Source organism: Agelaius tricolor, unplaced genomic scaffold (genome assembly GCF_023055355.1).
Source record: "Agelaius tricolor isolate 1412-34295 unplaced genomic scaffold, bAgeTri1.0.p SCAF_18, whole genome shotgun sequence".
Lineage (NCBI taxonomy): Eukaryota > Metazoa > Chordata > Aves > Passeriformes > Icteridae > Agelaius > Agelaius tricolor.
The window spans coordinates 16620356-16762106 of NW_027269278.1; the positions used below are offsets into that span (position 1 = coordinate 16620356).

At 46.7% G+C, this 141751-nt stretch overlaps 5 protein-coding genes and 1 long non-coding RNA gene across 7 annotated transcripts; 1 reads left to right on the top strand and 5 right to left on the bottom strand.

The window, feature by feature from the left end:
• Nucleotides 1-9732: 9732 nt before the first annotated feature.
• On the bottom strand, nt 9733-15382 carry BNIP1 (BCL2 interacting protein 1). The gene is made up of 7 exons (XM_071443590.1): nt 15230-15382; nt 14504-14708; nt 14331-14423; nt 13972-14063; nt 12881-12982; nt 12083-12201; nt 9733-10354 (listed from the first exon to the last, which is right to left on the bottom strand). Exons 2-7 carry the CDS (start codon nt 14693-14695, stop codon nt 10158-10160), a joined length of 795 nt encoding a protein of 264 aa, XP_071299691.1. The 5' UTR covers nt 14696-14708; nt 15230-15382; the 3' UTR covers nt 9733-10157.
• Nucleotides 15383-15489: 107 nt separating this feature from the next.
• CREBRF (CREB3 regulatory factor) lies at nt 15490-42127 on the bottom strand. 2 transcript variants are annotated; one of them, XM_071443585.1, is made up of 9 exons: nt 41978-42112; nt 32685-32862; nt 31670-31795; nt 29707-30790; nt 25431-25625; nt 23542-23731; nt 22995-23068; nt 22506-22628; nt 15490-21443 (listed from the first exon to the last, which is right to left on the bottom strand). In XM_071443585.1, the coding sequence occupies exons 2-9, from the start codon at nt 32691-32693 to the stop codon at nt 21328-21330; spliced, it is 1917 nt and encodes a 638-aa protein (XP_071299686.1). In that variant the 5' UTR covers nt 32694-32862; nt 41978-42112; the 3' UTR covers nt 15490-21327. The 2 variants fall into 2 exon arrangements, with proteins under 2 accessions (XP_071299686.1, XP_071299688.1); XM_071443587.1 differs by lacking the exons at nt 15490-21443; nt 22995-23068 and having other exon boundaries at nt 41978-42127.
• LOC139597843 (uncharacterized) lies at nt 42107-51068 on the top strand. Its single transcript, XR_011681704.1, has 2 exons — nt 42107-43302; nt 47558-51068. It is a non-coding gene; the product is annotated as an uncharacterized lncRNA (long non-coding RNA).
• ATP6V0E1 (ATPase H+ transporting V0 subunit e1) lies at nt 44626-54650 on the bottom strand. The gene is made up of 4 exons (XM_071443591.1): nt 54493-54650; nt 52778-52825; nt 47684-47810; nt 44626-45128 (listed from the first exon to the last, which is right to left on the bottom strand). Exons 1-3 carry the CDS (start codon nt 54594-54596, stop codon nt 47717-47719), a joined length of 246 nt encoding a protein of 81 aa, XP_071299692.1. The 5' UTR covers nt 54597-54650; the 3' UTR covers nt 44626-45128; nt 47684-47716.
• A 1096-nt stretch (nt 54651-55746) lies between these two features.
• RPL26L1 (ribosomal protein L26 like 1) lies at nt 55747-60718 on the bottom strand. The gene is made up of 4 exons (XM_071443589.1): nt 60597-60718; nt 59621-59793; nt 58058-58198; nt 55747-55918 (listed from the first exon to the last, which is right to left on the bottom strand). The coding sequence occupies exons 2-4, from the start codon at nt 59786-59788 to the stop codon at nt 55790-55792; spliced, it is 438 nt and encodes a 145-aa protein (XP_071299690.1). The 5' UTR covers nt 59789-59793; nt 60597-60718; the 3' UTR covers nt 55747-55789.
• Nucleotides 60719-61998: 1280 nt separating this feature from the next.
• Nucleotides 61999-117600, bottom strand: ERGIC1 (endoplasmic reticulum-golgi intermediate compartment 1). Its single transcript, XM_071443588.1, has 10 exons — nt 117405-117600; nt 95933-95994; nt 89438-89510; nt 80109-80203; nt 79327-79451; nt 76958-77062; nt 73843-73903; nt 72690-72790; nt 70007-70129; nt 61999-65571 (listed from the first exon to the last, which is right to left on the bottom strand). Exons 1-10 carry the CDS (start codon nt 117554-117556, stop codon nt 65464-65466), a joined length of 1005 nt encoding a protein of 334 aa, XP_071299689.1. The 5' UTR covers nt 117557-117600; the 3' UTR covers nt 61999-65463.
• Nucleotides 117601-141751: the final 24151 nt, after the last annotated feature.

Consider the following 141751-nt stretch of genomic DNA (forward strand, 5'->3'; position numbering starts at 1 on the left):
GGGAGCTGAAAGAGTCTCATTCCACCCCCGCCATGGCAGAAACACCTTCCACTGTCCCAGGCTGCTCCCAGCCCTGTCCAGCCTGGCCTTGGGCACTGCCAGGGATGCAGGGGCAGCCACAGCTGCTCTGGGCACCTGTGCCAGGGCCTGTCACCCTCCCAGGGAAGGATTTCTTCCATGTACCTGAGCTACATTTCCCCTCTTTCAGTTTGAAGCCATTCCTCCTTTCCTGGCACTCCTGTTCCTGATGCAGGGTCCCTCTGGTCCCTCTCCCCCTCAGACCCTGCCAGGTGCTCTGGGGTCTCCACGCCCTTCTCTGCTCCAGGCTGAGCATTCCCAGCTCTCCCAGCCTGTCCCCAAAGGGAAGGTGCTCCAGTCCCCTTATCAGCCTCGTGGCCTCCTCTGGACTCGCTCCAACCATTCCATGTCCTTCCAGAATAATTTTAGAATGGGATAACTCAGTTGGAAGTGATCTACAAAGACCATCTCCTCCAATTCCTTGGTTCTGCAGATAGAAAACCCCTTACATCAGCTACAGCCACAGCAGACACATAGAAGGAATCCCCTCCTCTGAATTTCCAGCTCCTCAGGCAGCACTGAAGGTCCCCAAAGGCTTTGACAGTGACCAAGACACCCCTGTGACCCCTGGGGCCAGGGACCAGGCAGAGCCAGCCCAGGGTTCCTGTAGCTGGAGGATTTAAGCCCAGCAGCCCTGGCAGGGCGTGATGCTCAATCCCTTTATCGTGTCTCCTCTCCCTGCAGCAGCCAAAGCCAGGGCTAATTTTAAAAAGCAGCGATATGGGGCTGCTGCAGGAACACACGTTGCACTTGGCTGCTGGGAATTGGAACAGAAATGGGCATAAACTGCTCTGCTCTGCAGCCTGGGTGTTGTACCCTGACCCTGTGGGGGTAAAATGCAGAAGGATAACTTGCTAGCTTGGTGAAGCCCCAAAGTTACAAAATAAACCTGACAAGTTACCTTATTTGAGTAATTTTGGAGGAATAATAAGTCAAAGACTGAAGTAGGTTCAATGAAAATCAATTAATGATCAAAACCAAAATTTTACCCAGCTCTGTTCCTTTGGAAAAATAACATTTCAACATATTAAATCAAGATAAGATCAGAGCCTTGCATTTCCTCTCTGGTGAGCAGTGACAGGACCCAAGGCAATGCCTGGAGCTGTGCCAGAGGAGGGTTAGGCTGGATTTTAGGAAAAGGTTCTTCCCCAGAGGGTGGTCAGGCACTACGAGTAAAGAACCTTATCCTAAAATCCTGCCTAAACCTCCCCTGACAGCTTCATTTCTCCCACACCTGACTGTGAACCCAAGACTGGAGAAAGTTCTAAAGCCTCCCTTGCTGCCTCTATTCCATTTTGAGCCCAGCCACGCTGGAAGTGGCAGGTCTTTGTTCAGGGAAGCAGAATGTGGTGCAGAACTTTATTTCACAGTGCTACCTAGTGGTTTCTGCAATAAATGGTCAGCTCCTCAAAATGCTCCTCCAGACAGAACCTCGGCGTGGAGTAAATACAGATGACAATAAAATCTAAACTTTCATCACTGCCTGAAATGAGTTAAATTGCAGGGGAGAGAAAGAAAACAAAAAAGGGGAAAAAAAGGAAAACACACTTGCAAACTAATCCCAAAGGTTCCTGAGTGGATATTTCATGTACATCAACAATCCCATAGCAACCTCCCACAGCTCTATCAGATGCCAGGAAAGGAATTATTACATTTATTATATTTACACCAGGATTTTTCCTCCCTCACACTGCCAGGGATTGGCACAGGAACACAGAGCAAGGGGCACCCACAGCTCTGCAGAGCCTGTCCCAGCACCAGTGGGAGTCCAGCCCTGTGCTCAGAATTCCTGCCAGCACAGGGACACTCAGAGTGACAAATCCTCCTCCAAAAACCCTTCCACGCCCCTCCCAGCCTTTCCTTTGCCCCACAGCAGGGGCTGCTGCACCAATTTCTGCTCAGGATCACCCTCCTGCTGCCTGTTTGGATTGATTTTCACACTGACCCACACATTTTCCAGCACCACAGAGGAGCAGCTCGGCTGCCCTGTGTTTGCCCACAGCAGACAAGGTGCAGCAGCACAAATTCATAAAATCCTGTTACAATCTGACAGGATCCAGTGGCAGATGTTAAATCCAAGCCTGAGGCACATAATAGTTTCCCTCTATTTAGAAGGAGGAGAGCAGCCTTTGCTTCCCTGGAATCACCAGATGAAAGGAATCATGTAAGTACTAAGTAGTATTAATAGTCCCAGGCACAAAATATATATATGAGAATAATAAGGCCAAACAATACTTAACAGTTATTTCCAATAGCAGCATTTGTATAATGCCATCGACACTCAACTGCTGATAAGCTGGACACACTTAAGGAATTTTAATAAGCCTTTGAAAAGCTCTAACTGATGTGAATTAAGCCCTGAGATAATTCCGACGCAGGGCTATCATTCTTCAGTTAAAAATAATTGATCTTGGGATGTAAACGTCACATCTTGTGCCCCGCAGTACAAAGGCACAGAAAATGTCATTTGTCACCAGCAGTGCCCGGGGCTGATGGACGCGTTCAGAGGGACCCCGGGCTGTGCTGGCCCCAGGAACTTCTCCTGTGGGGTCAGGGATGAGGAAATCCCAGGAAGGAGGCTGAGAAACCCGAATTAACTGTAACCATTGCTACAATTCACCAAGATACAGGAATTAACTACAACCATTGCTACAATTCACTGAGAGACCCGAATTAACTACAACCATTGCTACAATTCACTGAGAGACCCGAATTAACAGCACAGGGGTGGTTATTGGTTCAATTCACTGAGATATGTGAATTAACAACACAGTTGTGCTCATTGCTACAATTAATTGGGATACCCGAATTAACTACAATCATTGCTACAATTCACTGAAACCCAAATTAACACAGGGTGCTCATTGCTACAATTCACTGGGATACCCAAATTAACAATACAGGGTGCTCATTGCTACAATTAATTGAGATACCCGAATTAACTACAATCATTGCTACAATTCACCGATATCCGAATCAACAACAGAGGGTGCTCATTGCTACAATTAATTGGGATACCCGAATCAACAACCACACCGGGTGCTCATGGCTCCAATTTACTGAGATACCCGAATTAACTGCAATCACTGCTACAATTAATTGAGATACCCGAATTAACAACACACGGGTGCTCATTGCTAAAATTACTCGGGATACCCGAATTAACAGCTACAATTGCTACAATTCACCGAGTGCAGTGCCCCGGCAGGGCACAAAGAGCTGCTGCTATCTTTTGGCTTTAATCCACCAAAATAGCTCTGCTGCCATTCCCCTCTCGCAGGGGCAGAAGCAAAGTTTTCATCTGCAGCTAAGTACCGAACATAAAAGGTTTTTCTCCGTCTAGATTTACTGTTTGTTGTTGCTGGGGTGAGGCTTTCTCCACTGGCATTTCCTCACTATCTTTTCTGGAATCCTATGACAGACACTTTTTTTTTTTTTGACAAGGTGATAAGACCAGGAAGCTCTTGTTGAGATCTGCAAAACCTAAATATAAACCCTCATCTTCACAAAAATTAATTAACTTTCAGTAATGAGAAGGTAATTTCCCACTTGCTGTCTCTCAGCATGAACATTACCTTATTGATTGCTTACAAAGTTATTTATCATGAAGTCTGTGAAAGATCAGGAACAAAGTTTGGGTCAAAGGCTGCAATTACCAAAGACAAAACTATTTTAAACAATTCTACAGATAAAGAGAATGGTTGTTTGGGTTTCCTTTTTCGTCAATTTTTTAAAAAACTATTTATATTTGTTTGTTTCAAATAAGCAGGTTACTGGGACAAGCCAGTCAGTGAAAGCCAGGAACCACTGACATTAAACTATTTTCATTTTTTCTGTAGCTACTTTCAAACATCATCTCTGTCATTTAAACAAACGGGAGTAATACGATGAAGAAATTGCAAATGCTGCTAAGAATATCCGAATGAGAAGCAGCAACAGCAACAATCTTTTAAGAACACAGCTGAGAAAGAAATCCCTCATTATTTAATCCAAACTCTGCACTAGTGTATATATTTATAGATAGAGATATATTTATAGATATATTTGTAGATGTTATATGTATAGCAACATACAGAACAGGGGAAGGCTTGCTTAGATCTGAAACAGTGAGTATTTTATATATATATATATGTACACACACTATTTCTGTGAATATACTGAGCAAGGGGAGCCTTGTTTCTCTTGGAAACATCAAGTTATCATCAGACACAGGACAGGAGGCCGACCGGATCAATAGACTTACTCAATATAGAAAAATCTTATCTCGCTTTCAGGCTGGCTGGCCATAATGTCAGCACCCAGATGCCTCTGACAGAGTTATCTCCCATCAGCAGCGGCAAAACTCGCTCAGAGCTTGGGTGACACCTAGGAAAAGCCAATAACCCGAGCAGGAAAGCTGAGTCCCGCTGTCCATTTGGGAGATAAAGGCCGGCGAGCCGCGCTGGGCGCTCTTTGGGGCGTTATCAGAGGGCAGAGCATCGCTCCGGGCTCGGAGCTCCATCCCCGCGGGGACAGCGAGCCCGGAGCCCGGCGGGGTCAGCTCCCAAAGCGTCCCTGGATGTGACACTCAGCCCTGCCGCTGTTGAAAAGAAGAAAGCGAGACGCTTTCATGTGGTTCTATATATACTGGCTCTATCTCCAGGCGCTGGTGTGCGCTGATGCCCGCGGAGCCGCTCTCCCCGCCTGCCCTTTGGGCGCTTATCGCGGCCCCCGGGGACACACGCGGCGTTATCGGCGGGCCGGGCTCGGAGCAGCCGAGTGGCATTTTCCTTTCATGCCATCCCCGACACCCCGAGCGGGGCAGAGCCCGCCCGGCACAGCCCCGGCCCCGCACGATAAGCGGGATGCAGGACCGGCTCTGATGCGGCAGCGATAGCGTCTGATCAGCCTCGCCGTGCGGGTGAAAAATAAAAGGAAGCGCAAGTGGAAGCGGTCTGAGGCTCGGCAAGGTGCCACAGCAGGCTGGGCACTCATGGGAGCAGGGTCACTGCCAGCCCCTGGCACCAGAGCAGGAGCAGCCAGGGCAGAGCCCAGGCAGGGCTGGATCGGGCTGGGGACGTTCACCGGATTCGCTTCTCAACTCAGAGTCACAGAATATTCAGGGTTGGAAGGGACCCACACAGATCATCAAGTCAAATTATTGAGTAAACAGCCCAGGCACCAGCAGCAGCTGACCCCCAACCCTGACCAGCTGAGCCCCCCAACCCTGACCACCAACCCTGACCAGCTGAGCCCCCCAACCTCTGACCACCAACCCTGACCAGCCGAGCCCCCAACCCTCTGACCACCAACCCTGACCAGCTGAGCCCCCCAACCCTCTGACCACCAACCCTGACCAGCTGAGCCCCCCAACCCTGACCAGCTGAGCCCCCCAACCCTGACCAGCTGAGCCCCCCAACCCTCTGACCACCAACCCTGACCAGCTGAGCCCCCCAACTCCAGCCCAATTCTTTTTAGTGGCTTTGCAAGGCTGCAGGAGCCTCGTGACCCACTCAGCATTTCAGTGCCCAAGGCAACACTTGGAGGTGCTAAACTGAGTAGAGATCGCTGTGAACACAAGAAGGGCCTGGGTCTAAACCCAATTAAGTTAATAAAGATCCCAATCCCCTCCTCAAACTGCAGCTTTCTTTATGTGGGAGAGGATTAAAACTTCAAGGCACAGGCACAGGGAGCCACCACCTCTCCCAATCCATCACCAAAGAAACTGGCACAGAGGCTCCATCACAGGTTCCTGTGAGAAATCCAAACCTCAGCTCAGTGGAGCTGTCATTCCCTTTGTGGCACAGAGTTTGTACCATTTTATATAAGCTAGCAGATAATAAAGTTGTGTTTATTCAACAGCCTCAGGCTGAACAAGTCCACAATCAGCTTTCAATAGCAGCAGGATGATTTGAGAGCCTGGCTGTGGCATCTGGCTGTGGTACAAAGCACCTGCAGCCTGTTTGGAGAACAATTCCCACCTTTGTGGGAAGGAAACTCAACAAGCACTCACTCAGTGACAGAAAGGGCTTTGCAGCAATGGACAACCACCAAGACACCACATCTGGGGAAAAGATTTGCTTCAGATTCCCTTCTGTGAGCTGATTACAAACAGGGTGGCAGAGCACTGTTAAAGCTGATTTCCATCCTCCCCTTTTTCTGAGGGAGAGCCCCACATATTTGCAGACAAGCATGCACATGTCCCCTGGATATTCTCAGCCCCCAAAGATTCCAGCCTGGCTTGCTCTGGACCACTTGGCATGTGATAGCAGCCATGCACATTTGGCAGAGACATTTTTAGAAACCTCCAAGCTATGAATTCACCTTTCCATTTTGGTAAAGTCAGTTATGTGGAAAACATTTCAAAAGCACAACTTCAAATACAAACTTCATTTCCCCTTGTTCTTGGAGGAGAGGAAGGAATAAATAGTATTATCCTCTTTATTTGTTTTCCCAGAGTTATCCTGCAATATTTCTGTATTTGAGAACATCACAATCAATAATAAAATAATTATGAGTCAAATCAGGTCAGTCTCTCTCAGCACATTTACAGTGTATGTTAAATTTCCAATGCTCTTCAGGCCCATGTTTATTGCAACCATTAATAAAAGGCAACTTTCCAAGGAAATACAAACCTAACTGAATGCTCTGGAAGCGACCTTCATGCAGATTTCAGGGATGCAATAGCACCTGCTCCTGCCTACAGCCTTCCCACCACAGCCACATGGGAATGGAGACCAGGATTGGCTCTACACCCACAGCCAAATATCCAACAGCACTGCCTGGCTCCTGACACCCCAAGGGACAACTTCCAGGCATTTCCCCCTTTTTCCACAGGTGCTCACACAAAGCAAATCGCTCTCAGTGGGTTGGACTCCCCAGCAGGACCTTAAATCCACCACAAACCTCCAAGTTCCAAACCTCTAAAAGTGCTGAGGCATCAGAGCTGCCTGGTCCTCATCCCTAAGTGGCTCCAGCTGCTCAGCCAAACACCCCCAGTCCCTTCAGGGGCTGCAGGACACAGTTAATGAGCCTCCACCCAGCCAAGGAGCAGGAGTTCATTAACCCACAGCCACTTGATTGCTGCCAGCTGGGTCTCAGCCCCCCAACTCCACAGCAAGATTTCAGCCCTTTTAAAGCTCCTAGTGGTTCTTTAGTCCTTGTTTTAGAGAAGTGTTGTTCTTCAAAGGAAAAATATTTTTACTGCAACTGTTTTGTGACAGTAAATCCCACTCTCCCCTTGCAGGGAGGGTACCTGGTACCTTTTGGAGGGGAATGGCCCAGGAGTAACAGGAGCACTCCTGTTTGCTTTCACTTGTGTCTGAGCCCTCCAGCACAGCCCTGGACACTTCTCCAGAGGCCTGTTTCTTCCTTCCTTCCCAAACTCTTTCTACTCCTGCAGTCCTGGAGTCCCTGGTCTCAGAAGGGCTCCAGCCCTTGGCCTCCAAGCCATGCCCAAGAGCAAAAATTCAGAGGCCATTCCCTTCTCTCACCATCCCTGATGGCTCTGCTGCCCTTGGTAATGTAGGCATCCAGGAAAATGCTACTCCTTTTCAGAAAACCAACACAAATCCATTTTTACCCTTCACAACACAACCTCAGGTATGCAGCAGCAAGACCCTGAGGCACAACATCCTGAGTGCAAATATAAAACCTCTGCAGACACAGAAAAACTACCCAGGCACAGCTTTCCACATTCCCTGGATCAGACAATAAAAAGCCAGGAACAACCACTTCATCATTCCAAAAATTTGCTCACTTTACCAAAAAAATGAGAAATCAAGTCCTACCTTTGCTGCAGGAGCCAAGACTGTGACCAAGAGCAAGGCAAACACCAGAGTGGGTCTGCAGGGAGGGTATTTGAGCACCACTCCCCAGCCCCAGCTGGGCATTGTTAGGGCTGATTGGGGCACCCCACCGTGCCAGGAGGGACCTGGGCAATCACCAGGAGCTGTGCCAGGAGGGAGCCAGGCAATCACCAGGAGCTGTGCCAGGAGGCACCTGGGCAATCACCATGAACTGTGCCAGGAATGAGCCAGGCAATCACCAGGAGCTGTGCCAGGAGGGAGCCAGGCAATCACCAGGAGCTGTGCCAGGAGGGAGCCAGGCAATCACCAGGAGCTGTGCCAGGAGGGACCTGGGCAATCACCAGGAGCTGTGCCAGGTGGGAGCCAGGCAATCACCAGGAGCTGTGCCAGGAATGAGCCAGGCAATCACCAGGAGCTGTGCCAGGAATGAGCCAGGCAATCACCACGGGCTGTGCCGGGAATGAGCCAGGCAATCACCAGGAGCTGTGCCAGGAGGGACCTGGGCAATCACCATGAACTGTGCCAGGAATGAGCCAGGCAATCACCAGGGGCTGTGCCAGGAGGGAGCCAGGCAATCACCATGAGCTGTGCCAGGAATGAGCCAGGCAATCACCAGGAGCTGTGCCAGAGGGACCTGGGCAATCACCATGAGCTGTGCCAGGAATGAGCCAGGCAATCACCAGGAGCTGTGCCAGAGGGACCTGGGCAATCACCAGGAGCTGTGCCAGGAGGGAGCCAGGCAATCATGAGGGGCTGTGCCAGGAATGAGCCAGGCAATCACCAGGAGCTGTGCCAGGAATGAGCCAGGCAATCACCAGGAGCTGTGCCAGGAGGGACCTGGGCAATCACCATGAACTGTGCCAGGAATGAGCCAGGCAATCACCATGAACTGTGCCAGGAATGAGCCAGGCAATCACCATGAACTGTGCCAGGAATGAGCCAGGCAATCACCAGGGGCTGTGCCAGGAATGAGCCAGGCAATCACCAGGAGCTGTGCCAGGAGGGACCTGGGCAATCACCAGGAGCTGTGCTCTGCTCCAGGGTGGCTGCTGAGGCACCTCCTGAGCTGCAGCACCAAATCACCCTTCTCACCCCAAAGACAAATAACATTTATCTGTCTCCACTGATTATTTCCTGCCAGGTCTGTGGCCCATCAGGAGCCTGGGTGATTCCTGGCTGCCTGTGGAAAGAAATTATTCAAGAACCTGTTGCATCCTGGAATTTCTCCCCTCCCCTCTCACAAAAAATCCAGTAGTCCTTGCTATTTTTTCCCTAATTCCTTTGTTTCTAATTGTCTCTCTGCAAATTGACAGTTTAGGTAGGTAAACTTATTTACAAAGATTGGATTTTTTTGAAGCTGAGCAATTTCTCTCATTCAAACCCTCAATGTGCACATCAACAATTTAATTTGTTCTTGGTGCAATTCTGTATCTCAGGAAAGTCTGGGAGGAAGAACTGCCCTGAAATACAAGGAATGAAGAATATGGAAAACACATCCACTCTGTCCAGTCTGCCTGTTCCAGGGCCACAAAATAGGAGTAAAACCCTCCAACTTCCAAATGCACACCTTGGCAGTAATACTGCAAAGATAAAGGATGAAGAGAAGTTATATAAAGAAAAGGAGGAAAAGGGTTTTGATTTTAGTAGACTGCCAATCTAATTCTCTTAACTATTGTGTGAATTCATAGTAACAAATGGGGTTCCCATTTTTGGTTTGCTCAGAGCCCTCCCAAAACCAGAGGGACAGAGCCAGGCTGTGTTAGGCTCCCAGAAAAACAATCCATAAGCAACCACTGCTGCTAAAGAAAAAGCAGAATGTTTGCACTTTCAAGCCATCAGACTTTGCTTTTAAACAAAACTCTTGACATGAATACAATAAATATTTTATTAATGGAATGTGTAAGCTTTTCTCTTCCATCCTTCCTCTTACTCTCAGCACCTTACAACACAGATGGCAGAGCAGCTTCCAGTCCAAGCCAAGGACAAAACTTCATTTCAAGGCAGAAATCAGTGACAGGCTGAAAGTTCAGACTGGCACCTATGAGTGCCCAGTCCCTCAAGTGCTGGATTCCCCAAACCCACAGGCAAATTGGCATTTCTTCTTTCCAAGCATGATTTATCAATCTCTTCTCAGGCAGCTCCCAAGCTCCACGGGGACAGCACAAATTCCTGCCTACTCTAATGCTCCTCCAGCCATTGCAATATCCCTTTATCATTTCATTCAAAAGCCCCACTGTTATCAACCACCTCTTTCTGATTATTTTTTTTAATAGTTCAGTGATTGTGGGAGTTTTACAAAAAGGGGAAGAGTCTCTTTTTGAGGATGTAGAGCACTGTGGCCAGGAAGAGGGCGAGGGCCAGGAAGATGAGCAGTTTGTCCGTCAGCTCCCGGCGGTTGTACTTGGTGATCAGCTTCCTCCCCAGCTGGATGGTGCCAGACATGGACTTGAATTCCTCATTTGCTTCCAGGATGGTTCGGGAAGAATTGGCTGAAATTAAAGGGGAACAGAAAAAAAAAATTAAAATCAGCAGGTTGTGCTTTCAAAATACCCAGCAAAGTGTGTAAGGATGAGGTATTTGGTAACACAAACAGTGCCTGAGGGATCCTTCTGGGTCAGGCTGACTTGTGGGTGAGACTGACAAAGAGTTCTCACAGCTCAGGGGTGCAAAGTGAAATAAGAGCACTGAAAAGATTAAAGGTACTACTGAAGCTCCTGAATTTTGAATTTTTGGGTTAGCAGGTCAAATCTAGTTCAGGTTTTTCAGTCAGCACTGCTGGAAGCAGAGTGAAATAGGAACAGTGTTAGAAAGAGAAATCACCAGCAGCAGCAAGACAGGGAAATAACTGAATATATTAATTGCACCACTGAAAGTGTTCCCTCAAGCCCCAGCAGTAAATCAGTGTGGGCTTGCAGAATTATTCAGCTCAAACAGTTTTTAACAGTCATTTCTGACACACAGAGCAATTTTTTGTTGTTAACACAACAAAAACGAGAAGGGTCAACTAGAAGTGTGTGAGAAAACAAACACATGCCCCAAACTCCTCAGCCTTGCTCCTTTCAAATTGCTAAACAAAAGCAAAAGCCATGGAATGCCCTTTTTTTCTGCTTTACAGAAAGCACAGAATGCCTGCAGGACAGTGCATTACCCTACACTGCCCTGGCTGCTCACACAAAGGTCAAATCCAGCATTGTCTGGTTCACAAAAACAGAGCAGAAACAGGTCAGCAATATTTTGCAAAACACTTTGTCCCATCCCATTTCAAGAGGCATTTTGATCCAAGGGAAAACAGAAAACTTCTTTACCAGAGTTAATGACAAAGGAGAGCTTCCCTGCTCCACAGCCTCAAACACTCCCTGCATCCTAGGGAATGCTCAGGAAGGAGGAATTCCCACTGCTAACTCAGAATTTGCAGCTGGGTTTTGTAAACGACCTTTGGTAGTTTTTCCCTTGATGAATTCCAAGTGCTGTTCATTCAGAAATGGTGAAAAAGTGCCTGCCAAACTGTCCTTTTAATGGGAGAAGGAACAAACTGTGCCCAGCTGCCACCCTCACATGGGGCAGAAAGCAGAGAGGGCAAACTTGTGTTATTTATCCTTGTCTTTAAAGTTCCCTCCTGCCCAAAAGCACAGCTAGGAAGAGGCCCAGGCAGCAATTTCTGAATGCTCCATGAATCACCAGTTGTGACAGGTCACTTGATTTATGGTTTTAGGAGTTGAAGCCAAGGAACTGGGTGAAATCTTGGTTTCACAGTCCCTGATGCACTGCTGACAGAGCAAGTGACCTCGGGTTCAAGGCACTTGATCTCGGTGTCTCAGCCATCCCAGCTGGAGCCTGGCTGGAACAGCCCCTGTCCAGACACTCCTTGCTCTGTGCAGGGACCTGAACCCTTTTGTTTCCTCTGCTATCCCCAAATCTGTGCCAGGACAGTGGCACAGAGTAACACCAAGCTCACTCTGGGCACTGTGTGAGCTCACATTGCTTTTGCAAGAAACCCAACCTCATCCTGACCCCTTTTCCTTCTCAGGATCATGAAACAGAAACTCCACACAAAGTACACTGATATTTCCTGTTTATGTCCAGCTGTTAGAGGAGCTCTGCTGGCCAGTCTTTAATCATCACTGCAGCACATTCTCCCACTCTGCTCCTCTCCCCAGGCTGACAGAGCTGAGCAAAGCTGCTTCCACCACCCCTGCATGTCCCAATTCCAGCTGTACCTAAGGTCTGCACAGTCTCCTCACTCTGCTGCACCTGCTGGGACATCATCCTGCTGATGCCCATCAGACTCTCTGTGATGTTGCTTGCACTCTCTGCCAGACTTTCCTTTGTGGTCTTCCTGAAAAGAGAAAAAAAGCAAAGCAGGAGGAGGTAAATTGTTTTTTTGGATACTCTGGGAAAATGCTGCTGACAGGGAGATGAGACCAATACTTGGCAACATCTCTGCAGTGTGCAAAAGACACAACTGGTTTTCAATGCATGAGAAATTCAGATTATTTTCACTAAACAATAAAGAATAATCACAAAGTACAAAAGTCCTGAATCCAAACAACAGCCCAGAATCTCACAGGGCTCTGTACTTCACCACTTGTTCACCCAGGACTGTGTAAGTCCATGAGCTGCTATGGGAGCACCAACACAAACCCATTTTCTCATCCTGAGCATCCCAGCTGTTGCTTTCAATACACAGCCTGCACACACTCACAGTTCTGAATGTGAAAACAGCTTGGATAATGACCCAGGTCTTGTTTAGAACCTATCTGGAATTAATGTAAAAGACAATATGTAAAGTTATGAAGGTTAATTTATCCCCTTTTCTGCTTAGACATGTCAAGAAAACCTGAATTCATCACAATCCTTAACAGCCCAAATCTCCACAAAAGGGAAATGCACTCATAAAAGAAAAGCTACACTTGATATAATTAAATAAATTAAAAATAATATGTCACTTCCATTTAAAATGAGTGAATATATGAGACACTGCTTAAAGCCCACAGTACAGTGGGACAGTCCGATACCTTTGTCTCAAGATGTCTCTTCCCTGCAGCAGCTGATCTTTCTCAGAGTTGTCAATAGCAATTTTGCAGGCCAGATTTGCCTTTCTCCAGGCTGCCTGGTTGCTGAAATCACAAGAGCAGATTGTTGTAATGTGATGGGAACACCTTGCAAGCACAGACAATTTTCACAAAGCAACCACCACTGCAACTGGGCACCCCTGATACATGCAAGGAGCTTCAGAATGCAAGAAATAGCTGGGCTGGAAAATACTTCTAAGATTATCAAGTCCAAGTTGTGCCCCATCCCCATCTTGTCCCCAGCTCAGAGCCCCCAGTGCCACCTCCAGCCCTCCTGGGACACTCCAGGGATGGGGATCCAACCCTCCCTGGGCAGTTCCAGTGCCTGAGCCCCCTTTCCACGGGGAAATTCCTGCTGTGCCCACCCTGAGCCCCCTTTCCATGGGGAAATTCCTGCTGGTGTCCACCCTGAGCCTGCCCTGAGCCCCCTTTCCATGGGGAAATTCCTGCTGATGTCCACCCTGAGCCTGCCCTGAGCCCCCTTTCCATGGGGAAATTCCTGCTGTGCCCACCCTGAGCCCCCTTTCCATGGGGAAATTCCTGCTGTGCCCACCCTGAGCCTGCCCTGGCCCAGCCTGAGGCCGTTCCCTCTCATCCTGGATGCCCACCTGGCTGTCCCCTCCTGTCAGGAGTTGTGCAGAGCCAGAAGGGCCCTCCTGAGCCTCCTTTTCTCCAGGCTGAGCCCCTTCCCCAGCTCTCTCAGCCCCTCATTTTCTCTATATTTCTACACACAACAAAAACATTCCATCCTGACATTCCCGCTCCTCAGTGTAGCATTTAAGAACCAAGGGAAGAAGAAAACTGTGCCAGGCTCCTAAGCCACCTTCTTTGAGCTCAAAGGGACAGACCAGAAGCCAGGAAGCCAGGACAGGAGAAGGGAGCTGAACCCTTTCTGTCCCTGACCTCTTGGTCTGGCACAAAACACGTGGCAGGGGCTGTGCTTCCAAACCAGACTCTGAGAGACGCTGCACCAATCTCTGCAGCCAATCTCTGCTTACAGCGGGCTCGGGAACAGCCCCAGCCGCCAGACCCACCTGAGCATTTGCTTCTTGTGGTTCTCCACCTCCCGCAGCAAGGCTTGTTTCTCCGACTCCTTGTCCTGCTCCTTGGCCATCTGCTCCAGCTCCTTCGGCGGAGAGCACAAACACCAGCACCTCAGCAGCCACCCGCAGCTCGCACAGCCCAGCCCCGGCCGGGGAGTGGATTCGGAGCACATTTATCTGATAATCCTGGGCTGCGACTCTCCAAATCTCAGCCGGGACCCCCAAAACACTCGCAGAACACCCCCAAACACCGGCCGGAACCCACAGCCGGGATTCTCCAGCCCTAAACCACAGCCGGTGGGCCCGGAGCACAGCTCGGTGCCCTCAGCAGCCCCGGCCGGGCCTCTCACCTGGATGCGGCCGCGGAGGTGTCGGAACTTCTCCTTCACGGCGGCATTGAGCTCCGTGAGGGCGCTGAGCGGCCCCGGGCAGTCCCGGATGTCCTGGAACACAACGGCGCCGTCAGCGCGGGCCCGGCTCTCCCCGAGGCCGTGCCGGGGTGTCCCGGGGCTGGCGGCGGTACCTGCACGGCCGCTTTGATCTCCAGGTCGAACTTGACGATCTCCTGGTGGCAGACCCGCAGCGGCACCGCCGCGGCCGCCGCCGCCATCTTGGCCGGGCAGGGCCGGGGCGGGCGGGGCGCGCGCGGGCGCCCCCTGCGGGCGGCGGGCGAGGACGCGCGGGGCTGAGGGGACGTGGCGGGGCCGGGGCCCATGGCGGGGAATGCGCTGCTCCAAAGGGAGAAACCACAGAATTCCAGGATCTCCGAGGTTATAAAACACCTCCGAAACCCATCGAGCCCAAGCTGTGTCCCATCCCCACCTTGTCGCAGCCCAGAGCCCCGAATGCCACCTCCAGCCCTTCCTTGGACACTCCAGGGATGGGCACTCCAACCCTCCCTGGGCAGTTCCAGTGCCTGAGCCCCCTTTCCATGGGGAAATTCCTGCTGTGCCCACCCTGAGCACCCTTTCCATGGGGAAATTCCTGCTGATATCCACCCTGAGCCTGCCCTGGCCCAGCCTGAGCCGTTCCCTCTCCTGTCCCTGTTCCCCCCGGCTGTCCCCTCCTGTCAGGAGTTGTGCAGAGCCAGAAGTTCCCCTGGAAGAGTTCCAGGTTTACATCCAAGAGCCTTCCTGGGCTCCTGGCCAAGGCTGACACCGCTCAGGAGCAGGGTGGGGGAACACGGGGTCACTGCTGCACCTCCAAAATGAGAAGCAGGCAATGCTCTTTGCTGTTCCCACAAACTCACCCTTGGTGCTGCTCCTTCCCCGCTGCCCTCAGGCCGTTTCCACAGGAGCTGCAGGGAGCACTTTCTCGAGGCACTAACCCAGCTTCTCCAGATGCTCCCACACCAACACAGCAGTGCTGAGGAAGGAAAATCCAGATATTTCCTTACCTAGCTGTCATCCCTTCCAAAGGAAATTTCCTGGAAATATCAAGATGTCAGGGACTTAGTTCAAGGCAGCAGAAGCCATTCACTATCATTCCACACAATGACTCGAGACAGTATTTCCTCCACAATTTTTATTTTAAATTACAAAGGATGTTGCATACATTGATGAATTTGTATCTGAATAGAAGTGCTAGGGATCAAGGGTGACAGAGTAAACAAAGTCAATAGTTTAATTGTGCCTCTTTTCAAAAAAATAAAACTGCACAACTATTAACCAACATTTAACATTGCAACTCAACAGATCATGCTTTGAACAAGGTAAATTTATTTTCTAACAGAGACAAGACTTTCAGTAAGTTTTTCTGAGCTCCAGTTGGAAGTTGATTATAGAATATCAAGGACAGCATTACAATCAATGACCCCAAGCATAGGCAGAACAGGATGCCATGTTTTATGTTTTGTTTAAAATGCCTTTTTTTTTTTTTTGCATCTGCATGTGCCATCAGCCTTAAGAGTTCACTCAACCACAAATACTGAGCAAGAAGTTTTCCTTGGATAAATAATACTCTGGGAAGACAGATAATTCCAATCAGAATGTATGAATATCCATCATTATAAGAGAGATTAAAATTAAGTTTTCTTACTAGGTTCTGTTTCCTAATCAGAAGATTTTTATAGGGTGGGATGTGCTTTTTCCAACACCAGAAAAGCCAATCCAATAATTTTCCTTACAGGAGCTAGTTAAGTCATGCAAATTTGACTTTAAATATACCCAACTAAAAATTACTTTAAACTCCAGAAAACCTCTGAACAATGATGTTATCTAAAAAGTTTGGAATTTTGGTTGTTTTGTTGTTTTGGTTTTTTTGGTTTTTTTTTTTTTTTTTAATGGGGGAAATTAAAAAATGCAAGTGTGGCTTAAAAGAGCTCTAGTTCCACTTTTAGCTCCACAGCTTGTTAGAAAGACAATAAATTCCGAGTCAGTATTTGCTCCCATGGAAGTTCATGGATGTCTAAGAGGCTGAGGATTATATTCAGAGTGCAAAGACACCTTCTCGAAGCACTGGAGGGAAAACATGGCATATTGTGAAATGCAAGTTGTAGAAAGACAGAGATTTTTGTTTGCTGCAAAGAAGATACAGCCTGAAAGTGCCATCTTTGATTAATGACATTGAAGAACCCCAACTTACATTGGGAGATATTCAAGAGTGGTGTTTTCTCAACAGACTAATGCCCTTAATACAGTTACAAGAAGGATCAGTCACTGAGGCAGCAACTGTTTGAAATGTACTTCACACGATCCCTGGGGTAAACAAAATAAACCTCAGCTGTGTGCAAGGCTGTGTCAACAAGCCAAGACCACATCTAGCAGCACACTCCACACTAGGTGATTCCAACTGAAGCCTCCAACTTCAAAAGAAAATCAAATCATGCTTAGATGCACTCTTGAAACTCAGGTCTCAAGGCCAAATACAGATCCTGACATTCACGGTCCAGAACTGGGTTGTGCCTCAGCAGAATTTCAGGAAGACGAGCAAGCACGTTTGAGGAGCAGAACTGCATTTGCTATTTCTGCTGGAGGCAGCTTGGATACAACCCTTGGAAATTCTCCTGATAAAACCTTTTAGAGCTTCTTTTTAAAAAAAAAAAAAAAAAAGCTATGTTTAAATGATTTATGGAAAAGCACATCCAGTCATTATAGCTGTGAATAAGCTGTTTCATTAATGAAGGCAAATATTAGATAAATATTGGGGGGTGTCTTTTAAAAATAAATTTTAAACTGACACCTCTACATTTCCAAAGTGTCTGTTTGCTTTTAGGTTAGTTAAAAGACCTTTCATCCGTTTTAGGTTGGTTTTTTGTTTGTTTGCTTTTTTTAAAAACCCCAACTTTTCCCTGGCCCTCTTAGTATGGAAAAAAGTCAATCTATAAATTAGGAACTGAACACAGCTGAGCCTGACTCTCACATCAGCTTTACAGCAATATAACTTTATTAAATCACAATGATTTTAACTGGTGTGATAAGAAAATCCAGCCCATCCACACGTAAACATAGCTTTAGTACTAAGTCTCTCTCATCCCAAAAAACAAAAAGTACTCACCAAACGTCAGTAAATGTGTTCAATAAACCATAAAAGGAAGCGTTAGCAAAAGGGGCTTTGGGTTTAAAAACACCCTTCAGGAGCACCCCCACGTTTTGCAAGGCCATTCAAAAACTGGTCTTCCATAGAAATACAAAAGGACTACTGAGAGAAACTGAAATCAGCCCTGTCCGCACTCGCTCCAGCACGCCTACATCAGCTCTGATTCCACCTCAGAAGCTTTGACGAGTTCAGAGGGAATGAAAAACACTTAGTTCTAGATGTACAAGTAAGGCACAATATAAAGCCACATCATCATCTGTCATGAAGGGAGGGGAAGGACGAGGGTCATACATGGTACAGCAGAACAAGCAGCCCATCGATTCCAAGTGTGGCACCTACGTTCAGACTGACGAGATCTCGACAAGAGCAGTTATGACAGCATGCTTTTAATATGGAAACAAATCCTAGAGAATCCAGTGTATCAGAAAAAGGAAGAGCTTTCTGGTTGTATTAAATCAAAAAATAGATCATTGTTTTTGGATATAGGATTAAAAGTGAATATTCACAATGCCTACACTCAAAAACAAACAAAAAAAAAACCAAAAACCCAGGACTTCGTTAAGATCCACATACTATGTATGAACACTGAAAATCTTTAGAAAATGGTCTTCTCTAAAGATCACCCCAAAACGCATGCCACAATTGCCAAAAAACAGAACATGTACATTTGTTGGTTTTTATACCCTATAAGATTTTTGTTTGTGATAAGTATACACTAAATGTATATATTTTAATGACACTAGAGGAAGCAGATTGTTACTGGCATTAAAGTACAACCATTTCTAGACGGTTTAAATGCCACAGAGTCCCCTGGTTAAAATGTAAAGCTGCACAGCTTGCCTATGTCACCTTTATGATAAAGTTAAACCAGCAAAAGGTCTTATCTTTACTCTACATTTTACTGCCAGGTTTTATTTATCTCAAGTATCGCTGCAGCATTCTGACCAGCCCAGAGTTAGCAGCAAGTGGCAGGAATCATATAAAACGCAGTTTCTTTTTTTTTTTCTTTTTCCTCTTTTTTTTTTTTAAACAAAGTGCTTTTCTAAGATATACATACATATAAATAGTTACAAAATAAAGTGTCAACATTAAAAAGCTCAACTATTTCAAAGCTTTAACTTAAAATAATACATAGGAAACACTGAAATGCGAGGGTATGGAACTCACTAAAGATTCAAAGTCTACTTTGAAATGCGAGACCAAAATCATAGTCTGGTTTTCAGACAAAAATAAAAAGCTATAAAGTTGTGTGTTGCCCAGGATTCCCAGGCAGTAAGAAAAGGGGGGGGGGGCTTTTAAATACCTTGTCAGTTGAATTTGTCCCAGAAGTTTTTACCTGATTTCAAACTGCTCTCTCTCCATGTTCAGATGCTGCCTGGCCTGCAGGGTTTGGCTGGAGCACAGGGACAAGCTCCGTGTCCAGCCCTGCTCAGGCACAGCCTGCACCTCACAGGACACATTCTCTGTCGGGGTTTTGGGGGCCCTGGGCAGCTCCACAAGAACAAGAGGAAGAAACCAGACCCACCGTGGAAAGCAGCAGCCAACTCTCACCTCACCTGAACAACAACAACACCACCACCACAAACGCCTCAAAGGAAAACACCCACATTCCACTCAGATTTTGCAAGCCTTAAGTGGATTTACAAAGTTTTGCCTAAGTTGCCCTGGGTATTTGTTCAGTCTCTTGGAGGAAAGACTTTCTGTACAGCTCAGTAGTGGTATTTTGGCCTCCTCCTCCCTTTTGAGTCTTCCAAAACATTTAGGTACAAAGGAAGCTGTGAGTGTGGCAGGGCCACCACTTTCACCGGCCACTCCTCCTGCACTGTTACCGATTCAGGCTTTTTTCTCTTATAGTACAAGCTTGGATATAAAAATAATCTACTTATAAACAAAAAGGAATCACAGTACAAACAAACTCAGACAAACTAGAAACGAAGTGGAGAAGTTCCCCAAAGGGAGTGGGGAAAAAGCCTTCATGGACTTTTGCATTTTTTTTTCAGCAGCTACATTTGAAAATATTTGGTATTTCTATTTTCAGTAAACAGTGTTTTGTCATCTTTAAATAGGGAGAGAAAGAACAGGGAGGAAAAGGAGGGGGGGGTCCATGAAACCAGAGAATGATCTTGCCTTGAGATAAAGGACTTTCTCATCAAAGGCTAAAGCTTTTATCTGTACGTTAACACTGACTACAAAGCCAACTCTTATTAGCAGAAGAGCAAATAAGAACTTTGTGTTAATATTCTTCAATCATAGAAACTACTGAATTAACAAGAATAAGTCACATATAAGTCTGAAGAAGCTAGTTTCGAAATACCTGTACAAAAATATAAAAGTCTATAAATTTTTGTTTTGTTTTGTTTGAAGCCTGTGTTGATCCTTGGAAACATCACATGCATAATAATACATCAACTGGAAAAGTGGCAACTAAGGAATTAGATATTTGTAGCTCTTTTTTTTTCCTCTTTACATATATACACGTTACAATAAAAATAATTTTATTTTGGTTGTTTGGTGGAAGTATACTACAACAAGCTAAATACTTTTTTTTTAAATTCTCAAAGTCGAAAACTATTTTACCAATAGCTTACTAAAATCCAAATATATTAAAATCTCCTACAGTAAGTGCAGAGAAAAAAGATTTAAAGACTCCAAGACGGCCACCAACTTATCTACCATGGAAGCGAACTACAAGAACAGCAAAATAATATTGTTATGTATGAATGCTCCTTCTGTAGATAATTGGACCCAAACAAAAAAATTCACAGTTCAGTAAGATCCCTAACCCTGACCTTTAATTTTTTTTCTTTTTTTCTTTTGTTTTTACATTCAGTACAGTATCATATAAGCTGTGCAAAACTTTACTTGGACTGGCAGTTCGCCATATCAGTTGCATTTGTCTTTGGTACAAAAATAAACAATCGCATTAATGTGCAAGTATTTGTTTTCTTCCGGCCAAAGTACCGAAATTGAGTTTTCTAGAGCCATCTTTTATACAATACATAGACTCTGTGGCATATATCTACATTTTCAACATATTCCTATATACATTCAAAAATTTTTAAGAGCTGGAACAAATACATTAAAACCTAAAATCTCACCATCTATACAGCTCGGTTTTGCCCCTCAGGGTTTTCTTCATACAAAACTTTACCAGCTTATACTGATAGCTCTCCCCACAAAATACAAGGCACAAAGAATATACTTTTTTTTTCTCTTGCTTGCACGGACATTTAAATACGCTATTAAGCTCAGAAAATTAAAGTCTTATATGGCACACTAGCTCTAATGCTGCGTGTGCTATGTACAAGTTAATGGTTGCAAAGAAAGCTTACTGGTTTTTTTTAAGAACAAGGAAAGAAAATCCAATTTTTTAAAAATAAAATAAAAAAAAGAACAAAAAACTCCCTACATTGACAGCTTCACCAAAAAAATGCTTCCTCTTACTTCACTTGGACCATAAACCTGTCACAATGTCTGGCAAATGCTAAAAAACATTTTCTCTAGCAAATCCATGTTTTTGCTTCTAAAACAAAAGTGATATATTCTGGTCCTAGATCATTTGAAAGAGAACTCTCATTTCTGCCCTCGAGCTTGAAGCAGCTTTGAAACTACCTGGTTTATGGTCCAAAAATGCTCTGCAGCATTTTCTACCACGCCGTGATTTGTTTTCCTACACTGTTACTTGAAACCAATGGAACCTACAGGTGAGTGTTTACAGAATGCTAAGCTGACATGCAGACCAGAATGCCATTTACAGCGAGGAACTCGGCAGCACAGGCAGAACCTGCCCAGGAGCAGCTCAGTCCTGCCCTACACCTTGGCCATGGGTATCCTCAGCCCCACCAGGCCGCCCGTGGGGTCTCCCTCTGCCGTCTTCTCCAGCACCTGGTTCACAAACTCTGACGTCTGTCCAGCTACAGGGAGTCCTGAAAGGGAGGCAAGAGAAGCTGCTCTCAGGTCACTGCTCATGGCACATTCCTGCTGATGCCTCAGGGTTTGGCTTTTCAATTTCTCAGATTCTGTGCTGCTTTAGTGTGTGGGTCTGGGTTCACATCAGGGGATGCTGAGCTCTGTGCACAGAGCAGGGAGACAAAACAATTCCTGCTCCAGCTGGGCACCAAGGACAAATGATCCAAATCTCAGCCCCAGAGCACAAACCCCATGGGCTGGAGAGAGAAAAACAAGGATGGGACTGCAGGGGCTAAAGCTGGAATGGGACAATGAACTGCAAGATGCAAATGGAGCAGAACTGATCCCAGGGACAGAGCCCGTGCCCAGCCGGGCATTTTGGGGCCATTTTGGTTCATCTTGGGTGCAGCCCTGGCTGGGCTCTTGTGCTGCCCAAGGTGCATCCATTGAGGCTTTTTAATAAATCCCTGCTTTATTTTTTAACTCTGTCCAGCCTATGCTGTAGCTCAGCCTTCACAAGGCACCTCTACAGGTGACCAAAGCCAGGGTACTTTGGTTGGGACAAATGCAATCAGGAAATGGTTCATTCATTCATTCCTCTAGATCAGAAATTCTCTGCAATCAAATACAGCAGAGGAGGCACCAGGATGATCAGAGCTGGGAAGAAAGCCTGGGAGAATTGGGGTTGTTCAGCCTGGAGAGGAGAAGCTTTGGAGTGACCTCATTGTGGCCTCACAGTGCCTGACTAGGACAACGAGATAGAAAGAGACTTTTTACAAGGGATGGAGGGACAGGACACATGGCATGGCTTCACATTGCCAGAGAGCTGGGTTAGATGGGATATTGGGAAGGAACTGCTCCCTGTGAGGGTGGCAGGCCCTGGCACAGGGTGCCCAGAGAAGCTGTGGCTGCTCCTGGATCCCTGGAAGTGTCCAAGGCCAGGTTGGACACTGGGGCTTGGAGCCACCTGGGACAGTGGAAAGTGTTTCTGGTGGAATGGGATGAGCTCTGGGGCTCCTCAGGGCATTTATGATTCTATATCTTCATATCCAGGTAAATACACAAAGTTCACTGCTTACCAAGAGTGTCTTTAATAAGTATGTTCAACTTTTGTTCCATGTTGATTCCTCTGTCATCTTTAGGTACCTGCACCCGATTAACTATTTCTTGTTTGATGGAGTTGATGACAAAGAGTAAATTATCTGCAAAGACAAAAAAAAAAAGATTAGCTTTACATCACACTTCCCTGGAAGGGATTGTAACTTTGTTCACAGTTACCCACACACAGCTATCTGTGTCAAAGGTATCACATCACACTTAGTGTAAAATTAAATAGTTTACATCAAATATTACCAATACTTTCAAAAATATTTACAGAACATGCATGCATTTACATAATTTACACCTGCAAAGTAGCTCAACATTGCAGGTAACCCAAGTTACATTCACTCCATTCAATGAGCTGGGTTTGTACCAACTCTTTTCTCTACGAGCCAGTTCACATCATGGTGCAAAACACAGACTTGCCCAAACAAAAGGAAAATGAAGATGTGAAGAGTTGTATTTACCATATTCCGTGTTGAGACCCCAGAGTTTAACTTTATTGGCTTCATACTGGGCTTTCTTTTTTAGTCTACAAGCCCTATGGCAAGAAAAGGGGAAGAATTAGAGCACTACCAGAAATTCCAGAGTAGTAAGAGCCACATGAACTCATCAACCAACCCTCCCAGAGCTGTGATGCACAAACTCATCCATCCTTACTTAGCTGCTCTGAAAACACTCTGCTACCTGCATCTGCTCACATCTGTCACTTGTGGAATTTGCCACTGTCCCAGTTGTTTGCCCCACAGCTAAGGAAGCCAATTCCAGTGGAAACACATCCTTATCTAGGGGACAGACAAACCACAGCTCCCAAGGTGCCAGCTGCTCTGCTTTTAGATGAACTGGAAATTCCCATTTGATAAACTGGTAACTCCCATTTGATAAACTGGAAATTCCCATTGCAGGAGCTGCCACATGAAGCAGAATTTCTTTAGGCAAAAATTATTTAGATCTTTAGCACTCACTTGTAGCAATCCAAATTTTCTCATCCCTGCAGCTTTACCCAATGCATACCTGGAAGCCAACTTGTTCTTTTCTTTCCTTGACCTGGGTCTGGCAGTTAAGGGAAGTTCACTGACGGGTGTCAGGTCACTGATCACCTTATTCAGCTTCCTCAGCTCATTACCAATCTGGAGGAGTTTTCTGGGGTTGGGAGTCAGGTCTTCTACATCAGTCCTCCGTGACTTCTTTGCTGCATATTTTCCTGTTTAAACATGAAGAAAAATGGGTAGGGAAGTGACATAATACATACACAAACCTATGAGAAAACACTCTAAAATAGGCATTTTTTGGGTGCAGTTTAAGTTCCTTTGTTCACTGCAGAAGAATGGGCCGGAATCAGGTGATCCCCGTGGCCTCTCACAATAGAAAAAGCATTTCCACACAAAGAGCTTTGTACAATTCATATTCTATCCAGATCAGATAAGAGCAAATACTGCTGGCAAGGCCACTGGATGTGACAGAGAGCATACACACAACTCTGCTGAAAAATGTATGTCACAAGTTCAAACCCTGCTGGTTTGCTGCAGCTGTAAACTTGTTAACTCATATGCAGCCAAAATATCCTCCTGCACACTCCAGTGGATTAAACTCCTAAATAATCTTATTGCCAAAGTCCTGTACTAAAATCTTATTGCCAAAGTCCTGTACTAAGAAAGAGTGCTGAGGCCTGGTGCTGAAAAAATCTTCAGTGATGCCAAGATGAAATGATCCAATAAATGCCAGTTAACCCTTTTTATTTTATGTATTTGAAGCTATTTAAGGCCTGGTTTTGCACTTGACTTAAAGGTCAAGTGGCCAAGTGTCTGGTGGGTTTGAGTCCTTAGAGCATGTTTGGTTATTTGGTGTTGGACAACAAATATAAAATAATGGAATCACAGAATGGTTTGGATTGGAAGGGACCTTAAACTCATCTTTTTCTCCCCAATGCCACAGGCACCTGTGGACACCTTCCACTAGACCAGGTTGCTCAGAGCTCCATCATGAGAAAGAGCAGTGATAGGGACTTTAGGTACTGCTATTTCACTACAGGATAAAGAAGCTTTTAAAAATTAAGGACATTCAAAGAAAAAAAATGTTTTCTTCCCTGCATAAATCTACAGGTAACAGCAACAACAACAAAAAAATTGTATGATTTAAGAGAAGGCCAATTGCCATGTTAAAGGCAGTAATTTTCAACTCAAGGGAACATTAACCTTACAACCAGGGAAGTTGGTTTAAATTGCTCCTTCAAAGCCAAAATCAAATGGAGCAGCCTAAAAGAGGTCCTGTGACAAGAAAACAAAAATACCCCTAAGAGTGGTTTGTTTTGGGTGATGTTAATCATGTTTGTGGTGCAGTAATTGCTCACTGGGAAGAAATCAGTTATTAGAGCAACTGGTTTAAGTTTCTAAGAGGGCATCTTAAGGAAATAGTTTATTCCCAGAGGAGCAACTGCTTCACTGAGCTGCTTTCACAGGGGGAAAACAAGGAGAGAGACAGTTGTGCCTTAGTGCTTGTCCTCAGCTCATACCAGTCCCCTGAACTTGGCAGCCCAGAGCCCTCCCAGCCTCCTGCTAACACAGGCAGCACTGACAGGAACAGCCACGAGCAGCAAACATCAGTCAAGGCCCCATCCAATATTTACAGTATCACACTGAGAAAGCTTTGAACTCTCGGGGTTTCCACTGAGAGCCCTTGGAAGTCACAATTCTCAATTCATCCACACTCCTCTGGAAGAAACCACACTGAAAGTCCCTACTGTGTGCTCACTGTGCCTTCCCTGGGCACTGCAGAGTACCAGATTTACAGTGCTTGAGCTTTCATGGCCAAAACTTCCCCGCGCTCACAGGGAGGGGAACTTGGCTGCTGACGGTGTCACAAGGGGAAGACAGTCATTTGTGACCAGAATGAGGATTTCTTACCATGGTGGAGCCCATTTTTCTGGTACATGTTGCTGGGCAGGGTGTCCCTGTCCCACTCAGAGGGCCTCAGCATCCTCTCCTGCTGGGATGGCGTCAGCTGCTCGCTGTACTCCCAGAAGTATCTTCGCTTGCCTCTTTTCCGAGAGGAGATCGCAGTCATTTCTTTCAAATCCTCCACAGAATCATTTTCATACCCTAAAAGGATGCAGGGGGTTGTTTACATACTGCTGACAGAATTGTTTGTAGCCCTTTAGCAGCAGACTGAGGATTCAAATTGAGAGCAAAACCACAGCCAGCTCTGTTTTGCATCATTGAACAATTGGTTTCCAACATTGACTGCTCTTGGGTACTTGCCTTAAATCCAGGATAGACACTGAGCCACTGATGGGGCTTCATTAGTTGAAAAAATCAAAATTATTTATGTATTTCAAGTCCCTTTATGTTCTCTGACCCCCTAAGCTGTAGTTCCCCACAATCCCAGCAGTGCCAAGTACAGACAGCAGATGTTGGACCATGTTCACCCATCCTGACAATTTTCTCCATGAATTGGCAGGAACACAATCCTAACTCACCTCCACATTTGACAAAAAGCATGGAAAGAGAAGCAGATTAAATAAAGATGGATTAGCAAAAGACAATAAAGAAAAAATTATTCAATTATAGAACACTCTGAGTTGGAAGAGGCCCAGAGGATTGAGTCCAACTCCTGCTGCTCCTGAGTCCAAAGACCTGCAGGGAATAAATCCAAGCACTGATCCCTCCTAGGCTGGAGAAAGGGGCTCTGTTGTCAGGACAGTGACCAAAGGACCATCTAAGCTGAAGGGATCTGGACTCACTGTTCAACCTCTTCCTCCTCTTTAGTGGGATGAGGAGAAATGACCCTCAGTAAAGCTGTACAATATTTTAGAGGTGAATTATGATGCAGTTGATATCATGAATTGCTCATGGAGGATGTGGAAATTGTAATGCCACTGCTCACATCACAGAAATATTTTACCATAATTATGTAAACCCAAACCACAGGTTTTCAACCCCCAGATATGTTTAGAAAATAAAGATAATCTATACTAAGGTTAAAAAAAAAATCTCAAACCACTGAATGACCTTTTGTGCTAAAATGCTAAATATTAATTTACATTTACTCAAAAAGGAGCATTTCTAAACATCACATACTGTGATGGAGCTAAAGGAAAAGCCACCCATGCATGGACTGCAGGCTTAGCAAGCCTTGACCCCATATGCTGCAGCTCTGCTTCATCTTCCAACAGCACAAAGAACACTTTCTTCCCTTTAAAACAGTCCATTCAATTGGTCTGTTTGCACTTGAAAAACCAGTTGAAAGAGGAAAAACAAACTTTCTTGCTTTGGTCTGTCCCTCACATCATAACCCAAAGCACGAGCAGAAGTCAGGTATGCAGAAGGATGAAAACCATCCTGAAGTTCTGTTTCTTATAATTTCATCAACTCATTTACTTGGGTTCTCTGGTTTGTTGGAAAGGCAGGATTTTAAAGGCAAATCAAACAATGAAACATGCTTTATAAAACATTTGTGCTGTACAGCCAAAGTTATTGAAAATTTACATGAAATACAGTTTCAAATACCATAAATATTTGTAACTGTAGTTCCATTTTACTCAAATGCTGTTTGACTAAGTATCAAAATACACTCAAAAAGCCCACTGACTTTCCATCTAAAAAAAAGCTATGTAACTCACTATACAGAAATATATAAATGGAGCCCATCTTCATGATAACACAGAATTAATCCAAGCAATGAAAACAAATCTCTGTAAGAGCTGAAGCGTACAAATGTACAACAAGGTTAAAATCAGGACTTCCTGTTTGCTTATTCAAACTGTAATTAAGTTAGAAACTTCAATTACATTGACTTAATACATCCTGCCTTGCAAACCCAACACTGACCTGCTGCCATTATAAAGTGACATAAAGGAACCCAGAGCAGTGTCCTAACCCAACACACAAACTTGTTCAGCTGCTCTGCACTGTATTTATTCCTCCTCTTAGCAAAGATCACACAGCAGGGCAGGCTTCTAAGAAATCTCAAAGGGTTCTTGTATTGAACTCTGAAGCCCTTCACCCCTTCCTAAAAGTCTTTCCTCACATCCCTCCCTGTGCTTTTGGGTTTAAATTCACCAGGGTTAAATGAAGCAGAACAGAGAGCAGGGTGCACGTGACTCTCAGCAGGTGAAAGCCAAGAACAGCCCCAGTGAACAAACCCAGAGAGCTGCAGCTCTCCAGCCCTGCAGCACAGACACTCCTGCAAATCGCTCCCAGGGCTTCCCCAGCCCAGGGCCAGGTGCTCCCACCCACCCAATGCAGCTGCTGGACACAACCCCTGGGTCTCCATGAGCACTTTGCACTCATTTCTTCTCCAGTGCTACTGACAGCTGAATAAATTGCTGCATTTCCCATTTCTGCAATCTCCTGACTAACAGTAATTTAAAAATCTTTCTACTAAATGGGATAGGAAAGATATACTCAGTAATAGCAAAACCACCACGTTTAAATACTAGAAAAGGTCTGGGCTGGTAATTCCCATAATAAACTACCTTTACAGGAGACCAAATTTGCTAAATCTGTGTCATGGTGATAATAAAAATACTGTTGTCCAAACTTGCCTGAGAGCCAGTCACATTTTTAGCTATTTTTCCTTCACTATATCTAAATATTTCCTCAGATAACAGTTGAAGAAAGCATTTCATTCACTCTAGAAGCATACATGAAGAATAACCAAAAGTAAATTATGTATAAAAAAACATTAGAGGGCCAGCAATAACTAGCAGATTTTTGTCCTTTCAGTAAATTACATCCTCACTCAAAATACCAATTGATTTTGCTTTCAGACCTGTGGAAGGTTTAATTTTCTTGTGCTGTGCCTATTTTTAGATACTTTACCCATAGTATTTACCTTTAGAGGTAAAAAAGCAACACAAAATACAAAAGTGACGTGCTTAGAATACCTGGAGATGTTATTTTCTAAAATAGACAAAACAGATGATAAAATTTTTAATATCACCACATTTGAGGTGAATGGTTTTAGGCTTCATTCATGGAAGGGTTTGGCAAGCTTGGATAAGCCCAGATCCTCAGCTACTGCTGCAGAATGTGGATTGCTGGTCAGTAAAATCATTAATTAATTAATTCCACCCCCAGCATTTAACACAACCTCTCTTTTTCAGGGATCCCAGGCTCCCAGTGCAACACATCCCCCATGGGCTGCAGAGCTGGAACAGCTGCTCAGGGCCCCAGAAAGCAGAGGGAGTTCACTCCAGAAGGGAGGAAGAGGCTTCAAAATGTTAATAAAAATGTGTTGTGTGCATGTGAAAATAGCATAAAGGGCAGAATGCTTAACGAGTTTAATGCCAATGCAGGAAATCTAATTAGAAAATAATTTCATCTGAGAGTTCATTATGACAAACACTGACAAGCTCTAGGGAAGCTGCTTCTCTCAACAAGGAAAAATTTCAGCTGCTTTATCCCCCTGAAGTTACATATTGCCAAATGTCTGAATACTTTAATTCTTATTCTCTACTACAGGGCATTTATAAGATGTGAATATTGTAATACTTTATGAAATCAAATTAATACTTGGTTACAATCTGTGCAGATTTCATTTTTATACAATGTTATTGTTCTGTTACATTCCAGGTGAAGGTTAGTTCTTATTCCTGCTCTTAGAACTCCATTTTTAAAGGCAGGAGAGAGGAATTCAGTATCCTCTGAAGCCCCACTAAGTGTTACTGCTGAAACCACCTAGAAATGATTCTATTAATTTCAGTCATTCTTTGGAGTCTGAGGAAAAACTGTACCTGAAAGTAGGACTTAAATAATTATAAAATCATTTCACTCAGGATGTGATTTCATCCTGACAGATCCAACTCCAGATAAATTCACAGCTACGAGAAGTGCTAGAAAGCTCTGCACATGCTACCAGAGAGCTACAATAAAAAAAGAAGGCCACACTTGCAGGCAGCTGCTCTAACCTCAGGCTACAGCTGGGCTTCCTGTACTCACTATCATTATTTTTGTTGCACAACCACAGTTTGTGCAGTTTTTCATGAAATAGGGCAACAGAGACTTTGCATACTTTGAATAAATTGCATTTTGCAAAGCACTTAGAAAATGTGGGAGGAGAGTTCACAACTTAAGATCAGCGCTGCTCATGTGTAACTACCAGGAGTTCAAAAGCTTTCCTTCCCCCTCAGAGGACAAACCCAGCAACTCCCATGTCACCAAAGCCCAGCCCTGCTGGTACCTGGTTCTGAGAAGGTGTCGCTGATGTCATCGTCCTTATCGTCCTCGTAATCCTCCTCCTCATCGTCGTTCTCAGACAGCTCGTGCTCACTGCCAAACCCTTCATCGTGGTCCTCATCTTCAATATCATCCTCATCCTCCTCCTCCTCCTCGGGCTCTGCTTTGGCTGACTGTTCACCCAAAGTGTCTGTTACAAAAAGAGAATAATTGTGCTCTTCTTTCTTCTGCGAGGAGTCGGACACGGAGGCGCTGGCGGAAAGGCTGCTCTCCCCCACAGCCAGCCCTGGGCTCTCCTGGGGAGGGCTGAGGAGCAGCTCTTGAGTCTCTTTAAAAGGCAAACCAGGAGTTGTGCTGTGAGCATGGGGGGACTCGAGTCCTTTTCTCTCCTGTCTCTTTGCCACAGCCCCACAGTAGCAGGTGTTTTCCTTGGCCGCGTCAGCGTGCGCCTGGCTCAGCACCGGCCTGCTCTGCGGCAAGGGGTTGATCTTTACTTTTGCTTTTTTAACATAGTCTTTACATTCAACGTGAATGTTCACCTTTTCACTGCTGTACACGTTGGTCTTGGCCATGATCTGTGTGCTGGAAGCAGGCTGGCTGCCAGCCTTGCTGGCCTTCTGGGCACAGTCCGACAGCGCGGCCTCGGCCTGAACGTTCTTGGAGGAGCAGACCGGCGCCGCTGCTCTGCTCGCCATCTTTTTGCCAGGTAACAAAGGATTTAAAGGGTTTTGTTTTACACTAAAGAGCAAATCAGGGTAATAGAGTGAATCTGAGACAGGCTGGGAGTCCTCGCTGTTCAGCTGAGCCAGTGTGGGTGTTTTGCTTATCACCTCTTCATCCTGGTATGGGCTTGAGAAGTCATCGAGGCCCAGGTAATCCACCTCTTTTGTTCCCCAGATGTCACAGCTGGTTAATTTAGTGTACTTAGTTAGGTCTTCACAGTAGGTATCCCACTGCTCCCACTTGGAGGTGAAAGCAGCTTCTTTGTCCAGGATGTCCGTAAAAGACTCCAAGTTCTCAAGGTCTTTGCAGTCCTCCATGAAAAGCAAGTTGTCCCTGGAGCTTTGCTGATAGTCCATTTCTCTGTCCTGTGCAGAATAAGGTAAGTTAAAATTACTACCAAATAAAAGTATCCATCATCTCTTTAATTACTACCAAATAAAAGTATCCATCATCTCTTTCCTCTCCTTAACCTGGTAAGGAGAGCTCAATTCCAGTGAAGAATGAGAGAGCGGTGACACAGGAAGAAACCTCAACTTTCAACTAAAAGCTTCTTCTAAAGGTCAGAATGAACTTCAGCTCCTGTGCTTCAGCAACAGGTCTTTCTAAAGACACTGCTCTTCCTGTAACACTCTATTTTCCTGCTTTTGCAAATCCATCTGCTCATCAGGAACTAAACCAGTACCAATATCCATTTAAAATATGAAAGACATCACAGGCACCTCTATAATCTAGGTCAATCTATGCTGTGTGCTTAACAGAATACACTTGAGTTTGCCAGTTCCTGGAAAACCTCATTCTAACACGATCAATTAATGACCATGAGTAACCTTTCTCCTTTGATGCAAGGAGAAAATGAAAAAGGAAATGCTCAGCCAAGTAGCTCATGAGTCAACTTCTATTTTCCTTCCCCCTGCACTCACAGCTTGGGTGAAGCAGAACACAGCAGGGGGAAATTCTTCCCTGTGAGGGTGGTGATGCCCAGAGAAGCTGTGGCTGCCCCTGGATCCCTGGAAGTGTCCAAAGCCAGGCTGGGCAGGGTTGGAGCACAAGTGAAGGTGGATTTGAGCCTGTTTGAAGAAATGCCTGCTGAGGAAGCATCACGCTTGCTGGACAAGCAGTCCAGCTCCTCCCTAATCAGCAGCCAGCAATAATGAATAAATTTCCAGCATTCTTGAACCAACACTCCTTTATTCCTACAGGAACTGGTGAGGAGATGAGATGGTGGGCACACAGAGCTGACCTACCAGTTCATACATGAAGTCTGGATCCGAGCTGCTCGCCAGGAGATCCGTGCTCATCAGAGTCTGCTCTGAAAACAGGTGGCTCCGAAAGGCATCCCCAAAAGGAGGGTCCATTCCACTCACACTGGGCTGCAACACAATGGACAGACATTTCAACCATGCTATGAAAAAGCACATTTTCATCTTCAACAAACAGAAAGAGGATCACCATTTCCTCCTGGTCTCAGAAGGTTTTCACCACCGCAGATAAGCACAGAGAATGCTTCAGGAGCACTGCCAACGTGCAGGAGCAATCAAAGGACACGTTTCTATCCACCAGAGCTGCAAGAGCATTCACTGCTCCTTCATTCTTCCCTGCTGCTTTCAAAGTCTTATGTTAGCCAAGTTTTGGGATATGCTGGCATTTGTAGAAGATGAAGACCAGTCCTGGCAAGATCTGGGAGTCCCTCTAATACAAATAATTTTGTACTAAAGCAGTGTTGACTGTGTTTAGAGCCATTAGAACTCCTAAAACCTCCATATAAAATTGTAAGGAAAACAACATCTATGACAACTAAATCTAGATTGTTACCTCTCTCTCAAGAACGAAGTGAAATTTGGCAAAGAAAGCATTATGCAGGATGACTGGGCATGCAGGGAATGGGCAGCAAGGCAAGGCCTTCTGCTACATTTAATTCCAGCCCTCCATTTCTCTTCTAGACGCTCTCCCCCTAAGGGCTGGGAAGGCAGAGACACTGTGCTGCTGAAAGTCATTCAGTGTGCTCAGAGTGAATCACTGCAGTAATAAAAGGCTGTTCTGCTCTCCAGGCATCCTCCCTCACCCACAGACAACGTGGCTGAAGCTTGAACAAACAGCACCAAGAGCAGCACCACAGCTTCTACCACGGACACTACAGGGACCCCACAAAATATACATCCTTTAATCTCCTGCACATCTGCCCTCCTAGTGCTGGTCAGATTGGTTCTTAAACAAAGGCAAAATTATTTACAGAAGTGAATAAAATCCTAGCAGACTTACCTGAGGCATTTCCAAGCCCAGATTCCCCAAATCCAATTCCAAACTTCTTGTTTTATTCACTTGTAGATTCTTTTCCAGCTTTACTTCAGTATCAGGGAGTTTACACCATCCATGCAATGAAATTTTTCCTTAGGATAACTTCAGTTCACCCTGATGGAGCTTTTCTATTTGTCGACTTCTGTGCAGAATAAACACAGCAAACCCCCAAGGAGGTGAGTAATCCTTCACCAACAAGGTGAAAGCTTAAAAACAGTCAAAGGCAAGAATTTCCCCTGAAAATTGACTTTTTCTCATGCTGGAATGTATAGAAATTTTCTACCCCTGTCATCTTTCATTGAATGAAAAGCCACAGATGCTACAGAACAGAGTTGCTGCAAAACCATTTTTGGCCAAGTTACATTTTGTTGCCTTTTTTTCCTCTCTGCTGAGACCAGCAGCTCTACAGACACACCTGAAGAGAAAACCTGGCCAAATTGGGAACAATAATCAGCACACTGCTGGGTATCCAGGAGAGAGACAACCTCTATGACTAATGTAACAGAGCCAATAAACTCTAAAAATGTCTCAGGCAAAAGTCTCAAAATACAAATTTCAAAACAGGCAGAAATGCTGTTTCAGTGGTATCTCCTCCTTTTCTTCAGGGATGAATCCATCCAGCATCAGATAAGATTACATCAATCACTCACACAGCAACATCTAGTGGTAGAGGATCACAGGAATCATCCAGCAGCAGAGCAGAAGAGACAGATTTCCCCAAGAGAACAAATTAGAAACTGCCAAATTCACAGCTGTCTAATAAAATATCTTCTCTATTAATTCATTCAGGCATATATTGAAATTGGACCAATTTATTTACTGGTAGTTTCACCAGTTGAGGAGTTTCTACAGGCCTGCTCTACTTCAGATGTTTGTCTAATGACTCTTCTGAGCTTAACCCAGCATTTTGAAGAGTGTGAGGAAAACCCTACTCAGCATTGCTCCTAAGTCAGACTTTGGTGCAATCTGCTTAGGCTGTGTTTATTCTCCTCTTTTAAAAACAAATAGTAAACTCTAAGTGTCCTCCCACAGCTCAGAACCCTCCCCCAGCAGCACATGACAGCATCCCCGTGATTATTCCCACTTTCAGATGGTATCTCAGCTACTTTGTCCTCTTTAGCATATGGACTATCAGACTGTGGTAAAAACAGACACTATGCAAAGAAGTCTTTACTTATCAAACAGCCTGCTTTGCAAAGAGCAGCTGGAATAGAAAGAACAACAGTTCCAGGTCCAGTTCCACAGGAGTTCTCAGCTGAACCCTCGCTGCCCTGCCAGAGCGGCCGCTCCTCACAGGGCCCTACGGTGAACGAGCCAGTTCCTTGGGAGAAAAGCTCCTTTCTGCTCCAAAACCTCCAGGGAACCCTTTACTTATTTAAAAGTGACATTTAAAGTGAAGTTTGTGCCTCAGCAAGCCCCATCTCCCTTCACCCAGCAAAGGCCACAGCACAGCAGGATGGTCCTTCCCAGGTGGGGACGTGGCAGGAATGACTGAGTCACTTCACCTGGCCGAGGAGAAGGGTCTGCTCTTTAAAACAAGCCCGGGGATGTTCTCAGACAGAGAAAGAGAGGCAATGTTCTGATTCTAAATACCTGAACACTGTCTTTCCATGCAGATTGGTGCCTTTTTCATCAGCACATCAGATGAATGCTTTGACATCACCACCAAACCACCTGCTGCACTCACAAGGACACTGCCAGAGCTCTCCATCATACAAAGGGCAAAGAAAGGAAACATTTGCTGCTTCTTCACTGGCTTTTCTTTGCTGTGTTTTTTGTCAGAACACGGGCATCATGCTGTTCCACACACAGCCAGCAAAGGGGGTTAAACTTCATCTCTACTGACACTGATTTCAGTACCACCCAACCAACACTTCCAGGTGCCAGCTTTTGGATCACTTCCAAATCCTCAAAGCAAACATTCAAGGCTCAGAATACTTTTACCATCTCCAAGACTGGAGTGATAAACTTTTCTTGCACTATTTAAGAATGCCAGTCCTCTCAGGTCAAAGCAGTGTATCAGCTAACCCAATTAATCCTGTAATTCTCTTTATATTTCATTCTTGATATTTTATAATATTATTAATATTTAAATGTGACTTGAATCCCAGTAGGATCTAGTCAACTATTCCACAATGTAGGATTTTTCTCAGCAGCTCTGTGGAGGGGGAAAACACAGTGAGGCCATGAAAAGAAAGACATTGCCTCAGGGAGCTGCACAATCCAGATATCCTTCATGCTCCCAAAAAGCTGCCCTGCTTCCAACTGCTTTCCAAATTTCCCAGAAAGATCAAGGTCACCATTAAAAGCCTCCTGCTGTTTACACCTACCTAACAGTGCTTCTTCACAAACTGGTAAATAAAGATGTATAGCACAAGTCAATGACACATATGGGAGCACAGGTGTCAAATCAGAACTTGCTGTGAAGGAAAGTAATTTGTAGACTGCAGTTAAAGTCCCATTCTTACAGAATTTATCATTACTGGCACTTCCAGCCCAAGACTGAGTTAGAAAAGAATAGTCCAGCTGTTGTGTTATCTATAATGAATGCAGCTCTGAATGAACTAAAAGAGCTGTGGCAGAGCTCAAGTACAGCAGCACGAAGAATTACTGAAGATAAATATAGCAGGAATTTCTACTTGAGGACAATTTCCATTAATGCCTTCCATCAGCCCTTCCCAAAGGCAGAGACAGGTGGAACACAGAGCCTGAACAGTGGGCAGGGTGCCTGCTCCTCTGGCAACAAACAGCCTGCAGGGAAATCTGATTAAGGTGATTAAAGAGCCAGGCCCAGAGCTGGTTCTGTGCCTGCAGCTCTGGAGTCACAGCAGTGCCCAGCTCTGCTCCTGGGGGAGGCTCCTGCCTTCACTGGGGCTGAGGAAGGGCAGGACACCCGAGGGGAGCCTGTGACACACAGGCAGAGGGACTCTACAAGGAAAGGGGTGACAGGACAAGGGGAATGGCTTCAAACTGACAGAGCAGGGTCAGATGGGATATTGGGAAGAAATTCCTCCCTGTGAAGGTGGGGGGCCCTGGCACATGTGGCTGCCCCATCCATGAAAGTGTTCCAGGCTGGGCTGGATGGGGCTTGGAGCAAGCTGGGACAGTAGAAGGTGTCCCTGCCCATGTCAGGGGGTTAAAATGAAATAATCTTTAAGGTCCCATCCAGCCCAAACCATTCCATGATTCTGTAATCTCAGGAACAGTGGTGTCCCTCTAACATTGAAGAACCTGGGCTGCTGATGGAGGCATGCACATGTACATGGTTAAAATCCCATCAGTCATCAACAAGGATCCAAAGCCTCTTCTATGGAGTTAGCATCTAATTAATCTAATGACAAATCCAAATTAAAAGTGATCCCCTGTATTCAATATCTACTTTCTGAAGAGGAACAGTGGTTCCAGGATGACTGAATTTCCCACAGGGAGGCAACAGGTGCATTACCTGGGATTAGTGGTCTAACCCAGGCTGCAGCAGGAGCTAAACTCCAAACATCCAGCATTTAGGGGACACAGTGCAGCTCCTGTGCATGGGCTGCCTCTTGGGCCACTAAAACACCCTCCTGCCACAGCAGCACCTCCAAAGAAGCCCCTCTAAGAGAAAACCCCAAAATTCAGCTTTTAGCTTAGCACCTCTGAAAGTCTTCCTCAGTCACCTGCATGAATCATTTGTACCATGGCTGTAAGGAAAGTTGCTATTTCTGGCCCAGTTCAGCTGTGTATTCTGAACACTGGAAAGGCACATGGAGCATGGCTGGGCTGTTTTGTTGGCTGCACAGTGCTCATTATCCCAGCAGCTAAATGCCTGCTGTAAGTGCATTACAGGAACAATTACACTTTCACGATGGTGACTGCATCACACAGCACAGCTTGTCAAAGGCACAGTTTTGATGCAGGTATAAAAAATAGCTCATGAGAGCCTGCCAGTACTAAACCTAAAAACTCAGGCTGAAACATTCATGGCCAACTCTGAATTTCAGAGAAAGCACAAAAACTACACCACGTGCTTGGAGAGAACCATTATGTACCTTGCACAGTTTGTGGTATCTGGATATTTTATGAAATACTGGACTTGGAGATGCAAGAAGTTCTCCTGCACGTCTCTTAAAAACATTTTTCTCCTTCCACAGTTTGTACCAACTTGTTTTCTGTTACAGAACACCTTCTGCTCAGGGCAGTCTTCAAGCTGAGAACATGCAGACTGCCTGGGGTCCATCCCTGGAGCGTCCAGGGAACATCTGGAAATGGAACTCCAGGCTCTGGTGTGGGTGAAAAGGTGGGAAGCACTCCCAGGTTGGACTCAATGGCTTTGGAGGACTTCTCCAACCTCAATCAATGATTATGTTCCTTACTTTTGTTTCTGAATAATGTTCCTTTTTTTTTCTTTCTACACGATTCTTCAATTATTATCTAGACTTTAAAAAATCCTTTTATGTTTCTCCCCCAGCACAAAGACACAAAGTTTATTAGTACTATTATTATTATTTCATAGCAGTGAGCAAAGACACTCTTTTAAAATGTCTTCCTGTATTTCCACCCACCTCAGCCTCATTCCTGGACTCACAAAAGCAGCCAAGTCCCCCTTGTTGGTGAAGGATTTCCACTAAAATGCCAGCACAAGCATCTAAGGCATTATGCTCTTTGCTTTTTTGTCCTGGAGAGAAAACAACACCTGTTAAAAACCCCAGACCCTGATCTGACAGACCTTAAAAGAACTAAAGATACTCAGACTGTTTCACTTCTTCTAAGCCTCTTCCCTTCAGGAGAGGGAAACTGTTACTTCACTGTCTCTGTTCCTGTTCCTCCACTGACCATCCCTTCCCCCTCCAGTGGTATTTTTCCAATCCTACTCGCCCACAGCAGACAGACTTCAAGACCTGGAAGTGACAGCTCTAAAGAGAAGCTCTGGCCTGCAATCACACACACACAACATCCCAGAGCAGCACAGAGCTCATGGACCCCCCATGCCAACAGCAGTTCCCAGCTCTGGGGGAGCCCCAGCTGTGTCAGCAAACAGCAGATCCCAGAAAATGATGGAATCACAGATCACAGAATGGTTTGGGCTGGAAGGGAGCTTAAACATCATCTGGTTCCACTCCCCTGTCATGGCAGGGACACCTCCCACTGTCCCAGGTGGCTCCAAGCTCCATCCAACCTGGCCTGGGCCACTCTCAAGGATCCAGGGGCAGCCACAGCTTCTCTGGGCACCTGTGCCCACCCTGACAGGGAAGGATTTCTTCCCAATATCCCATCTAAGCTTGCTCTGTCAGTGTGAAGCCATTCCCTGTGTCCTGTCACTTGGAAATTGTCTCTCTCCATCTGTCCTGTAGGTTCCCTTCAGACACTGCAAGGCCACAATTGTGTCACCCCAAAGCTTCTCCTGTCCATGTGAACAACCCCAGCTCTCCCAGCTCCATCCCTCTGATCCCCTGGTGCCTCCTCTGGGTCTCTCCAGCAGCTCCAGGTCCTGCCTGGGCTGGGGTCTCACCTGAGGGGGCCCAATCCCAGCCCCTTCCTGCTGCCCATGGGGACCAGCCCAGGGCATGGGGGGCTCCTGGGGGCCAGGCCAGGTCCAGCTCTTGGCCACCAGCACCCCCAGATCCTTCTCCAGGGCTGCTCCATCTGAGAATCCCCAGCCTGTGTTTATATCCCAGCCTGCACTGACATTGACCATCGTGCAAGAGGCAGAAGCAAAACCAAGTGATTACTTTTTATACTGACAAACATTCTGCATTCACAGATTTTGTAACAACTATGCCCAGATTAATATATTCCTACTAGAAGCACTTTTCCGTATGTTCTGGAACAAAGACTGAGATTTTATTCTTATTTTAGTGCTAAGAGTGGGATGTGCAGCATGTTACACTTATTAAAACTATATTAACAGACTTAATTTTAAAAAATTATTTAATTTAAAATATTCATATTATAAACCTTATTAAAATAACACTGCAGTGCAAGGAGAGTTGTTTGCACATGAGAATTAGTAGTAAAACTAACATTTAAAATTTTTTAGCTGTAGTTTTCCCCTGAATCAGAGTGGGGTGAAAGCAAAGGCAAAAAACAAAAGCAAAACTAAACAACGATTCAGCTTCCAATCTCCAGCAATATTCTACATCCTGACAGGATGGCTGCTCCTATATTTTTTTCTGACAGAGTCTCTCAGACTAAGAGAAAAAATAATTCTGTAGTTTCCAGGAAAAAACAAAAAGCAACACAAGTCTTATGATGAAGGGAACAGTACAGTCTGGTCTACTCTTCGTACTGTGAAATTATGATTGCTATACTCTTGTTAGAAATGGGGCATCTGTACCAGATACTTCAAAGCCAGCAGAAAACTCGAAAAATGCATCAGTCAAAATTGTCCAAAAAGTAAAAAACCCCATGGCTTAAGAGTTTAAAAGCAGAAGGAAAAAAAAAAAAAAACCAGGGAGATTTTTATAGCAAGGTCTAAACTTTAAATTTACAGTTTTAACAAAACTTTTGGTTTAACTTTCATGCCAATGCCAACTCTCGAGCACTTCTTATGCAAGGCTTGATGTTAAAACATTCAGTTGAACTTCCCAAATCACAGAGCACACAGGCCACGGGAATGTAAACCTGTGGGTTCTCTTATTTATCCCATCAGTCTATTAGTGGGACAAAAGCTTCTGTTTCTCCCCAATTAATTCCTGCTAATGCTGACTTCAGTCTCTGTTCTTCACAGGCTCTTTGCCTCTCTCATTATTTAAAAACCACCTGGGGAGGATGCTCAGGGGGCCTGATGCCTCTGCTGCAGGTTGCTCTTATCAGGGAATACTCCCATCAATTCAGAGTAATTCCTGGACATGTCTGAGGTCTCTGAGCTACTGTTATTTATGCATTTTAAAAGGAATCTCGCCGAGATTATTTTAGCAGGAAAGGTTTCTTGCAGAAGGATCACACCCCGAGCAGCTGTGGCTGCCCCTGGATCTCCAAGGTCAGGGGAGCACCCTGGGACAGTGGAAGGTGTCCCTGCCCATGGCAGGGGCTTGAAATTAAAAATCTTTAGAGTCTCTTCCAACAAAAAGCATTCGGGGATTCTATGATTTATTTTCCATAGAAATTCTGACTTCACATTTAAGCTGCCAACAACAGAAATCGACCACGTTTCTAAAGCACCTGCATCTGCCTCTCTGTAATTTTTATTATGAAAACACATTTAACAATGATCATAATTAACCTTCCGCACAAGGATGCTCGGAAGCGACCTTAGAGGCCTTTTAAACACAATCTTTAAAGCATTTAGAAGCGTTTAAAGACAATACGAGTATCTGATTCTGTTCTGCCTGTTACGTGGAGCATGATTTCAACAAGTTACCCCTGGAGTGGCAGCGACAGAAAGATCACGATCACTTTAAGTGAGAATCGCACATTTCGGCAGGCAGCGCTGGCTGCTCCAAGCTGCAGCCTGTTGCACGGGGAAGCCTGAACAAACCCCGAGTGTTTTACAGCGAGTGTGGCAGCGGAATTATCCCGGACACCGGCAGAGAAATGCCGTGGGCAGCGGGGCTGCCGGGGCGAGGGAGGGCACGGCAGCGATGCCGCGGGTGGGGAACGACGCCCAGGGTGGGGACCCTGGGGACAAAGGTAAATAATAAAGGTAAATAATTAAGATTTGAGTCCTCGCTGGCACAAGGGGCTTTAATCAAGGTGTTCCTGGCTAGGAACCGGCGTGAGCTTAGAGCACACACGGAGAGGTGTCCGACACCCGTGTGGGGACACACTGAGAGCCGAGGGCGGCTCCTGAGGCGGTGCGGGGAATTCGCGGATGCTTCATAACCCAGATGTGCGGGGACGGGCCGGGAGCGGGAGACGGGAACGCGCCCCGACGTCCCCTGAGCGCGGGGAACGGGACCCCCTGTGCGCGGGCACCGCCCCGGGCCGGTCCCGACGCCCAGGTGGGACAGCCCCCCTGAGGCAAAGCGCTGCGGAGGGACGGGCGCGGCGGGCGGCCCCGCGGCCACGGCCCCGCGCGGTGCCCGCGTCCCCGCCGCGTCCCCCGGCCCGGCCCTGACCCACTAACACACCTCCGGCCAACATGGCCGCCCCGCCGCCCAGCGCAGCCTACCCCGGCCGCCGCCGCCCCGCCCTCCGCGCCCGCTCATTGGCTGGCTGCCCCGCCGCGCCTCATCCCATTGGCCGACGAGCCCATCGCTCACCCGCCCAGCGGCCCTTTCAAGCTAGGGTGAGGCGACATGTAAACAAACCCCCTCCCGCCGCCCCGGCCGCTGCCCCGCGACCCCCGAGCCGCGCCCGCCGCTCCGGGCACCCGCCCGGCCGGCCCCGGCCCCCCCGCGCCGGACACACCGCCCAGGGAGCCGCGTCCCGCGGGGGGCGGCCCCCGCCCGGCGACCCCCGCCAGGGCTGCGGGCAGCCGGAGCGCACCCGCGCTGCCCGGGAGAAGCCCCGTCCCGAGGCCGCGGCTCGCAGCGATCAGCTGTCCTGCCGCTCTGGCATTACATAAACACCGCGCCGGAGCGAGGACGGTGCCGTCCTGCCCTGCCCCGCACTCGCAGAGCGGTGAGCCCTCTCCGCCAGCTCTGCTCCGCAGCCTTATCAGCGGAGCCGTGCGTCGGGCACCAACACACCCGAGCACAGAGACCCCGCACGGCCACGGGTCACCCCCGGCCGTCCCGGGCATTCAAACAGGTCGCAAACGGAGGAGGCGACTACAAGCCCAAAAGGCAGGAGTGCAGGAGCTGCCGAACCCTTCTCTCCCCTCCCAGGCAGTCCCTCCGCCCGAACGCCCAGAGCGGCCGAGCTCCCCCGGCAGGACGGCGCTTTCCTCTCCCCGGCGCTCGCTACAAGACTCGCTTTCCTTGTAAAGGCACGGGCCGCTCCTGCCGGGCGGAGGCTGGAGGGGACAACGCCGACAACTCCCCGCGGAGCCCACGCCCCGTCCCCGCAGCCCCTTCTCACCGTCCCCAGCCCAGCTCCGGGCCCCAGAGCCCCGCTCCGGGACCGGACACCCCCCGCGCACCGCCGCTCTCCCGCGGCCCCAGCAGCCACACCCCCCCGGCGGGCGAGCGGAGCAGAGGGGCCGCTGGCACCATCCCCATCCCGCTGTCCCTGGCAGCCGGGCAGACACCTCCGTCCCGCTCTCCCTCCCTCCCTGCAGCTCCCTGCCCAGCGGCACCGCCTCCTCCCGCCGGACCACCCGGGCCCCCCGACCCCCGGCGCCCTCAGTGCCGCGCAGCCCCCCGGAGCCCCGCGGTCGCCCCGAGCCCCTGACTCACGGTGCTCAGCGGGGGCCGCAGCCCCGCGCGGCCCGGCCCGGCCCCTCCATGCGGCCCCGGGTTTGTTTGTTTATGTCCCTTCCTGACGGGTTCCCGGAAATCGCGTGACTCGACCCTCACGTGGCCCGAGGGGGCGGGCGCGCGCGAGGGGCGGGGGGAAGGGGGCTGCGCCGTCCAATAGCAGGGGGCTGTGACTGTCACGTGGCGGCGGAGCGGCGCGCGGGGGCTATTTAAGGCGGGGAGGCGGGTGCCCGCGGGCAGAGCGCGGCGGAGCCGAGGCGCGGCCGCGGCTGCTGAGGCTGTGCGGGACTCCCGTCCCACAGCCCGGTCCTGCTGCTCTGGGCCCGCTCTCGCACTTACTCCTCCTTCATCCGTCCGTGTCCTACCCGCAGCTCTGTAATTTGTCCTACTGTCTTCTGCTACATGCACAACCACCTTTCACAGTGTCAGGTGGCTGGCATGGACTGCTTCAGACACAACTGGAGAAATTATTAGTAATAAGTATAATAAAAATAGAGTAACTCGTTTTTATCTTGCTATTTGTAAAGAATGTCTTCTATTCTTTAAAGAAGTTTTTGTTATTTCACCCCATTTATTCTATTTTTGCCCCACGGAGTCCATGACATTTAATTCTGGAAACAAGGAAGCAGCCACCCACCTCTGATAACTCAGCCCTTCACAGGAGTAAAATGCTTCCATGACTTCCACTAGAGGAAAAGTAAACTTCTGTACAGTCTGCAGAACGATTTCTTGTGAGGGGCAGAGATGCAGATATTTGCATTTCCTAAACCATATGAACAAAAGCAGTTACAAGCATTTGAAATGACCCTGACCTGAATTCGCACTCTATACATTGCCAGAGTTTATGACTTAGAAGTCTTCACAACTTGACTGTGGAGTCAGCTTCCTTCACCTTCCTCATTTTTTACCCAAGTATCCTTCAACACAGGCAAAGGTTTTCCATTTCAAGCACAAACTTCTTTCTTTTACACTTGAACAATCTGTGTTCTCTTCTGCTGTCAGACAACAGAGGGATGAGTGATAAATGCTCTGGTACCTGCATTGTTTGTTCAGCAGCAGTGGCTGAACCTCTTTGTTCTCATTTCCTGCAGTCATGCAAAAAAAAGGAAATTATCCCAAGCAGTGTTAATTCCTGGCACACAAGGAGAAGAAGATTCCCCAACCACCATGCAACAACATCCAGCAGAACACACACAAAACATTATTCTTTCACTTCTTCAGTCATCTACCACCTGGCACCTGCTTCAGAGGAAATGTTAACCACTCTGGAAAATCTGGGGAATGCCTTTCTGGGAAGCATCTAGGTGAGAATTGCTCTATGGCTTCTTTGTCCTGGCTTAGAATAGCTCTTTCCATTCAATTCAGCACCAGTGAGACACCCATAGGAACTCTTTTACTTCTCTCTTCTAGAGCAAGTGATAGCTTAGAACCTAAAATAGAAAGCTTGTTAAAGACAGTGGTAACACAATAAACAGCACTGTTTGTCACTGAGTGTTTTCTCTTGGGGTATTTCACTTCAGGCTAAATATGACAAGCAGATCAACATATTTCAAAATCTCAAATGTGTCAACGATATCTTGGAGTATTTCTGTCCCTCCTCTCGAACAATGACAACATATTTTATTCTCCACTCACTTCAAAAATCAAACAACAACTTTAAGTTTTTATATGATCACTTGGTTTCAATTTTCCTAGGAATTATTTGGTACAGACTGTGTAACATGACAGTGTACAACATATTGCATGATAAAATACAGCTCTTAGAAGGTGACATGACAAAAAAAATCCACTATTCCAGTCCCAAGAGCTGCTATGTTTATTTGTAATAACGGGCACGTTCTTCCTTCTTTTGCAATTCACACTGTCCAGTTTTGGATCACTGCAAGTTACATGTCAGGATCTTGGAATTTCCTGTGTAGTAATGAGTGCTGTCCCACTGAACAGTTAATGGTGCTATCCAAGAGGGAAAAGCAAATAAAATATTAACCATTCCCTTATGTCCTTGTGCATAACAATAAAGGGAATAATTGTAATTTCTCTGGGCATGAGGTAAGGAAGCATTCAGGGAGCAGAATTTATACCCTTGGAAGCTGCTCCTCAGCAAACAAGTGAGCAGATCCATCCCAGTGCCACGGACTCAGCTGACACTGAGGAGCCTCAGGAACCTCTTGCTTACATTGCCATGTGCTTTGCCAGGTCTGCAATCCACATGAAGGGTCAGGTCAGTACAAAGCAACTGCAATGTTTCCTGTTCAATTCAATCCATTTGCTCCTATAATATCCTCCAAAGGTGCTAGGGATTGAATCAGCCTCCTGTCAAAATCACAGGGAAGGTTTCATCCAAATTAACCATGCTACCTTTGCTACTCAGACAATGGGAAGTTCCTGGAAAAGAGGCTCTCAAGCCAAGCATTTGCTTATTCCTGCACCTTTCAGCAATTTTAAATTGCAAGTTTAATCCTATTATAGATCTACCCCAGAGGTCTCAATACAGGCAACAATCCCCCATCTATTCCTACTATTTAACTTCATTACAATTTATCCACATCATCTACATATCCTCAGCTCAACTCCAAGTATCCAATTAAACCCATAGACAAATAACAGTTAAACATGGCACGAGAACGTTTTGTATCAAGCAGAGGATTAGTTTTATTTCCAGGCATGAGAAATTTAAGGCCAGATTTCTCAAGAATACAATTAATTTGGAAAAAAAAAAAAATTGCCATCAGCACATGGTACCACTCTCTCTCCTCTCCTCATACAGTTTATTGCACACATTTTTGTCCAGTGCAAACAGAACAGGGCTGAACAGGACAATGACAGACAAGCTAAGACCTGCAAATATAAAGAGTTATTACAGATAAAGGGAATAGGAAATGTGATTCCATGACCCGTAAAAAATAGAAATTTTCATCACATTTGGAGTTAACAGTCAAAATTGACAGTACCAAAGAGGAGTATGAATTGCATTAGGCACTCTGTTAAATGGAATAGTAGAAAAACCACAAGACTTTGAAGAAGCCACTTGAAGAACATGAGAAAGGTTAAGGCATTACTGCAGGCTTCGTATCCAACCAGCTACAGAAAGGGCACCTTTGGGTCACTGGAGTTTTCATCTCTTCTGCACCTGCAAAGCAAGAGGCACCTTCATTATTCCTTCCATGGAGACAGTTTGCTAATTGTAGGCCTGGCTGTTAAGCACAGCCAATTCCATTCCACAAATGCACTGAGCAATGGTCAAGAACTGGAGATAATTCATCTGTGGGGATGTTTTCTTGGCACTTTGATTTCTGAAGTTTCTGCAAGCAGTTTTAGTTACATTATAAGCTGGTAGAACAACTATTTCCCTCCAATGTTTTCATTGCTGTAACAGCACCCAGTGAGCTGGATGAGAGCCCTTCTCCACTTGCACAAAGACAGCTCCTGCTCTGAGAACACAGGCTGTGAATTCACCAAGCTAAGGAGAAAAGGCACTGTTGGGTGACAGTTTGGAAGAGTGCACAGCCTGGATTTACCATGGCTACAGAGCTGTGTGTGCTCTTGCACGCTGCCATCCAAGCCATTAACCTGGGGATGTATCAAGGGAATTGCTAGAAAATCATCCCTTGGATGGGAGGGAGACTGCCTGAAAACACAGAGCAAACTTGTGGAATTTGGCACAGATCAATCAAGGCAGCATTTGCAGAGTTCCTCAGTAGAACATGAGGAGCTCACTGGAGCATTTTCAGGCTGCTCAGTTAAGTAGAATGGGTTTGCTTTAATCATCTTTATTTTTAAGGATCTTTCCACTTTGGGAGTTAGCACTTCATTTTCTTTGCATTTTCCATACTAATCCACCCAAACCTCAACTGAAAGGAACAGGAGGCAGAAACAAGTATAGTTCATCTCCCCTGAATGCTGGAAAAGCACAGCTCAAAACCCATAAATAACTGGTTGCTGCACTGATGGGAATCCATGCAGTGTCAGAGAGATATCCCAGCTCTTATCAGATGGAATCTCACTCACAGCTCCTATCCAGGCATAAACTCCACAGGAGCAAGGACAGGACATGGAGCACCTCAGCCCTGCAACAGCACTCAAACAACTCTGCAGTGCTGTGACCTGGGACAGCACATTTCAAGCAACAAAGAACAGATATTTGAGGATTATTAAATGCTTTACTTTTCTAAACCTTTCCTTTTCAGAGACAACAACCTTAATTTTATTCCAAAACCAAGCCAATAAAATCAGATGGAAGGTTAAAACAAACTCCTTCATGTAACAAAACAGCATGTGCTATGCAGGGCTGAAATGCTCCATTAATAAGTTTAAAAATGACAGCTCCTCAGAAACTCTGCACTCAGCTTCAAACACACAAGGTCCCTCTCCTCCTTGGTACAAATTTAATTCCAGTTCTCTGGAAAATCCTTCACTGGAATGGAGGGGAAGGGCCTGGTTCTGTTAGCAGAAGTCCAGAGGTTGTGTTTCACCTCCTGCCTTTCCTTGCTGGTTTCAACACACAGACCATGAAACCCAATTTTTATGTCCAGATAACTCCAATTTCAGATCCCAGGCAACTGAATCATCCTATGGGATTCAGGGATCTTTGTGCCCATTACCAAAACACACTGTTCTCTGTTTTAGCTAACTAATTATATGTTAGCACCCAAGCAGTGAAAATGCTCCTAGGAAATTCTGCTTGACTGACTTAGCTAATTATAGGCCTGGCGTTGAAGCAGGGCCAAGTCTACCTTCAGCTTCTGCTTGGTGCTTAAAAGGAGCTGCAGACACACACACAGGCCCAGTCTGCCAACATCCCAGTTCACAGGAAGCAAAACTGGGATGAAACTGGGGAGCAAATGTGCAGGACACTTCACAGAAAGCATGTAACAGAGCTATAACATCAGCTGTCACTGCCTGCTGCACTGAGCTGAGACCGTGTTGTACAAGGACAAACAAAAAATGTGTTTAATTATTCAGTTACCAGCTTAAAAACTATAATCATGGCTGCTTGTTTCCACATTTCCTTCATTTGAACCTTCAATTCCAAATGCTGCCCTCCTGAACAAGCCCAACAGCATTAAGGTACTTCTGGTACAAGACTTTATTTGTGCTGGCCCTGTCAAAGAGCCCAGGAACTGCAAGAACCACATTCCAGCAGCACTGCCCTGATAGCAACCACCAGGCTCAGCTGGGATTAAAGCTGCACACAGGCTGTCATTAAAAACAAAATAAACCATCAAGCTGTGAGCTCAGGAGATAAAGAACATTCTAATGGCAGCTCCCATTCCAACTTCCCAGATGAATGAGAGCAATGCTGTGTTGCCTTGGAAATCAGGACAGGTCTTAGATGAAATGGTAGCAGGCTTGAGGAGAGGTTTAACAATTGGTAAAGATTAGGAAATCCACTTATGTTACCCTAGTCCAATTGTATCTTTTTTTGGAAGTTTTGTTCTCCTTACAAACCCCTGAACACAGCACTGTATGACAGGATAGAAAGAAAAATGACTGTCAATAATTCAGTTCAAGCTTTTCACATACCCAATCAAGACTAACATCCAAAATGTTTTGTTGCAGCCTACAGAAAGACAGATTCCTCCTACCAAAGAGCTACCCTGGTCTGAGCACACTGCTCACATTGCTATTCAATCTCTCCTGAAGCTTTAACACACCAAATACATCAATAAATCTGCTCATACTCACCTGTCAATGAGCTGCAGCACTGCACAGACATCCTCAAGGCCAGTGGTATCTGAGGTACCAGATTGTTTCATTGCTTAACTGTGGCCCAAAGAGAGGGTTGAGCTGAGCCAGAATTGCAATCAGCCAACTGCAAGAGAACCCCCCAACCAAGAGACACAAATCAGCCAAAGGACAGCTTGTGACAATGGAAGGTTGTCCAAACACCAGGACTATCAGAGAAGAAAAGGTTATTTTAGGAAGGTCTAGGTTCAAATAAAGATTCTACTCAAGGTCAAACACAAGGACCAGCCACCAGCAATGAAGTTATGGCACCAAATCATTCTGCAACTGAAACAGATTGTCCTGTTCAACTGAAAGCAACACAAAATCACCTGCTAGCATTGCCCTCACACCTCTCTTTGACAGAAAAGTGTTTTGAGACACATGAAACTCAGGAATTTGGGGGCTCAGAAGATGAAAACATAAAAGAGACAAGAGCTTTTTTCAGTGCCTTTGAAGCATCCTTTAAACAACAACCTCTGAGAAACATCCTCTCTCTCATTTGCTTCTCAGTGCACAACAACCTGCCCTTGCAGATGTGGTATATTTTTCAGAGACTTAACAAAAGTGAATTTAAACCTGGCACAGAGGTCAAGAAACAGGGACCTGAAGCAAAAGGGTACAAAAGAACACAAAGACCAACAAAGTACCCCACAAAAACAACCCCAATATGACACAAACCCCAGATATCAGCACAGCAGCCTTGTCACTGGAGCAGAGCACAAACTAACACTGCAGAAGCCATGGCCAGAACTGAGAGCAAGAGGAATGTAGTTTGTGGAAAATATCCAGGAAAGCTAAACAGAAATAAATATTCCACTCTTAAAAGATATATTTGCTTTGTAAATGTTACAAGAATCAGAAAAAGCAATGGATGCTTCCACGGATTTAAATCTATGTTAAATACTAACTATATAAACACATTTAGTGAACACACTGGCTCATCTGTCTGCTATTTCTAGAATGCTTTGTAAGGAGGAGAAAAAGCAGAGCAGCTTTGTAATGGGAGCTGCCACAAATGTATCAGAGTGCTTAGGCAGTCATGGAAAATTCCACACAAACCTTGATGCTCTGACCAGCAAACCAAGTGCAGGTCGGCTGCCTGCAACAGCCACAAAGGCAAAGATGTGGGTCAGACTCAAGGAAACACATCAATCCTCTTCCAATTTACCAATATTTCTTTGCAATGCCCCTTTCAGTTTTGCAGGGGGTAGAACTCCAGCTAAAACAAGGAGCTGAGCCTGCAGCACTCCATCAGCCACACAAGCCTTGGAACACGTAGCAGGCTCTACAAAGGAATTAAAACATCAGCAAGGCACCACTGAGAGCAGCCAAAAACCTTTAGGCTGACACGTTTCTACTTTGCTGTCCAAAGCAGTGACAACAATGTATTTTGAGACCATGATGTTAAATCTACTTAAGGGCAAATTAGCCCTTCAAATGATCAGGGGATTTCTTTAGTGAGGGTTAATTTTTCAGATCCAACAGACAGATCCAAAGAGCATTGTGCCATCTGCCTCCAGCATCCTGCAGTAACACAAGTGGGAGGAGGGTAGAACACTAAAAGCCTGTTAAAGCACATTATTCCTTTTGTCACCGCAGAGCAGGAAGGAACTCCCGGCACGAATCTCTCACCTCCCGAGCTCAGGCCCAGCAGGACTGTGAATTAAACGAGCTGGGAGCACATTCAGAAGCTCAGCCTGTGGGAGCAGGCTTAGGGAAAAGCAGCGTGGAAGTTTCAAAAGGCATTTATTTGCTGGGGCCGTGCTGGGTACCCGAGCTGGGAGCCGGGGCGCCATTAGGGCAGCAGTGCACTCCTCCCCCTGCCCTGCGAGGGATGAGGAATTTAAAACATTTGTTAGGAACGGCCTGGCATTCAAGGTAAGGCATGAAAAAGCTTTTCCCATGGTTTGGGTAAGTGATGCTGCTTTATGCAAGGATCCAGCGTGCCAGCACACAACAAAGTGCAGCATTCAGAGTAAAACAAACCTCTGTATCCAAGGTGCAATGTTCCAGAGCTGCTAAAAGCAGGTATGGCATTCGAGCCACCCACAGGTCCTTAAATTCTACCAGATCCCACTTAGAACAGTTACTGTTAATTATCCAGCTCAGACAAGGAAGTTAAAGTCCCTTCTGTTGTACCAGAGAGATTTTTTAAAAGGTCTTCCCACCACAAGTGCCATCTGTCTGTGCTCGTGTTACAAATGAAGGTCCTGCTATCTCTGTTTAAATGTCAATTTGGGCATCCATATTTTAATCCTGTTAGAATCAGTAGCAAATAATACAATTTTCCAAGCACCCTGTCCTCTGTTAGGACATGATGACACTGTTCAGGAACTGCTTTGTGCACAGCAAAATAGATTTAGTACCTCACAATATGGTGGAACCTCTAATTTCTGCAGCAGTAACTCCTTGGACTTTGCCTTAGATTTTATGAGGTCCCTGAGAATGGTTTATTCCTCAAAAGGCTGCTGGGTACAGGATCTGTACACAAATTAGATGCAAATATCTTCCACAGAACAACCAAATGGATCCCATGTAATTAAGATGGTTATTCAAAATTATCACTGCTAAATCGAAATACAGAAGAAACAGCTTTAAGTTGAAATGTACTGACTTCAAATTAATTTCAGTGAAAATCAATTTATCAATCAAGTGGTGGTTAATGAAGACAGGAAATTGTTTTTTCCCTACTTTCAACTGGAAAGGTAACTCAAAGAGTGTAAAAGCAGATCTAGCAGAGACTAAACAGCTGTACAGAGGAGCACAGAACAGCACCAGCCACTGCTAAGGACACAAAAATAGCTGGGACAGCAGAAATTGTTTTAATCCTAACAGATCTAATGAAGAAATCTCAGGAACAATTCTTTGGGCTTCTTTCAAGGCTGGTATGAAAAATTAATCTCTTTCTTTAGCCATCTAAAATGAAGGTCTTAAATGTTTTCAGTGCCTCCTCCCCCAAAAGGAAAAGAATGCAAGAACAATAAAGTTCCATATGTTTGAATAAAACAGAGGGAAAAGGTTGGACCAGATCTTTTGAGGTCCTTTCCAAACAGAGCTGTTCTACAATTTTATACAGAATAAATGAGCAAATAAAAAATGAAAGACTCTGTGATGAGGCAAGTTCTGTCTTGGAACAGGATGAGAAAAATCTGCTTTTTGTTGCATTCTGGCAAGCAGACACTACAAATACAATTTATGTGGTTGGGTACAACTATAGAGGGTTGAAAATATCCCAAGATTTTGCTGCTTTTTTTTCCCCCAAAGTATAACTGGAGAAAGCCAAAGGAAATTTGGCTTTCAGAAAACAAGTTAGAGCCCACAAAATTACCAAAGAACCCCTGGACACAGAAGAGCAGTTTATAAAACACGGTAATAACAGTAGGCTTTATAATGGGTCTGTTTAGATAAAATAACCAACTAAACCTACAAGTCACAGACCACTGCACATTTGAAGAGTTCACAGAATTGAGCCCAAAGTTAAGAAATTCTACAACAAACACATTTCCCATCACAATCCAGAGGATGCAGCAGATGCCACATAGCCTCCACTTCAAGGAAAACTCTCCTTCAAACAACAGAGACACCAAACCTCAAGGGTTCTACAAGAGTGGGACAAAATTTCTGTAGAAAAAAGCCAAGTGAGAACTTGAAATAAAATCAAAACAAAGCTCAACCCTTCTCCTAATTAAAAACCACCCAAGTAACTGTAACATAAATGCAGCAACCCAGTAAAAATCATCAAAAAATTGTTCTTTCTTAGCCAAACATTTGGGACCTGTTATGAGACTGAGCCGCTACAAACTTCATGTGCAGGGCAAGGAGACCTTCAGAGCACTGAGATTCCCAAATTTCAACCCCAAATTCAGGCTGCTTGCACAAATTCTCAAATTTCTATATCCACTCAGCAAAACTTAAATTTAAAAACTTCTGTGCATACAAAGCAGAGCCAAGTTTGCTGGACTTTTACAGTTGAGCAAGAGTGAATTCTTAGGAGTTCACATATCAAATACTCTGAATAGAAATAAATTTTCTAGAGTATAAACTGATACTAACCCTGAGTATCACACTATTAACCTAAACCAACCTGTGTAAGCTGTGCCACTGTCTAACCCAACAGGCCTCTCCTGGAACATGGAAGATTGAGATGCATTTCTCTAAATATTCATATGAAATTCCTTTGAATAGCATAAATCATGCCTAAATAGTTCAAGAAAGTACAAATACCACTCAGGTTCAAATGGAACTCCAAATAATAATTTTTATAACAAGTTAACCCTTAAGATAAACCAGACTTTTACCACTTTGCTCTCCATAACAAATACTTTCAAAGTTATTTCTGCACAGCAGTTTTTTACAAGATCAGTCTCCACAGTCTTTAAAAGAGGGAGAGAAAAACACAAGCAAGCTTTGTCTTGCAGTCTCCAGCTACAGCTGGCTTAAATCCTGATAAAAAACATTATATGAAGAGCTCTCAACAAGTCACTCTGTAATTGCTACTAAATCTCCTACAGAAAGGAGGCAGCCTCAAAATACACTGTGCATTTAAAGAGAAATTGTCTTATTATATCAAAGTCTCACTAAAAAACCCACCATGCAGCAGCTTTTCCACCCACCACTCTACCAGATTTTGAGAATATATTCAAGGAATTTAAAAGCAAAACTGTTCAGTGGGTTTGAGTTAGTATTACCTCAGAAATAAATATAAAGTGGAAAGGGAAAAGGCAAAAAAAGCCTAAGAATCAGGAAAATCTTAAAATTATTATACTTGTGAACAAATGAGGCAGGGAACTGGAGAGGAGGAACAGCATGTCCATGCAAGGACAGCTCACAGTCATGTGTCAGAGGAGGAATTTAGGTTCCTTTTAAATCAGCATTTTCAATGGGAAAATTTCTTCAGCACACTGAAGGTCTTTGGAACTCAGAATTCCAAGAGCTGTCAAAAAACAGGTCCAAATCTCTGTGACACATTCAAAAAGCTTCTAAGTGCTCTGAGGCTGTAAAAAAGGAACTTGTGATTACAAGAGGAGTGGGCAGGACGTTGTTTGTACTTACAACAGGTAGCAGCAAACAGCACAGGTCACCAGCATGGTGTTGATAACTCTGCCAAGAGGAAGGAGAAATGGGATCAGGTGTGGTGTTGTGACTGACCACAGGATCCACAGGGAAAAACCCACAGCAAACAAGGACAAGTTCAACTTTGATCATATGAAAGATGACTCAACATGAATGTTCTGGCTTCTTCCAGCTGAGTGAACTGCAGAGCTCAGATCTGCAGGACTGACACAGCTCTGCCAAACACTCTACAGCTGGACTGCACAAAATCACTGCAAACAGCAGCAAAACCTGATGCAGTGTCCTTCACATGAGTGAAACACTGAGGCTGCATGCACACGAGAAATGCTTTCTCCATTTGCAGAATTCTACTTAAAGAAAGTTTTAGTGTCAAATTGTCGCTTTTAATTTTCTATGATGACTGAGGGTTCTACAAAAGGAACACAAAACAAAACCTCAATGCTGTAATGTAAATTTTTCTTTTCTTGGTGAAATACAGCTGTGTCAGAAACCACTGGAAAGCTGAAAAGAAGGAAGAACCAAGCTCTTGAAATTGAAAAGGATAAAACTGCAGCTATACACACACAGATGGATTTGAAATGGGAGGAGAGGAAATGAGATATTCTGCAGCTCATAGAACTTGGTGGCAAAGTGGTTTATTTTATTTCAAAATTATAAAAAGGCATTTCCATCTATGTATTTCCTCCCCCAACTGAGTAACAACACCTCATGGGAGGTCAGTAACTTTTGTTGGTGAGGCACAGAATTCCCACACTTCCATGCCTGGAAGCCATTTCTCCAAGGTATTTCTGAGGACAGGAATGTTTCCAGGCATGAACCACACATCAGCTTTGAAAGTGAGGCAGGAAATATCAGAGCTTGAGGAATATTGAGGGTTTAGATAAAGAACTGAGAGAAAAGACAGTTGGTACCTGTGGAGTAGAGGGAGTGTCAGAGAGAGGAAGAGAGATTAAGAAGCCATTATCTCCTAGAGAAAAGAGAAAGACAAAAACTTGTCTGCTTTTTAATCTGAGCAGCCACAACCACTGCAGGAAAAACCTCAGCTTACAAGCCCAGCTGCTGTCCTCAGCTACAAGGGCACCAGCACACATTTAACCCAGAAATCCACCTCTGCAGCCTTTCCAGTCCCACCCAGTGTGGAACCAGAGGACGGTGGAGTAAGTTAGGAAAGGTCAAGTAAGGAAAGAAAGAGGAAGTTGTTGCTCAAATACCGCCTGACAATGAACCACCTTGACACAGGACGTTCTGCCTGCAGAGATTTCACAGAATGGTTTGGGTTGGAAAAGACCTTAAAGCTCATCTCGTTCCACCCCCTGCCATGGGCAGGGACACCTTTCATTATCCCAGGTGGCTCCAAGCCCCAGTGTCCAACCTGGGATTTCAGGGATCCAGGGGCAGCCACAGCTGCTCTGGGCACCCTGTGCCAGGGCCTCAGGGGAAACCCAAACCCGCCAGGGGCCCCGGGGGCAGCGCCCGGCTCTGGCAGCCCCAGGGGCGGCTGTTCCGCTGCCCCTCGGCCAAGCCGGGCCCGTCCGTGCTGCGCCAGCGCTGCGCCCGCGGGGCTGCGGCGGTTCCGGGCCCGGCAACCTCGGGGCGCTTCAGGGCTCCGGGGCCGCCTCCGCCGGGGCCTCCCCCAACAGCCGCGGGGGACGGAAGGGAAGGTGCCCGGTGCCCGCCGCCCCCCGGTCACTCACCCGCGGTTCGGCCCCTTGGGTACGAGCCAGGGCAGGACGCCGCCGACCACCCCCCAGAACACGCTCATGACGATGATGGGCACCGCCAGGCCGCCGTACGCCATGGCCGCGCTCTGAGGAGAGCGGGGCCTCCCGCCACGCCCCGAGCGGCGCCCGCCAATCAGAGCACGCCACGTCAGCGCGGCCGGCGGGAGCGCGCGGTGAAGGAGCCATGGGGCCGCGGGAGCGCGCGGGGCACGTGCAACGGGATCGGGAATGCCGTGGGATCGGGACCGCGATGGGATCGGGAATGCGGTGGGATCGGGACCGCGATGGGATCGGGGCTGTCACGGGACAAGGGTCGGGATGGGATCGGAGCTGCGGTGGGATCGGGAATGCCGTGGGATCCCCATCCCAAACAGGCTGCCCGGTAAGCGGACACGAAGCTCCTGCCGGCTCTGAGCTTCTCAGGGAATTGGGACACGATCCCACTGAGCAGCTCTGTACCTGGAAAGGTCCCAGTTATGAGCAAACCTTACAGAATTCCTCCAACACCCACTCAAGGGGAGGAATTTTGTGTTAAGCGGCACGAGCTAGAGGGACAAAACCCCTGAGCATTCATGAGAGAAACCCACCCCCAGTCCACCCAACACAGCCTCAGTGTCAGGCTGTGAATGGCTTCTAAAACAATTTTCCTCGATTGCCAGCATCCATTGTTGTTCAGGCAGATGAATTCCTGTCCCTCTGCAGCAGCAATTAGAGGGCCATTCACTGAGCCAGTCAATTCACTGAACTGCAGGGCTGTTTTCAACAAGCAGCTCTCAATTATGGAGGTACAAAGTGCCAGGAAAGATCTCCCCTCACAGGAAATTCATCCAAAACAGCACCACCAGCAGCGCTGAGACTGCTTCACCCCATCCCTTCCAAACCAGTCAGCTCTGCCTCATCAGCACTGCTCATAAACCCCTTTGTCCTCATTAAAATAAGACATGAATTAATTATATATACAGTTCACAGAATGAACATGTTAATATTAAAAAAACCATGGACACATCTAATGAAGAGACAGAAATACAAAGACTGTTGAGATGGATGCTTCAGGACTTCACTGCTCTTTCAGGTCGGTTGAAGCATTTCTAAACTGTTTTACTTAACAGTAAAAAAGGTACAAAGAGCTTTTTAATTTAGTGTATTTTTTACAAAGTCAAAAGACAAGCAGAAATATTTAAATGCTGAGCAGGACATGAAGATTTTTGACAGAAGAGACACAACAGGTTGAATTTTAGCAGTTTTTTAATGGTTTTAATCAGGAAGGCAGCTATTCCTGCATCTTCTCGATGGTCTCCTCCTTGTACTTGCCCTTCTCCTTGCCAACCTGGCGGGACTTGGCTTTGCGCTCCAGGATCTTCTTGCGGTCCTTGTCCAGCTTTAGCCTGGTGATCACCACCTGCACAGAGCACAGCACTTCAGCCTCCCTGCCCATCCTAAACCCACCTGAGCACACAGCTGATTGCACCAGCACACAGGCAGCAGTCAGAGCTGGCCCTGGACACTTCCTTCTCCAGGCACCCTGTGCCTCATCACCCCCCCAGGGAAGAATTTATCCAACAATTCCTGCTCCTGCCTCCTCAAACTGGCAAAGAAATTCATGTGTTGGTGTTACTGAAAGTACTACCTGGAAAACAGAACTAACAATCAAACCCTAGAAATGCCATACAGGCACATTTCCTCCTTAATTCCTTGTGCATTTAGGTCTCAGTTGTAAATTCCCACCTCTTTGCTCAGGAGAGGTACAAACTGTTCACACTGCAAGTCTGTAACAAAACATTGCCCTGCTCTCTGCATTAATAACCAGAATCTTTATGCAAAGCTTTACTGAGGTCTAGTTCCCAATTAATGAAAATTTTCCCAGAGTGAAGAAGCAGCAGAAAATTCTGTTTCTCTCACAGCTATTCAGCACTGGCTCCACCACAATGTCACCTTGTCAGTTAGATGCTGTTGCTGCACACAAGTCGTGATGTTTTGGAAGAATTCTGCCCTCCCTCTGCTGAACACACCAACCATTACACCAGAAAACCTGTTACAACTGGATTTTTTCCACCAACACTTCCATCTTTGTGCCCACGTGGCAAGGCTGAAGCAGACTGAATTCATCTGCTTCAAACCAGGTTTTGGCAAGTTCTTGTGTTTAGTTTGAAATGTTTCCTGTTATGATCTAAACAGGCTTTGCCTGGTTTTCACCAGCTCTAAATACCTCAGGCTAAACCCAGGTTCAGAAGTATTCAGTTCACAAGTGCCTGCAAGAGCAATCACAATTCTGAGCATCTGTTTAAGCCTCTCCAACATGGTTTCAACTCACATCTCTCCTCATGACACCCTAACATTTCCTTGAGGCAACATCTCCATTTGTTATTCACAGAACCCCACAATGGTTTGAGTGGGAAGGGACCTTAAAGCTCATCCAGCGCCACCCCTGCCATGGCAGGGACACCTTCCACTGTCCCAGGTGGCTCCAAGCTCCATCCAGCCTGGCCTTGGGCACTGCCAGGGATCCAGGGGCAGCCCCAGCTGCTCTGGGCACCTGTGCCAGGGCCTGCCCACCCTCACAGGGAAGGATTTTTTCCCAAAATCCCACCTTAATCTGCTCTGTCAGTGTGAAGCCATTCCCTGTGTCCTGTCCCTCCAGGCCCTTGTAAAATTCTTCATCTTGTTGGCTCCTTCAGGCACTGAGAGGCTACAACGAGGTCACCCCAAAGCTTCTCCTGTCCAGGTGAACAACCCCAGCTCTCCCAGCTCCATCCCTCTGATCCCCTGGTGCCTCCTCTGGATCTCTCCAGCAGCTCCAGGTCCTGCCTGGGCTGGGGTCTCACCTGAGGGGGCCCAATCCCAGCCCCTTCCTGCTGCCCATGGGGACCAGCCCAGGGCATGGGGGGCTCCTGGGGGCCAGGCCAGGTCCAGCTCTTGGCCACCAGCACCCCCAGATCCTTCTCCAGGGCTGCTCCATCTGAGAATCCCCAGCCTGTGTTTATATCCCAGCCTGCACTGACATTGACCATCATGCAAGAGGCAGAAGCAAAACCAAGTGATTACTTTTTATACTGACAAACATTCTGCATTCACAGATTTTGTAACAACTATGCCCAGATTAATATATTCCTACTAGAAGCACTTTTTTGTATGTTCTGGAACAAAGACTGAGATTTTTTCTTATTTTAGTGCTAAGAGTGGGATGTGCAGCATGTTACACTTATTAAAACTATATTAACAGACTTAAATCAATTTTTTGAAAATGGTTAAATTTAAAATAGTCATAGTATAAACCTTATTAAAATAACACTGCAGAGGTAGGAGAGTTGTTTGCACATGAGAATTAGTAGTAAAACTAACATTTAATTTTTTTTTTTAGTTGTAGTTTTCCCCTGAATCAGAGTGGGGTGAAAGCAAAGGCAAAAAACAAAAGCAAAACTAAACAACGATTGAGCTTCCAAGCACAGGCTGGGGATGTGCAGATGGAGCAGCTTCCAGGGGCATTCCCCCCACTTGGTACCAAGTCCCAGGGGTCCCAGAGCAGCCCCAGTGGCCGTACCTTGCTGGGGTGGATGCCCACGTGCACGGTGGTGCCGTTGGCCTTCTCGCGCTGCACGCGCTCGATGTAGATCACGTATTTCTTCCTGTACACCTGCACCACCTTCCCGATCTGCTGGCCCTTGTAGTGTCCCCTCACCACCTGCACACAGCACACACACAGCTCCAGGAGCAGCCCTCAACAGCCAGCCCATCCCACAAACCAGCTGAGCTGCACAGGATCCAAGGATCCACAAACTCATGAGTGACCCCACAATTTCAGCATTACTAACACAGAGCATTTAACGGAGCAGGATTGTGCTTCTCCCCCATTTTCTTTGCAGTAAACCCTAATGGGAGAGCTCTGTTGGCAGACATATTTTATGAAAAATCCTTTGGTTAGGATCTTTTCTCCCAAGAAGCTGAGAGGCCTCAGGAACGAAATGTAAACATTGATTATCTGCTGCTGTGGAATGGAACAGGTGCATCTGGGATTGGTCTCATGTGGTTGTTTCTAATTAATGGCCAATCACAGTCCAGTCTATTCCTTGCTAGCCTTCTGATAAAATCCCTTCTTTTATTCTTTAGTGTAGTTTTAATATATAATATTCTTTTAATATATTTCATAAAATAATAAATCAGCCTTCTGAATCATGGAGTCAAGATTCTCATCTCTTTCCTCATCCTGGGACCCCTGTGAACACCACCACACTCTGCAGCTATGCAGCCAGATTTCAATTTTTAACAGTTTTTACACTAATTTTTCACCTATCATTGTGCTTATGTAAAAAGCCACTTAGCTGAGACTCATTTCTGATCCAATCTTTTAAATACCACAGGCAGCAAACAGCCTACAAAAAAGAAACAATTCTTTGCTTTGTGCTTTATGGTTGAAAGTTTTCAGTTCAGCACAATGATCAGTGCATGTAGCTGAAGTGCAGCAGAATTGCCAGCACACCTGTATCATCCTTATCACTGAAGTGAATTTAAAATGAATTTAAATGAAATGAATTTAAGAAACACTTGGCAGTCCAGGTCGTGACTTGATTAACTTAGATTATTTCTGCCATGCTGAAGGCAAAGCTCCAGCACCAATATCAGTTTGTCTCATTCTTCCCTTTTCCACAGGCTGCACATGAAAACAGAATCCCAGAATCAGCTGGCTTGGAAAAACACTTCCAAGATCATCAAACCCAAATTATGCCCCATTCCCACCTTGTCCCTGGAGCACTGAGTGCCACCTCCAGGGATGGGCTCTCCAAACCTCCCTGGGCAGTTCCAGTGCCTGAGCCCCCTTTCCATGGAGAAATTCCTGCTGATGTCCACCCTGAGCCTGCCCTGAGCCCCCTTTCCATGGAGAAATTCCTGCTGGTGTCCACCCTGAGCCTCCTCTGATCCAGCCTGAGGCCGTTCCCTCTCCTCCTGTCCCTGTTCCCCCAGCTGTCCCCTCCTGTCAGGAGCTGTGCAGAGCCACAGGAGCCCCCCTGAGCCTCCTTTTCTCCAGGCTGAGCCCCTTCTCAGCTCCCTCAGCCCCTTCCCAGCCCTGAAACCCCCCAGAAGAAGCTGAGGTGTGGCAGGGCAGTACCTGGACCTCGTCGTCCTTGCGGATGGGCATGGAGCGCACGTTGTACTTCTGCCTCAGCTCCTTGGACAGGGGCGAGGACATGATTTTCCTGCGGATGTGGGAGGGGGCATTGAAGTGCCGTTTGCGGTTCTTGCTGCGGTCCGAGGTCACAAAAGGGTTGAACTTCATTTTGGCTGCACAAAAAAAAAACAAACCCCACAGCAGTTGGAGATGTGCTCACAGCACGCACATTACACTTTATCACCCAGGCCCACAGAGTCTCCTGCTGCATAAAAATCAATTTCAACTGTTTTTAATGCCACTACTGATCAACAAACCCTGATATCCCGGACTCCAAGTAAATTGAAGCCCCTGCCCTGACTGACAGCGTCCCTGTGACTGACACACGTGCACATCAGACCGTTCTTGCAAAGCTCCCTGTTCCCAGCGCTCAGGACAGCTGGATGCTGCCCTGCAGTCACACCGCTCATCTTTTATAGATTGGTACAGATTTACACCAATCTATAAAAATGTGTATTCTGGGCCCGCACCAGCACCTCCAGTAACGCTCCTCACCACAGCGTGCAGGTAACACATCTGCAAATCCAAGATAATTCCGGCCTTTCCTAAACTTTAGCAACTGCGCTACAGGACTGCCTGTCAGGGCACCATTGATACTGACAGCAAAGGATAAATTAAATCAAAGATAAATTAAATTAAAGGCTAGTTTTGCTCAACTCTCGAGTTTCTGAGTGCACACCCTGGCACCTCCCATGCGGGCTGGGCTGCGCTAACTCCGTAATGCACCAGGGAAGCGCAGCCGGAGGAGGCCGAGCTCCCCCCGGAACCCGAGCTCTCCCTGTCCCGCAGCCCCGAGCGGGCTCCCGACCACCCGAGCCCCTTCCCGATCCCCGCCGCTGCCCCGTGGAGGCCCCGCCGCCCGGAGATGGCCGCAGATGCCCCCGATGGCCGCGGATGGCGGCTCCCGGTGTCTCACCCGCTGCCGCCGCCGCGCCGCCCGCCCGGAAGAGGAGCCAGAGGCGCTTCTGCTTCCGCTTCCGCCTGCGCCGCCGCGGCCCCGGAGCCGCGCCCCCTGGCGGCCGGAGGGCAGCGCTGCAGCGAGGACAGAGCCGGGACAGAGCCGGGATAGACACGGGATAGAGCCGGGATAGGGCCGGGATAGAGCGGGGATAGACACGGGATAGAGCGGGGATAGACTCGGGATAGAGCGAGGATAGACTCGGGATAGAGCGGGGATAGACACGGGATAGACACGGGATAGACACGGGATAGACTCGGGATAGACTCAGGATAGAGCAGGGATAGGGCCGGGATAGAGCAGGGACAGAGGAGGGACAGACCCGAGCACATGTCTGTGAGACCGAGACCCAGGACACAGCCTCTGCCCCAAGGGACACCAGTGACACTGATCCCATGTCTCTCAGCCCCAGGGGACACCAGTGACACTGATCCCATGTCCCTGTGCCCCAAGGGACACCAGTGACACTGAACCCATGTCTCTCAGCCCCAAGGGACACCAGTGACACTGATCCCATGTCCCTCTGCCCAAAGGGACACCAGTTCCCCTGCCCAGCCCCTGCTCCGGTGTCACTGTCACCTCCATCCCAGCTCACCTGCACAAACCATTCCCCTTTCAGGTAGATGTGGCCCTAGTACATATTTTCAGGACACAGACTAATTTATTCTCAATGAGAATTATTAGAAATTAACCAATTAATTGGCTTGGTTGGGTTTGGGCTGGGTTTTTTATAAAGATAGCCTGGAAAGATTTGGGCCTGAGTTGCAGCAGGGTTTGGACAAACACCTTCCCCAGAGCTTTTATTTGTCATTTACAGAGTAAGGGGCTTCCAGCAGCACCCATCACTTGGGGAAATCTGAGTTCCAGTCATTGGAACAAGCAGGATCTGTTCCTTCACAAAGACCTTCCCAACATAAAGGGAATTGGTTTCTTAAGATGGCGCAGATACCCTGAGCCCAAACTCACTGTGCTGTAACCCCTTACTGTTCAACATTTAAAAATTGCCTCATTTATTTCTAAATAGTTATGAAGCAAGACTAAATGGACATTAAAGGAGGGGAGAGGACAAAAATTGGGTTATTTCACATACCAAACCCAGCAAGCCTCAAGCACAGTCCATTCTTCACCTTTCCTTAAAAAAAGGGAGGTTGGGACACTTGGTACTGTACAAAACCGAGCACTGAATGTCCAGACATGACTCAGGGCTGATTACAAAAGAGCCTCGTGCTAACTTTCACCACAGTGACCTGGCTCCCAGTGATTTCATTGTGTGATAACGCTCAGCTCACTGAAATCATAATTAAAAACAAAAGAAAAAAAGCTCCTTTGGATCGATTTTGCAACAGGAGTGCGACAAGAAGCCAATCAAAACATGTAAGAGTTTTATTTTTAATTATGGAACTAAAAAGGCTAATAGTTTATTAACATAAGATTGCAAATTAAAAAGACAAATGCCAGAACTCCTTAACAGTCTCCACTGTAGAAATGTAAAAGACTTGTGCTTTAAACATTGCTGTACCAGACATGGCAGGGCTGCTCCTCCTCCCTGCCCCTCTCCCACATCCCAGGGACAAACCCCTCACTGACACCCCCAATCTGCAAATTCAAACAACTCCTGTAAAGCAGAGACTCGTCACAGCCATTCCCAGCCCCAGCAGAGAAGGAACAATAAATGAGAAATATTCAGGAGCTGGTGGCACACAGGGCCACCTGCACTGCAGATCTCATTTTTTACAGCGCACAAGAAATGCAAGGATTTGAGAGATCAGATCAAACATTCACAGACTCATCTCTCCTGGGTTTTTGTACCCCATTTCCATTTTATTTTCTTTTTAAAATACTCTTCAGCAGTCCAGATACTGCCTAGAATACACCTAATAACTTTCCCTAGTGCTAGAAGTTTTTAACTCCACCATTGCAAAGCATCCTATGCCTCAAGTTCTCACTGTAGGGTGGAGTCTGCAGTTACAGGGAATAATTTAAAGTGGGACTTTCAAATATTTCCTACAGGGATGTCTTTTTTGGAAACCCAAATTCTTCTATAAAAACACTGACTTGAAAGGGCAAAATCAGAACCCTACAACTGAGGGTTTCCTTCTGCTCTGACCTGAAATTCTTTTGTTTGTAAGGACGTTTAAAAGCACAACTAAGCTCATTTTCTCCTCAGAAAATCCAGAATAGAAGTGAGATCTCCTGGGTGCAGAGGCAGTAACTGCCTTGCTTTCACACCTGGAGAGATGAGAGCAGATTCTGCTGTAAACACACGAAGCAGTACCATGGTGTGACCCTGCAGGACGAGCTCACCACAAATCCCAGCAGCCCCAGAAGGTGGCCTTGGCTTGGCAGCTCTCAAAAGCTCAGACCTGGTTTAGAGAACCCAGGTACAGATGTTCCTCCTGCCAGAACTTCAGTTCAATTTGGTTTCAACATTTTGCAAAAAAAAAAAACCCCAAAATTTTTGATTTATTGCCTTATTGTAGGAGATGTTTTGGCAGAGAGAGCAGGCACGCTGAAGTGTGTTACTTCCAAAAACAAAACCCCAAAACAAACCAATTGCACTGGTCTTGTTTAGAGAACTGGCCTGGACTGCACAGGAGGCAGTTGAACACAGACAGGGAATGGGGAGAACACACCAGGGGACACAAAGAATCTGCAACCACCTTTCTTTGTGTCAAAGAAATTGTACCAGAGGAGAAATTTCAGAAAATGACCTGTACTGCAAAGATCTCCCCTTGCCCAGCTCAGGAGAAGGATGCACTAAATAAATCTTAGTGTAAGGAAGATGCTGAAATATTAAAAATCTCATTGTTGTAATCCACTGTTCCCAAGCTGTCAGCAAAGACTCGCCAAATCCAAAAGGAAAAATGAAGACATTTTAGCTGTGAGTTTCAGCTGGTCACAGTGGATGAGAGGAAATCCTTCAGCCAGCAGGAGAAGCAATTGCCATGGAAAATCCCACAGCCCAGGTGAACACAAACATCTCACTGAAAAAATCTACCCATACATGAATGAGTACACGAAGTTCCACAATCCATTTTGCAGCTAAAGTAAGAGCAATCAGTCCAGAGAAGAACAGGGAAAAATTCCAATGCTGTCTGAAGTCACTGCAGGGCAGAGCATGGCAGGGGGAGAGGAGCTGGCTGCTTCTTTTTGGTGGGTGGATCAAACTGGCAACACTTTCCCTGCTTCCAAAGCAAGGAGACAAATTCAACAGACAATCAGGAATTCTTCTGAAATGCATCTGACTCTAACAATAACACTGAATATTCAACAATTCATATCATCACAGCATAAAGTTTGGATATTTTGCCTCCAGGGAAAGGCAATGGATATAATCCAAGAGAAACCCTGCACCCATCTTACAATTTACAGCACTGAGTTCAAGATCCTTATTTTATGATTATTTTTGTTTAATCCATCCTGAAAGACTTAAAATTTGTGTATCCTCAGCTCAGACATTCACAAGGCATGCAGAGACTGTCACTACTCAAGGAACACTGATGAGGCTCTGGAAAATGCACTGGTGGGCATCTGCTCTCATTTTTGAGACCAAATGAGATGCAAGACACCCCTGGCAGGAGTTTTCCCCTCACACCTCTGTGTTTTGGAGGCTCCAGAAGACAAGGCTTGAAGGAATGGACAGGGAAGCTCAGGAATCTTTTTAAGGGATCAAACAAAGCTCCCAGCAAGGGTCACCTGTGGGAATGCTGCCCTGGGTACCTGTGGGAGAGCACTGGCAGGCCAGGGCTCAGAAAAGATGCCTGGCTGAGCTTTAAAGGAAAAGGGAGGCACCTTAAATCCCGAAAAGTCAGAATTCCTGTGTTTGACAGGTGTATTGAATACACACACACAAAGCAAGAGAGGAAGCTGTGCTCATCCACCCAGAGGGCTGCACCATTTTTCTGAGCACAGAGAATATAAAACCTCTTTTCAAAAGAAAACAACAACAACAACAATAATAAAGTAGAATCCAGACTTTTGGGTGGTCTGTGTTTAGAAACAGAAGAAAGAAAAGCTAATGCTGTAAAGACAACTATTCCCTTTCAAAGCAAAGGCCACATAAAACTGTGTTGCTCAGTTTGGTTTTTACTTCATGCCACCTGTAAACACAAGACTGGATATTCAGTTAGTGGGAAGGAATGAAACCACTTTTACATCCAGGATAAAAGAAATGCCCTCCACTGCTGGGATCACAGATCACCTGTAGGAAAAGGTAGCTGGGGAAGGCTTCCTGTTCTTTTTTCACTTGGTTAGAAAGGTTGTATCTGAACAACTGAGCTTTCAATAGAAGCACAGAACATTTCTGGGTGTTATTTCTGCCCTCTGTCTCTTAGGTTTGCTGTGGGGACTAACACTTTCCACTCCTCACCAACAGATACATCACCTTTTTGGCACCATGGGTGGAATTTCTTCCTCATGCGTAATTTTGCCCTATACAAAAGTCGATTGTCTGATCATGCAAATCCAACAGAACTCCAAAAAGTGCCACAAGACAGTTCAGCTCTTTGCCATCTACTCCCTAGTTTGTACACTGCCATAGGAACCTCCCAGAGGACAGACTGCCATCCTCACTTAGATCTCAAATGGCATTTCAACCTCTCTCTCTGGGGGGAGGGAATCCACACCCTGATTCCACTGATTTTTCCCTCTCAGAGCTCTGAAATGCATGGAGATTTCTTTGATTTGTTGAAGATGTCTTCACTGACCAGCCTGATTAGAGAAAAACATACTGATTCAATCAAATAGAAAATAAAGACAAAAACAGGTAGTGGTAGATTTGTCAATCTTTGCTCCTGTCCTTGGAGTCGAGGGTAGAGTTTCACTGCTACTGCATTTTGCCCAGCTGGATCTTCTTCCAGGCCTCTGATGCTGTGAAAATGCAGGAGTCCAGGATCCCAGCTACAGTAAATGTTCCTCCAATGATGGCACATATCTGCAATTACAGACAGACAAACACCTTTGTCAACAACGAGGGGAACTTTTACACAGCTTGAGCTGGAGGAGGGGTCCTGCTGCCTGGGTGTTTGCTGGAAGCACAGCAGGGAGTGGGTAACAGCCCTGGGGATGGAATTCCATGAGGATCATTCACAAAAACCATTCCCTGCAGTGGAATAAATGAGTGCTGAACTCCTCAGCACTGAGCCATCACAAATCCCAGCTCCCACAGCACAAACACTGCTCCCTTCTGGCTTAAACTCCACCCAACTCAGATTTCTAGGAGCTCTGTGCTGCTCACATCTTCCTGTACTGTTTTCTGTTATAAACACCAGTCTTGTAGTCTTTTCCCCATTTCACAAGATAATTTACTAACAGGCAGAAGGCTCTGAAATAGCACGTGAAGGGCAGTGAGTAACAGAGGAACCCAGCTGCCAGTGACACCACAGCCCTGCCTAACACTTTCCATGACAAGGGCTGCTCACAGCAGCCAACTTAACTCTTCGTGGGACAGAGTTTTCCACACAAGATGTGGATCTTGGGTCGAATTGAAACACATAATTACTTCCAAGAACAGAATTAGGGAAAAAATTCATCTCCTGATCAGCGTTAACAGCCTACTTCACTTCTCAAGTGCTACAAAAACACAGAAATATTCTGTGTATTCTGTCAAACCTAAGTCTTTGTGGAAACAGAATCAGAGTCCTTTAGGCTGGAGAAGACCAACAATACAAAATATTTCCCTGCTACAATGGCTCACTGGTTTGGGATTGCTCTCTCCTTCAGCCCCTAGCTCATAGCAAATCCCTCTTTTCCCAGGCAGGCCCTTGTCAGGAGATAAGCTCCACATCTTGTTCCCCTTCTCACAACCCCATTTTTATTCTCAGAACCACCTCATCCTACACAACATAAAAGACCAAATTAAAAAGAGCACCACAGCTGTGAAGTAAAAAATGTGGGAGCTGGGAAGGTAGAACTGTGTAATTAGAACATGGCTGGTAACATTTGTAGGTTGCATTGTGGTGTGTCACACTCCCTGGTGGCACCCTGGGACTTTCTTCCCCTCCTGTGGTGTTGGACTTCTGCCTCCCCACCGTGGTTTGTATGAAGCTAGCCTTGAGCAGAACTCAGATGTTCTTGTATCAAAACCAGTGTGGCAGCAGGAGCAGGGTGTGACTGTCCCCTGTGCTGGCACTGCTGAGGTCACATCATGGGGGCTGTGTCCAGCTCTGGCCTCTCGTGCTGAGAGACCCTGAGGGGCTGGAGCGTGTCCAGGGAAGGGAACAGAGCTGGGAAGGGGCTGGAGAATCCCTGAGGGAGCTGGGAAGGGGCTCAGCCTGGAGAAAAGAGGCTCAGGGGGCCCTTGTGGTTCTGCACAGCTCCTGACAGGAGGGGACAGCCAGGTGGGCATCCAGGATGAGAGGGAACGGCCTCAGGCAGGGCCAGGGCAGGCTCAGGGTGGACACCAGCAGGAATTTCCCCATGGAAAGGGGGCTCAGGGCAGGCTCAGGGTGGGCACAGCAGGAATTTCCCCATGGAAAGGGGGCTCAGGGCAGGCTCAGGGTGGGCACAGCAGGAATTTCCCCATGGAAAGGGGGCTCAGGACAGGCTCAGGGTGGACACCAGCAGGAATTTCCCCATGGAAAGGGGGCTCAGGCCCTGGAACTGCCCAGGGAGGGTTGGAGTGCCCATCCCTGGAGGTGGCACTCAGAGCTCTGGGCTGGGGACAAGGTGGGGATCACAGCTGAGACTCGGTGGCCTTGGAAGTCTTTTCCAACCTAAATAATTCCATGATAAACGTTATAAAAGTGCAACACAGCTGGCCCAGAAGGGAACTGGTGCCACACTACACACACCCTGCCACGTCTCTGCTCCCACACAGCTCCCCACGGGCAAAGTCAGAGACGAAAACCAACGTAGGAGCAGCAGCAGAGCTGAGGGGAAGGAACAAACAGCTCATCAAGGGTGAGCAAAGGCAGTGAGAGCGACAGCTCCTTGCCATGTGCATTTATAACCAAGATATGAACATTCAGTGAGCTCAGGAAACGGGGCTGCAGGAAATGGGGCTTTTGCAGGACACTCAGCATTCCAGCAGATCCAGGCCGCTGAAACCAGAGCAGCAGCCCGAGGCAAAGTCAGGGTTTTTAGGGGACAAGTCCAGCTCCTGCTCCTGTACCCCCTCCCTGCTGTCCCTGAGGTGTGGCACAGGGTGACCCCCCAGGGAAATGCCCACCATGGAGCTGGGTTATTGCAGCTCAGAGCGGCCCAGCTGACGGGAGATGTCACAGCACAAACACAAACCCCGTCCAACACGCACATTCTGCATCACAGGCAGGAAAATCTGACTTCAGTGCAGCAGCACAAGGGGCTGGGGAATAGAAAAAAAAAATAAATTCATCTGCAGAGCTCTGTAGTGCTGAGTGGGGATGAGTCACACACACCTGGCACTGGGGCCTCCTGCACACACAGCTTTGAGTCCTGGTGACGAAAAAAGGGCCTGGAGGGCTTGTGACCAGTGCTGGGCTCCAGGTCAGCACAGGAGCTGCAGCAAATGTTCCTTGATCAGGACAGCTCTGATGCATACAGGCAGGCATCAGGCACTTCTCTGGGTTTAATGGGATGAGTTATTGGCAGTGATCTGCCTTCAGCTCCATGAGGTCTGTGGGATCAGGCCCAGCCATGAAGGGATGAAAGGAAGGAGACACAGAAGGGGAATAATCCCAGCAGTGAGGGCCCTCTGGACATGAGGAATGCACCTTGAACAGAAGGAGATCACAGCAGAGTGGGATGCAGGCTGGTGCCTAAAGGAAAACACCAGGGGATACACAGGAGGAGGCAGGGCTGCTGGCAAGTGACAGAAAGGCAATGTCAGACACATGACTGTGCTCCTCAGAAGCAGGATACCATTCAAAAAAGATGCTTTTTATAGGCATATAATGGCAGATCAGCTGTGAATCAATGCTGACAATAAAATTAAAGAATAATCCCAGCTATCAAATCATTTCCCATGAAAACACCTCCACACCCTCACCCCCAGCAAGATGTGTAAGAAACTTCTGGGAGCACAATTTTAGGGAAAGAAGCAGAGGCAGAATGAGATGCCAAGTCATGAAATGCTGATGCTTGACCTTTTTAGGATTATTTTTTGAAGCCAAGTGGATGTGCTAAGAAGAGAAAGTCTTTTACTATGATATTCAGGTTTTACTTCAAGCCCCCTTATCTGGTTCTTTGTGTATTCTATTCACTGTCTAAAGTTCAGTGAAGGGAACTTGCTGTTTATCAAAAGTTGCAAAATCAAAATCTTGAAGTGCAACTCCACCACACTGTTTATGTGAATTGCAGTTAAAACAGTCAAACAGTTTAAAAATCAGAATTTGAGGTCTTCACTGCAGCCAATTTATCAAGTGCTTCACATTCCACCATGCCTCACTGGCACAGCTCACTGCAGCTTCAATTTTAAGCCAACTCCCTGAAGACACTTTTTTTTTTTTTAAAGTTCTGGAGGATCTTTAAATAGCTCTTTGCCTAATGAGCAGTTTGGCCAGCACAGCTTTGTTCTGGATGCTGAGATCAGGACTGCAGGATGCTCTCTGGACAGATCCAAATGTAACTCGTCAGGAAAACACCTCTGGAATTTGATAATGCAGCTCTTTTCCACTTCTACTCAGGAGTAAATACCTGGAACTGGCACTCCTTATTAAGCCAAGCAGCAGCACTGAGTAAAACTCAGTATAAAAAACAAAATTCAGTGTCTTGTAGGAGAGGAGAGAAGTGGCTGCTGATAAAATCTCCACTGCCAGTCTTCTTCCTATTTACTGTAAAAATCACCCCAATACCAGCAGATAGCAAGGACAAGCAGCTCTGTGTCATCCAACAGTTCTCCTCCCTCACTGGAACAAAGGAAAACCCTCAGGTGAGACCAGGATGACTTTGGGGAGGAAAAGGGTGAGGGGTGCCCAGAGCAGCTGTGGCTGCCCCTGGATCCCTGCAAGTGTCCCAGACCAGGCTGGACAGGGCTTGGAGCACCCTGGGGTAGTGGAAGGTGTCCCTGCCATGGCAGGGTGTGGGATGGAATGAGCTTTAAGGTCCTTTCAGTCCAAACCACTCTAGATTCTCTGCACATTTGATCTCATTGGATTACTGAGCAGTTTATGGCAGTTTTCAGCTTTACTTCCAAGCTTCTGACATGCTGCAAGAGCCTAGGCAGAGCCTAGGCAGAGCCTGGCCCTTCTGGAATGGGTTAATTTCCCTTCTTTTTGTGCCCAGCTATTAAATCACCTCCCAGTCCAGCAGCACCCCAGAGATGTGCTGCTGTGTCCCCACCTCATCGCAGTGCCCTGAGGCAGAAACTCAATTCCTCTGGGCAAGAAAGGCTCAGGAGGGCCCTGAAAGGCAGGCAGGGGAAGGGAGAAGGAGAGGGTGGGGTGACTCACCGATGTGATAAACCTGTACAGAGGCTGTCTCCTCTCTGTGTACTTCACTGTGATGGGGCTCAGGTCGTAGCGGAACCAGATGGCCGGGATGATGCGGCCCGTGTGGCTGTAGGCCACGTATTCCTGGGGAAAAACAGGGGAAAAAAGGAGAAAATGGCACAAAATGTGAGCAAGCTCATTCCAGAGAGTGTCTGCCAGAAAGCTGCCTCCGTGGGTTTGGCCTTCACCCCACTGTTTTGTAGCAGTGGCCAGATGGAAAGAAGCAAACAGTGAATTCCTGTGTGAGTGCTCACCTCCCATCCTTATCAAAGAGGAAAACAATCTCCTTCCAGGCTGATAATGAAAGAGCTGGGGGTGATGGTGATTATTCTCACCTTCATTCAGAGTCACAGGATTAAACAGAAAGGCTGTCATTGATTCTCCATCCTAAATCTACTCTATTTAAATATAAACAGCCTGGCTGCAGGTGAAGATTTAGGTCTGCATGTCTATATTTTGTATATAAATCATTCACCAAACAAATGAAATTTAGTTTGTAAAAGCCTGAAAATCTCTCCTTGTCTTTGCATTCCTCTGTCAAGCCCCCTCTCCATTGGCAATGGGAATGCTGTGCCTCTTAGTATCAATCATGTGGAACCATCTTTAAAATTCCTGCTGAAAGCCAGGATGAAACTGTATACAGAAAAATATTAGCAAAGGTTCAAAAAATATCCCAGGCTGGTTTGGGAGAGACACTTTCCCGATTTCCAGGTCCACTCTCCTTTAATCCATTTGTTTCCAAACAGGTCCAGTGCCAGCTGCAGCCACAGGCCAGCACCCAGCAGGACACACTGCCCAGTGCCAGCACCAGCTTGGGAACTGAAGCCACATCTTCCTGAGATAATATTTTGTCTGTGCTGTCAGTGGAGACAGGAATCAGTTTTCAGACATTCACAGGGTGAAGAAAAATCCCAGGAAAGCAGGCTGGGGACCCAGAGTCCAAGGAGAGCCCAGTGTGGCACAGGCTGCCCCTCCCTCCCTCAGCCCTGTGACAAGCTGCCAGCTCACATCTCCTCTCCTGCCTCAATTCTCCTTCACAAAGAGGCAAAGACAGCCTCAAATACTTCAGAAAAATAAAAAAGAGCAAGCAACAGGACACTCATGAGCATGACACAAAAAAAAATAATTTTGTTCTGTGTGCTGGTGAAACAGCATTTATCTTCAATCATCTCATATAAATTCCAAATTTCCCTATTTTTAGGTGGTTCATCCCATGATGACAAGAGAAGCAGAAGTCCCCAGTCATGACATTTTCAGGCTTTTATTGGAGCTCTGCAGCTCATTTTGGGACAGTGGTTCTGTGGGAAGGGAGGAAGCAGGGAGCTAAGAGAGGAGACAGAGTCTGTACCCTTCAGACTCTCCCCATAGCAGCCACTCTGTGCCAGACTCTTCCAGGGGCTTCCCATTTCCCTTTCCCACTGCTCAGTGTGGAGTGAAGGACTGAAGCACCATGAGCAGAAAGCACAGCTGTGCTTCTCAGCACCTCAGGTTTGACAGAACTGACCTCATTTTTTCCTTCCTGTCCCCTTCTCCCCACCAGCACTCCTGCCCTCATGAGTCAGACTTGGCTGAACGCCCCAATTTGCAGCCAAGCTCACAGAAGTGTCAAAAGCTCCTGCTATTTTCCAAATTACTTTCAGAACTCCTGTCACAGGAGTCTTATCAGAACAGCAGTTGTGACATTAAGCAGAACAAATACACTGTAATCTGAACAGAGGGAGATGTCCAAATCCCTGGGACAGACACACAAGCAAGCCCAGAAGTCACCAGTCAGGAACATTAATCTGAGAACTCATCCAGGAGAGTGTGTGCCTAATTATCAGTTAGGGCAAACTAGAAGTAGATATTACAAACAGATTTTGGACTTTCATTTAGCACCTGAATGGCAAGTAATTTTCAACTGGAAGATGCTTTCTACTGTAAAAAGTAAATAGGGTCCTTTTTTTCCTTAAAACAATTCAATACATTGAATTGTTAAAATGCTGGATGTGGCACTCATGCTCTGGGCTGGGTGACAAGCTGGGAATTGGTCACTGGTAGGATTTGGTGATCTTGGATCTTTCCTAAACTAATGGATTCTGTGATTATTCACTACCATAATGCAGGAACTGTGAAATACTCAACCAGCATATATTTGCTGCTTCAGTTCAGTGACTTAATGTCTGAAAAAAACATTTGTAAAAAGCTAAAAACTCTGCTGATTTATTTGTCTCATCCCTCCATCACAACTGAGACTGTTTAGTTACTAAAACCAGGTGTAAATGAAGCCTTATGTGCTCAGCTGGATTATTTCCATTCAGATGCACCTTGCCAGGCACAACAGGAGTTCCTGCAGCCTGTAAACACCTCCCACACAATCTACAGAAATCCACATCAGCTAAACTGACAGGTGAGCACACCAGGAGGAAGAACAGGAATGAAAGCACCACCACCTGCTCTGACAAACCCTCCCAAGGCTGGCAAACTGCAGCAGCAGGAAAAGCCCCACTCCGAGGAGCTTCAGTTCCTCCTTCTCCCAGCAGAGGCTACTGCTCACCCACAAACCCACAGGGCACAGAGAGCAGCAGGAGGGGAGGAACGGTGGCTGAGCATCCCCTGGGGTGCAGAGAGGAGCCCGGGGGTGGAGAGGCAGCTGCTGCTTTACCTTGTTGGCCACGGTGTACTGGTAGGAGTATCGCTGCTTGCCGCTCATGTCCTCGTACACCGTGGGCACAATCTTCAGGATGTAGTCGTGAGAGGCAAGGGCTGTGCTCGGGGAAGGAAGGGAAGGACATGTCAGCACTGAGAGAAAGGAGCCAGCCCACAGGACAAGTCACAGAAAAGGGTGACTCCCTCCTCCTTATGGCAGGGACAAAGCTTCACCCGCCACATTTGTGCCCTTTGCTCAGAACCCTGGCAGGTGCTTGGGTGACACCAGGAGCCGCCCACACCTTCTGTAGGACCACAACCCACCCATGGTTTGGGTTACCCCCAACCCTCCTAACTGCTTGCAACTATAAATGGTAACACTTATCACCACCACAAACAGCCTGGTTAAATCAGGAACTGGCTGAGGTTAGGGCTGCAGCCCACTGAGATCATTTTGACTAAAAAACCTGAGGTATCACAACCTGAGTACTTCCATTTCTTTCTTGCTTTCTCATCCTCCTTCTCCTACACTCCTACAGCTGCTTAACTTTTTTTTTTCATTATTTAAATGGCTCATTCCAGTTTTTGTGTCTGCTAAAACAGTTCTAAAACAGAATTCTAAATGACATCTCTGAAGGATCCTCTAGCCAAGTGTAACACAATGACATTTGGCTTCTGGAGGTATAAAACCCCCAAACCACAACTTCAGGAACAGCCATAGAAATTTTGTTCCAAGGAATGGACAAGACTGATGTCCTGGAGGAGTCTGAACATTTAAGAGACAACTCTCTACACTGAATTGTAGCATGCATTGAATTTTCCTTTTTGTGCTAGGCCATGAAAATGTCCCTCTTGCCATCCACAGAGCAGAAATTCCAAGGCAATTTGCAACACAAGTACAAGGCAAAGTTCTGGTGGAAGTAACAGCAGCAAAGGGACACTACAGGAACAGGATATGGATAAAAAACTCCACAAGGACTGCAAAGGAACCTTTTGGACTAAGCCTTTTCTCTAGCACTGGAGGAAATGGAAATGTCAGCCAGCAATGTCTGGATGATTTTGGCTGAAGAGGCGAATGAAATACACTGGATACAGCAGTGTTGCATGCATGGCCCTGCTTTCCCTCCTGCAGAGGGTGGCTGAGAGCTGCAGTGCCCAGGAATACCCACGGTTTGAGCTGAGCTTGTCTGCTCCCTCCAAGGCATTGAATGCTCCATGGACGTTATGGACCTGGAAAGCAAAAAGGAGGATGAAGAAACTCTGCTCTGCCTTGATACTCTTGACCTTTGCTTCCCTAGCCTGTAACCAGCCTGATTCAACCCTTCCAAAAAACAAAGCCTGGATCCAGTGAAAGATGACCCCAAATATCTTTCAGTGACCATCATCACAGCGGTTGGCTCCAAGTGAAAAAGCTGATTTCACAACATCTTACAAGATGAAACTCCAAAACCACTCCAAAGCTAAAGGAATTGCAGTTGGAAGAGGCCAGTTGTGAAATTTTCACCGTGAGGTATTTCCTAAGAGCTTTGCAGAGGTAACTGTGAAATTAATTTTATCAGGCTGGAAGGGAAATAGATGGGAGTCACACTGGGGTTAAAACTCAGCAGGTTTCTCCTCTAAAGGTGGCTGGTGTCAGGGCAGCTGGGTCGGTACAACTCCCCAGCCTTGGAGATGGCTGATGGAAGGACACATCCCAACACTGACACCCCTTCAGCTTTTCCTGCAGCTGATTTCAGACCTGTGAGTATCTGTTTGCCCAGAAAAACAGCATTTCCATGCCCTGCACACGCTGTGACCTGGAGCCTGATCTCCAGCAACAGAATCATCCATGTGTGATCTCTCCAGGCAGGGAAAAGCCCATGGCAGCAGCTGTAGGTCAGGGGTTGTGCTGCTCACAAGGTACAAAGAGAGGACACAGAGCTCCACGACCCAGAAATTCCTGACCTTAAGTCAGACAACAGGGAAGAAGAGTTTGGAGTGAGGATTTGGTCAGGGGTGTGACAGTTTCACCTCACCAACAGGGCAATGCCATCTCCTTCCCAGACCCTCTCAACACACTTCTGTCTCATCCTCATGGGCATTTCCCTGCTCCCAGCACTACAGAGTGGATCAGGGAGGAAGCAGCAAGTGAACCAGTTCTGCTCAGCAGAAAGGAAATTCTGGACAGACAAAATCACAGCAAGTTCCACTGGAAGGTGCTGGGAACAGGAGCAGAGCAAAAGCAGCAGCTGATCCTTCTGCAAGGCCTTTTGCCCTGCTGGAATTTCACACAACCACCACCATTCCCACACTACATCTGCAGGCTGTGCTCATTCTTCACTCACTGTAAAAGGCATAAGAAAAAGAAGCCCCTGGAGTGGGCTACAGTGTTGTGTTCCATTCTTGGAACAGCTAAGAAGTCTCTTACAGAATATCTGCACCAGAGACTTTAGGTTCACTTCAAACTTTTGGCAGATTTTCCCCTCATCAAGACCAAAATTCAAACCAATGAGTTCCTACCTCCAGCTGTCAGGTAACCCACTAAAGAGAGGTGTGTGGAAATAGGAAATGTTGTATTTTTAATCATAATTTCTACTGAGTTCTACATTATGGTGTTGAATAATCCTGGCTTTAACCTTGTCAGTAAAAAGGCATCATCTCCTGCTCTCCTCATCCCTCTCCTTACTGGGTTACCCCTGACATGCAGCAATTCACTGCATCAGTTTTAATTCTGCAGGTTTTCATTCTGATCTCATCCTCAATGAGGATGAAAAATCTACAGGAAGTCTGCCACTATTGTGCACAAAGTACTGATGAAGACTCAAAGCTCATTCAGAGCCAGATGATATTTAAATCTCTGCTTCAAAGAGACTGGTTTTTCTGGAGAACACAGCCTGTCCCTCAGTGGATCACTGAGGCAGAGTCAGCCCCAACCCACAAAGAACAAACTCCCAGCACATGACACAAGTGAATAAGGAGCTCCTCACCCTCTGTAAGGAATATAAGCTTTTATTACATCAAAGCAGGTGGAGACAACCTGAAATATTCAAAGGTGCACCTAGGCAGATTTAAAGCTCCCCACACTTGCTGAGTCGTGGTAGCACCTGTTTGGGGAAGATATCCTTCTTTAATTTGTGCTGCTGAGCTGCTGCTTGCCTGCAGCACCTCAGACCATGAGCAGTCATCCTCAGCTCTGAACACACTCCTCTCAACTTGCCCCAGCCAGGAGCCAACTCCACGTTTGCCAGACAGGTTTCTCACCACAAGAACTGAAGGCACTTGCTGCTTGTCCCTCCAGGCTCCTCCTCCATGCTGATTCACACTCCAGCTGCCTTCCCCCAGCACTCCATGATAAAACAATGGGAATGCTCCCTCAGAGCACCCATTTCCCACGCAGGCTGCACAACTCCCCATTACCACTCACCTCCTATTTTTCATAATCTCAGTGTGCTTTACAGACATTAAGCCAAGCTTATTTATACGCTAATATTTCCTCGTTCCCACACAAGATAATTCCTAAAAGGAGCCGGGAGCAGAACCAGAAGACTACAAAGCAACGCTTAGACTTGTTAGCATGAAAAAGGGCTTTGGAAGTGGGTGTACAAGGAGCAGACTAATGAGACGTCTGTGCTGAGGAAAGAAGATTACAGAGAGACTAAGGGTAAGCAATGTTTAGGGTGAGTCTCAAGCTGGGTGTGCACATGTGGAACTCCCACCTGTGAGGGCAGCTCCTTGGAAGTAGGCTAGTGCTGTAATCTGTCCTTATTGAGAAATCAGGTAATATTACATAACTTGCAGCACCTGGTGAAATTCTATCCACTGGGCAAGTGCATGCATTCAGCAGGGAATTGGCAGTGCTAAGTCTAACTTGTGTTTCACAGAGCAAATTTGACTAATAGGTGTCTGCTATACAAGTAGAGTGAAGTGAATTAAAAAGAGCTTGACTGCTGCTGTGGTGAACACAGTAGCCAGCACACATCTTCCCTGAGTGCATCACTGCTCCTCCACAAAGGCAGAAAGGTTTGTTTGCTGTGTTCATGCCAAAACCAGGACTTTGCTGAGCCACAAGCCCTCATTTCTAACTGTCCCCACTGAGTTTTCCAAAAGCACTCTGAGTTTCAGAAGAACACATCACAGTTGCTCTGTGGCTGGACACTGCTCCTGCCCCAGCTGGTGGCAGCTGTGAACTCTTCCAGCCTTGAGCTTACGGTGCAGGGACACACAAGCCTTCCATAAAACCAAAGTGTCTAACATTAAACCACTCTCACTGCATTCCCCTAGAGCCAGGGAAGTTTCAGGACTCACCTGTAGCTTGTCCCCAAATGAGAGCTTGTGGATGATGTGAGTCATGTCGGGGTTCTGGGGCTGCGCCGTCGCGCTGTGCGTCGACACGTGGAAGTTACCAGGGACCTAAAATTAGCCACAACAGGGAAGACAGGATTTCACATTTTATCCCTCAAGGCATTGCTAGGCTCTGTGGTGTGACATGGGAATGCCTGGATCCATCCAGGAAGATGGGAGAATCTGTGATGCCTTCCTGCAGCTGACCAGCACCACCGCGCTCAGGTCCTGCACCCCGGAGCCTGGCACCCCACACTGCTGATGGTCCTGACCAGGGGATGATGAGTGGGTCACTCCCAGCTCCAGGGATTCCCAGCACTTAAGGCTATGTCTTTCATCCCCATTAAAATAAAATTCCTGTCTCTCTTGCTCAATGTCTTACTCCCACATCTGGCATTTGCAAAGGGGCCCACTGCTGCAGAGCAGCCCAGGAAGCTGGGGATGTATTTCTCTTCTGGTATCAGTCATGAGAACTTTACCTCTGAGATTGTGTGCAGGAATGAGTTTTATGTGAAGAGAAAATCCACCACCAAACCCATGTGGGCATCCCATACAAACTAACCTAGATCTTCCCCTTAGCAGAATCTAGCAAGAGCCCTTCCTTTAAATTTTTTTAATGGAGGGAAATACGAAGAACTGAAAAGCACAAGTTTCACCTAAAGGCTCAGTTCCAAGACAGAAAATGAGCCCTGGTGTCCCTCTGATGGCACCACTCTGCATGCATGCACTTTTCAGGTCACTAGCCCTGAAGTCCTTCAGCAGATTCAGCTCAATCACTGACATGGAGGTGCAAGAATATTTTCCTATTGAGAAAAGGTTGTGAAATGAAGCATCCCTGAGGAGCAATGTGGCACAGCCCAAGGCAGGAGTGGGAGGGTGGTTATACAACTGCTGCCCAGCTGCTCTCTGCAGAGACACCTCACCAGCAGGGCCATGGGAGGCCACATGCCCTTCCATGTGCTTTCAGGAAAGCTGATTTAATGACCTGAGGAACAGCAGCGCACTCCTGGGAGCACTTTCAGGTGTGGACACCAGTGGTGTCATAAACAAGCTGAGCAAACAGCAAGCAGCACACACCAGCATCTCACTGTCACCCTGTCCTCCCTCAGCAGCTGGGACAGCCCAAGTGCAAGCCCTGGTCAGGTTCCCAAGGCTGGCCAGGTCCCACTCAGCTCTCAGCCTGTCCAACTCCTGCCAAGGCACTGCACTCTGCCAGGTCACACACAGGAGATTTGGGCTTCCAGAGCCACAAGTCCTGGGTCAGCTCCCCAGCCTGTGACAGCTGTCCCAGCCACTAAATGAGACACAAATGAGCAGTGGAGGAAGCTCCTCAGTGCCACATTCTGCACCCCCTTCTGGGGCTGCTTTGTGAGCAGGACACACCACATGCAGCACACAAACCCCCAGGTGCCTCAGCTCTGTGCTCTGGGAATTGTCTGGACAAGAACTTTCCAGTTCCCTTTCCCAGCTGCCAGCCATCCTGGTGCCCTGGAGATGAGAAAAACTCCTCTTTTTAAATCCCCAATCATTTCCATGCCACAGAACCAGCAAGAGGTGCTGTCTGTTATTTTTAGATATGCTTTAACACAACCTGGGAGGAAAAGAAGGAAGGAGGATTTTGTAGCCTGTGGTACACCAAGAGGAGTGAATAAAGGGTGTGCCTTTCTTAGGACATCACTGGGTCCCACCAGTGCCTCCCCCACCCCAGCAAGTCATCTCCAGCATTACATAGCAAGATTATTCAATCTTGAACACACCCATTCCAAAGAGGAGCCTCCTCCAGGCCTGGAATTTCATTCCTTGAGACAGAAGCAGAGCATCCCCAGCAAGCATGCGTGGGGCCACGTGCTGTATTCCAAACATCCCAGCAGGAGCCTGGCACCCTCCAGCAGGGCACATTCCTGTCATTCTGCAGCTCTCAGAACAAAGGAGAGCTGAGATGCAGCCACTGCCAGAGACCTCTCCACCCTGAGTCAGGTTTTGGAGGTGCAGAAGTCGTGAGGAGTAAACAGAGGAGCCCTTTGGCATCTGTAGGGTTTTCACACATCCCCTGGACATGGGGCTGCTGCACAGAGCTGCTCTCCCTGATCAGCAATTCTGTCTCCATTACCTGCTTTGGAGAGTGAAGCAAACCCCTGATCTAACACATTCCCTGTGGGTCTGGCCATGCTGCCTCCTCTCCCCACACTGACTTGAGTTTCCGTCTGATCAGGGTCATAAACACACACAACATGGCGGGAGAGACACAGATTTGCAAATTTTCATTTTCACAAATGGATCCTGCCAGCATCTCCCCAGGCAGCACACCCTCACCCACAGTCAGTGCCACTCACCTTGTTGATGCTGAAATGGCCCTCAAACCTGCAGCCATCCCCATTATTGAGAGGGATCTTCATCGAGTTGTCAATGTGACCCACTTCGTGCCTTCCCATTTCATCCTGGATGTCCAGTCCAACCACTGCAGGGGTGGGAGGGAAAAGATAATTTTTAAAAAACCCAAACAAAATAAGCAATAGGAAGGTTGCATAGGAAAAGCATGTATTGTTTTTACTTGAAAAAAATCCACACCTTTTTTCCTGACGTTTGACTAAACTGAGGTGATAATGTCCTTTGTCAAAAATTGTTATACCAGAAAAGCTTTGCAACCAAACTTTTCACACTGCCTATTTGACACAAATACACCTGCCATGTCCTGCCAGCTGCCTGCACTCCCCACAAACAGAACAACTTTGGGCAGATAAGGCAGGTGACCTGGGAAGAGCCAACAACCAGCTGGTGCACTCACAGCTCCAAATGGAACCTGGGAGGTTTCTTGCTCCCAGACACAAAAAGGTTGCTATTGAACAATAAATAAAATTAAAAAAAAAAAAAAAAAAAAAAGAAAAGAAAAAAGGAAATGAGATTCAGAAAGAAGCCAGTGAAGGAGATCAGCCACTAACACATGGTCCAAGAAAACAGGTGCCCTGGCCTGGAACAGAAAGCAATGGGATATTGGCAGAGGCTGCAGCTACTTATTTCCATCCTGTTACAGAAGAAGGGCCACTGTACCAGGCTGGGCCCATTTCAAGTATTACTTAAAGCACAAAGAAAAGCTGCTAAGTGAAGAGGTACTCACATTCACAGTGCAGGTTTGGCAAACTGATGTTCAGGTTCACTTCTATTTTCCCTCCACTGTCTTTGTCTGGGTCATCCACGTAGAGCTCATTAACTCTGGAGGGCAGAAACACAGGTGGGCTCAGGCACAGGGAAAACCCAAAAACGTGCATGGGGAGGGGGAAAGAGGAGGTTTGATTGTGTGATGGCTACAACAGTGTTACAGAGAGAAGGGAAAGCTCTCCAGGATGGAATGGGGGCAAATCATGGCTTTATTTGATTTCTTGGCAAGTGCAGGAGGCTCTAAACAAGTTCTGCACCAGTAAAAAACAAAATTTCTGTTCTGTGCTTCCTGTACCCTTCTCCACCCTGAGGTTTCAGAGGTGCTACAAAACAAGGGCCTAATGCTGATGAGATGGCAGGTTATTGATCCCTCCCTCCCCTGGGCTGCTACTCCTTTTAGGCAGGAGGGAAGCATGTGTTTTTCCATTTGTGCCACAAATAGTTCCAGAGAAAGGCTGCTCTCAGCTACCCCCAGGAAAGCTTATTTGTGTCACTAATTGCCTTTTGTTATTGCCACCCAGCTGACAGAGCAGCAGCAAGAGGAGGAAGGCAGCAGGACATATTTGTATTCTTCTCCTTAATATCACATTTCAGGCTATGAATGGTAACCAAAAGTGGTGACTAAAATTGAGGAGAAGGGGATTTGAGCCAGGAACAGATGGGAAGAAACATCCTGGGCAGCAGGATCTCACACACTACACCAGCTCCCAAAGAGTAATGTTGTCTCATAGCACCCACAGTGCTGGCACGCATCTCGCAGGAGACAAAACACAGATAGAGGGGCAGAGGAATGCAGGAGTATAAACATTTATTGTTGGCACAACGATCCATCCGACACGTAAAAATAAACCAAAACAACCCCAGTGCTGAATGTGCTGAATGGTCCTGGAGAATCCGCTCAGGGGAGACTCACCCCATTGAAGTGAGATGATGGTGGGATTACCTAGAAGCTCTTTTCCCTGTTCGACAAATAAGATTTGACAATTTATCTTCCAGCTGGGCAGATTATAAAGCTATGGGAGCTTAGATTCAGGCAAATTACATAAAATAAAACAAGTGAGTGCTCTGTAGCATTTTTATTTTCCATTCAAAGTGCACTAAACTCTTTGACAAGCCCCATGCTAAGAGTCAAAGCAGAGTAAGGCAGCTACAAGACAGATTCAGAGTGATTTTGCTCTGGTGATCCATCTCTGGGCCACGATGAACTGTTTGCCCTGTGGATGCAGAAGAAACAAACCTTCACACTGAGAAACACACATGCTGCCAGGTTTTTTGGAGGCAATTACTCACAGGTCAGTGGGGTTTACAGACACTCATTTAAAACCAGCACAGCATTTGTGTTCGGCTTCACAGCCCTACCTTTCTCTGGTTTTAATTGGCTTGACAAGTTGCTTGCAATCATTACTCAACCTATTTTTCAAGTGATTAATAAAAATGACACAGAGGGAGGGGAAAGATTGCTCATCAGTGACCTAGTTAGCAGCTTTTTGGCTGAGCCCTCTCCTCCTGGGTGGAATGCATTCTCTCCTCTACGTGTTCATTACTGCCGGATTGGGCAGATTGGATTAAGTCATATATCCAAATAGGGCCGGGAGGAGCAGCCCCAGCCAGGATGGGCACTAATCCCCCAGAGCAAGGCACCTCTCAGTGCTGCCCCAGTGCTCCCATCCATTTCCCAGCTCCAGCCCATGTCAGAAACCCTGGCTCCTTCCCAGGGCTGTGCTGGCTGAGATGCCCAGGGATGCCCAGCAGTGCCACGGGCACTCCTGGCTCAAGGAACATTGACAGCAGGGCTGGCAGAGCACAGCCAGGTCCAGCAGCTCAGCCCAACATCCCAGCTCTCTGGAGAAAAGCCCTAGCACGGTCACTGTTTGTATTTGCTGATTTCTAACCCTGAACCTGTCAGGAATCATGCAGCTCTGGCAGCGAAGGCACAGGAGCTGCTCAGTGATGAGTGAGTGAGAAAGAAATTTCTGATTTCTCTGGCAGAAATCAGAGCATGAACTGAGCACAGAGAGCCCGTGGGAGCTCTGACATAGGCAGGCAAGTGCTGAGCTCACCTGGCTGCTGGCTGGATGGCTGAGGCACAGAGAAGTAGGGCAGCCTGTGCAGGTCACACAGCCCATGAGCTGCAGCAGAAGGAAACTGGTTTCCTGTCCCACAGTCTGGCCACTGGAACAGCAGCTCCCAGCCTGTCCCTTGGGCAAGGCTCACTGCCACTTCCTCCTCCTCCTCCTCACCCAGTAGCCCTCTGCCCCTCTCCAACTCATGTTCCAAATTTCACAACCCAGTCTATCACTGCACAGACATCAGGCAGCTCATACAGTGATCCTTCCTTTCCTTCCCCTCATTTCAACCACAGCCTCACCTTCCATGGAGCACCCATCCACTGGATCCTGTTCTCCCTCCCAGTCCAGCCACTGCCTCCTCATGGCATGATCAGCTCCTGCTGAGGGCCCAAACTGATAAATCCAGCTCCAAAGTGCATCCTTTGTGTGTCACTGATAATCCCTCTCACCATGGGGAACCAAGGGTACAATGACAACACACCACAGGCTGCACCTGGTGGGGCAAACCTCACAAGAAATGTTGTTTTCAACAAACTGGACATTTCTCTCCTCAAATATTTGGAGTATTGGAATTCTGGAAATCTCACAGGTAACGCAAATTTCCATGGTCAAGGCTATTCCTTCCAGTGAACCACTGGCACCCAGGTTTGGGGGGCAAAGGGCTGGCACTCACATGTCCCTTGTCATCCTCCTCCCCAGGGCCACAAAGCCAAATTGCACCCAGCCTTCCTACTATTTAACCACTCTCCTGGGATGTCAGGAAAGCTTATTTACCCCCTCTAGCCACTCTCCCTGAAGGACCAACATCTCTGGTGGAAGACAAGAAGTTGACTCTAATTTATAGCTGGAATACAAAGTGTCCCAGGAGGAGCAGTGCCTTAACAGTAAATCTGGGATGATCACAAAGGAAATAAAACCTGAGGCCAGGCAGAGAGAGGCAGTGATACTGGTCATACTGTGACTCCAAAGGCAGGGTGTACCTTCTCCAAACATGGAGGAGTTGGTGTTTTCCTGGCTGCTGCTAAGGAATATTTGAATAAAAGCAGCACAATGAAGGAGGGTGAGGGTGCAGAGCTCTGAAAGTACAACAAGGTGAGAGCCGGACCTCTCACCCCCACTGACCCGAGGAACAGCAGGGAAGTTTCTCCATGATCCACACATCAGGAATCTGCTTCACTTCTAGAAAGAGCCACTTGGAAATATTTCACATTCCTGAGTGATGCTGTTGGGCTGCTTACCCTGTCTGCTTACAAACTTCCAGCGTTCCACGCAAAAAGCTGGAGGGACCCTTTGGCCAGATCACGCCAATGGCACGTGAGAGCCAAGGCAAGGGGGCCACAGCAGCCAGAGGGCAGGCCATGGCTCCAGGGTTTTATCCAAAGAAAGTCAGACCTGTTCTCTGGGCTTTAGGTCTCAGATTTATGACACAACAGCTTCGTTTCCCCAGAAACAAAACTTCCACAGTGATTTCTTTCCACCCAGCAGCTCTGGCCACTAACTGCAGCACTTCAACAGCTGAAGAGCCTTTGGATCTGAGGGTGGGCAGTGCATCCACCCTCCAGAGCTTCACACGCTGTGTGGGTGCTCTCTAAACGCGTCTGCCTTGGCCTCTGTCCTCCTTGTCCCAAGGCCCTGCTTCAGGTTTTTGCCTTTTTCCTCGCCCTTTCACAGCCAGCTTCCTCCTTAGTCATCAGCCATGGAGAAAATACAGCCACTTCCTCCAGAAAGCTGCACTTTACTCATCCTCCAACTGCCAGCAGGCACCCTCTGATCTCTAGGACCCCATGCCTAAGAGGGAAAATAATTATTCTTTCCTGAGGAAGCCCAAAGCTTCTCAAAAGACTTTCTCAGGTGAGCCCTCTTGGCTCCACTTGCCCTTTCAGCTCTAATCAAACTCCTTCCTGAAACACAACCCTCCAGTGCTGAGATTCCTGCGTCACCACGTTTTCAGTGGTGCCAGAGCAGAGAGCATTAGACAAATCTTTTCCATTTGTGTGAAGAAACAACAACAAGCAGGTCAGCAAACTCTCTCCTGCGTCATGCGTCTGCTGCTGTGACATTTGTCATCTCCTGCATCCCAATCAGCTCCTCAGTGTGAAGGTGCCTGTCCCAGATCAGCTGTGGAGCACAGCAAACACGCTGCCCTACAAAGGAAGGAATTACAGCTCTCCAGGAGACAGGAAGAAGGAGAAGGGTTTGAAAGACGTCAATGTAGACTTGAGTCAGGAATTGCAGATGACATCATGACACGACCTTCCGCTTCCTGCAAGCCCACACAGGGCACAGCAACCCTGCACAAACCTCCAACACCTCCTCTTAGGTAATTCCCACCTTGCCTCACAAACATCAATTAAGCTTCTTACCTGCCTACCTCTCTCAGGGCTGCTGAGGATTACATCCTTCTGCAGAAAAGTCTCTGTCTCAAGGTCAGTCCGTGGCAGGAGCAGGATTACAACTCCAATTTCCTTTGCCTACAAAGCTCTGCTGGGCTGCTTGGCTCCAGCATTTCATCTGCCTCAAATGGATGAGCCAGCAGGGCTGGAGGTGTATCTCCAGCTCCGTGGCAGGACACAGGAATTGTGGCACCTCTGGGCTTGTGCTCCCAGATTAGGGTTTGCAGCAGAAGGAACCCCTGCTGCAGCTGGATCACACTCTGCTGCTTGGTACCATTTCCATGGGCTGAGAGCCACAAAACACAGCCCACACGCTCTGGAGAGCTGAGGGATAAAAAGCCTCTGAAGACAGGTCTGGTGACAATCCTGCTGCTCTGCAGGATCAGTCCTGGGCATGCAAATGAATCCAGTGTGGACAAGGATCACTGCTCCCTGAAACTCCTGGAGTTTTGCTTCCTCCCACACTCCTGACAGCCTTCTTGGGGCTATCCTGTTTCAGGCCAGGAACTGGGCTTTGATCACCCTAGTGGGTCCCTTCCAGCTCAGGATATTCCATGACTCTGTGATTCATGGCTTATGCTTTCATGAAAAGGCAGTAATTTTACTGCAGATATTCTGCTTAAGTAATTAATTGCCTTGCGGGGGGCTCAGCTTTCCAATTAGCAAACTTGTCACTTCAGATGGGTTTTTGTCTGTTATTACATTAATAAAAAAAAAAAGCAAACACTGCCAGGAACAGTCTGTTGCTCCCTGCAGTGTGCTGTGGCAGATGAATTAGTGTTGAGCAGAAACATTCATACCACAAGCACCACATTCATACCCTCCTGCTCCATCCCCTGGCTGCCAATGCAAGGCAGACTAGATTAGTTAATTACATCTTTAATCCTTAATGATGGAATACTTGGAAAACTATCATTGATCTTACAGGACATAATTCATGACCTAATTAGGGTGATAAAACAGTGAGATTATCATCTTGCCAGCTATTAACGTCTAGCACTGATCTGAGTTAATTAGAAAAGAGAGGGGTGATTTCTATGCTTCTGATTTGCAACACAGCAGCAGAGGAATGAGGAGGCTGCTAAAGGCAGGACAAGCCATTTCTAGCTCTCAGACTACTCTCAACTCGACCAACTGTTGGTTTTGCCCAGGAAAAACCAGACACATTTAACCCTTCAGCTTAATTTGTTCAGCCTTTTGAGTCATTGGCTCAGTGGGACCAAGAGTGTTTGATGCTGTTCATCTTTCAGAGGTTCAAAAGTGGAGCACAGAGCTCCTTTTCTTTATCTTCTACAGAATTGAGGGGATTCATCAAGGTTCTTGGTATGGAATCACTTAGGTTGGAAAAGACATCCAAGATCATTGAGTCCAACCTGTGACCCATCCCCACCTTGTCACCCAGCCCAGAGCACTGAGTGCCACATCCAGGTGATCCCTGGACACCTCCAGGGATGGGGACATTCCATGCCTGAAGTTTGGACTAAGTCTTCAGTCACTCTCAGTCTGGACTAAAAACACCTAAAAATCAAGAGGATCTTTGACCTCCAGAGTTAAACTCACCCTCCCCTTAATGGCAATGATGGGTTGTGACTGAGAAAAGAAAAAAGCTCTTTTCCCTCACCGGCCCTTCACTGTGCTTTTCCTGGGAAGGATGCAGCCCCACCTAAGTGCCAAGCTTGGATTTCCTTCATGGCTGCTCACAGGCCTGTTAGGGTCACAGGATAAATCTGGAAGATGAGCAACTTGGGAGCTTTCTACCCTCCTCAGGGCTGGTCTCCCCAGGAAACCCGTCAGCAGCAGAAGAGGACGTGCCTTTGGAGTGTGTTACCTCTTCCATGAGCTTCCTGCAGCGTCTTGGTTTGACTTCCTAACTGGAGCCAGCTCCTGAGCACAGCCCCAGCCCCGGCGCTCATTAGAAATGCCCACACGAGTTATGACACAGCTGCCGTCCTCCCCACACAGGTAATGTTTGGGTTCAGGGCTATGACTGTGATCCTCGAGATGAGGGTGTCATTTCTTGGCTCTCTGCCACCCAGACAAGCCTTCAGCAGCTGAGACTGTAAATGCTACCACAATGGGCTGGTCAAGGAAAAACAGCTTTGAAGTTGGGCAAGAGCGGCCAAACCGAGACTTCGAGTAACACCAGGCACTGAGGCTGCTGCACTCCTGAACGTGGAGGAAAGTGCAGCACTGGGCAGGAGCCAGGGAGTGTTTGGGGTCAGTGTGGTGCACAGCAGATTCTTCTTTTCTCATGTTGCAGCACGAGCTCAACAAACCACCCCAACTTCTGGCTCAAAGTGCAGCCACTGAGGGAATCTCAGTGCTGAGGGTGAGACAGGGAATCCTGTGGGCACCCCTGCCCTGAAGGAGCTGTCCCTGCACACACCCCACTCACAACAACTCCGTGGAACAGGCTCTGAGTGCTCAGCAGGGAACCTGCCACGTCTCTGATGTAAAGCACCAGGCCAAGTGCTCACCTTGTCATCAGAATTGTGCAGCTCTGCCCACCCAGCTTGGCTCTGTCAAGTGCTTCAAGGGAAATATGACAAAAAAGGAGAAAAGAGTGATGCAGTCTCACAGCCCAGCTGGCAGTGACAAAGCAGGAAAGTTCATCCCATGTAACTGCACACCTGTAATCATCCAGGTCCTGGCTGGCATTGGGAAACTTCAATCTGGGTGAGGTATCTGTTGTAGGAGACTCTTAATATTAAAAAACACCTTGAAGCTCGCAATAAAAGTTGATGAGGGCTGAACAGTTTGCACATAAGGAATCTTCCATATATCTGTAAGTATTGGATCATGGGAAAACAAGACTCAGAAACCTTTTTGAGACAGTATTTCCCCTGTTATTAGCTATTACCCAGTTTAATGGCAGCACAGAGCTCTCACAAGTTCCAGACCACGCAGAGCTCCCAATTCTTATTCCAAGTGATGAGGCTCTGCTGCCTCACAACTCACTGCCAGTAATACCTGACTGAAAGGGAACCACAAGAGGCTCACAACAACTTGTACTGGGTTTCTCAGAAGAGAAACCAATGAGTAAGAAATGGAAAATAAAAGTTCACTCCTGCTTTCGAAGCTGCTGAACTGGGAAGGACTTGATGTGACTTTCTGAAGTATTTCTGCTGTTCTGGGAGAGCCTTTTCACAACTGCTGGGGGTAAATAGTCCCAGCAAGAGTCTGGTGACTTGTAACTCACCAGAAGGAGGTTTTCCTCCTCTTTTGTGTGAGCTTTTGTGTTGGACAGTCCATGACGAATCAGGTTCCTGCAGTCATTTGTCCCAGACTCTTGTATGTCATCCCCTCTCCAACTTTACTGCTTTATTGCCTGCAAACACCTCCAGCCCACACAGCTCCTGCTGGGAAAGGCACTTCACCATCTCTCTGAGGTTTTAATGGGGAACGTGTCAGCTGAGCATGCTTACAGCACTTCCCAACATTTCTGTGGAAAATGCATCATCTTCTTAAGGAAAAAGCAAGGAGATTCCCCAGAGTTATGCAATTGTGCTGTTCAAAAAGGAATTTCTGGTCAGGAAACTGCCACTACATAAAGATGTGCTCTCCAATAACTGGGTCAAAACTAGGTAAATATTACTAATTCCTCCTGTAAAGCATTAACTGGAAGAAAAAGGAAAACCAGACAAGAGAATGAGATCTATGAGGAGAGCAAGAAAAAAGCAGTGCTTTACTTGAAGCAGCCTGTCTAGCTTTTCTGTTTTTTAAAACAAGAAACCCAAGGAAACTCAGCTCTGTGAAGTGGCTGATAAGGTGACCCCGGATTTCACAAGCAAACACACAGAACTGAAGTCAAAGAAACTGTGAGCAAGCAAGAAATGTGAGATACCATCTCTGAAGTAAACGTGCAACAGGCACAAAAAACGATCTCGAGCTTGATTACACTCCTGCCTTCAGTTAAACATTAGTCAACCTTAACATTATTCCTGAAATTATACTCTTGATCCAAGACAGAGCTGCACAAAAACAATGCAAGAGCCTCTTGGTTATCAAAATGGTCAATCTAAGCAAGGTTTCAGAGCCTTTTAGCTCAGCACTGACATCTGTTGCTATCAGGACCATCATGTGAGCCTGACAGAAGTTCCACCCTTCCCGACTGCCCAGGAACTGTGCCTCACACTCAGTGAGCTCACTGCCACATCAGCAGGGGGATGGAGAAGGTTTCCTAGAGCCCAAAACAAAGGTAGATGTGTTAAGAGTTACTAAAAGTTTACTTCGAGGCAGGAAGAAGATGAGAACAGGAGGGAAAAAATAAAATTCTGATTAACTCGGTGTTAATAAGTACTTCATACTTGTTCAATGAATAATTTTTAAAAGTAGAAATTATTTCCATTTTCTCACAGCTGACACCACCTGGGGCAACTTGTCCTTGTGAATAAGGTTTCCTAGTAAGGCTCAACAAAAGAAGGAAAAATTCACACATTAATAAAACTACCCGCATGAATCAGAGATTCAGCTCTGACATCATAAAAAAAAAGCAATTATTGATATTAAATTAATAATTCTTATTTTATGCAATCCATTTCTCCATGCTGCTAATTATGCAATCCAGCATGCAGCTAATAAAGGATCAAGCAAGTCTGGAACAGCTTCCTCTATCAAAAATAGTTCAGAACCAAGTTTGCCTATTAATTTTGGCAAATTAAAAAGCTGAATGATTGTCTGAGAATTTGGACTCAACCTAAAGGAATCCCAAACCCATTAGGCAACTAAATGACCTAGTGAAATTACAGGAATATTTCTCTCAGATAACAGTAAAGCTGTAAAGATTCACATGCACACAAACAGGGGAAAACATGACTTTTACTTACATTTCAGTGGCTATGAATCCAGTGAGCTCAGACAGGAAGAGAAACAATATGAAGAGACAGCAGCAGACAGAGACTGGAACAGAGGCAAGGAGAGGAAAAGGTTAGTTTTGTATGTGTAACAAAGACAAAAACTGTTTTCACACAGCCTTATCACTGCCCCTATGGATATGCCACCCATGCACAACTGAGAATGAACAATTTTTAGAGTCCATGACCAAGAGGAGCCCACCAGAGCAGTGACTTCAATGCCATGCCAATATCCAAACATCCTGTGGAACCATTAAAAATTCAATTATTTTATGAATGCATAAATATCCAACGTGTGTCTTTCCCACTGAGCAAACACCAAAAGATTCTGTAGACAAGAAAAAAAAATAAAAGCCCTCAAATTCACATAAAATCCTGACCACTGCATCCCCATCCTTGGGACTTCCCAAAGGCATGTCCTAATTCTGCTCACAGGCAAGATTATCTAGAAAACCCTCATCTTAATTCTTTGCCTCTTGCAGTGAAAATATGAGAATCCCTTGGCTTAATAATTAATGACCCAGAACAGGAATATCTTCCACTTTTGGGCCACTTTTTTCTGTCATGAATTCCATCTTCCCACATTCTCCTTTTTCAGCACACAATGCTGGTCTGCCAGCACTCCCTCTTCTTGACAACATCACTTCTTTGGAGCCTTGGCTCCCAATTTTATCACTATTAAAACCTCCAGAAGGCAGAAAGAACCAGCACCTCCTTGCTTTGAAAGGACACAGTCCCCTCACACAGTGTTTTGGGGATGAGGAGACATTTTGGCTCTGTCAGGTTCCAAAGCTCTGTGTAAAGCACCTCAGAGCTGGACAGCAAAGAAATGGCCACACTGGAATTGTGCAGCCAGTGCCTGACTTCTCTCATTTCTCCATTTGCTGACCCTGCAGAGAGGGAAAATCCCCACTGAAGGAATTGTGAGGTAGCCAGACGACAATTCCGAGGAGTTCCAACATGGAATTGCATGGAGGGAACCCAAAGTTGCTGGAATTTTACTGTTTGCTCTTCACCAGGAAATTATTCCAACCCCTGAGCAGTGACAGTCACCCACACAGCAGGGGCTGGAAGGAAGCACAGCTGTAAATCCTCTGGATCAGGGATGACTGGAGCAGGCAAGGATGGGCCAGCTCAAGGGGACAGGGCTGCAGTGTGTCCCTGTGTTAAATACAATACCCAAATTCACCACAAATCACTCACAGAAAGGCAAAGCAGGAACTGACTGACAGCCAGAGCACAATCCCAGCACAACCCCTCCATCCCAGCACAGCCCTCTGTGAAATGACCACTAATTAGGGTTGAGAAATACATTTTTTTTCAAAAAAAGCCACGTTCCTCAACTTTATTCCACATGACCTGCACAGCCTGACTGCCCATTCCTTTGGGAAGCTCAAGTAACAACAGGCTGGGAACAATTTTATCACTCCCTTGGTAAAGATTGTGAGAGGCAAGGGAAGGAAAGAGGTGCTGAGGGCAAGTACTGAGACAGAGCCTTGAGTGACCTAAAGCCTTGTGCCTCATTCTTCCAGTTCTGAGGAAAGAGAAATGCGTTGCTTCCCCTTCCTCATCAGAGTAATTTCAACTGTGGATTCATTTATTGGCCCACTCTGAAGTGCAAGGGATTAACAGACGCCAAAAAATCACAGAATCACAGAATAATGAGGTTGGAAGAGACCTCTAAGATCACCAAGTCCAACCTATGCCCTAAGACTTCAAGCAGACGATAGCACCAAGTGCCATGTCCAGTCTTTTTAAACACATCCAGAGATGGTGATTCCACCACCTCCCTGGGAAGGGCATTCCAGTGCTTTATTATTCACTAGCTAGGATGAGGAAAGAGAGGAAAAAACCCCAAAGACCAGTAGGAAACCAGGAAGCAAGAAGGGATATTAATCCTGAAGAGAAACCTCAGATGGGCACACAGCTGCTCCCAAGTCTTGGCTGCCAGGACACAGAAGGTGACCAGGGCTGAGACCCAGCTGAGCCCTGGCACGGGGCACCAGCAGAAAGCTCTGCTTAAAGCACAGCAGCAAATTCTTGTGAGAACATCCACACCTACATAAGAGCCCAAAAAAAGAAAGCAAGGCAGCACATGAGCAGATCCAGTGTTTGTAGTGCTGATCACTGACAGAGAGACACGAGATCTCTGATCTCTGGCAGTTGCAGGGAGAGTGTTTGACGTAGACAACCCTTTTTTCTTTAATTGCTTCCCATATTCCTTGCTGCTTTTTATAATCCCATAAAGGCTTTCCACAGCATCAGCCAGACCTCTCTGCTCTCAAGCATTTCTAGGAAAGCCTGCTACTACTAACTCTCTTAACTAAATTCTCTCCCACAGCTTCCTCTCTCTTCCAGTTTTTAAACTTCCTTCTCTGCCACTTATATAATCAAAATACCTCCTTCTTTTCCAGTACTTGCTCCCTCAAGTCCATTTTCAGTTCGGCTCTTGCAGTGAAGGTTCGTGACAATACTTACCAAACACAGCACAGTAAAATTCCACTAACCTGGATCTAAAAAACCCTGCAAGAATGCCCTGAAGTGCCTGGCAGGGACTGACTTTCAAAGCTCCTCAATGCTTTTCCCAGTTCTCAAACCACAGAGTCAGTTTTGAAGCTGTAAAAGAGAATACTGAAGGTGGGCATGAGAGGGGGATATAAAATCATGAGCAGCCTGAAGGAGGTGAGTGGGGAACAATCACTCACTGTCTCTTCCAGTATGGGAACTACATGGAAAGGGGAGGTTAAAAACAAGGGAAGGTTTTCCTTTACACAACTAAATTCTGAGGATTCTTGACTACAGATGCTGAGGTTGCATAAGAAATAAAACCTGTTAGATTACAAAAAGGAATCATACATGCCCTGAGGAAGAAATCCATTGAGGGATACCAAACACAAAGGAACCAACTCCAGCCTAGGAAGCTCAGGAGCCAACTGAGCAAAGCCTGGTGCAGTGTTTAACCTGCCCCTCCTGCTCCTTCTCAGGCATCTGCTGCAGCACACTCTGGGACAGAGGACACTGCACTGTTCAACTCTTCCTATACACACACATTTCCAGGGCAGGGGCAGTTTTTGGCACGAGGCTCAGGTGCCAGCATTATCAGTTACTCTCTCCAGAGGCAGCATTTCCTCAGCTGCAGAACAGGAGCTCCTCTCTCAGCCTGGAGCTGCAGGCACAGACGTTCCCAGCACAGGAATTTATGCACGGGGTGCTTCAGCTGCTTCTTTCACGGTGAGGGCTTTTACCTGCTTCCATGCAAATGTGCAGTCCTACCACCCACATTTGACAAGTGTATTATATTATATTTGGAAAAGTAGATTAAAGGCTGGGATCAGACAGAATCAAACAATTCATGCATAAAGCTTCGTTAGCTGCAAGAGCACGGCGACGTTCCCACAGAGCTCCAACAACATCTGAGACAGGTTTTTTAAAGCTCTAATATGATAACATGATCAATGTATCAAAGGTTGCTGGTGTAGACACACTGCTAATCTGCAATCCCAAAAGGATGGGAAACTCTGCCAAGGTTTTTATTCCTGCACTAACCTTTTTGTACTTATCCCTTCCACTCCAAACCCCGGCTGCGTACATTCCTGGCCCTGCCTCCCCACCCCAGGAGAAATGAGAGAAAGTCAAAGTGTTTAACACATCACACAGACTGAGAACATGGAGCCATGTCTATATTAAGGCATAAAATTAATAGTATTTATTATTCAGTGGAGCAAACTGTTACGAAGCACAAGGAACGGGTCCTGTTACAGGCGCCATGTGAATCATAACTCGGATATTTCCTGATGTGTATTTAAAACTCCAGCCCCCAAACAGCACAGAGTATTTCTGGATAACGTTTCCATGTGTGCATACAACATGTGCATGCAAACTATGCATCCACAGCGATGGCTGGGGAGCAGGAGGGTGCCAGCAGCTGCCTGGGCTGCAGGCTCCTCTCCAGAGCCCCAGAGCTCCTGTCCAGCCAGATGCCAACTGTCAGGCAGCCAGGAGTGCTGCTGCCGCTGCCTCTGTACCCAAACATGGCCAGGTTGTCACCACGTCTGTCACAGAGGCACCACAGACATGCTACACACGGTGGGAGGACCTGGAAAAACTGGTGGAAGAGAGACAACAGCACGACGGGGATGCTGCCTGAAGAAGGGACCTTTATTGAGGAAAAGGAGTGAGTGACTTCTACACACCTCCCAAAGAAGCCCACAGCAGTGGCTGTGTTGCTTTGGACAAACCTCACTCCAAGTGAATTCTTGGTTCCTTCATTCCTAAAAAACTTGTTTGTAGCTGAGTGGCTGCCCCACAGATCTGAAGGATCTTGTACACAGCCTTCACTGCAAATCTGGGATTTCAAAATCCATACCTAATAAAGCCTCAATAACTCCAGCTGGCTTCTGAGCTTGCTCATGTTCAAGACCACCTGCTCTTCTCCCTCAAAATCCCCCAACACTTCCTCTCCCTTAGCTGCTTCTTCCCTGAAAGCCTTGGCCCCTTCAGCCCTGGTGAGAAGCAGAGCTTTTCTTCTCCATCTCCTTTCTTCTGTAATCTGATCTGTTCCCTAATAAACCTCAATTTCTGTTTTTGAAAATAGACCTTTATATAATCCAAAAGTCACTGTTGAAACCCTGCAGTAAGTCCTTTCCTATTCCAGAAAGCCTTCAGCACCAGAAGTGATACTGAACTAAAGTTTCAGCAGAAATCATATGGAAAAGGCCTAAATTAATAGTTGGATACCATGGACTATTTTATATTTGCTCTGTAAAACTTGGAGGACTTTAAGAAAGCCAAAATAAAGCTGCAGTCATAGTAATTCCACATGATTACTAAAGCCTGAAAGCTTTTTTGAGAGGCAGAACCTTCCCCTGCACTCAAGTTCCCAGTGTTAACACAAGCTGACTTCCCTAAAGCAATTTTTCACCAGGTCATGCAACCTTCCCAGGCTTCCAACTGGCCTGGCAATGGGCTGGTCTCACCCATGGCCCCCTACAACACCTAAGATTAGTGGCTTTCAAATTACAAGCCACAGGCTTGGTCAGACAGAAGAAAGCCCATTAGAAAAGCTGCTCACAAGATCCTCTCAGGCAAAGGCACCAGTTTGTTGGCTGCCTGTGTGGTTCAGAAGCTTCTATCAGGCTGCCTAAAAACACTGTGAGAAAAAGAAGGAGAACCAGTTAGAGAAGAAAATCAAAGCCTGAGAAGCTGTAAATAACAATAGAGAGAAGTCAGCTAATAATTGTAAGTAAGAGTCACAACCTTGAAGCCTTCCCACAACAGACTTATCACTTGAGCTGTTTACTGCAGATCTGAAAGCCTAAACCCTGGTGGCCTTTGATGGTTTTTTTTGCTTCTAAAATACTCTTTTGCAGGTGATTCATAACAAGACAAATTCTCAAAGGGAGCCCAGTGGCAGTGTGGGAACTCTTAGTTTCCAAAACAGCAGAGAAGGCAGGATCACTCACAAGTTCAAAGTGTTCTTTCAAAACACCAAATCTCATCCGCCCCTGAATTCCCAAACAGTTTGAGTCAAGCTCTTTGTTCCCAACTTCAGCAAACCTACATGGGAGTTGGGATACAAGTAATTCAGGGGCCAGGAGAACTCAGGGGACAAGGACTCTGAGAGTAAATATTTAGGGAAATGTGTTATCTTCACAGAAGCACAGGATAGTTGAAGCTGGCAGGGACTCTCTGGAGCCCATCCCATCCAACTGCCCTGCTCTGAGCAGGTTGCTCAGGGCCAGCTCTGGTTGTTTGGAGCATGCCCAAGGACAGAGACTCCACACCAGCCTGTTCTTCAGCCATGCTCACAGGCAGGAGTTTCTCCAGCTCACAGAGGGCTTTCCTTTGTGTCCTGATTCACTGGCACTGACTCAGACCTGCGTGCTGTCACCAAGGGATGTGACATCACTCACGTCAGCAATGACACACAAGACTACTGACCCATCTCCCAGCATGGCTGAGTGGGGCACAGCTCCCTGATCAAAGGAAGTCCCTGCTCAGAGGGACAGGAAAGCTGCATGAGCAGGGTAATGACAGGCCTGGCAGGCTCAGCCTGATCAATGTTTACCAAGCCCTCTGCCCAGCCAGCTCGCTGCACATAATTGTGTGAAATGGCATTACTCAGCCTCCAGCCTCCCTCAGGAGCAGGAAGGAAGGAAAAGGGGCCCAAGGCAAGAGATGTGTATCAGCCAAAGTCTGTGGATTGATACATGGGAGTGAGAGTGGATCCCTATCAGTGGTTGGAGCTGGAGGCTCTTTAGGACCCCTTCCAACCCAAACCATGCTTCAATTCTGAATTCACACAAACCATTCCAGTGTTTGATGGGCAGAACAAGCTGCCTCAGCAACAAAGGACACCCTTTCCAACGCTTACCATCCCTTTAAAAGAATTCCCTGCAGACAGAGAGGCCAAACAATCTTTAATTTTAGACCAGGGCTATGCAAGGACATCAAAAAGAAGTTACTTACTAATGGCCCCTGTGTAGGTTGGCTGTGTAAGGTCTTTTGGCACCTTCCTGTAGATGTCAAACCTGAAAGAGGAAAAGCACCAGCCATAAAACAGGTGGAACATTTCAATACATTTCATGCCCCCACAGGGATGAACGATGCTGAAGTTTTTTCCATCCAGCTTTCCAACAACATTTTTTCAGTAGGCAGGAGGATATGGGAAGGAAAAACAAAACAAAAAAAACAACCCTTTTCTTTTGTACAATTATGTAACTGTGCTCTGTCTTGGCTCCCATTTCCAAAGCATTTCCCCCCACCTCCCTGCTGTGGATCTGTGCAATCTGAACTGTGAGAGCAGCCAGGCAAGAAGTCATGCTGGACAAGTTTATAGACCACTGTAAAAAGAAAAGGATACTATACAGATTCCTGAATAAAAAACCCAGTAAAACACAACCTGTATTGCCCCTTGTCATTTATATCCTGCAAAGCCAAAAACAGATAACCAACCCCTAAGTCAGAAATCCAGGTGTTGAGACCAAAAAACATCACTTGGACATTGGATACAACAACAGAAATTAACCCAACAGGTTTGTTCCTCCCCCAGCTAAGTCCAGCTTAGTATTAGATGGTTGTTTTGATTCAGTCATAGTTTTTAATATCCATAGGGCTCAGCTTGGCTATTTTAAACTGCCCATGGTTAAACTCTCCCTGCCCTCATGTGTTAGCTGTGTTATTTCCTACCACCCTGTGCTCCTGCACGCCCAACCACAATGCAGCTCTGACATCAGCTTTTCCATCACTCAATAAAAATTAATTAATGCATTAAAAACACCCACCCACCCACCCTAAAGAAGGAAGTGACCGCTTCTCCCTAAAAATAGACTTTTTTGGATATGCCACAAGTGGGTGAGAGCTGATGGTTTTTCCAGCCCTGGAGAGGGCTTCCAAATTCCCAGTCCACATTGCACCAAGATGAAACACCCCTGTGTTTATTCAGTAGCTCCTACTGCATCAAGTATTTTATTGGGAGTTTAAAAACTAGATAACTGTTCTTTTCTTTATCTTCAGCTGCTGAGGTAACTCTGAAGAACTGCATGAACAAAACAGCATTTGCCTTGCAGGACGTCAGGAGGATCCTGTGCTTCACTCAGGAGCTGAAGCTGGAGGAAGGAGAGGGAATGGAGAGCAGGTAGGAAGATATTTCAGGTGCCCAGCTCAAGTCCTGAATGAGCTGTGCCATCACCAAACACCCCAACAACCCTCTGTGAGACACCTGACAGCACAGGAGCTGTGTTTTCATCACCCTTCTCACTGCTGAGCCTAAACAGACCAGCAATATTCCCCAAGCAAACAATCCATGTATGGTTTTCCAGCTGCCCTGAGAACATCTGGAAAGTGCTGTTTGCATTCTTTCCACATCCACCGAAGCATCAGGATGGTGAAAGAACCCAAAGTAGCTGATGACATCATGGTCTCACAGGCAGAGGAAGCTGCTGCTCTCCCAGCCCATTAAATGCTGCAAGCTGGCGTCGTCTGGCCAAAGTCACAATAATAGATCAACAAGGCTAAAAAAGCTGAGAGAGAAACAGAGGGAGACAGAGCACGTGAACACCAGGAGCTGCTGAGTGTGAGCCAACACTCAGAAATAGGAACCAGCTCCAGGATGGACTCAGTAAAAACAGCAGCATGTGGATACTATAAAAGGAAGTTTGTTCTCACCATCAGAAATATTTACTAGTATTGAAATGATGGCCCATCACAGCTTTACAAGAAAAAAAGAATCCAGCTTTTTAAACAGCTCACTGGAAAGCTGATGTCATATGAGGCAGACTTCTCTCCTCTGAGATTTTCATTTCATCACATAAGTAACACCCAACACCACAAATTAACTTTTCCATGGCCTAAGTAAGCTTGGATTAGGCAGAGACACTACAAAAAGTGCTTGATTAAGGTTTTATGGATGAAAGCAAAAGCTTGAAGGATGACATCCAGAACCTGGCCCAAGGGGAAGGGAAGGGAAGGGAAGGGAAGGGAAGGGAAGGGAAGGGAAGGGAAGGGAAGGGAAGGGAAGGGAAGGGAAGGGAAGGGAAGGGAAGGGAAGGGAAGGGAAGGGAAGGGAAGGGAAGGGAAGGGAAGGGAAGGGAAGGGAAGGGAAGGGAAGGGAAGGGAAGGGAAGGGAAGGGAAGGGAAGGGAAGGGAAGGGAAGGGAAGGAGGGAAGGTGTATTAAAGCTTGCACAAGGATGCTGAAATGATCACAACAATCAAAAAAGACAAGTTTGGGATAAGAGGCAAACACTGCCAGTTAGATTTTGCTCACTGATGTGTGGCACCAGTAAATCCAAATGATCACCAGCCCAAAAGAAAAAGGACGGGCTATGTGTAATCTCCTGGCAGAACAATCATTTGCTTGGAAAAGACACTTTCTGAGCTAGGAGGGTTCACAGTCAGGCACAGGAACAACACTCCTCAGGGTTCCAGGCAACTTCTCATCTGATACTGGCCACAATTTATACAATGTCCTCAGTCTGATCCCTGTTAGTGAAAACTGCAGGGGGATTGTACACTCAGAGAAGGGCAAGGGAAAGCCCAAGTGGCATCAAAGTTTGAGGAGAATGATGGAGATGGCATGGCCAGGACAAAGAGCCACCTTCTTCACTCTATTTAAACCCCAAGTTAGAAGATATGAAATGCAAAGAATTCAATGACAGCTTGAAAAGTATGTTTGTGAGACACCAGAGAGATCAAGTGCAATGAAGCCCCAAAGAGGCTTCATTAATTACACATATTATAAAAATAAATAAATCAAGCAAATGTCTCAAACAAATCTGTGAAGTTGACAAGTGTTATTGTAACAGGAGACCTGAAACCCCAAGAAATGAGAGATTTGTGGCAGCTCCTATCGGACCTAGAGTTATTCTAACAGGAGACCCAAAACACCAAGAAGTGAGAGATTTGTGGCAGTTCCTATCAGACCTAAGGGTTAAAAATCTGCCTCCACCAGAAAAGCTTTTCTCCTTTGCCACTGGCTCCTTGCCTGCCTCCCAGAACTGAAAGCAATCCCAGGAGAGCACTTACACTGTGCTGGGAAGAGAAAAGAATGAGGATTAGACAGCAGAGATGATTTGTAATGCACAGGGAGGAGCTGTGTGCATGGCAGAGGGGAACAGGTTTTACCTGCCCTCAGGTCAGACGTTCCTGCAAGCACCTGCAGTAAAAATTCCAAGAAGCCTCCAGGTTCCTGAGGCATTGGTCACTTGGAGGAGTATTTGTAGCCTGGGAACAGAGAGGAACCTTGTGCTCTGCTGCAAGAGCTGCCTCCCTGCTGTAGCCCAAGCAGTGGAAGGTGTCAGCAGTGCTGCAGGGAGCCTGGATGTGCAGAGGGGCTGTGACCGTGCTCACTGGGGTCTGAGGATGAGGGAAGAGACGAGGAGCTGACTCCATGGTTCAGAAGGCTGATTTATTATTTTATGATATATATTACATTAAAACTATGCTAAAAGACTGGAAAAAAGGATTTCATCAGAAGGCTGGCTAAGAATAGAATAGGAAAGAATGATTTACAAAGGCTTGTGGCTCGGACTCTGTCTGAGCCAGCTGGACTGTGATTGGCCATTTATTAGAAACAACCACATGAGACCAATCGAAGATCCACCTGTTGCATTCCACAGCAGCAGATAATCAATGTTTACATTTTGTTCCTGAGGCCTCTCAGCTTCTCAGGAGGAACAATCCTAAGGAAAGGATTTTCCATAAAAGATGTCTGCAACAAGGGGCTGCACCTGCCAGCTCACAGGGCACCCTGTGCCATCCTGAGATCCACTGGCAGAGCCTGGGAATCATCTTTCATGACCAGGAGGAACCAGGGTGTAGATTTACAACTGCTCAGTGAACTCCCTTAACCTGCAGCTCATGCTGCTTTAGGAAGGGAGACATCACTTCACACCCCCACAGCAGGCACATGTGCATTTTCCACTGCACCTTGTTTATATTTAGCTTTTGGCAAGTTTCTTCCTCCCCTCAGAAAGGCGAGACTTGTAAGGAGAAGTTGTATCTTTGAGCTGATCAATTAACATCGTTTCAGAGTGGAAACAACAAACTTGCTGCTAGGAAAGTTCTTCCTCCAGGTCATCCCTGTTCTCATAAAGGGAAAGCTGGGCCTTGCAATTCCAGAATTTGAGGCTAAAGATAGAATTAGGCTGTCATCAGTACAACAAAGGAATTTCCTGACACATCTAGAGTGTCTTTTCTTTCAGTGGAGAGCAGGGTTGCAAAGAAAGAAATAAAAAAAGCCCGTTTGGCAATGTCAGAGGTGTGCAGGAACCCACATCCGTAACTAACATGAAGGAATGCTACAAAATGGTTTTTTATCAATCCAAGAGTTGAAATGGCAAAAAAACTCTCTCACCTTCCTGGTGGGAATGTCAACAAACTGGTAAAGCAGCATCACAGAGATGAGCAGGGTCATTCCTAACCAGGTTCAAACAGAGAATTCACAAATCTCTGTGTGATTAAGGCAGGTGTGGGGCAGAACTCCAGCTCTCTGATGGACAGGAGTGCCACAGTCCTCTTGGAAAGAGGGAGGTGAGATCAAGGTGGTGACCTCAAAGGAGCCAAACAAAAGGGCGGCACATTTCAAGGGCCAGCAAGTGCCAGAAGGATTTCAAAAGCTGTGCCTACACTAATATTAACAGAAGTATATCATGGAATCACACAATGGTTTGGGCTGGAAGGGAGTTTAAAGAGCATCTCATTCCAAACCCTGCCATGGGCAGGGACACCTCCCATTGTCCCAGGTGGCTCCAAGCCCTGTCCAGCCTGGCCTTGGGCACTTCCAGGGATCCAGGGGCAGCCAAAATGATTTCCAAGAGCAGGTGAAAGAGCTGTGCTGGCCCTTAAAGGAGCTTATCACAGACTCATGGAATGGTTTGGGTTGGAAGGGAGCTTAAAACTCATCCAGTGCCACCCCTGCCATGGCAGGGACACCTCCCACTGTCCCAGGCTGCTCCAAGCCCTGTCCAGCCTGGCCTTGGGCACTGCCAGGGATCCAGGGGCAGCCCCAGCTCCTCTGGGCACCTGTGCCAGGGCCTCACCACCCTCACAGTAATTTTTTTTTTCCTAATATCCAATCTAACCCTACTATCTGCCAATTTGAAGCCATTCCCCCTTGTCCCCCCAGCTCCTTGTAAAATTCTCTCTCCATCTTTCCTGCAGCTCCTTCAGGCACTGGGAGGCCACAATTGTGTCACCCCAAAGCTTCTCCACTGCAGGTGAACAACCCCAGCTCTCCCAGCCTTTCCTCCCATCCTGGTGCCTCCTCTGGATCTCTCCAGCAGCTCCAGGTCCTGCCTGGGCTGGGGTCTCACCCGAGCTGTCACTGCCAGTGCTGGGTGAGAGGCAGGGAAGGCACAGGACCCAAACAATGCAGTTTTTTTTTTCTAGAGTTGATGCTTGAGCTGCCTCCCCAGAGCAGAGGATGAGCTCACTCCCTCAGCAGGAGCTGCCTGCCAGCGCTTTATGTACACTTGAGCAGTTTCAAGTTTGGACCCGAAATATTTCAGGAAATGAAGTAATAAATACATTATTTCACTGAAGATTTCCACACCTCCAAACAGAAGACTCCTCTCTGGCATCTCTGGAATCTGAGAAGAGCTTTTTCAACAACTCCGTAAGACGCTGTTAAGTTTTTCATGAACAAGAAGCAAAGAATGTGAGGCAATAAAAAACCCCCAACAACTTTTAAGGAGAACTAAACTAGACAATGGCTAAATTTAAATGTCCCATAACAAAGGGAAACTCTGATACCCAAAGGAGTTCACATCAGAGAAGGAAAAACACTAATTCCTCCTTCAGTTTCCAGCATTTGCCCATCCCTCCCTGGCACAAAGACAGGAGGGATGCCCTGGCCATGGCACCCAGGCTGAATTTCTCCCAAAATCACTGATGTGGAGTCCCTGCAAAGACCCAGCAGAAGCTCTGGAGGGAGCAGCAGTGGAATGTTCTCATGTACCATTCTGCAAGGTCTGGTTTTACTGATTTACCTGAGGAGCCAAGGAAAAGCTGTTCTGGAGCTCTTGGACTGCATTTTGGATTCCAGTTAATCAAGCAGAACTGTAACACATTCCCATGTGGCACTTGGTCACAGAACAGAATTTGGGCACTGTACATCTGCAGAAAATAAATTCATTTTTGTCCCCTTCCAGAAATTAATGCTCACAGACAGGGGAAAAATGGTTGTGTTCTTCAGGCAGATTATGTTTTACCCAGGAGAACCAAATATTTAAACATCAATCTTCTTTTTGAAGCATACTGGCTCTACTGTAGGTACTTCAGCACATCCTGAAAGTCAGAGGCTGTGAGCATTCACTACGACAAATTCCATTTTTGATGTCAAAGATGATTAAGAAAAACTAAAAACCCAACCAGTATCATGGCTGACATTCCACTTTTAGCAGGTCAGTGGTGGTGTAAATACACCATTATCATCTTGGCTCAGCAGAAAGGGTCCATGGCTGTGATTCACCCAGAAGAATGTGGGTGTTGAAACAACACTTGGTTCTCCACCTCCCATGCTCACCAGCTTGGAGAAGTGACATCTATTTTTCAGCAGATACCACACTTGGAGCTGAGGTCACTAATTCCTGGTGACATTACTCACTCTCAGTAACGAGTCCAGTGTGGAGTGAACAACTACCTTAATTTCATTACACATCAGCAGCTTTGAGATCTCTTTGAATAAATGAGGCCGCCTGGTGCTGCTGAACCAATTAGTTTCACTGACAAAAAACTTGAAGTGACTTGCAGGTACAACACATTTTCTAGCAGACACAGAATTCACTATGAAGTTAATCAAACACCTGGCAGTTCTACAGCAGAAGTGGCTGAGCTACACAAAGGGGGAATTATCAAATACAGAGAGAAAAAGTCAACTTTGAGGGTGTGGAGGATCCCTCACTGGGGATATTTCAGAACTGTCTGGATGTAAAAGGTTGGATCAGTGATCCACTGTGGTCCCTTCCAACATGACCCATTCTGGTGACTCTGAAACAAGGGGTTTAGGGTCAGTAGAAATGCCATCCCTGGTGGTTTCCTTCTTGGTAAGAAACATCACTTCCCTGAGGAAGAGATGGGCTGCAGGTTGAAAAAGAGAAAGGCAAGACAACTATAACACATAGACATGGGGTGGAAATAAAGAATAATACACCTTTCCAGGCTGAGATGGCTTCCTGATCAACAAAACCCCTCACTCAAGGGCTCAGTTAAAAAGAGCACAAAGAAATAACAATCCCTCTCTTCAGCCCTTCAGTGGGAGGCTGCCTTGGGCAGTACCGCTCAGATTTCTGTGGAGAACCCTCTTCTCACACAGGATTTCTGTATCTGCAGTACAATTAATTCACTCCCAAAGCAGGAGGCAGGAATGAGTCTGTCTTTTCACAGCCCCTTTGAAGCCATAGCTGTCACACCAAAACCACTCTCCTTTTTTTGCTCTAAACCTTGCACAGCAGCTAACACTGCATCTTTAGGCAATTTTCTCTGTTCTCTAAAGTGAAAGAAGACTAAGTTGGCCTTTGAGAAGCTATTTCATGCCAGAACTGTTTCCTTGCCACTGCACAGGGAATACAAGTGGGTTAAAGCAGTTCCCAAACCCTGTTTACCCTTTGCCTGTTTGCTGCCCCTCCCCATCGATCAGCAAGGAGCTGCAAACTGCAGATAAACCCCAGTGAAATATTGCTGCTGGTTTCCCCCATTTGTCAAGTCCTCCTTGCAAAGGGGACCAGAGCATTTGAGGCTGCAAACCTCAAATCTCAAGAAGCCAAGAAGGCATGAGGTCACTATTTCTCCACACTCACCAATTCCTGACTAAACAAAGAGCCTGCCTGTTCTTTACTAAGTCCACTCATTACATACTCACCAGTAAACCCAGTTACAACGTGGAAGAGAGAATTTTTACTGTTACACACTGTACTTGTCATGTTCAAGAAATGACACACAGGCAGCCCATGCAGACATTAAGTTTTAAAAAACTCAGTCTTGAAAAAAAAAAAAAAGGTGCTTTTTGTCAAAAGAAGATCAAGTACTCTATTTGTTACACTGGTTTTCTTCTTCAGGTGGACAGAAAAACTGCTGCACTGTGCATTTCTGGGAATATTCATTCAAAACAACAATCCCAGATGGTTTTTGGTGAAAAAAACATCAAAAAAATTACAGCACTGTGGAAGATGCACAGAGAGCAAGGCAGGTGCCAAACACAGCCCTGGACAGTCAAGCCTATGCCAGCTTACATTTGGTTTTTGATAAGAGTCACTTCGAGGCAGGTCTGTCTGATAACAGGCTTGAAAACATCCACTGCCTTTTCTTTGAGAGCGTCTGTCATTCAGACATTCTAAACAAATTCATTTTTAGGCCACATCCCTCAGAATTACACAAGCCTCTCTAATTACTTCATGTAGATATCAGTGAATCCAGACAACTACAATTTCTATTTAAGTGCCTTTAAAGAGAGCAATCATCCTCAGCTCTGAGGATTAGTTTTCCCTGGAGACAAGGACATAACCTTGGGATTTGTCACTCAAAACACTTCTGTTCTTCCTCTTCCCATTTCCTATCTGCCTCCTTGAACCTTTTTGTTTTACGAGCAGAGAGCAGAGATGGTTGGTTCCATCTCCTTTATTTGGGTTCCCCACAGACCTGGTGCAGAGACAACCAGCTCTTCCCACAAGATTTGTATAAGTGGGTCTATTTTGAAGTTTGATTTCACGACAGAAGAGCTGCAGGGGCAATTCAGGAAACCAAGGCAGGTGTGAAGCAAGAAGAGAATGAGAAACCTCAGCCCCACTTGAGGAAACACATCTGAGTGCACATGAAATGAGCTGGAACAATGGCTCTGGAAAGTCCCCTCCATCCCACCACACAGCTTTGTTTCCTCATATTCCTGCTGCTCCCACCTCTGGAAGACCCTTTCCTAGAGACAGCACAAGAGTTTATGGACTATGATTCATTCAGTAGCTGCTACTATTAAGGCTCTTAGCAGAGACAGCAATTACAGCTGAGAATCCACTTTGCATAAAACACTTCATCATTTTGAAGGAGGGCATGGGAGGCAGAGAGAAACTCAGTCATGGTAAATATAACTTGGATTAAGTCCATCTGACATTCAAAGATGACTGTGCACAAACAGACTCCATTTTCTCTCTCCAGGAACACTTCAGAGGAGGTCGGTGTTGCAAAGGGGAGATCAGAGTTTAACCACCCTGTCCCAGCACCTTCCCTTCTCCCTTTCCCCAAATCAATGCAGCTTGGAGGCAGAAGGGGAGGAAAAAACCCAGGCCATGTTGGTTATTTTCCATGTGAATTCATGGTATCAAAAGGAAGCTCTGCCTGCTGACTGAGCAGGATCATTCAGGCTGGAGACACGAATAGAAACGCCCTGGCTTTAATCCCCAGTGGTATTTCTAGAGAAACCTTCCCACCAGAGGCATGCTGCTGAGTGACAAGCAGCATCTCTATCTGTGTGCTCTGCTGACTTCTCAGGCAGCTTCTCTGCTCACCTCAGCAAAGCCTTAAAATTTAGAAGTGCCCAAGAGAAAACCTGGCTCCCTCCAGCTCAGGCACGGTGGGGTCTGTGATCAGCCCCTGGAACACCCAGGGATGGCACTCCCCATCCTCTCCCCAGCATCCAACACGAAAATATGAAATAAACCAGATCCTCAAGCTGTAGCTTCTAGATCAGGAATGGACACTGGGAGCTCCTGGGACCAGAGGAGGCTGCGGAGCTGAGCAAGGGCCTGGAGCATCTTGGTGCCCAGGAGATGCTGAGGGAGCTGGGGCTGCTCAGCCTGGAGAGGAGCCCTCAGCCCTGGGGGGTCCCTGGGTGTCCCTGTGTCCCCCTGTCTGTCCCTGTCTGTCCCTGGCTGTCCCTGTGTCCCCCTGTCTGTCCCTGTGTCCCCCTGGCTGTCCCTGTGTCCCCCTGTCTGTCCATCCCTGTGTGCAGAGGTCGGAGCAGGCCCAGCTCTGCCCCAGGCCCAGCCATGGCCCCAGAGCCCCGGGCAGGGCCTGAGCCCAGCAATTCCCCTCAGAGGAGGCAGAGCTGCTGCCATGGGCAGGGCCAGCCCTGAGCAGAGCCCAGAGGGGCTCTGGGGTCTCACTGCAGAGCAGGCTGGACCCTGCTGTGCCCTGAGCTCGGGGATGGCCCTGCTGGAGCAGGGAGGTGCCACCAGGGACCCTCTGTGGTCCCTCCAGCCTGAGCCATCCCGTGGAACTGCTGTCCTCAGACTTGATCTCTTGAGACCAAAAAAAAAACCCAAAATAGATGGGGCTAGAAAAAAAAAAAAAAAGAGAAACTAAGATGGCATAGAGAATAGTCCAGGGTTACTAAAAAAATTAGATTTTAAATTAAAATCCAATCTCTTAGCTAAGAGCTTCCAAGCTGTTTAACAGGCAGCAACTGCTCCTCTGTTTCCTTGGGTCACTGCTCCCAAACAATGACTTTGGGACAATTTATCCCTGCTTTGCCAACAAAGCTGCTGGGCACCAGGACCTCAAGAACACCAGCTGAGGAGCACAAGCCATCAGGTGGCTTTTAAGCTCTTCAGAGACCATCTAGCTCTAAATAAAACCAAGCAGGCTTAGACACAGTCTCACTCCACCAAAGGTAGGCAGGTACTTCTATCAGAACACACTTTTCTGGCTTCATTCCCTCCTACAAAGCACATCAGACACTCATGGTAAGATCTTGAAAACTGTTGCTTCTGTAAAATGGATAAATCTAAAGCCACCAATTTAGCTTTCAACATGACAGCTCAAGCTGAGGGGAAATACAGAGGTAGAACAAACAGCACAGCTGCGTCAGGTTTGCACACAAGGAACTCTTTTTATTAGCAAAATACCATTTACTTAAAAAATAAAATCCCAGATGCCTGTCTGAAGTAGTTGGGGGGAGTGTTACTGCTCACAGTTGTTGAAACCATCCCTAGAACTCCTCTGCCCAGGACCAGAGATAAAAAGCCTAACCTCTTTACTTGCTAAATTGATTTCATTCAGCAGTGTAACAGCTGGAGTGTGCAGAGATGGCCTGAAAGATCTTTTACCCCATTCCCAAGGACAGAATATGTGAAATAAAACAGCAAAGATGGCCCTGGAGAACAGCTGGGGTCTGGGACACAGAGAAGGCACAAGCAGGACACAACTCCCCTCTGCTTAGTGACCCTGCCAGGGGCTGGGCGTCACCAGGAGAGGAGAGGAATAAAAAGAAGCCTGGCAAGGAACAAACACTGCTCAGCAATGCCCTGGGCTGGATTATGTCCCCCAGCTGCTTGAGAGCTGCTACAGGAAAAAAAGAAGTCAGATGTAGGATGGGCTTTAATTGGGGAAGCATCAAGAAAAGCCTGTCCTTTTAAAGCAAAGCCTCTCTTACTGGACACTAAAAAAGTAGTGAGTTCCAACACCCTCTGCATTTTCAGTTCCTCAGTTCCTGTGCTCCTTGCTGTACCTGTGCTGGGAAAAAATCTCCAATTTTGCTCCACAAACCTAGCAAAGAAAGAAGAATTTCCACACATAGTAAATTCATTCTAAAACAGGTGAAGAAGTAGAGTTACCTTATTCTTACACCTTACTCTACACATGTATAGAAAGCATTAATTTTTCTATTTTCATTGAGAAATATTAGCTCAAGATTTAATTCTGAAATCCTTTCTCTAGCTGTTTTTCTCCCCACCCAAAGGCAAGTGCATGTTCTGACAGCTCTACAAGAACACTTAGCTCCTACAACCCAGCACAGACAATAAAATCAATCACTCTTCTCCAAGTCCAACCAAGTAGGTGAAATGTGTTTAAATGAATGGGAAAACAATGGCAGGAAGTCAGCAGCAGGGACAGAAAAGAGGAACTACTGACTTTTGAGCACTTCATTCTGCTAATTCTTTGTTTAGATGACATTTCTATGTTTCCTGACTGCTGGCAGATGAGAACATGATGTGCAGGGAGCAGCTCAGGACAGCTCTGGCAGAGCCAGGCTGTGATCCCAGGATGAGCAATGGGAGCCAACAGATCTGATTTTGTTCTGCTCACTGTGTAATTCCTGTTCCACTCAATTAAACCTTTCTTCTTCAGCTCGTTCATTCTGTACAGCAGCACCTGGCAACATCTGCCCACCTTTCCTCCAGCACGTGGCAATCTACAGGTGGGAAAATGCAAATATCTGAAGCTAAACTAGCAGAGCTCCAAGTTCCACTTGAAGGAATGGCTGGGGGGATTTTTAGATTGGATATTAGGAAAAGGTTCTTTGCCCAGAGGGTCGTGGGGCTCTGACCAAGGCTGCCAGAGCTCCAGGAGAGTTTGGACAACACTCCCAGGGATGCAGAGGATGGGATTGTTGGGGAGTCTCTGCAGGGCCAGGAGCTGGCTCAATGATCCTTGTGGGTCCCTTCCAGCTCAGAATATTTTGAGATTCTCTGATTTCTTTGAAGGTCTGTACAAGGAAAGCAGCAGGAAGGTGACTTTAGGAAAACAAACTGGATGTGCTCTGCAAGAGCCCAGCTTGGTTCAGTACCAGGGCTGTGCCTGGAGAGCAGCTTGGGAACAGCGCTGGTGGTTTTGGGAATTGGGACACAAACTTTGAAGCATGTGCAAAGTAAGATAAGTGATCCTGCTAATCGCAGTTTCACACAGAAAATAAACACTGAATACACAAACACCAAAGCTTGGCCCCGAGTGTGAGCTGGAGATGCAAATACAGATTCAAAGCCGGACCAAGAAGCCGATACTTGTAAATACCAAGACGTTATTAACACATTTTATAAGATTACACCCCCGTAACAGCAGATAAATTACACACCTCATTAAGCAATCGGCCAGTCCTCATTTACACACAATGGGACATTAACACACACTGCAGAACCTGGGCTTTACTGGACAAATTCTCAAGGCTTCAGAATTACATCGGAACTGGTTAATCCTCCATTACTTTGAGCAAGCTCTGATATGAGAAGGACCAGACAGGGAGATGGAGGGGCTGATGGAGTTTTAAACCAGTTTATCTGGACTGCAAGCCGGTGAAGATTGCAATTTTTCAAATGCTGTATGACTGACTTCTCACTCCCAACATCACAGCAGTTTTCAAAGCAAACAGGATTTTTTTCTGACCTGCTGGCTCTCCACACTTACAAACCCAGGAGTGAAATGTAGGAATACATTTCCTTGCCAGCCAGCTCCTCCCTCTTAATTCCAGTTCCAAGAACATAATGAAACCAACAGAGGAAGTGTCTGAAACAAGGAGGAGTACTGAGAACAAGAAAACAAGGTTAGGCCAGGAGGACTGCCATTAATTATATAATCCAGCCTTTGGGTAAGTGGACATTTAGGGAAAGGGGCTGAGAGAAGCTTGGAGGCACCAGCCTGAGCACATTATGTCATCTGGCCTGCTGGTTACTTAGCAGGTACAGGATCTGCATAGGGACAGAAAAACAAACCCATTTATTTCTAGGACAAAACACTTGCAATCCTCACAGCTGCTGAAAAAAGGCACAAAAATTCATACATTCTGCTCTCACTTAGATTGATTCCAATTCTCCTTTCTCCTCCCTTCTGCCTGCCCTGTGGTTCTATTGTGCTGCCCTGCAGAACACCTTTTTGTCAACCATGTGCCAAACTTTGTGGTTTTATTCTTCCAGTGCATATCAAGGAGTTCTCTCAGGAGTATACTCAGCAATTGTATTGCTGCAATATGCCAAAAGTGCAACTATTTTAGGTGACACTGAAGGATGGAAGACAGGAAGCAGTACATCACTTTTCTTTTTCCTGCAAAATAAAATGTGACGCTCAAACACGTTCCAAAGGCAATTAGGAGGAGGAGAAAAGTATAATCTCAAATACTCAAAAGTGGAGTCTTGCCAGCAAGCATTTTATTTCCTTTTAGGCACTGAAGCAGGTGTCAAAATGAAGGATGGGAGAGAAATGTATTTTTAATAAAGTGAGCAAATTACACTTTGCTTCATCAAAACAGGAGAAAAGTGTCATGAAGAAAAAATGCTCAAGTAAGGGGACTGGTATTTAAAGGGATCCAGCCCTTTGCTGGACTGTAAGAGCCATTGTACTCCTGAGTGGGAGCAGCATTTTCTGGAGAACAGGGAGAATGGGGAAGAGCATTAAACATAGATGGCTGTTCCCCAAGCCAAGCAGAATGTTCAGATATATGAATGCCACAAGCTGACTGGAACCTTCCTGGTCCAGAGCCTTCAACTCAGAGATTCTGGTTCCTGCAGCTCCCCAGCACTTCCACCCTTCACCATCCCCTTGGTCCTGAACATTTCTCATTTTCCCGGTGGGACACCTGCCAGCTCAGGGGCCTCAACCTCCTGCCACATTCCCTTCCCACAAACAAACAAAAGTCCTGATCTGCAGCAGACACTGAACAAAATTCAAAGCTGGACAGTGATTTCCAAGAATTTACCAGCACACAACCAGAGAGCTATGGAAAAAAGAGCTGTACCATAGTCTTTTCCACAGCTTCCAGGAATCACTAAACACTAAGGCTCTGCTGCTGCCTTGCACTGCTGAACACCTTGAAACAAGATCTGGGAAGAATATTTTAGCATCAGAAATGTTGAGGTTTTATTTGGAGAAGCTGCTTTCTGGTTTAAGTCCCAGCTGCACTTGCTCAGAAATTAATACAAAAGAGCATGAACAAATATAACATCTGGGGAATCAAGGAAAAAAAGGGGAGAGAGGGATAGGTGAAGAAAACAACTCCATAAGGCTTCCCTCAAAAGCACACATGCCAATCCGTACCTACTGCAGAGAGAGATTTCTCCATATCAAACTCCTGTCCCATTCAAGGGATTAAAATACATTGTACTCTTCCAGAATATCAGTAACTCTGCAGTGACCAGCTCAGGTTCTCCTATTTAAATTCCAATCCAAGAAGACAAGAATTTCTGTACAAGCTTCTACAACTCATTCCTGTATTTTATTTGCAACTAAGTGTGTTACCTACAAGCAAGTACAACCCTTCTGCATTGCCTGGCTTCCACGTCAAGTCCCTGCTTTAATACAATTTCCAAGAAATATCTGTCTGGATGCCCAATAAAAAAACATAACTGATGCAGACTCAAGAGCTGCAACTTGCAGGTTTACCACTGCTTTTTGGTCCAGATATAACCTGTTATAATACAGCAGCCCCATTCAGATTTCAGTGCAGATTTCACATTTCATTTAGAATGACACAGAATCCAAGTAACGCTCAAAGACTTCACCTTTATCAGAAAACAAGGTCACATTTACATTACTGATGTTTTAGGGGGCACACAGGGGTGTGCAGAGAGCAAAACTCTGGAAATTTTGAAGCCAGGTTTGGAAGCCAGCTGATCTGCTTTAGGATATAATGAAATAAACACTAAGGAATCATGACCTGAAATCCTGTCAGCAGTAATACAGGCCTGCACATTTTAACATACTCTTCTATTACATGCCAATCTTTCTGGCTTCTCTGAATTAAACTAAATACATCTCATTTGGAAACATCCTTCAAAAAAAAAAAAAAAAACAACCAAACAGAAAAGCAAACATCCAAACACACACAATTCAGTGAGCTGCACTGGCCAACGACATCTTGTATGTGCCTGCCATGATTATTACTGAAATACTCAGACATTTCAGTAAAAAGAAGATTTACTACTAAAATACTCAGGCATTTCAGCAAAAGGAAAATTTTGTAGATTGTGGCAAGGCTGTGGTTAATTTTTTGGCAGACCAAGTTTTCCATTTCGAGAGCAGCTGGCTCTGTACAGGAATACCTAGACATCACTTCAGGGCTTGTGCTTGGACAGAAGACAAGAAAAACAGATGATTCCCCACTCCTTCCTTCATTGCAAGACTACTCTTTCCTCACCACCTCCACCATTTGAACTACATGCCTAAAAAATACACCAGCACACTTCAAAATACAAGCTGAACAAGGTCCCCAGGTCCCAGTCCAGGCTGGTGGCATTGCTTCAGCTCTGTTTACAGTGTGATTCAGTCATTTTCACAGCAATGAACTATGATGGCATGAAGGAAGCATCTGTGTCACCAAGGACTGAACAAAGGAGGACAGTTAAAGTTCAGAAGGAACAATGCAAAACTTTCCTACCAAGCCAGACTTTAATATTTCCCTACTTACTCAGGAAAAAAAATCTCCACTCTGATGATATTTTGAGAGAAATGATGCACTAGGGACACTTAGAAAGAAATATTTACATACATGCACACCATGTATAATCAGTTATTTGTGGCACAAACATCAATAGACTCTGTCTGTACAGCTCTGCCTGCCCATCTGACTGCTGTGACTGCAGAATAATTTCTCAGGTGCCCTCAAAGGGCCATTGTTGAGCCAAAGTTAGTCATGGCACTGCTTGGCACCCAAATCCACGTTGGCCATTACGTAAGGTGGCAGCAATACCACTTGGCAGAGTTGTTTACCAGTGGCATTGCACAATGTGAACTGGAACAGGCTCCAGACGTGGCTGCAGGTGGGGATGGAAATGCAGCTACTGCTGAAATGAGCTCAGTTTGTCAGAGCACGCTGCCAATAATGCCAAGGTCATGGGGCTGGACTCGATGAGCCTTGGGGGTCCCTTCCAACAGAGAATATTTTGTCATTCTGTAATTCTGGAAACCTGGAACTACCCAAACCAGAGCTGTGCTACAGCCCCTAGACAATGATTTAGGAATGATTTACCAGCTCAGTCACATACAGGAATTAATATTTTGGATGAAATCATTGCAACCTTATTGCTCTTAGCAAAGGGAGTATGTTTGGGTTTAAGTTAGACCTAAGAGTTGTGGTGGGGAATGGACTGACTGATGCTCAGACTTGTGACCTGGAACAGTTGTGCAATCGATTCCTGTCCAGATTAATGAGCACAAACCAGGGAATTTTAGGTAATTTTGAGTCTACAGAGAAAAATCTTTTCCAAATTAAGCATCCCTCAGACACCTCCTCATTCACTTGTTAAGGCAAATAACTTGATTTTAGCCTTCTTTCAGAAAAGAAGGAACAAAACAGTCTTTCATGGTCCCCTCATTTTTCTTTTGGTCAGGAATCGATTTCACAGCTGTGCCTGGTCACAAGTGTGAGCATCAGTTTGCTATTCACCATCACAATCCTTAGGTTTAATTTAAAACCAAACAAACTCCCTTTTGCTAAGAGCAGGAAGGTTGGAGTGTGTCAGCTTTGGTTAAGACTGAACAATTTGATTTAAAAGAAAACCTTCAGGAACTAAAGCGAAGACCTGCCTGTGTCCCAAAACAATAAAAATGATCCATAGGTCTGAATCAGCACACCCACACTAAAATACCATTTATCACAGACATGCCAAAGAACAGCTGACAGTGGGAGCCTGTCATACTGTGCAGATGGAATAAAAGTTTTTGCCTTCTACTCTGGATCAGCATTTAAATCTAAATCCTTTCTAAGCTTGGCTCCTTTCCCATGACCTCCAAAATCCGGGTACAGCACGCTGTTACTTCATACAGGTTATCACATGGTGAAAAAAAAACCAACCAAACCCCAAAACCAAACAAGGAACAATAAAAAACCCTAATGAAAACATCACAATGATTAACTGTGGAAAATAAATTCTGAATCTTTAAGTTAAAAATAAAAAAAAAAGGATTCACAGACATTTGCCACACTGTGCGAAACACCTGGCCAGGGCACAACTGTGAATTACTCAGGATTAGAACAAAAACTTGATTTCAGAGTGGTCTATTTTAGTTTTTCTCAGTGTAACCAACTAAAGTGCCAAGATGGTTCAGAAGTTTCAGTATTTTACAAACCCACAGTAACTCTTCCATGCAGACAGGCAGGTGCAAGCAAAAGCCACCAGAGTCAAGAGAATTTGCAGCAATGCTGCTCCCCACCATGTCCTCCTCCACTGCAGGGGAGTCACTTCATCCTTACATCTGTAATTCTCATTTTTATTTGTGTCATTCTCAACACCTGAGCAGTTTGAAGTCCCAGCACCAGCTTAGCCTCTTGCTAATAGGATCACACAACATGTGGGATCCCTCCTGGCTGGCTCACAATCACCACTCAAGATGACCCAGGCTTAGAGTTTAATCTAATTATGATTTGAACCATCCTCAGAGGCTGCAAGTGTGCAGGTGACACCAGATCTTAAAGGCTCCAAGGGGAAATACCCTCTCAGCTCCAGTGAGAGAACTCAAAATCCCCCATCAAACACATCCAAAGCTGCTTTGCTGACACAAGTTCTAAAAACCAGGAGATGGGCAAGAAGGGAAAAATCTGTCTCTGTCTCTCAGCCAAATGGGTGTTAAAAAATAGGAAAAGAACCAGGCCTTCTGGAAATACAAACTGATTTAGTAGCTCTGTAGGAGGGCTGGGTTCTTGTGACATGCACTGAACAGACCTGTACTGAAGGCTCCAATCTGGAAGCTGAAAACTTGGTTCTGTACCAACATCACAGCAGGACTGGGGGGATTAGTCTGAATTGAATGCTTTGAAAAATGAAAAGCATTAGGTAAATACTGAGTATTATTAAAACCCTGAAGATACTGGACACAGAATAATTATTATTCATGTGAGATTACTGTGAAAATATTGGTTTATTTATGAATTAAATGAAGTTTGTATTAGGAAAGGGAACCACTGATAAGCCAAGAAAACAGAAATCCTACAGAAAAAAAATTGTACAAAAAAGTACAAGTAACAAACCAAGCTACTTCCATATCAGACTGACTGATGGAGAAAACTCCCAAGAAAGATTTTTAAGCAATTTTGGTTCTTCAATCTAGCTAAGTTTAAGACAGAGCAGAGATTTAGTCCCATGGAAGTAAATTATTTCTTTGACTTTTAGTTGGTGAAGAACAGGGACATTTCTGGTCCTGGGCTGTTTTAATTACTTGTCATTTGTGTCTCATCATCTCCAGATGAGATTTGGGCAACCTATTCCTCCTAGAGCTATTTTGTGTGGAAACAGCTCAAAGCCTGAACTTGCAGCTGCTCTACAATGCCCCTCTCTACACCTGGTGCCAGCTATCAACATCCTGCCACCCTAAAATACCAAAAATAAAGCTCTAAGAAAGGGGAGGATACAAAACCAACAAAACCTTGCCTTTCCAAATGTCCTTGGCAGAGCAGCTAAGGCCAGAATTCCTTCAGATGCAACGTGAAACGTGTGGCCTCCAGAACACAAAACCTTTCCACGTGGAATGCTGGACTCTAGAAGATAGGCAGGGGCATTTCTAAAAGTTTCTTAGCAATCCAAGCCCCTGCTCACACACAGGCATGTAAAAGGCAGGGTACCAAACTGTACCTGCCAAAACATCCTGCTGAAATCTCTGAGAGAAAAACATTGACATTTACATGGTGAAAATGTCATTTTCATTCAGAAATTTACTCAAGGTGGTGACCTTATTTCTCCAAGAGCCTTGTATTGCACGTTCTAGAGTTGTCAGGAAGTACCTGTGTGGTTTTTTTTAATGTGTGCATCATATTTTACCTACAGCAGTAAAATTTTCCAGCCTCAGCAGATTTTGTTCCACTGCCTACACTATGAACAAAACCCACAACAGCTAAAAAGGGCTCTAACCTTTGCAAACCTTTTGGTCCTGAACTCTGTTCATGCTTCTAAAACAGGAAAGTGGTTTGCTGCACGTGACAATAGCTCCTCTGTACTTTGGATAGGAAATTCCTGTTATCAATGGCAGCTTTTGAAAAATTCATCCTTGCAGAAAAGCTGAAGTTCAGTGAGCTTATGTTATTTGAGAAAGAGCTTTGAAGTGTCTATTTCTAATCCTCCACTCTGAATGACAAAGAAGTTATTTGCAATTGTGAATCTTTAAAATGCAGATCTGAACTGATGTCTCTGTTTTTGTAACTCATTAACACAAACCCTGCAATTCAGCTTTTACTGAACATCTTTTTTCCATTCCAAAGTGAAGCACTAGTGCTGTCTCTTAAGATGATTATGCTCTTGGTGAGCCAGTGTTTCCATTCTGAGACCCAACAGAAATTACATTTTCAAATACATCAGAAATAACATTTTCTTTATCTGCTATTACAAAGTGACAGCCACAGCCCAGGATCTCTTATTGTTCATGTATTTTACAAGTCTGAAAATGGATGGCAATAGGATTCGCAGCTGGCAGAATGTCTCCAAAGAAGAGTTTTTCTATCAAATTTTACACAAAAGCAGAAAGAAATGAGGCTCTGGGCCCCGGATCCCACATGATCCAGCAGATGCTGTTTCCAGCTTCAGCAAGTTTTCATTCAGAAGCAACTGCCTCCATGTTCAACAATGCCTCATGGATCACACAAGATCCTGTTAGCCTGTATAAATGAGAGGCCTGGTTTAGAATTACAGTAAAAATATAATAAAACACTGCACTATCACCATTTCCCATCTCAAAGGGCTGCACATGTAGAGGTCATGATGATCCTACATGGAAAGGACTGCAGTTACCTGCATATTCCCAAAAATGTATCTATTTTTTATTGTACTATTAACGTTGTAGTAAAATCTGTATTAGAAAACTCATCTGTGCATCTTCCCCTTGGCATCTCTGAAATTGGAAAGATGCAAATTGTTGGTTCAAGAACAGCTCAAAAAAGAAATGAACCTGCAGTTGCTATTTTGGCTCCAGTGAAGTCAGAGAGGTCTTTTTCACTTCTGCTTTGGTACCTGACACTGCCTCCAATGGCCCAGGGGATGAAGGAGCCACACAGAAAGGCCAATCCTACAACTTGCACCTGCTCAAAATGGCAAAACCAGAGGTGGAGGCATCGATGTTGGCACCCAGCCATCAGACACGTGGCACAGCTTTGGCACATGGAGCCAGCTGCAAAGAGCGACCCCTTAAAGATGCTCTGGGAGCTCCAGCCTAAGCAGTGACCCCCTAAAGCCACTGTGGGAGCCCCACTGTGATCTCCTAAAGCTACTGTGGAAACCCCAACATAAGAAATTACCTCTGAAGCTGCTGTTGGAACCGAACCATAAGAAATGACCCTCTGAAGGTGCTGTTGGAACCCCACTCTAAGGAATGATGCCCTAAAGCTGCCATGGGAGCCACACCATGACCTTCTAAAGGTGCTGCAGGAGCCCACCACAAAGAGTGACCTCTCTCACAAAAAGTGAGACCCCAGACACCTGCGGGAGGAGCAGCAGCCCAGCACCTCCCCCCCAACACCCGCATCCATCACCCCGCAGGTCCTGCTGCTCCCTCCGTCCTGCCCAGGCAACCCGAACTGCACACACCCCCTTCGGCTGGATGGAACCGCACGATGGAGCTGGGCACAGCCTCCCTGCTCACAGTCCGTCCATCCATCCATCCATCCATCCATCCATCCATCCATCCATCCATCCATCCATCCATCCATCCATCCATCCATCCACCCGCCCATCCCACGCGCACCCGCGGGCGGGGAGCGACGCGGGGCGGCGGCGGGCGCTGCCCGCGGGGCGGGCGGGCTCTGTCGCGACTCCGGGCGACACTCACCTCCTGAAGTCAAAGGGCATGGTGGTGGCGGTGGTGGCGGCGGGCGGGCTGCGGGCGCCCCCGGCCCCGGCTGTGGCCTCGCTGCCGGCGGCTGCAGGGCCAGGAAGTGACGGCCCCGGCCCCGGCCCCGGCGCCGCGCAGCCCCAGCCCATTGGGCGGCCGGGCCGGCCGGGGCTTCCGCCGCCGGGTTACGGAGCGGCCCCACCGCGCTCGGGGATCCGGGATCCGGGATCCGGGATCGGGGGTGAGGGATGCGGGATGCGGGGTGAGGGATGCGGGATGCGGGGTGAGGGATGCGGGCGGCCCCAGGGCCCGCGGGGCTCCCGCACTTTGCAGGGTCCGCTCGGCTCAGCCCCGCGGCTCTCAGAGCGCTGGCAGCGCCGAATTACGGAGTTATTTGGGTTGGAAAAGAGCTCTAGGATCATCAAGTGCCCAATCCCCGCCTTGTCCCCAGCCCAGAGCCCCCAGTGCCACCTCCAGCCCTTCCTTGGGCACCTCCAGGGATGGGCACTCCAACCCTCCCTGGGCAGTTCCAGTGCCTGAGCCCCCTTTCCATGGGGAAATTCCTGCAGTGCCCACCCTGAGCCTGCCCTGAGCCCCCTTTCCATGGGGAAATTCCTGCTGTGCCCACCCTGAGCCTGCCCTGAGCCCCCTTTCCATGGGGAAATTCCTGCTGATGTCCACCCTGAGCCTGCCCTGAGCCCCCTTTCCATGGGGAAATTCCTGCTGTGCCCACCCTGAGCCTGCCCTGGCCCTGCCTGAGGCCGTTCCCTCTCATCCTGGATGCCCACCTGGCTGTCCCCTCCTGTCAGGAGCTGTGCAGAGCCACAAGGGCCCCCCTGAGCCTCCTCTTCTCCAGGCTGAGCCCCTTCCCAGCTCCCTCAGCTGCTCCTGGGGCTCCAGACCGGAGTGTGGGGGTGTTTCAGGCTTTGTCCAGCATCTTTTGCACTCTCAGCATCACAGGAATAGCAGAGTGTGTCAGGGGCTGCTCCACGGGCTGTGTCTGCAGACAGGGGACGGTCTCACACCTCCAAGTGCTTGCCAAGGAAGGGAGAGCACCCACCCCTCCATCCCTGGGCACCTTTTCAGTTTATCTTAGATATTAGGAAGAAATTCTTCCCTCTGAGGGTGGGCAGGCCCTGGCACAGGATGCCCAGAGCAGCTGTGGCTGCCCCTGGATCCCTGGCAGTGCCCAAGGCCAGGCTGGATGGGATTTGGACCAACCTGGGACAGTGGAAGGTGTCCCTGCCCATGGCAGGGGTGGCACTGGATGATCTTCAAGCTCCCTTCCAACCCAAACCATTCCATGAGCCTGTGATAAGCTCCTTTAAGGGCCAGCACAGCTCTTTCACCTGCTCTTGGAAATCTTTTTTTTTTCTTCGCACTTTTAGTGAAGACAAGGATTTAAAGTTAGAAAAAGCTCCCCATTCATTAGATGAGGCATTTCCCCAATCTTTCCATTGTGCCTGCATGCCTTTCTCTGGCTGCATCCCTGGCAGGTTCAGTGCAGTGCACAGGGCTCATCCTGTCCTGCTCCATGCACCATCCCTGTTGCCATAATTCTGTCACCAGCTGAGAGCATCCCTCAGGGATGCTTTGTGCAGGTAGTGAGACTGCTGCTGTGTTCAGAATCACTGCCACTCACATGCAGTGCAGGTTACACTGCACTGCAGGAACAAAATACAACTCTTCTTGCCTTTAAGTCTAAAAGCAGGGCAAGAGAAAGAGTGAAATGACAGCAGTCTGAGTATGCAATATACTGCATTTCTAATTGATTCTGTACCTTTCTTCCTCCTCCTCCTGCTGTCATAATTTCTTTACTTAGAGATGCACATCTTTCCATTTTTTCCCCTTCACACAGAAACTAGGCCCATACCTGGTTAAAAAAAAAAGGAGAAATTCAAATTGAAGCAAGCAGGGGAAAATTACTGAAGAGTCAGAGCTGTTAATCAATACCATTTTCATTCAAAGAAAGAGATAATAATTTATGCTGGGAATATGAAAAACTGAACTGGAGGAATCCCAAGTATGAGATAACACAGCATTATCCCCCAGAAGCCCCCAGGGAATAGATAAAAATACCTAATTGTTTTTTTGGGTTTTTTTGATCTCAGACACCTAAATTATCTGACTGTATTGTGCGAGCACATTCAGCAGATTGCTCACAGATCAGCCACGAGATCCTGCTGCCCTTCACACTGTGCTCCAGAACTGAGCAGCCCAGTGAAATTAATGAGACAATTCTCATCTCTCATGAGGTCAAGCCATTGCCCAGGCGTAGTCAGGGGGGAGGATCGTTGTGGAAAAAAACCAAAACAAACAGTGCCTGACGAGGTGGTTACACAACCAAGGGCTCCTGGCAAGGAGCATCATTAGCTGTTAGTAACTGTCTTGGGCAGAGGCATCAGCTCTCCCAGGAGCCAAGAGAGTGCTGAGGGCTTTACAAAAGCTCTTCACTTGTACAGTACATAAATCTGGAGGTGGCCTTGAAGAGTTCTCCTCCTGCAGGCTCGAGTCTCCAGAGCACAGCACAGTGAGAGCTCGCCTTGTGGGGATTTGATTTTATTTTCCACTGAAAGGTCAAACTGGAGAGAGCAGTGGGCTCAGAGCAGCTTTGCAGTCCAGCTCACTCACATCCTTGCCAAGGGAAGAAGAAGTTAATGCCCTGAGATAAGACCCTCGTCACAATATTGTTTAATTACATAAGGCCTCCATCGAGCTGGAGATAAGAACAGGAATTTGTCCTCAGTCCAGCTGGGTGGGGCAGCTGAGCTCATGGTGTGTGATAGAATGAGAACCAAAAGCAAGGGGTTCATCTGAGGTGCTTGTCCCACCATTAGAGCTGCAATGAGCCAACTGATACTGACAACTGATGGAAAAGTTAACTTTCCTTTTCATGGGAGCAATAAACCAACCTTTTTCTGACAACAGCAGACTGAAAACTATCATTTCTCTTCAAACTGCATTGAGAATGATCATTGAGCCAAACTGCTACTCTGAAACCAGTACACCAATATTTTCAGACCTCTGACTACCAAGAAACCAAAGCAGGAGGATTAATTGACTCACCTAAGACTCCAGAGTAAGATCAGCTTCAGTTCTAAATTAGTAAACAAATCCCTTCAGTCCTAAATCATGTTCATAATTCTTCTTGCAAAAAAGAGCATTTTCCTCATTCCAGATCACTTTGTTACAGATAAATCAGATCATGGATGAGTCTATCTGAGTTCCTGACTAATGTCTCACAACAACAAAACTGGTACCTCCTTCTTATGAAAAAAACAGTGGCAAAAAAGTGCTTTATTTGAATCATCTTCTTGGTCTTTTATTTAATAAATTTGTGTTTGCAGGTAAAATGATTCATGTCCAGGTTTCTGGGATATTTTTCATCTCCAGTTGATATGCTATTTTTAAGTTTTGACTTCATATTAATAAAGTTAATTTACAGAGTTTATATTGATCATTGACAATTCAGCCTTGAGGAGACTGAGGGGAGGTCTCCTGGAACTTCCTCCCGAGGGGCAGCTCCGATCCCTGGGACAGGGACAGGACCCAGGGAAGGGCTGGGGCTGGGCCAGGGGAGTTCAGGCTGGATTTTGGGAAAGGTTCTTACCCCAGAGGGTGCTGGCACTGCCCAGGCTCCCCAGGGATGGGCACAGCCCAAGGCTGCCAGAGCTCCAGGAGGGCTTGGACAGCGCTCCAGGGATGCCCGGGGTGGGATTGTTGGGGTCTGTGTAGGGGCAGGAGCTGGACTTGGATCATCCTTCCAACTCAGCATATTCCACGATTCTCTGAATTTTACTTATCTCAGTTTTGTACTCTCAAAGTTTTCTCTTTCCCAGAAAAGTGCAAGTTCAATCCTCACCTGCTCACCACGCTTTGGGCTGTTCTAACATCCTGTACCACTCATATATACAATTTCCTTTTTTGTTCTGTTTGTGATTCCTTACACAGGGCTGAGTTTCGTTTTAGCCTCTGGCTCCTGCCACAGCCCTTGCATTGATTGGGAGCATGGTGTAGGTGCTGTGTGTGGGTCATGAGCAGCACTGTTTGCCAAAGGTAAAGCTGGGTACACAGCTCATCCTTCGGGTCAGCTGGGCTTCGTTCATCGATGGGGAATGCGCTGTGACTCTTAGGAAGGTGCAGTGCTTATTCACTTATTCCCCTTCTGCCACAGAGCTGTGTAAAAACACAACCAAAAGCTGCCCCGTGGCTTTTGTCTGGGGTGTTGTGAGGCAGGGCCCACCCCAGGCCATTTCCCTGGGTGATTCGATTTTATTCAGTTTGCAGGGGTGGGCTGGGAATGGAGTGAGCGCATTGCTCTGCAGGGCGTGTGCCCCCGATTATGTGTTGTGTTCTGCAGGGTGTGGCCTGGAGCCCTGAGCACAACTGCCGTTCAGGAAAAGGAAAAAACATTGCAGAGAATGAAGAGAAAAAAATGTTATAAAGCGTTTTCAAAATATAAATACCAGCGTTTGAGGAAATCTTGCTGCAGGAACAGGATGCGCGTGGAGGTGAAGAATTCAAATACAAGTGCTGTGCTAAGTATAATCAGTAATGAAAGCTCAGCCCTTCCTCTTAGGATTTGGATAAGCTATGTGTTGGCAGTACTTCCCAAATTCCAGGGAACAAAAAGCAAGCTTTGACTGTTGTCTTAAAGTCCTGCTGCAGCGTTGTTTGTTTATCATTACCACATGTAATGCTGTCCATCTATTTTTGTGAGATACACAATAGAATAAATGAATATCTACTGAATTTAATGTGTAAGTTCCTTCTTTATTAAATAGCTACACTCTTTCCTTAAGAAGACGTAACAACCTCTGTTCTTCCTGCTCAATAGGCACAAGAAATAATCTGATTATTTTTCAGTCACAGGGATGGACACAGCTGACATGTATGGCTGTGGAGAAGGGGGTCTGTGCAGCCACATGGACTCTGCCTTGTTCTGTGACAGTGGGCAAATAAATGCTCAAGGGAATCTGCCACTCTTAAAGCCCCTAGAAAATTTACCCTGCTTTTAATACAAACTGCCTGTTTTCAAGCCTGTTTCCTGGCATGTTTTGGGTGCCAGGAATTTACTATGGGAAAGTTACAGCGAGCAGAACATTTTTTGTGTTTTTGTATTTTATTTCTTTTTCCACTGTGGAAATGAATGCCACAAGGAAGTTGCAGCCCCTGTCCCAGGCTTACCTCATGCTTTGTACAGCACCCCTGTGGTGGTGAGTGTTCCGTGTGGTTCAGGAGACTGCAAACACCTGAGCAAAGGTCATGGCCAAAGGGAGATGCAAGTTAACAGTTAACTAGGTTACAGACACTAACTAAAGTCTGTAAATTAACTGGATAGAGGACTTTGAACACTAGGAGGGCCAGATCTCAAGGAGATTTGGGATTAGCAGCAGAGGAGGGTTGAGGATTACACCTGATTCTCAAGGCTCTGCAGCGAGTTAAATGCCTTAAATTCCCTTTACACTGGAGAGGAATAGTTCAGAACCAGGCCTTGAAGGAGTCGAGTGCCCTTAGCCTGTACACTGATGGTGAGATTCCTACATCAGCCAGTGGGAAATACTCAGGAGAAGGGGACCTCTGAATACCTCACTGTGAAACTCATACAGGGCCACAAAGTGTTTGCTTCTGGGCTTAGAGAACACATTTGGCACCCGCATCTAAATTAGTCTTGTCAGTGAAAATAAGCCTGGGAGATGAGCCACCCCTGTGCTTTAAATACTCACTGAGTGCTGGAGAGCCTTTCCCTGGAGGACAGGTCTGCACCTTTGGACACCATGTGCGAGAAACTTGAGGGCATGAAGGGAGAAAAATGTGCTCTGCCCAGCCTCTGAAGGCTGAGCCACTGTGCAACCAGAAGTGCAGAATTTCTGGGGTTGAATTAGGGCTTTTACCTTGGAAACAGTGACTGTGCTTGGACACTGGAGGAGGGGTCCCTGACTCACTGATATTAAATACCTATAAGCACTCCTGAGACTTCCCTTCTGCTGCCTCCATCATTCCTGGGAAATGGGGTCCTGAAGGTCTTGCTGACAAAAGCCCCAGCTGATTTCTGGACCAGGAGGGAAGGAGCAGCTGAGGGAAGGGGGCCCACCCAGAGCAGCGGGGCAGGAGAAGGCGCCAGACCCTGCGGCGCCTCGGGGAGCCTTCCCCAGGAGCTGTGGGCACTTCCAGCATCTGACGTGGCCGAGCAGGGCAGGCAGAGCTTTCCTGGGCTGCTCTCACCAGCACAGGCGCCAGCAGTCTGCACAAGTCGCACTTTGGTGCCTGAGTGCTGTTTTGGATGTCTCCCAGAGCTGCTGCAGTGGGCACTCAGGCTCAGCAGGGACGGGGATGCTGTGCCACAGTGACCTCTCTGAATGGGGGCTTCTTCCCAGGCTGGGAGCTGTGCAAGGCAGCCCAGGCACCCAGGTGCAGGGTCAGGTCTCTGTCAAGCTCTGCTGTGGTCAGCAATACATGGAAACCAGCTTTACACAGCAGAAGGTGTCATGGACATCTTTTATGAAAAATCCTTTCCTTAGGATTTTTTCTCCTGAGAAGCTGAGCGGCCTCTTGAACAAAATGTAACCAATGGTTATCTGCTGCTGTGGAATGCAACAGGTGCATCTGGGATTGGTATCATGTGGTTGTTTTTAATTAATGGCCAATCACAATCCAGCTGTCTCAGACTCTCTGGTCAGTCACAAGATTTTATTATAATTCCTTTCCTTTCTATTCCTTTCAAGCCTTCTGATTAAATCCTTTCTTCTATTCTTTTAGTATAGTTTTAGTATATAATTTTCTTTTAATATAATATATATCATAAAATAATAAATCAACCTTCTGAAACATGGAGTCAAGATTCTCATCTCTTCCCTCATCCTTGGACCCCTGTGAACACCACCACAAGAAGGAGTATGGGGGGATTCAGCAGCACTAGGCCATCACAAAGGCCCTCAGGCAGTAAAGAACTGAACCCAAACAACAGCTTGACAAGGAGGAATTTCTCAAACAAGGCTCTGGAAGTTTCCTTGGAAGCTTTGCCAGCTCCTGCTGTGGGCAGCCAGTCCTGCTGCTGCAGCTTAGTGGGTTCTCTCCCATCCTCTGACCCTCTGGAGCCAGCCCTGTGCGTGAGATGTTGACTTGCACTTCCCTGACTTGCTTTTGGCATGTCCTCTGTGCTGCCTTATCAGCCTTCTCAGTGATTTCCTCCAGATATTGTCTAGCTGAGTAAGCCCAATGGGACATTGCAGACAAGAAATACATACCTTTTTTTTTTCATCTTTTTCGTGGTAAGGATATGGATTTTTAATTGCTGCCTCTGCTGCAAATGAGACTTGTGTTTTCCTTGTTCTCACTCAGTCTCTTGGCACTGTTGTGATGGTCAGTGGATTGGGGAGGTTTTGTCAGTGCTAAAGAATCTGTTGCAGAAATCAGGGTGTGGCCAAAGAAAAATTATTTCATAAAGATGTTTTATTAACCCTCTAATGAATTAAGGCAGAAATCATTATCTCTGGCCTTGTTTTGTCTGCAGGGACACCTTCCGCTGTCCCAGGCTGCTCCCAGCCCTGTCCAACCTGGGCTTGGACACTTCCAGGGATCCAGGGGCAGCCACAGCTGCTCTGGGCACCCTGTGCCAGGGCCTGCCCACCCCACAGGGAACAATTTCTTCCCAAAATTCCATCTAAACCTGCTGTCTTTCGGTTTGAGGCCATTCCCCCTTGTCCTGTGGCTACAGGCCCTTGTAAAGAGTATCTGGGCTCAGATTTGGAGTGGGGTTCGTTTTGGTGGTCAGCTCCAGATGCCTTGTGATCCAATCCATCCTCGGTGCCAGCCCCAGCAATCACCACCTGGCCAAACAGACTCTGAACTGTCTCAAGGTGCTGGCTTGAGATGGGGGTGAGGAGAGTGCTCTAAGACACAGAGTATGCAAGGGAGCGTGGAGAGATATGAATAAATGGAGAGAGAAACTGCTGGAGAAGGGAATGCCCAGCACAAGGGAACTGGGAACAAGCAGACCACACATGTAGGCAGGCCTGTGCAGGAACCTGAGGAGGATAAACCCAGCTTAAGGCAGAAGCTAAGAGGAGATGTGCTTGGGGGAGCTGAATGGTCAGAAATGAAGTGAAAGGTTCCTTTGAAATGACAGCGTGCAAAATCAGAAATCACTCCACCAAAGCAACAAATAAACCCTTCCAGAAAACTCCTCCATCCTTCAGAGGAAGGCAGGCCCAGCAGCCTCCAGACTGCTCCCTCACCAAAGAACACTCCTTTCACCCTGTCTCTGCTGAGGCCACTTCATGGCTTCTTGCTCAAACTTCTCTCAGGAGAAAGAACAAAACCCCGTCCTCCTCACACTGTGATGATAAGCCTGCAATGGAGTTAGCCAGGATTTATTTTAATTGGACTTTTTCGCTTTTTTCCTGGCACTTTAAAGTTTATGAACGGAAAGGATCAGTCTGACTCAGAGACTGGGCTACTTCCAAACATTCATCTTAGCTGCCATATGCTAATGCACCTTGGCTCTGTGCATCCTATGCTGTAAATATGTCTGTACCTTTCATCTCTGGTGTCAGAGGCCACTGAGGGGAACATGTCCTCAGAGGCCACTGAGGGGAACTTTTGGGCAGTTTGTGATTGCCTGGCATGCAATCTGCAGGCAGTGGCTGAGGTTCTGGGAGGAAGAAGGTCTAGAAAACATCCCCATCATGTTCTCTTGAAGTTCCTGTTTTATCATTCTGCAATATGGGTTGCCAAAGTTATGATGCCCAGGGAAATTCTTTGGCCTGTGCTGACTCTGAAATCTGTACAAAGATTTTGGTTATCCCAGTTCTGAGCTCTAGGCAATAAACCTTGGAATATTTGGTACAATATTTAGCCCCTTCTGTTTTGGTTGGCTTTGTTGTATGGGTATAACAAACACGTAAAAATGATTGTCCTGCTCATCATGACTTTTCCAGCACTGAAACATGAGTCTCTCATCCTTTGTGTTTCACTTTCTTCCATTCTTCATCCCAAATGTTTCCATTCTACTGATTTCAATTTCATTCACTGTTTGAGGGCGTAAACTGAAAGTGTTTGGTATTTCCCTGCCCCTTCCTCATCTTCTTACTCACTCACTCTCTTCCCTGAAATCACTGTGGGAACAACCCTATTCAAAAAAAAAAAAAAAAAAGAAAACTTTCCAATTTTCCAATTCTACTTATTTCAGTGGAATATCCCTGATGTCCTTTTTCCATATCAGTGGATGTTTTTTGCTGGTGACAATGGTGTGAACAGCATCAGGAAGAAGAAAACTTCATTGCAGAGGCAGGCACTGAGGCTAACATTAGCCTAAGGAAACTGATTTTCCTGGATTCCCCCTCAAGCCCATGTGCAGGAAAAGGTCTCCTCCAGAGGCAAGTCAGAGCAGTAACCTCGTTCCATGGAGGACATGGGCTGTCCACAGAGTTTAAACTCCTTAAGCCCAAAAGTTTAAAGAGATTGAAACCCACTCGTGTTCAGGGGAGTCACAGCGGACCAATACCCAATCCCAATGTTGAGGACTTGTTCCTGGCATGGAGAAGGATGTTCTCAGTTGAGTAACCACTGGTTTATGGTACAGGACAACATCCCTCAGCCCTCTTCCAATCTTCCAAGCAGTCCCCTGGCCTTGGTTGATGGATGGAGAATGGTGTAAACCATTGTTAATTCACACAGGACCTTTCTCCAGGAGGACAGAGATCTGATGGACACTTGGTGGACACCAAGCTACAGCCAGCAAAGCCTTGCAGATGAGATGTAGGAGATGAAGTAGGAGAAGCTCAGCTTTCCCACACTGCAGGGAAATTTCCTGGGCACATTTTACATTTGGCTATTTCCCCACTTGCAGGCTGTGCAAGAGCCTGGACGTTGGGGACACGGCAGTGACGGAGGATGCAGCTGTCCCCTCGCCACCAGGAGCCTCGTCACAGTGACAAGGCAGAGATGAGTCATGGCTGGAGCTGCTTTATGTAAATGAGGAACCTCTGGTGTTCCCCTGGTGCCTGTGGGGCCACAAAAAGTTCAGTAAGTGACGCTGTGTTCCCATTGTTCCCATGTCCCCACTGAGGCGGGGCAGGGAAATGGGGTAAGGTGGCTGGGGTTGCCCCAGAGAGGGCAAAAATTGGTCAAAACTGGTGGGAAGCTGAAAGTGAACCCCTGCAAGGGGAGGTTCCTTCCCATCAGCCTGGAGAAAATTTTCTGTTGCCTTTTGCTGTTAATTGCAAAAGCAATTGAGCCACTGATGGTAAATCGTGGAGGGGAGCAAGAGAAGGGGGAAGTAAAGAATTTTGGCAGGGAGTTCTCTCGCTGCGAAATCAGTCCGTTTTGGTGAGATTTATGGGCCATCTGTGACACAGCTGAGAAGCTTATTTGGGAATAAATAAAGAGAGGTCCCGCTGCTGAGTGGCATGGTGCTGCAGTCCCTGTCCTGGTGGCCTTGTGTGGGCAGCACATCCCAGGCAGGAGCACCAAGGAGGAGGAGGAGTGGAAACGTGAAAAAGCAGCGCAGTGGAATCGTGTCTGTCCAAAGCCACAGATAATATTATTTCAAGTGGGGGACCAAACTCTCTGACTCACCCCCACAAAAATCACGTTGAATTGTACTGAAGACAGTGGAATTAATCTGGTGTAGAACCAATGTGAGGGAGATGCCAGCCTCCCAAAGGCTGGCCTCCGTGGCTGTGTGGTTCTGAGGTGCTGTGATTCATGTGGACACTGCACTGCTGCGGATGACTGCAGGCAGCCAAGAGGTGTGAACAAGCTGACAGGCCTGAAAGGCTTTCTCTTGCATTAGATATGTTCCTTCAAATCAGAAGGAAGATTTAATTGACTCCAGTGGGAGTTTTGCTTGAGTTAGGACCTAGGAGCTGAAGTGAGAGATGAAAAATAAAATGTACCTTGCTAGTGCAGTGCTAACAGAAGTGACTCCCTTCATTTACTCTAAAAGACATGCAAGAAACTTTCTTTAAATCATTTCAAAACCCATATCACTGTTTTTGTCATTATTCAACACGTTTCCTCTTACATATGATTGTTTCTTTGTCTGTAGATCTTATCTGTCACACTCTACAAAAGTTTTCTTATCCCTTACAGTAATCCAAATTCGATAATGCTCAGTACATTTAATTACTATTTTTTCATTTTTTCCCCTTAATTGATTCAGCCACCTACCCATTTTAACCCTACCCTGGTTAGCAGTGCAGCCACAGCACCCACGTGTGCTTTGCTTCCAGAGAGGTCTGCAGTAAATTTCCCAGGCAGGTGATGGATTGATGCAACTCTCATTTCTCACTGAATGTAAAGGTCAGTCTTATAATGCTGAGAGGTCCTCCATGAGCTAAGTCCTTCGTGTGTTTTTGCTCTTTTCATTACCTGTTCCCCACTCTGTCCCACAGTGTAATGGCTGATAATTGAGCTCTTTTCAATGGTGTGGCTCCTGCTCCATTGAAGGCAGGAGTTTTTTCTCAGCAGAAAGCTGACTCATAAGGATGCTGCCTTCTATCCTTAGGAAAAGTGAGTCACTAATGGATTTTTCATTATACATTCAAGTACCATGGGCTGAAATTTTGTTCTACCAGTCTCGTCTTGAGGTAGTGTTTGGAAGCCTTTTAGATTTGGTATTTTAGTTATGTCTCAGTGAGGCTCTTGAGATACAAAAGATGCTGTACAGGAGCTGGTTGGTATTATATGCTGTGAGTATTCCCATTAACCTCAGCAGTGCCGTGGTTTCACTCTGTGTGCTGTGTCCTTCCTCAGCTAAAATCCCATAAAAACCTTTTACACCTGCACCAACAAGTTCAGCATCTGTTTTCAACAGACATAAAGAGCTGAGAGTTGGTTTTCAAAGCTGTACAAAAGCTGAGAAAGCTGAGGCATAACTGAAATAATATGAATCCCACTGCCTCTATTGAATTAATAGAAATAGTCCATTTGTTCAGGCAGTAGTAATTTGGTTTTCCTTCAGACAAGCAGTGAAGATTCACCATTCACCACTTCACAATGGCCCACAACAGAAAGTGAAATATTATTGTTTTTATTGTTTCTATTTTATAAATAAAGGAATTAAATTTAGGGGAGATAAAGTTGTGATAGGGAGACAATGGGATTATTGTGATGGAACCCAGGAGTCCTGTATGGCTTTTTTCCCAAATGAAACAATATTTTTCATCGAAGATTTTGCTGTATTTACAGTCAGGGCTGTTTAACTGTGGGCAATGTCCATGTGAAGGAGACCTGGGAGAATCTGTGTAGATTTGCAGCTTTTCCCTGTCCACGTTGCATTCTGTTAAACTCCCTTTGCAGGAGGTTTTATGGGGGAAGTCTGAATCTCTGCTGCTGACTGCAGCTGTTATTTAAAGCTGTGTGATGAGGATGCAAAGGGATGCTGTTGGGTGGTTCTTTGTTCTTCGTTGCACAGAAGTGGCTGGGCTGCAATGACAAGTTTGTAAATCATAGGTAGTTCCGTTCTCACACCACCCAATAACCTCACAATCTCTCTGTCAGCTTCCTGAGGGCCTTGGGAAGCTATAATCTGCGATAAAAATGGGAGCTGGGCTGGTACATGTGTATCAAAGCTGAAAAGTTGGGGCTGGCTGACCTTTTCATTCTGAGCAAATGCACTCATTTCCTTTGCGTCGCTTCGCTGTTTCCTCCTGAAGCTTGGCATAATAGGAAATCCTCCAGGATTGTTCTCCTTAATCGCTGGCTCCATTGTGCCGGCTTCTGTTCCCTTCAGGAGCAGTTTTCCTCGTGGAGCATCACTCTCTGTGCTCTCAGTGCCCCACAGACTCAGACAAATTTCAGCTGCTGAAATTCTGGCTGAGAGCACAGCAGGGGCAGCGGGTGCTAAATTCAGTGAGCTGTCAGAGTAAAGAAACAGCCCTCTGATTTTCAGTTCAGAAAAAAAATAAAACAACCCCCCTCACTGGGTTTTACAGTGACATTTCCCAGTGCTTGTGATTAGGCTTAGATGAATAATGAAAATGAGTGGCTCGTAAATTTAGATTTTGCTTCATTTCCATACGTGGGGGGATGTCATTTGTTGTCATGTCACTGCTAATATTTGCATAGTCATCTGGCAATTATAAAGCAGGCATATGAATCTTTAGGACAAATAACTTCTCCAGAAATATATTCTGGAATGCCTGGTAATTATGACTAGCACATCATTTTTCAGTTTGTTTTTTATTCCTCTTTGTCATCCAGTCAAGAAATTCCACGCTGTGGCTGTACAGCCCAAACTGCAGATGGAGCAGCATTTGTATACACACATCTTTCTCAAAATTAGGCCAGTATTCAGAAATAAAGACATACTGGCAATCACCTAGAACTGTTTGGGAAATAAAAATAAAGCTGAAGTTGCCAAAATAGTTTATTTGTGTTGGTAACCTTGGCTTTGTAAAGCACAGCATAAACGAAAACAGTGGCAGGTCAGTTCTCAGGAAGAGCTGAAGCTTCACCAAGTCTTATCTTCTGTTTCCTGTTGCAGCACGGAGTTGTTGACATCATGTTCCTGCACATGCAATATGCAGAGAGCTCAGGCTTCAGCATTCTGTTTTGGCACAAACACAGCAACTTCTGCTCGTTGCTACTGGTTTTGTGTTTTCCTGCTTTCCTCCACTGGAGCTGGTGTCTGAGGGGAGCCAGGCAGCCTCTGCAGGTGTTTTTCTCAGCACTCCCAGTTTTTTGCTCTCTTCTGGCTCTCAGGTGCAGCTTGCAATAAAAACCAGCAGCGTTCAGGGGGCTTTGGGCAGTGGGTGACCCATTCCTTAGGCACAAAGTTCCATGGAAGGACTTGTGTGGCAGCATGGCTGGCAAATACAGCACAAACCCCAGGACAGCCCTTCATGCATTTCCACTGGAGTCAAATCCCCAGGGAAATGAGGTTAGGGATGGTGATGCTGATGATAATAGCAAATAATGCACGCTCCCCTCGGATCTTGGCTGCCTATCAAGACAGACTTCCTGATGAGGAGATGCATCTGTCTGTCTCCAGTCCCTTCCAGGTACCTGCAAGGCACCATTTTTTGCAATTACAAAGGACTGCAGATGAGAACATGCCCCATAAGAAGCAATCGAGCAGCATTTGTCCCAGACTTCTGTCTCTCATTTCCATAATCGTTCTCATCTCAACTCCTCAGACATTAGCAAGCCAAATCTCAGAACAGCTCTGTCAAGTGCTGGCACTGGTGACAGTGGCAGCCCAGGAACCTCCAGGATTTCCTTTTCTGCTCCAGCTGTGCTTTGTTTGCATGGGGATGAGCCAAAGGGGGCACAGGGAAGAGCTGAGGGTCAGTGAGTGGACCTGTTTGCTTCCAGGGGGCACTGGGGCTCTGCCAGACCACTTTGCCAAGGGTTTCTCTGTGGAGTTTGCAGAAATCACCTGTCCCAGCTGTGCAGCAGTGGGGAGGGCTCTGTGCCAGGTGCTGAATGGGACAGGAGCACATCAGTGGTGACGTTGGTGCCTTTCCTGTTGTGGCAGTGCCACACAGAAAAGAGGAAGGGCAGCCCCGTGGGGAGCACTGGATTGACTGCAAAAGGTCTGGGCTCACCCCAGAACACTCTCCTTGCAGTCCCTCAGCTCCCACTGGCTCTGTTCTCCCCAGGAAAATGGGACCTGCTGTGCTCCCCTTCCTCCTGGGTGCTGTACAGGCCATTCTGCTTTCTAAGGGAACAAACCCCATCCCAGTGCCTTTCTGAGGGAACAAACCACATCCCAGTGCCTTTCTAAAAGAACAAACCCCATCCCAGTGCCTTTCTAACAGAATAAACCCCATCCCAGTGCCTTTCTAACAGAATAAATCCCATCCCAGTGCCTTTCTAACAGAATAAATCCCATCCCAGTGCCTTTCTAAAAGAACAAACCCCATCCCAGTGCCTTTCTAAAAGAACAAACCCCTTCTCAGTTCCTTTCTAAGAGAACAAACCCCATCCCATTTCCTTTCTAGAGAACAAACCCCATCCCAGTGCCTTTCTAAGGGAACAAAACCCATCCCAGTGCCTTTCTAAAAGAACAAACCCCATCCCAGTGCCTTTCTAACAGAATAAACCCCATCCCAGTTCCTTTGTAAGGGAACAAACCCCATCCCAGTGCCTTTCTAAGAGAGCATACCCCATCCCAGTGCCTTTGTAAGGGAACAAACCCCATCCCAGTGCCTTTCTAAGAGAGCAAACCCCATCCCAGTGCCTTTGTAAGGGAACAAACCCCATCCCAGTGCCTTTCTAAGCAACAAACACCATGCCAGTGCCTTTCCAAGGGAACAAATCCCATCCCAAGCCCTGGCTTGTCCACAGGATCCCCTCCTTTGCCACTGCAGGCAGCACCAACTGGAATTCCAGTCAATGATTTAGCAAGATAAACAGGCTTTGGCAGTGGCAGGACAGGTCTCCCCCCACACTTGGACTTTGTGTGAGAGCAAACAGAGTCCAGCACCTCTCAGGGCACACAGGCAGCACTCAAAACCATCTTTTCTGCTAAAGTCCAAAGGGAAGTTGGTATTTGCCATGATGTGGTATCACAATAACCTTCTGAGCCCTCCTATCTAATCCTGTACTCAGCCCAGGTTGGGCTCAATGTTTGTTTTGGTTATTCTTGACATGTTTGATAAGGGGGAACCAAATGCTGCCTGGCCCATCCTCTCACTCTTGGGCTGCTCTATTGTGGCTGATTCTCATCATTTTATCTTTGCTCTCGTGACATGCAGCCACTCAGCTTTAGTCACATCCACCATTCCATATGGCCTATTTAAAGTATGTACAAAGGAAAATAACCTTTGTTCAAGGTACTTGCTCTTGATTCTTCTTTCACAAGCTGCTGATTATCGGTGTTGTAAAATGAGGTGATTTTCCATGTCATTATTGCTAGAATGTGACTCTAGATTCATGCTCATGAATTATTTTGTCCCAGATCCTCTAAGAAATGAGCAGGATTTGCCCCTTTGGTCTCTTCCAGAAAGGTTTCTCAAGCACATGGAGCACAAGCAGAAGCCTGCAGATCCCTTTCAACTGAAAGCTGAAATTTTAGAGGAGCTTTGCTCCCCATTTCCTGTTGATTGACCCTGAAAACCTGGATGATCTCATCCTTAGGCTGCTCTGAGCTGTCAGACAGAAGCAGAAGGTTATCTCCTAGAAAGTGACAGTGAAAGTGGAAGCTTCCCAAGCCCAGGAGGGCTGTGAGGGTTGTGAGGGTGGCCCCTGTGGTGCCTTCAGGATATTTGACAGAGCAAGGGGGAAGGAGTGGTCGTGGCTCCTCCAAGGAAGCCCCAGTGGGAAATTTCCTGGCAGACAGAGCAGCTTTAGGACTCCTCTGGGTACATCTGCCACTCCACCTCCCTTCCTACTGCAGGGACTGCTCTGGTGCTCTAATTGCCACATAAATACTCAGACATCACTTGTGCCAGAGGATTTTCTTCCTCAGCCTCTGAAAACAAAGTTAAATATAACCATTCTTCTCCTCCAGACAGAGAAACTGAGGCACAGAGGATCTGAAGGTTCGGTAGCACGTCACAGGCAGCAAATCCCAGGTGTCCTGATTTCCTCTCACCCAGATGAATCCCTAGAACTATCTCCTGTAATAAAGCTTAGCTCAGAGACTTATTCTGAAATGTAATTAATATGCAAAGTGCTTTGATCCCCTCTGATGAAAGATTCCGTGTAATTTGCTATCATTTTTTAAATTAATACCTCTAACTGTTCTGCAGCAGTGAAACGAAATATGGATAATTTCTTTGCTATTTTTGGGGAAAGGACTGAGTCTTTTACTCCAGGAGTTTTAGGTTACAGTCATTTTCAAGAGGAGGGCTGGGAGGTTGCTGCTGCTGTCGAAACACTTAAAAAAGTGAGGATTAACAAACATACAGTGTGTTCTGGGATCCTGGCTCTGGAGGGGTGAGCTCCCCCCCTGAGGATGACTAACAGCAGGATGTGGGACATAATTTGCATGTTCTCTGCCTCTGCTGCAATCATTTGTGTATTGGATACTTGAATTATACATTACACAGAAGGTCGCCCACTTGCCAAGCTGACAGCCCTGCTGAGCAGAGCACAGCCCTGGACAGGGGGCTGATGTTATTTCAAGAAATGCTCAGTGCTGGGCTCAAAAAAAAAAAAAAAAAAAAAAAAAAAAGAATAAGTTCTATGTATGAGAGTGGAATTTGTCACTGAATACTTCAGGGGTTGTTTGCTCATTCTGACCACGCTCCTAGCTCTGACTTTCACTTGTTTTGCATCTCCTTCTGTTCTTGTCCTGAGGTGAGTTGGATGCTGCTGGCAGGTGACAGAAGACATTCCTGCACACCCCAGGGCTCCTCTCCCAGGAGATCCAGCCCAGGCAGGGGCACATTCCCCCTGTTCTGCCTGGTTGGAGGCTGCCTCTGGCATTTCACAGAAATCCCAGCCTGGAAGGGACCACAGGGTCACTGGTGCCACCTCCCTGCTCCAGCAGGGCTGTCCCAGGGCACAGGATTGCATCCAGAAAATTCTGGAATATCCTCAGTGAGGGAGGCTCCATCCCCTCTCTGCTCTCTGTTCAGGGCTGGGCACTGCACAGGAAAAAATTCTTCCTCATAATCAGGTGTACCAGTTTCTATCCATTGCTTTTTGTCCCTGTTTTCCAAAGGAGACAAGAGAGCTCCCTGCTCTCCTTGCTTGAACTGTTCTTCACTGGCAGGAAGACATCAGGGGTGCTTCTTCTACTGCCCTGCTCAGAAAAAAACCCATACCCCAAAAGCTTCAATAAACACCCACAAAGTCACTTTTGTAGATCTCCTGTCCAGGAGGACAGACCTCACAGCATCTCCCACTGCAGCCAGGCTCTGTGAGAAATCATCCTTCACAAATTGAATCCCCTGAGAGAAGCAGTGATCACACTTTTCCCCTTCAAAATGTTATTTTTTCTGGCAGTACTGACCGCAAGAAAACAAGCGAAGCAAAGGAAGTGATTCAAAGCTAAGTGACAGAGTGCACTCATCTATCATCTGATCATTTCTGCTGGTGCTCACACTACCTTGCTGTACCCAGGCTCAAAATTTAAGTCTGTGTCATCCCAAATTCCATTTCCCAAGCAAAAATGCTGCATTTAGTAACAGGTTCCATTAGGCCCTGTGCCTTTCTTCTGCTTTAGAACTGGAGAACCCATGGCAGTGGGAACCATTTCATCAAATGCATTCTTCCAAAACCTGTTTTTTCAATTTGGGTCCATCAGAAAGATGTGAACCATTTCCTTTGGTATTTCCACCGAGAGCTCAAATCTCTTCGTTAAGAATTGCTCATTAGCCCACGTTCACATTTCCCCTTCCCTTCTTTCCCTTTCCCTTCCTTTCCCATGGTTTCAAAATCTGAATGGAAGCTGCAGAAGCCCATTGAGAACCTCTGACCATTCCCTGTGGAATATTTCCCTCTCCCCATGCTCTGCTGGCCGACAGTCAGAGCTTCCAACCCAAATGCCTTGGGATGGGTAATGCAAGATAAGCAACGCTTATCTCCCTCAAGTCCCCAGTGCCTGCAGGGCAGGAGGAGCTCTGGGCAGGTGGCCTCACAAACCATGGCAGCAGAAATCAGAACCTCTCACCTCCCCTTGCAACTGCAGCTGCCTGCTCTCCTCCTCACTGAGCCAGGCTCCTGCCTGATGTAACTCAAGTTTTTCCTATTGATTCCCACCAACTATTTCCAAACAGATTCCCAAGAAAGCCATGAGGACTCCCAGCCTGCCCCAGGTGCAGTGCTTGGCATGGATTGTGCTGTTGCCAGTGGCTCTCTGGCCCCAAAACTGACTCCATCCAATGCTCCATTGGATTCCAGGGAAGCTGCACACATTTACTCCAGGCAAGAGCCTGGCCCAGAGCAGAAATTCAGATATTTTGTTACTTTATAAACAAAAGTCATCGTTTTTCGGCGTAATGTGCCATCCTCCTGTTTCTAAGTAAAAGCTACATCACCAAAGCCTCAGGGGGAAGGGCTGTGTGAGTAATGGCAATGGCAGAGTCTGCATCCCAACCACTGTGCCAAACAATATTCCAAGAAAATACTTCTAAGTTACAGCAGTTGCGTAAGGGTGATTATTATTTTTGAAGCAAAGAAAACCAAGTCCAGTTTCTAAAAAAGCAAACACATATTTTTAGCCTTGCTGGTCTCTTGATCTCAGACTAATGAGAACCATCTGCACTGGGCCTGGCTGACGTTCTTGGTAAATAACCTTTCACTGCAACATTCCAGATGTTTCAGAGGCTTCTCTGTGGAGCAGCGTTTGTCTCCCTGCCTGTCATTCTCCCTTTCTGCCTTTCCTCTCCGTGTTTGCTTCAGGAATATGCATTCCTTTAGTCAAAAGTTTTTTGTTAAAAATAGTTGCCCAGGATTTTTTGGCTAATCTTCCTTAGGGTGCTTGCTTGCCAGCAGAGAATGAAAGTTTTTGTTCCTTGGTGCCAGTGTTGAAAGGTAAAATTGGAGATTTGAGAAAGAAGCTACAAGATTGAGACTAAAAAAACAAACCAGAAATCAGTTGGAGATGGATTTCTACCTCATCTGGATCCCTCTGAGGATTCCAGCTGTTGAACAGACACGTTTCTTTTGGTATTGAGAAATTCAAATGCGACAAACGTTTACGGAATACACAAATGTACTTTTTTCTGAACAAGATATCTCACTAGAAAACCTTTGCAAATCATTGTGTAAAGAAGTCCTGTGGTTTGCTTTGCTACCTCTGCTGTGATATATCCTGGTACTGGCTGTTTCCTATGCTAAGGAAACATCCCCAGACACGTGGGTCACTTTATGTCCCAGCCAAGCTAAGCTGAGCCAGCCTGGAGGAAAAGAAGGGGATTTAAACCCGTCCTTTGACCTTTCTGTTATCTCCACCTGGAGCCTGCCTGAAATCTGATGTGTTACAGCTTCATTAACGCTGTCACTTGGGTTCAGGGAGCTAAGAGAAGCTCGGGTGTCAAACCTGCTCAGGTCTGGGAGCTGCTGTCTGTGTCATCCACTCCCAGAGTGCTGCTCAGGAGCAGAGAACCCTTCCTCAGGAATAATTAATTACCCTGCACTCTCCACTGCAGAATTACCCTGCACTCTCCACTAGCTCATTCCTTCCTTGTGAAAACTTCATGTCACTGCCCCCGTGTAAAAGCTCTGGAAGGCACAGGCGAGTCTGTCTGGTTTTCTCTGAAGGGTTTGGGGCTGTGAGGCTCCTGAGTGCTCAGCTGTGAGTGGGACATTGTGGTGGCAGTTGCAGCACACTCTGATTTTCCGAGGTTCTGTGGGCTGGGACACGCAGCAGGGCCGAGCGCGGGGTTCAGCGAGCGCTCCTTTGTTCTTCTCTTGCCTTGTTATCGCATTTGTTTCATAACAAAGGTTTCCTGAGCTTGGGGGTTTTGTGTGTGTTAATACTGGTAATATGATTTAAATATTCTGATGATTCATTTTCACTCCAGAGAGCTGAATCAGCCATGTAGAACATAACTTGCTTCTCCCAAACCGTTACCTTTTTCATCCTTTCTCGTCATTTCTATAAGGGGATGATTCATGCTCCTCTTGTATTTACCATCTGAGAATGTGCCCCACTCCTTCAGCTATTTTCACTTCTTGTTCCTCTTTTTCAAGAAAAATAAAATGAAGAAGAAACAAAAGTGACTGCTGATGGATGAGGCCCATCCCACTGGTGAACATGGCATGTGAGCTAAACCCAAACTGGACAGACAGGAAAAAAAGAGGAAAAAATTCCTTGAATTATTAAATTGATCAGAGGCCAAACTGAGAAGTTCAGCCCCTAGCTTACATTTCACACATTTTTGAAATCCTTTGTGTCCAAGTCAGGGGTTGTGTTCAAATAAATGTGCTCAAACATATCCAGTAAAACGATTTCTTTTTTTCTTTGGCATGTTGAACAGAATTCCCTGGTTTTATTCAGTTATTCAATTTGAATTTGTTTATTCTCCAGCCTGGTTATTGTTGCGACACCCCATTAACTGGGGGATGGCAGTGTTAATTATTGATTGACCTGATTACACTAGAGCATTCTCAGAGATGGCTGTAAGATATATAAAAAACATAAGGAAATAACTGTGTCAGGCCTTGGGAAAACACTTGGACTCTCATCCTCAATTTCCACGTGAGACACTGTGCTTCTCAGTGGTGAGATCAGTTTTAAACTCAGAGAGCATCTCCTGCCTTCCCTCTGTCACTGCCAGCCTCACCAGACCCAGGGTCACCCTCCAGGTGAGGCTGGGATCATCCAGGTGAGTTGAGGACCATCCAGGTGAGTTTAAGACCATCCAGGTGAGGTCAGGACCATCCAGGTAAAGCTGGGATGATCCAGGTGAGGCTGGGACCATCATGGGGCTCTCTGGCTGCTCGTGCCCTCCAGGAGATGCCTCACTCAAAGAAAAGTCTCCCTCAGTTTTCAAGCATTTCCATTTTAGGGCTGCCCTCATCCTTTTCTGGGTGGCTTTTCTGGGATTTTAATGGGAATGAAGTTCTTTACAGCACAGCAGCTGTCAGAAACCCTCGCTCAGAAATGTGTTCATGCGAGCATCCCTTGGGCTGGGCCTCTCTCTAAACAGAGCTCTGGATTTTGAGCAGTGGCCAAGGTGAAATCACAGCTGGAGAGAGGCTCCAAGAGCCACAGGGCATCTGTCCACACATGTGGCCACCCTCAGGAGAAACGTCCCATGTTTGGGCAAATCCATGTGAGCCAGTGCTGCTGTGTGACCTCACTCCTCATCCATCCCCACCAAGAAACATTTTGTGCAGCTTCAGAGGACAGCACGAACCTGGGCTCACCTGGAGCTTTCACAGCAAAGCCATGACATCAGCTCAGCCCTGCTTTTTATCAAGCGGCCCATGAGCAACGTGGGAGGGTCAGGAGTGGCCCTGACAAGGGATTTCAGGGACAAAGGAAGGGATCAGCAAGTCCCTCTCCTGGATCTCACGCCCTGTCCCCCTCGAGTGGCAGGGAGGTGACTCACTCTGCCCCGTGTGTGCTCCTGGAAACAGCACTGTGGGCCAAAGCTTGGCTTTTTCCACAGCCTCGAGGTTTTCGTGTCCCAAACAGCCCAGTGTTCTTCTCCCCTATGAGTAATGCTGTGTTTTCACTGACCACTGTTCCACACTCATCACCTCCCTCCATCACATGAGGGAACCGTGTCATTTTGCAAACATTGTCACAAACTGCAGGGCACAGGATGAATAAGCAGCTCTGCATTTACTGACACTGGGGGGTTTCTGAACAGTTATGGTTTTAAACACTACCATTGGTTATAAACACCTTGGAAGCTCAGACTGAAAAAGCACAGAAAGGTTGGAAGAATAAAAAAGCACAGAAAGAGGAGCAAGGGTAACAAAAGGGCTCAGCTGGAGCATGTGCAGTGTAATATCCACTGGAATTTCTTATTTCCCTACAAGTTTCTTTACTTTTTGACGTGCTCTTGTGAAGGGTCACTCTTGGGTCCCCACACTGAGTTACTCCATGGTCCAGGAATGCAGGAATTGTGTTGGGGTTTTTTTTTGTTGGTTTTTTTTTTTTTTTTTTATAACAGAAACCTCACTTTATTTTTTAAAAAGGCAAAGTTTAAAAGGCAAAGTTTCCAGTTGCCTTTGCTGTTGTATCCTCCCTTTCTGTCCCCTTTTAACACCATTAGATGTGGGACAAATTTAGACCTGGAGGGTGGCAGGAGTGGCAGAGATGAGCTGTGGAGGAACAGCAGGAGGATCTCCCTTGATTGCTGCACTTAGCACAGGGCTTCAGGAGGAGACAGAAATGCCTTTCCATCATTTCTGCAGCTTTCAGCCCTAAAAGTCCTGTATTATCCCAAGCTGCCTTATCCACCTACAGTTATTTGTGAGCTGGGAGAAGTTGTTTTGTGTGAACATGAAATTGTTTCTCACAGCAGCTGGTCACACTGGCTTTACAGACCCTTCCCTGGTGGAAGATACAAGGAGTGGAGAACAGGTTCGTGGTGGCTCCAGGACAGGGAAAAGATGCCAAACTCCAGCTCTACCCCTTCCAGTTCTGTTCTGGGTTAATGGGCAGAGTCACCCCAGGCTCAACATCAGCCCCTCGTGTGCCACGTCCGTTTATGAAGCCTTCACCTGGCTGGAAAGATAAGATAAGAGGAGCAGAAAGATAAGAGGAACAGAAGAAGAAATGGCAGTGCCTCAGCAGCTCTTATCTCAATCTTTATGAGAATGGATGGTTCTGGGAATCTGAGGCTCTTACAGAGTCACTGCGCCCACAAAACGCTGACATCACCTGACAGGCAATAAACCCGAGGCTCATGTTCCTGGGGAGGAGAACACGCCTCTCCCTGCTCCTCGGTGTGAGCTACGTCATTTGTTTTCTATTCAAATTCAGCCTCCTCCCACGGAAGCCTTGCCTTGCCCTACCAGCCATCAGGAGATGTTACTGAGAAAATACCCGTCCCAGCAGTAGGAAGAATAATTTCCCATAAGTGTATTTTATTGTGTATCTAAAGCCTTTCATCTTGAAGTATGAGAACTTTACAAATACAGCGATTTTATTGAATAAATACCCTTATGCCTAGTGCAAGGCATGATTCATAGCAGATTAATAGAGGCAATTAAATGTAAGATTAAATTGCCTAAACCATTTGCCCTACTAAGCTGATCCCAGAGCTGTGAAGTGTATCAGTGCCACTAATTCCCAGAGATTTTCCTTTGCAGGCAGGTATTTAAGGATTTTGAATATCAAATCCAGGTATCCCAGGCTGGCTCTGTAATGCCTGTAATCATGTTAAAACCAGCACTAAGCAACTTGCCCCAGGCAGCTCTGTGAGTCACTGAGGAGAAAGCAGAACTTCTGCCTTGCAGGAGCTGCTCCAGCAGAGTGGAGCCTTGCAGAATGGGGATGGGGCACTGTCCATGCTGTAAATCCTGGATTTCAGGCTGTGACAAGGGAACACACGGGGATGGGGCACTGTTCAACTGCAAATCCTGGATTTCAGGCTGTGACAAGGGTTTGGTGGCTGTGACAAAGGAACACACGGGGATGGGGCACTGTTCAACTGCAGATCCTGGATTTAGGCTGTGACAAGGGTTTGGTGGCTGCTGTGACATGGGAACACACAGGTCCAGGGTCACACAGTGCTGGCTGCTGGCAGAGCTGCTGGCCAAGCCCAGCTGCAGCTCTGGGACTCTCGGGTTTTGGAGTGTTTGGGGCTCTGCCTGCAGCATCAGCAGCTCGTGGTGAGGAGCCCAGAGTCCAGGCAGTGCCCACTGGGGCTCTCTCTGTGCAGGACTGGCACCCACAGCAGAGCTGTGAGCTGAGATTTCCCCAGGCAGGGCTGGGAATATGGAATTTCCATATTCCCCAACGTCCATCAGGATCCAGATGTGTC

What these genes read in the sequence shown, in the direction of transcription:
- BNIP1 (XM_071443590.1), bottom strand. Translation starts at nt 14,695, where the DNA reads ATGGGCCCCGGCCCCGCCACGTCCCCTCAGCCCCGCGCGTCCTCGCCC. An exon ending in AGATCAAAGCGGCCGTGCAG is followed by an intron (nt 14,424 to 14,503) that starts GTACCGCCGCCA and finishes GTTGTGTTCCAG; the next exon opens with GACATCCGGGACTGCCCGGG. An exon ending in GGAGACTGTGCAGACCTTAG is followed by an intron (nt 10,355 to 12,082) that starts GTACAGCTGGAA and finishes CTTTAATTTCAG; the next exon opens with CCAATTCTTCCCGAACCATC.
- CREBRF (XM_071443585.1), bottom strand. An exon ending in CGACACCTTCTCAGAACCAG is followed by an intron (nt 25,626 to 29,706) that starts GTACCAGCAGGG and finishes GCATCCTTTTAG; the next exon opens with GGTATGAAAATGATTCTGTG. An exon ending in ACTTATTAAAGACACTCTTG is followed by an intron (nt 21,444 to 22,505) that starts GTAAGCAGTGAA and finishes CCTCCCTTTCAG; the next exon opens with GACTCCCTGTAGCTGGACAG.
- ATP6V0E1 (XM_071443591.1), bottom strand. Translation starts at nt 54,596, where the DNA reads ATGGCGTACGGCGGCCTGGCGGTGCCCATCATCGTCATGAGCGTGTTC. An exon ending in CCCAAGGGGCCGAACCGCGG is followed by an intron (nt 52,826 to 54,492) that starts GTGAGTGACCGG and finishes TCCTCTTGGCAG; the next exon opens with AGTTATCAACACCATGCTGG. An exon ending in GCTGTTTGCTGCTACCTGTT is followed by an intron (nt 47,811 to 52,777) that starts GTAAGTACAAAC and finishes GTTCTCTTGCAG; the next exon opens with TTGGCTGATTGCAATTCTGG.
- RPL26L1 (XM_071443589.1), bottom strand. Translation starts at nt 59,788, where the DNA reads ATGAAGTTCAACCCTTTTGTGACCTCGGACCGCAGCAAGAACCGCAAA. An exon ending in GCAAGGACGACGAGGTCCAG is followed by an intron (nt 58,199 to 59,620) that starts GTACTGCCCTGC and finishes TGCTGTGTGCAG; the next exon opens with GTGGTGAGGGGACACTACAA. An exon ending in TGGGCATCCACCCCAGCAAG is followed by an intron (nt 55,919 to 58,057) that starts GTACGGCCACTG and finishes TGCTCTGTGCAG; the next exon opens with GTGGTGATCACCAGGCTAAA.
- ERGIC1 (XM_071443588.1), bottom strand. Translation starts at nt 117,556, where the DNA reads ATGGGCTGGGGCTGCGCGGCGCCGGGGCCGGGGCCGGGGCCGTCACTT. An exon ending in CATTTGGGGACAAGCTACAG is followed by an intron (nt 73,904 to 76,957) that starts GTGAGTCCTGAA and finishes TTTGCTTTCCAG; the next exon opens with GTCCATAACGTCCATGGAGC. An exon ending in AGACAAGCTCAGCTCAAACC is followed by an intron (nt 72,791 to 73,842) that starts GTGGGTATTCCT and finishes CCCCGAGCACAG; the next exon opens with CCCTTGCCTCTCACGACTAC.